General features: G+C 38.2%; 2 protein-coding genes and 2 long non-coding RNA genes across 7 annotated transcripts in view; 1 reads left to right on the top strand and 3 right to left on the bottom strand.

Annotated features, from left to right (window-relative positions):
* Positions 1-18,523, bottom strand: part of LOC136245640 (uncharacterized) — an 18,844-nt gene extending 321 nt beyond the window's left edge. Inside the window, exons 1-2 of the long non-coding RNA XR_010696032.1 lie at positions 18,342-18,523; positions 793-857 (exon numbers count right to left, since the gene is read on the bottom strand). This is a non-coding gene — a long non-coding RNA (uncharacterized lncRNA). The remainder of the gene's footprint in view (positions 1-792; positions 858-18,341) is intronic.
* Positions 13,199-15,780, top strand: LOC136247443 (mucin-4-like). 2 transcript variants are annotated; one of them, XM_066039162.1, is made up of 4 exons: positions 13,199-13,783; positions 13,837-14,012; positions 14,070-15,227; positions 15,279-15,780. In XM_066039162.1, exons 2-4 carry the CDS (start codon positions 13,844-13,846, stop codon positions 15,395-15,397), a joined length of 1,446 nt encoding a protein of 481 aa, XP_065895234.1. In that variant the 5' UTR covers positions 13,199-13,783; positions 13,837-13,843; the 3' UTR covers positions 15,398-15,780. The 2 variants fall into 2 exon arrangements, with proteins under 2 accessions (XP_065895234.1, XP_065895233.1); XM_066039161.1 differs by having other exon boundaries at positions 14,070-15,780.
* Positions 18,524-38,360: 19,837 nt separating the features above from the next.
* LOC136245624 (uncharacterized) lies at positions 38,361-118,936 on the bottom strand. 3 transcript variants are annotated; one of them, XM_066037117.1, is made up of 11 exons: positions 118,883-118,936; positions 113,353-113,406; positions 102,459-102,500; positions 82,848-83,147; positions 77,815-78,549; positions 76,999-77,253; positions 76,169-76,938; positions 65,800-65,850; positions 65,250-65,498; positions 63,577-63,717; positions 38,361-39,461 (listed from the first exon to the last, which is right to left on the bottom strand). In XM_066037117.1, exons 1-11 carry the CDS (start codon positions 118,929-118,931, stop codon positions 38,508-38,510), a joined length of 3,600 nt encoding a protein of 1,199 aa, XP_065893189.1. In that variant the 5' UTR covers positions 118,932-118,936; the 3' UTR covers positions 38,361-38,507. The 3 variants fall into 3 exon arrangements, with proteins under 3 accessions (XP_065893189.1, XP_065893199.1, XP_065893207.1); XM_066037127.1 differs by having other exon boundaries at positions 63,577-63,714; XM_066037135.1 differs by lacking the exon at positions 63,577-63,717.
* A 17,281-nt stretch (positions 118,937-136,217) lies between these two features.
* Positions 136,218-139,943, bottom strand: LOC136245616 (uncharacterized). The gene is made up of 3 exons (XR_010696018.1): positions 139,871-139,943; positions 136,796-136,867; positions 136,218-136,287 (listed from the first exon to the last, which is right to left on the bottom strand). It is a non-coding gene; the product is annotated as an uncharacterized lncRNA (long non-coding RNA).
* Between the last annotated feature and the right edge of the window lie 4,236 nt (positions 139,944-144,179).

The following is a 144,179-nucleotide window of genomic DNA, read 5'->3' as shown; positions in this document are numbered from 1 at the left end:
ATATGTGCTTGTGTATATAGTGTGCGTGTGTGTGTGTGTGTGTGTGTGTGTGTGTGTGTGTGTGTGTGTGTGTGTGTGTGTGTGTGTGTGTGTGTGTGTGTGTGTGTGTGTGTGTGTGTGTGTGTGTGTGTGTGTGTGTGTGTGTGTAATGTATTTATGCATGATCAGAAAAAGGAACAAGCACAGTTAATGATAAGACCACACCACATCATTATGGTGCATCCCAAAGTACTTCACGACCTAACTTATTAATAAGGTTAAATCATTAGTACTGAGTTGATCCTATCCATAGGTGGGACTATTTATAAAGTTCATTGTACCTATCACACACACGTGCGCGCATGCACACATACACACGTACGCGCACACACATGCACAGCCTCCAGCAGCCACAGCTATCACTAGGCTTTGCACAAGACTCACAGGCACCCGGGGCATGACTAGTAAACCACAGGGAGACTGTCCAGGTCTACAAAAAGCGGCCGTGGAACCTGAGATTAGAAACTGACATTCCCTAGTTAAAACAAGGTACACATTGATGTCATAGGCTGCTTCTCCAGTTGACACCAGGCCACCCAGTCCATGGAGGAAACGACAACAACTTGAAGTGGGCATAACTCAGCATCAAACCTAGAACCTTTCAATTACCAGGCCAACATTTTAACCACTTGGGTTACATTGTTTCACAGCACGCACACACATTCACCACACACACGCATGCACGCCACACACACGCACATACACATACATACATGTACACACGCACGCACGCACACACACACACAAACTCACTCCAATATTAGCACACTGATATTCAATCACTTCTACAGTGATGGTGAATGGGACACTGAGTGGATCTGCACACAAACAAAATCTTAATAAAGACGCATAGCAACAAACTTTAGCAGCAATACACACAACATCAGTTAGACAGTAAGCAGTGTACCCCTGGCTCCTTGATAAAATGGTAAAACAGTTTGCGAAAACAAGACTTTGGCATGAAACATAGGGATGTACTGTATTTAGCAACTGGACTCACGGATTGAGCTGGAAACTGCCTCTTAACAAGAATCCAGGTATTATCTAGCCCTTGCAATACTGGAGACACCATTACTGAACTACAGCTGCTTACTACTGCTCTTCCCTACAAGCCAAGAAAGTTGAGCATGTACCATAAAACTTTGTAGCGATAACTTTGCAGTGTTGTTGTAATGCAGCACAAAGTTACATGCAAGGTTTGCTCATGTGCAATAACTATTCAAGAAAGAAACTCAATGATAGTATTCCAGTCATCTCTGCTGGCAAGTCACAGGGACAAGCCAGTTTTCATGCAATAATACTAGTGGGTCACTTTTGTCAACACATTTTTACTCCACAGAACTACCATTAGCTACTAGGAATGCAGCAATGCTGAAAATGTTGATACAGCGTTTCCCAAATTGAACTCCTCACCAATTAAATCACATATACGGTATACCAAAAAAAAAAGAAACAAAATAAGGGCATAAAACAAGTTGATGTTGTGCTACTTCTAAAAACCAGGGATATATGCGACCGGATCTGCGAAAACCCAACAAAATGGTGCATTTTTCAAATTCTTTATTATTGACTGTTTATAATCTACTTAGCCAAGTGTATGCTCTGGCCAAGTTTTAGCCTTGTACGCCAACAACTTTTGGAGTTACAGCCCTACAAAGTAGCAACAACAGACAATTTGTATAGCAAGTATTGGGAAAATGAATTAGAAGCGCTTACAAGAACGGCTGTAACTTAAAAACACAATGTACTACAGAGTTGCAACTTGCACCATTGTGTTCACCATGAATAGGGGAGTCCACTACTGGGTAAGTTTTTCCTTAATCAGATTTCTTCACTACATACAGAGACGAAATCAGTGAAGAAAGATTGATCGCGTATGATTGCTTCAATGTGACGTAAACCAATGCCCATAACTCATGTATCCTTTAGTCTACTGCAACAAAACAATGATTTTTGAACTCCTCTTGAGTAGGCGAATAAGATGATACAGTATACAAGCTTTTATCATTGGACAAAGAATTTATAAAAAATTTATAATTTCTTTTTCAGTTATGCAAATATTCTACCCATTGCTTACATTGAAAATTTAGGCTTGCGCCATCATGTCGGGTTTTCGTAAATCCGGTCACATATACACTGTACATGCATTTAGCTGGAATTGATTAACAATGTATTTTTATGTTTTACAATAATGCAATTATACATACAGAATTACCAAATTAATAAAAGTTATTGCATTTTTTCTTTGTAATTTAATTATTAATTTTTGTAATTCTCTAATTATGTTGCTATCATGGAAGCGCTATTCGAACAAACCACTTTATTACACACAGAAGTACCTTCTCAACTGTTTGTCTATTACATTTTACCTGCAAATTCCCTCTACAAACCCTCAAGAGGCTGCTACTCTTCATTTTCGTTCGTGTACATGTTGAAGTTGAACATGTCCCATTTCAGTTCGAAGAAGAAAAAGCTAAGAGGCTTGCTAAGGTGTTTTTAGGTAATTAAATACCTGAAGAGCTCAATGGGACAGGCTGACTTCTTTACCACTAAAACGAATTTGCTCACGTGGGTACGTACGGATCAACAAAGATAGAGGTGGCAGTAATGCAACAAATTCATTAGGAAAAGAAATATTTTGTACAAGAATCAAAACCCACAATCAAAATATTCAGTTACATCTATAAATTGACCAAGATGGGTACATCTGTACTCAATGTGCCACCTGGAAATAAAAAAACAATTATTTTTTTGTAGAGGACGATAAACTGATGTGGAGTTCCTTGAAAACAATAAATGGTATAGTACTATATTAAGGATTATGGAGATTTGTACTTTCACAAAAAACATTGACCAGTAACTGTCCTCTGTGAAGTATAACCAATTCATAAAGTGCTTTCAGAAATGCTACCAATATGTAGCAATAAAGTACTTTTCCTTTTTCAATGAAATTTTCTATGGACTGATTGGTGCCTTTAGATCAGCATAATCAGTTAAAGCCATCTAACTACGTACAACAAACTAACCAATATTTTATAAAGGAGGCGGTATGCATTATGAAACTTAACAAATTGATGTTGTGCTAATTCTAAAAACCAGGCGCCATGCAGCTAGCTAACTCATCTGGAATTAACCATAGATAGTATATGCTACTATGAATTAACCAACTATGTATTACTATTTTACAATAGGGTAGTTTTGGGTTGTGCAATACTATTATTAGCTAATTCTTGTATTTCGTAATTCATGAAATTTTCGTAATTCGTTCAATTATGTTGCTGTGCACTGCTAAGGAAGTGCTTGTTAAAAAAACCGCTTTAACCAACATATTATGCACAGAAGTATCTTCTAAACTGTTTTATAGTTTGGCCATCATGTTTTGTCGGCCTAATGTATTTCGCGGACTGGACTCGCGGACTGGACTCACACACTGAGCTGGAAACAACTTTTAAACAATAATCCAGGAATTATCCATCTCTTGCAACACTGGAGACACCACTATCGAGCTACAACTGCTGATACTGCTCTTCCTTACAGGTAAACAAACTAGCGGTGCACTAATTAATTAGAATATACTTACGACACACTAGTACTAGCAGTGATAAAGCGTGGTAGAGGCTATTGTTGTAGCTTAGATGTTTTTCCTTTATTGCTTTAGCACTAGTGCTAGGGTTGTAGAGATGAGCCAGTAATAATTCTTAGCAGGGTAGCTATAGGTGGCACCACCCAGCGAGGTGATTGGGCTATGCAAATAAACTGACTCATCACTACAGTCCCAACACCAGTGCTAAGTACTGGAGCAACAAAGGAAAAACAGCTGAGCTACAACAATAGCCTCTATCACACTTTATCACTGCTAGTACTCGTGTATCGTAAGTGTATTCTATTAAATTAGTGCAAGCGCTAGTTTGTTAACTTGTAAGGAAGAGCAGTATCAGCAGTTGTAACTCGATAGTGGTGTCTCCAGTGTTGCAAGAGATGGATAATTCCTGGATTATTGTTTAAAAGTTGTTTCCAGCTCAGTGCATGAGTCCAGTCCGCGAAATACATTAAGCCTGTTTTTTTTCCCACAAATTCTCTCAAGAAAGCCTCAAAGCTGCTCTTCATTTTCGTTCGCGTACGTAAGGGATACGCCCCCTTTCAACTCGAAGCGATAGGCTATTCCTGGTAGTGTATGAGGTCTGCACCATTGTTTTTCATTTGTTCACCTGAAAACCTAAAAGGGAAGGTAGTTTACCAAGTCTGAGGAAAGTCACCACACCCGTATTTCAGTCCGCTGAAAAGAAACCACCTCAGAGCAAAGTTCATCTGTGCAGAAGTTTAATACAGACTTCATTTCGCCTTTACTCCTTACATAAAAGCTGCTTTTACCATTATTTAATGATTTTGCTCACGTGGGTGCGTACAGACAAACATAGGTAGATAGGTACACAAACACACTTTTACGAAAACAATTTTGGTAAACGAGGCGCACACCCACAGCCGGCTTTTGGCCGGCTGTGGGTGCACTCTGGTTTAAAAAATAATAAAATATCAAAACCCACAATCAAAATTTCAGGTACATCTGTAATACTTCAGAGTGGACAGATGTCATGTGTTAAGCAAACAAATTTCTTCTAAAGGTCATACACTAATGTGGAGGTCCTTGAAAAAAATGTAGACAAGTTTGCTATATTATTTTCAATGGGAGGATTTAATATTATAAACAATGCTTACCATACCTTGTATGTCATTCATGCTACAGGAATGAGCCAAAGATAATTAAAATTTCCTTAAACGGGTAAACAATCACAAGACACTTCTGTACATAATTTGCATGTTTATTTGAGTATCACTTTCTTAGTAGGGACGCATCTATTATGCCAGCATGATTTCAGGAATAATAGGTACAGTGGAACCTCTCTTATCTGGGCGGTTTGGTACATACTACTGTCCGTATCTCAGAAATGTCCGTAACTAAGAATAGCATGCTATTATGCTAAAGTGACTAATTTAAAAACAAATATTGGCATTATTGCTATCAGTTAGTACTATGCAGTTTAGTGGGCAGAGGGGAAAGTCACTACAGAGCATTCATGGTCACTCCCCTGGGCTGTAAAAATGCATTACCACCTAGCAACCAAGTGGTGGTTATTATTAGTAGAATAAGCAACAGGTAAACAGCAACCTTTAGGCTCCCTCCTTGTGCTTTCATCTAAACCAAACTTCATTATGGTCAATAAACTACAAGCCACATGACCAATTTGAGGTCCAGATAAGGGTGGTTCCACTGTAGTGGAAAGAATTGGGGAATATTCCAGAATAATTGGATGAGTTCTTGTAGTATGATGCAAAAATCTATTCAATACAACACTGAAACAGTTGGTTGAAAAGATCGAGATACTCTAATAGAGAGGTCACTTATACTCTAATAGAGTATTCATCGTCAAGTCCATAATTCTACTACAGCAGTCAGTTATGTAAAACTCTAACTAATGTGTTTACTTTTGCACAAATACAGGAATTATTTTGGGAATAATAGGCCAATTTAAAAAGAATTGCCAGAAAGAATAATTGGAAGATTAAAACTCCTGCCTATTTCTTAGCAGTGCATAACAATATATAATAAACTGCTGGATTACAAAATACGAGTTACCGTGAACAAAAATATAGATACAGGAATTTTGTGGGAGGAATCAGTAGATAAGTAATCAATATCTTGCAGATCCTTCTTGCATCAAAATCAGAAAATTTAAAGATATCTCTGGCTGTCGAGTAGCTACAATTGCGGTAGTATTTTTTATTTATTTTTTTTGACAAGTCATGTATTCCATGTTCCCCAGACCCTTATATCAACACGAAAGGTCAGTCTCAGAGCCACCAGTCTCTAGTTCATTTTCAAATGCTGAGAAATTCATTGTACCTATATACTAGCCACACATATGACGAAGATCAAAGCACTGGTATATAACTGATATACCATGGTCTGTGAGTACACTTACATTCCGAGAGGTCCTCTCCTAAACAGTAAACAAGTCTCCAACCATACCTGAGTTGCTGAATGAATTGTCAATGAACTCTTGTCTGCTCTACGAATACTCAAATTAGTTGGGTATGCCACCACTAAAGACTTTAATAAACACCTATAATATAATACTTTTGATTGCTGACAGGTATTGTTATCTCTGATCACTTCATCTACAGGGGTACGGAATATGTGACCTGCTGAGCGAAAACCAGCTGTATACGTAAAATTCTATTTAGACATAAAACCGTATAGAAATAATACTGGGTAAAAAGATGCGTGCTACATGAAAAATTTACGCATGCTTTAATCACATTTGTACACACTGACATTAAGCTCAAATCAATAAAACCTATATACCAATAGATTCGCCTATTCACCTTTGTAAGGATACAAGAGTTATGGGCGCTTGTTTACGATGCAGTAAAAACAGCGTTCACTATCATCATTTAGATGGAATGGCCTTCCTCTTTGTCAACACGGAGGAGTACAGGGTAGGAATTTTACCTTGATTTATTTGACAGTTCATGGTGCACAGATTGAGCCCAGTCCCATCTTCGTAGCTTGTTTCAATCGTAAGTTATGAGCAATTATCTAAGCGCCTGTAATTTATTTCTCATATTGTTGTTGTATAAATCAAGTTTATCACTGTTCCAACTGCCAAGCGCTATAACTCCAAGACCATTCATCACAAAAGGCTGAAACTATGGAATCCGAGGAATGTGAGAAAATGGCTGGTTCTTCCTCAGCCAGTTACATAGGTAATAGTTGTAAGGGCTTTGCCTGATATGTATGCCAGACTACCCGAGGGCGGCAGGCCCAAGAACAGAGAGCATACATATCAAGCAAAGCCTGAATGCTTGTGTTACAGCTAATATGTAACACTTATCAGGCTGATAGCCTGCACAGGGTAATCGATCACATAAGCCAATACTACTGCAACCACTAGGTATATTATATATGCATACAGTAGAACCTCGATTATCCGAACCCTCAACAGTAGCGGTGACTGTTCTACAGTATTAGGGTATTTTGTAAACAGGTGTATGTTCTATTAGAGTAGTTCAACAGAGCTCTGTATATAAAACAATGGGCTTCATGTATCTGAACAAATTCACTTATCTGAACACTTTTGTGATTCAGCTGGCATACAGGTGCCTAGATAATGGAGGTCCTACTGTACCTATAATTTTCGATTATGGCTCAGCAGCTAGTACATTCTGGTTACAATAAATGGACAGCATCCTAATTACTCGAGTATTAATTGATCCTTACAATTGATTTCGGCCTCAACATCTATATAATCACTGTCCAGGTCATAGACCGGCTACATTTCATATGTAGCCCGGCTAGCTGGGCTACATACGAAATGTAGCTGGGGCAGTTCCATTGATCTGAGGTGTTAAAGTGTTACATATAACATTAGTTCAATAACATGAGATTAGTCAGAACATTACTGAAATAGCAGCACCCTTTGGGAGTCTCGTGTATATTTTTGTCATATCCTTCCTAATGTCAATTGTAACTCTATAAATAGATCACTATTAGATAGATATAATATTTTTTGCACAATTTGAATGTACTGATAGGATACACAGGACTTGTATAGACCGTATTCCAAATGATGGCATGAAATAAAATTGCTACGGCTATTTGGGGTATTCTAACAATTTCGAGTGAGAGTTTCAATGGGGCTTAATAAGATTCAAATCACTATTCATTCCTGGAAGAAAATATTGACCAAAAACTAACAAGTACAGTTATAAGGGTATAAAATCTATTCTCTAACACAGGGTTAGAATTTTTCAGCTGGTTTTCAAAGTTTAGACGAAATACTATTGTTTCTTTGCTGTAATAACCAAACCTGGTAGTTTCGCCTCAATATCTTGTTTGTTTGCCTCTATATCAATCTTCAAAATCTCGATCCCCATTGGTGATAATACTCGAAAGTATAACAGTCCTCCAAATACAAAATTTGTGTGACATCATTTGGAATACAGTCTAATCATAACTTTATTTTGTTGCTCACAAGGACTTCCACTCTCGCGTACAATCCTTTCCAAAAAATAACTGTTATCTGAGTTATATTTTAATAGCATCCTGCATGGTCTAACAGAGTATTTATAAAAGCACTTGAACACTTTGATCGTGGGTTTAATTTTTATGATTGATATGTGGTTAATGTCCACTGGTATATCTGCAAGTGTGGGCAACCTCCCTTGTTTATTGCTTTTTAATTTATAACCCTTAAAATTCTCTATTGCATATGTATCTAGTATCTTAACCCTTAAACGCGCAAAGGCCATTATAGTGGCCCTCACGCATGGCAGTAAACAAAACGCTGTAACTCCCGAACCATTGTCCCTATGGCTACGCAACTGCCATCATTTAATTCGTGATGTAATAGCGAATGAAATGATATGTAGGGTTTTACCCTACACTGAAACACAGGGCTAAAACTCGCCATGAAACTAACTTTTTACGAAATGAACACGTAAAACTGTTTACATACCTTTGGAAAAAGACTTGTATCTCCTTCCCAGTTCATTCTATTGTTCTGCAATAAACGCCGATCGATTCGCCATTCAATTATGCCTCAGGCCATATATGGGTCCCGTGACTCAGCCAATTACAAATATGGCTGCCACAGGAAGGAATACGAAATCGCGAAAAGTCAAGACGCTGTTCTTCATCGATTCCCTTACAAAAATATTAAGTACAGTTTACATGTGGATTATAAACAACATGCATACAAGCGTGTTTCATTAAGTACAATTTGGAAACTTTTTGATGACAAACCTCCGATTGTAAACTGTACTTATTCTGCATACATGTTCATTAAAGCGGTTATCAATTTGTACTTGAATTGTATACATACAATTTATTAACAATCGATCATAAAGTGAGGTTATCAAATAGTACTTGAATTGTATACATACAATTTAGTAACAATCGATCATAAAGTGAGGTTATCAAATAGTACTTGAATTGTATACATACAATTTAGTAACAATGGATAATAAAGGGAGGTTATCAATTTGTGCTTGAATTGCATACATACAATTTAGTAACACTCAATCGTAACACTCAATCCTAAAGTGAGGTTATCAAATACAGTAGTACTTGGATTGTATACATAGAGCTATTATAGTCATGCCGATTAAGTGTATAATTCCATGCTGTTAATTGCTACATTTGATTTTGTAGGTGTGCAGTGTATAATATGTCAGATGGTAGCTTGCAACAATGCTGACCAAATCAGTATCATGATAATGGGGCATAATTGATCTGGCGCTTAGATAGTCATTAAAGAATTGATATCCTATAAATATACCATGTGAAAAAAATATCTGTACTTGGGCAGATTACGTACATGTGTGCCGAACAATCATCACCATAAGTATGTGCTGAAAGCTGAATCCAGTAAATAACTTAATTCCAGTGTTGTAAATTTCATACAAGAACGATGCACATAATTTCCATCACATATATGCTGCACATAAGATCTAGGCTTTTACGCTTGTGATCTAGGCTTGTATAAATTGTAGGTTACTCGTAACAAATGCACAGATGCAGTTAACAAGAAATGAGTGCATACCACAGCAAAGGATGAATAACGTAACAAATAAAGTGGTTGTTTATTTAAGAACAGTTCTGTATATGCAAGTAACACCTAATTGCATATATGTATAGAAATCCTCCAATCAAAATATTGGTATATTTTCACTAAAGCAAGACACATGCAAAGTGTTATCGCACAACATACACCTATACATATACACCTATGTATACCATGTAAATATGCCTGCCTTGTAAATGTATAGTATATGTTTCTATATAACTATATACAATACATAAATCATAATTGCTAATCTTTTTCTAGCAAGTTTGCAAATGCAGCAACATACACTGAATTTTGTACATCACTAAAAGCCATAAATATGCATGGACTTATTATATTTAATGCTTACAGCTACTACTTCGGATGACTCGGAAGGTGGTGAGCACACAAATATGTGTGGCACTACTGTGCCTGATTGCTGCAGCTGTGTGTGATCAAGTGTACATATAATTACTATTGTCTGTGTTGGTATTTCGTTATCGCTTATGACAACAAATTTCTTTATTATTCCATATTCAACATGGTCAGATCTCCTATATGCCACTGTTGCATTGTTTTGCCACTGTTGCATTGCTTTGCCACTGTTGCATTGTTTTGCTTCAAGACACCTTTGTTGTTCCACTGAGTGCTATGAAGCATAATATTGTGAAACTTAACACGACTGTAGACTTTGACTTGTCTTGGTCCGTATATTACTTGTTGTAGTGCTTGCACTTCAGAATTTTTAAGCAGCTTATCTATACTACCTATTGAAGGTTTTCCCAAAGCATACAAATTACTTCCAATACACAGACTGTTTGGTGACACTTTATGCCGATAACTCGAGTCCAGATGTTTGAATGCATCAAGATGACTGCTGGGATGCTCACTGAAGAACTTTTCAACTGTTACTGATAAATTCTTGAAGTGCGAAAATGATTTAATGATTTGTTTATCGATGTGTTGAGTTCCATGCACCAATCTCTTTAGCATACCATTTTGTCCTTCAAAGTAAAAACATGAAAATATCCATAAGGGTCCTAATTGACGTACAGTGTTTGGAAGATGTAATAAAAGGTGGACATTAGCAGACATATATCTCTGGCTATACAAAACTTCAAACTGTTGGCAAAAGGTGTTGATCAAATATTGGCATTGATTAAGCTGTCTGTCAGATATGGATTGCTGCAGCAAGGTATGAATGGAAACCACTAACAAAGAATAGTGATTCCAATACTGAGACGGCAAAATCCCACTGAGTACCGGTAAGGAGTAACATAATAAGAAAGCACGGTATTCGGAAGCTTTATAATATTTAAAATGTGTGGAGAGCTTGCGAGATTTACGGGTTATTATTGATGGTGGGTTTATTGTTTCAAGACGACTGTCAATTAGTTTAACTTGTCTGCCAATGTAATAATGCTCATTGTGGTGTTCGAAACTAATCCATAATGAGAGTAATAATCTCATTACACCTAATAGCACACAGTGCATGTAATCAATTGCAGTCCCATCAATTTTATCATACGTCTCAAGCTTTCTGAGCCATGATGGACCTTTAACTCCATTTATAACAGATTTCTCAGCTACTGCTTGCCGTGCATCTAAATCATTCTGGATACGTGATCGAGCTGGGCCACAAGGATCTTCTGAAGAAAATGGATAAACATGCACGCTTCCACGGGCACTGGTGGGAAAAGAAAGTCCTGGTTGAAGACATTTACTGCATACAAACATTCCATTGAATTGAATTGTATTTAGAATTAAACACTTAGCAGGAAGGTCACAAGTTCCTGCTAGCAGAACAGCTTTGCTTACAAATGGATGAGGCACAGATGGTGATTGTACCTCAATACCATGTTGCTCTAACATTGCAAGTTCGCCTATGATTGGCTTAAGGTACACGTGCATATTTGGTTTCTCTTCGCCAAACCATAGTCCACCAATTATTATGTTCTCTTTCAGCAGTCTTAGTCGATATGGCAATTCGTTTACTACTAAATAGCACGGCCACAAGCTGAACTTAGACGAGCTAAAAACTGGTAGACCATCTATGTTCCATGTCAAAGAAATATTGTTTTGACTGCTCAGAATTCCATTTGGTGACATTAAATCTTTGTACAATGAACCGTCATAAATATCCTCATAGCCACCTTGATTTGCTTTAACTCTTGTAAATCGATGAAGCAAGTTGTCATAGAATGTTTTTTGGACAAATAATGATCGGATTTGATCAGATATAGATATGTGTATAAAATAGCTCAAATCCTTCACTGAATTGATAGCAGTGTTACAAACAGAACAGGCTGTTACTGTTGCAAAAGTAATAGGGTTGACACTGATAGGGTTGACGCATTGTGAACAGTAGTAACAACACTTAAATGGTAAAACTAAAAACGAGAAGAACTTTTTAAATTTGTAAAGCGTTTTGCAACATCTGTTGGGTTTTGGACAAATGTGATCCATTAGGTACAGTAAATCGGATAAAGCTTCATTTGTCAATTTATGACGAACAGCGAAAGCCAGCAATAAAGTCATGAACACACCAACTGTAATCTCTGCACCTGGATAGAGTGGATCATCATGATCATACTGTGGCTCACTATCATTCTCTTCATCTGAGTCTTCCAATCCTTCATTGCTCTCTTCTTGATCTTCAAATGCCATGTTATCATCAAGTTGCATGTGCCCATCAAATTGCACAGGATCATCTAACGGGCCATCTTCAACCTGTGCACAATTATAAAACTGTACATTGTCATCATCAAGCTGTACAGAATCATTGAATTGTAAAGCATTATCAACTTGGGAAACGGCATCATCAAGCTGTACAGAATCATTAAGTTGTAAAGCATTATGAACTTGGGAAACGACATCATCAAGCTGTACAGAATCATTAAGTTGTAAAGCATTATCAACTTCGGAAGTTGCATCCTGCAGAACATCAACGTCACTGAAATCTTCAAGCTGCTCTATATCATCATCACGCTGTACATCTGTTTGAAGCCATGCGTCAACTTCGCTATGTTCAGCTGAGTTTTCAGCTGCAGAAGGCTCTTCATTAGGCACTATAGTACATGGTGAACATAATTATATAGATATATATATATAAACTAGGTGCTGTACTATTGTTTTGGTCTCACATGCCACACGGTATGGAGTAAAAAAGGTGTGGCCCTCTCAAGAAGGACATAGTTAAAAAGGTTAGGACTATAATACACCTGAATTGTTGTTATTAAATTTTTGCCGTTAACCTAGCTACCATCACAGCCATTTCTTGGCTGCCACCTTGAATTTCACAACTATGTTAACCATGTCCAGAGAGGGGGCCCACACCTTTTTCACAGTTTGGTTGTTTTTGGGTATATATCGCCTTTTTTGAAATTTTTATCTATAAGTACACTGGTTTGACAGCAAATTATTTTACTATATTGGAGCTTCATGCATGCAGTATAGCTAGTGGAACAGACTTTTATGGTCAAATAGTAAAGCCATGTAAAGAAATCACAAAGTTCACTGCACACTTTTGCCTTAGCCTATAGTTATACTATACTGTTATAAAGCCAATAATGATGAAAATATAGTTATTAGCAAGCACTGCAATTGATTGATGGGTGCATACCTCATGCAGACTCCCGTGCATTTATACTGAGTGGACGGAATTATACTAGCCGGGTAGCTAGCTACCTTAATAGTCTGGCACCGCCGCTCATTCGCTAAAAGTAGGGGGTGGTGGCTCCACACTACTGAGTAGCTAGCTACCTATGGTAAACGAAACTTACGCAATTGCTGAGTTGTTCTTTGCGAGATTCTTTGGTGGTAGCGAAGTCGAGTTCTTCGTGGCATTGCTGTCAAGGGGTTGCGTGTTTGCAAATATTGAAGGTAAGGACCGCGACGCTTTCGATCGACCGGAATAGAATTACTGGCCATAACATTAAGATGACTAACAAAGACTAGTACTTCAGCATGTAGCGCGATATCGAGCAAAATTACCGCGACTATATAGCCAATCATTTTTAGCTAGCAAAAAGGCGCGACCCCATTACGCACTCACCTGGATTTAATCGTTCTGTTTTCGTTGCTTGCGTACGTTTGGCTCCTTGCTCCGTTAAACTACTTCGACGCTACTGATCTTAACTGTAAGTGGACAGCAACGTTTAGCTAAAATAATATTGCGGAATCTTACATTTAGCTACGGAATGGCTGACCCTAGAGCTGACCCAACTTTTGCGTTTGTTGTGTGGACAGATGGAAAAAAGAGCGTAGTAAGACGCAAAACAATTGTGAGTGGCAAAGCTGCCCCAGGCCAAGAGGTCGTAGTAAAGTGGAAAGGCGGCCGGCGATATGCTGCCAAGGTGATAGAAGTCGGTAAGACATTGTATTAAATTAGCTAGCTGCTTATTAAAATTTATTTAACTATTAAAGGAAATGATGAAGCAATACTGACTGAACTAATGAACAATGCAAGCCAGACACCACAACAGAGGAGGGATAACCAGACACCACAACAGAGGAGGGATAATCAGACATCACAACAGAGGAGGGATAGCCAGACATTACAACAGAAGAAGAGAAGAAAGAAGAAGCAAACTACTGTAGAAAAAGTCAGGGAACAACTAGAAACTGAAATGCTGGAAGACTTTGAAGATGACTTTGTGCCACCACTCCCACCTCCATTGTACATTCTCTCAAACTCTGAAACCAGCGATTCATCAGTGAGTGAAGCTGCCAGAAATCTCATCTCTACCAGTGCAGTTGGCAGCAGATACACAGCCAATCCCACCTCCTCCATCAGCGGCAGCAGACACACAGCAAATCCCATCTCCTCCACCAGTGGCAGTGGACACACAGCCAATCCCACCTCCTCCACCAGCGGCAGCAGACACACAGCAAATCCCATCTCCTCCACCAGTGGCAGTGGACACACAGCCACTCCCATCTCCTCCACCAGTGCAGTTGGCAGCAGATACACAGGCAATCCCATCTCCTCTACCAGTAGATACACAGCCAATCCTACCAGTAGACAGACAGCTAATCCCATCTCTTCCACCAGTACAATTGTTACTCAAACTACCGGCTCGATAACATCAGCTGGTACATTTAATGGAACAGCTGGGCCTCATTATTCTGGTGGTGCATGGAACTACTTAACTCAATATCCACCATACTCACCAGCTTATGCTGCATATCCACCTCAGTCTAACAGTATGCGGAGCTATTCTTCAACAGTCTCCCAACCCACAGTTAGTCAATCAGCCAACCATCAGGTCACAGATTTTTATGAACAGGTCCAACAACTGGATGGTAGGGTAAAGATAATCGAGGATAAACTGGCTGAATTAGGGCCAGTTTTGCAAGATGGCCATGACAATGATGACGACTTGGGGTTAGGGCTCTCAAGGGAACAGAACATTACGATCAAAATGATATGCAACAGCATGTCCGCACAATGGAAGCCTGCCTTGAGGAAGATACTGGCAATAGTGTATGGCCATCAAGTTCTAGCCGTGTCGTGTGCTGTGGGCAGAACCAATGCAAATTCTACCCCTGCCCTCGATGGAAGAAAGCTGGATATAATAAAAAGTACGTATGTACATGTTCATATGAGAAATTGCATAAATGTATACATAATAGGGTTGATGTATGAGCACTTCACAAGAAGGCATCCGAATGAAATAACGAATGAGTCCATCAACATCGTCGTGAACAGTGCTTGTGCTCTATCGAAGAGAAAACTGAAACAAAAAGAGTAGCAGTCAACCATACCATAAAGTTAACAATATAATATAGCTGCAGTATATGTACATACATTGATCTTTTCATGATAATATTATATTAGTGATAAACAAAATTACATACAGTTTGCTTGCTACAAAATATGTACAGTACGCATGCAATTTACGTAGCGCATGCATTGTCATGCTTGTATACAATTTGCGAACATTTGTATGCATACAACAACTCTTTGCGAACAATTCATAAACATTTGCATGCATACAAATGATTGCATACAATTTACAAACAGTTGTATACATACAAAATGGCCAATACCTCACTTTTGTATGTGTACACAAGTATACAATTATTATGTAAACAAATTGATAACTGTATGCATGCAGATTGCATGCACATTTTTGTAAGGGTTCATAACAAGTGAGTGCCTGTTGTTACAGTGGTTATTTAAACTTCCCCTGATAGCCTATTGAATAAACTTTCTGTTTATATAAGGTGTTAGGCTAATTCAGTTTAGCAAACTCTCACCACTTTCAATATAAAACCAATTTTGGTAAACACGCATTGCATTTCTCAAAACCTGCGTGCACATTTAAGGGTTAAGGTGGTAGTATACTGGAAACCCATCCAATGGGAAGCCTTATGAAGTGAAGCCATAATATTACCACAAGAATTTGCTTTATTAGATCACATGATTACACTTACATAATAATAATATGGCTATGTTGCCTGTTTAAGAAGAAATCCATCGTTGTTCAATATGTAGTTGTAAAGAAGACATTCACAAAAGTAAGTAGAGTAGAATAGAAACTAGGGATTCGTATCCTTTGCATGAAATTTTGTCGGCAAGTGTAATTTGTGGTTTTAGTATGGTATCCTAAATGATGAAGACGGCTTTTCTACGTCAATTTTTTCTAGTATACTAGCATTAAATCCTTGTATAACAAGATGCAGTTGTGCAACGAAGGTAGGCGAAGAGCGCAATACCCGAAAAAAATTCCCGTGTACGTAATCCTGGCACTACCATCCACTTTTCATAGTCGTGGATGCTTGGCACAAGAAAACTATATAAATAGAAGGATGTCTTCTTACGCTATTACTATGGTAAGCTCATTATGCCCTAGGCATTGCCTGGGAAAATCTGAATAACCCATTGTTTGATCCGTCGTGGTATAAGGCTGCGAGTAAATTGATGTGAAGATGATTATAAAAGGGGTTCCTGAATTGCTCTGTATCCGCATTTTCACGTGTTTTAGCGGTGTGAAATTTCTTATGGCAACAGTGTAGTGGTCATGATACAGCATATAACTTCGTGCGCCCTTTATTCTGTGTTTTATGAATTTTATAAATCCGTGTATCGATTAAAATTTTGCGGTTACCACCACCTTAAGCAAAATTCTCTATGGTGAAAATGATTTACTTCATGATGAGCAGTTGCTTTCTTGAGACAATTTAATAATGGCAAATTCTTACCTGCACATGTACTTGTACAAGTATATTGTGTCTCTGTGTGTGCGCACGTGCGTGTAGTTTGTGCATTTGTAGATGTGCTTTTGTGTGTGTGTGATGTAATCATGCATGATCAGAAAAAAGGACAACTACGACCAAACACAGTTACTGATAAGACCACATCATTATAGTACTCATTTAATAGATCCCATTTGAAGTACTTCACGACCTAACTTACTAATAAGGTTAAATCATTAGTACTGAGTTGATCTTTTCTATAGATGAAACTAAAAGGTTCGCTGTACCTATCACACCCACATCCACACACATGCAAGCAAGCACCCATGTACACACAGTACACACACGCACGCACGTACGCACGCACACACGCACAGTACACACACGCACAGTACACACACACACACGCACAGTACACACACACACGCACAGTACACAAACACACACACGCACAGTACACACACACAAACACTACACACACACACACACACACACACACACACACACAAAGCACACCTACAAATGCACAAACTAAATGCACGTGCCCACTAGAGCTTGGCGGTATTAAAATTTGAATACACCGGTATTAGTAACAGGAAAATATCGTGGTATATCGGTATATAGTTAGCTTGTTATTGTAACTATTGCATCATTTCTTGGGCCTAGTATCATCCTAAAAACCAAAAACTATATAGTTCAGTACAAGTAAGCACGTGTTGTAATGTGACAACCTCAAGTTTTGTTTAGGGTGTGTCTACTAAACCATCAACAAATTGGATAATCAAACACCAAAGGCTGGGTTAAAAGAAATCCTATACTGGTATTCATCGATATACGGTATTTCGATATATCGGTTATCAAACGCTGTCACGGTATGATAATCGGTTACAATAATTTATCACAATAAACGGTATTACCGATATATCGCAGAGCACTAGTGCCCACACATAGAGCATAGCCTCCAGCAACCACAGCTGTGAAACACAATTACAGCTATTATTACCCTACAAACTATGCTTTGCACAAGACTCACAGGCATCTGGGGCAGGACTAGCAAACCGCAGGGGGATTGTCTGGCTCCACAAAAAGAGGCTGTGAAACTTGAGCTTCCTTTAGGTAAAAAAAAGGTACCCATGTTATAGTTGGGTAGGCTGCTTCTCCAGTTGACACCAGGCCACCCAGTCTACAGCTGGGTAGACTCAAAGAAACAACACAAAGTTGGTATACATGTAACTCAGCATCAAACCCGGAACCTTTCAATTACAAGGCCAACACTCTAGCCACGTAGCTTCACAGTGCTTGCTTACACATACACAAGTGTATGCACAAGTGTATGCACACACTCACTCTACCCACAGATTCAGTAAAACATAATAAATTCCAATTAATGCACATCAATTTTTTAAACAATGCTTTACCTGCACTGTATATCTATCACATGAGTGAATACAGGGTTAACGCACGTTTATGTATAGAAAGACCAACGAGACTCCATACCTGCGAATAGTTTGTGTTGTTGTCCTTCTTCACTTCTTTGAGCATACTACCAAATCTATGTAAACTTTCCACTGGTAGAAATACCACACCTTCACTAGTAAACACGATGACAATAATGAGCGAAGGAGACTTATCCCGACCAAGAATCACGCCACGTGCAGACGTGGTTAATGATACTCATACTAGCGATTCCGGAATTCCGTAAATTTTGCATTAAATTTTCTCCGTGAATCTTCCATTGGAGAGTTGGCACAATCATTTCGCTGCCATACGAGCAATTGATCAAACAATTGCATCGCTTCTAGGGTTTCTGGGGGCAAGGAATACGATGGTGCAGTTAGTTTTCTGCTACAAATATGTTTGTGTGGAGTTTCATGCCAATTATAAGATTATTTTGCAATTTTTTTTATTTTTATTAATGCTTTACAGCACAAGTGCTGAAGGTCTGTAGGACACCTTGTCCTACAGCCTGCTCAAAGACTTCAGCTACTTAGACTTTAACTACTTAAGGTGTGTTTGAAAAGTTGGAGAAAGGAGAAAAAAAATCCATGCACTGACTGTACTAGGTAGCCTCGAACCTGCAGCCATCCGATTTATGCTCGAACGCTTACAGGAGTCTACCAGGTGGTCAGGATGTTTTCTCCTTGTTATTTTCATGTAATTATATCCATAGGAATTCTAATTTAGCCACCACAATGTTATTATGTTCTCTTTGCAAGAAACGACGCAGCACATGTTAATTACATCAAGGTGAGCATTTTTGTCCTTGTAATTTTCAATATTACTATGCTAAAAGTCAGCAAATTTGCACCACAAATAGCTCATCTCTTTGATGCATCATTTTGGTAGTTGTCAAGGAGCTGTACATACATTAAGAGACAAAATAATCATACAAGCAGCTATAAATCAACAGTACAACTCCTAGCTTTGCATGCACATTGTCTTTTTGAGTGGAGGTGACTGGTACAGAGTATTTGCACTTCACCATGTGTATGCTGCTTTGCCATCCGCAAGATGCTAAATGTATGCAACTATTTAGTGGCTTCAGGTGACCTTTATTCAGAGGGCCTTACTATAAGGTTACACTGTGGTCCATGTATTAAGGTATTTATAGCCGAAAACAGAAGTTCAAAATGTTATTGCAAAGCTTAGTTATAAGCATTTGTTCAATATCATTTTTTTCAATGCCTTGGAAAGATATGGAGAAAATTTTGCCTATTTAAATCGCTTATAACTCCACTATCCTATAATGGATTTTTAAAAACTAAGTGTTTATGAGATCCTCAGGGAGTACTGCACAAGGCTATGCTAAATAAAAATTATTTTCATTAATTTTAAAATTCTCCTGGAATCGCTACTCATACTCGATGGTTGAACAAAGATGACGTCTTTATAATAACATTAAGCACTTATACTAGTGCGCGTTACAGAGTAAGCTAGAGCTCTGCTCCGCTAGCTATAGTGGTCTTGAGTGTTCTCAGGTACGTATCACTCCATAGATCTGTATATGCATGCAAAGTGAAATTGATGGGCAGCATGACCAGAATGATGTGACTCGCGTAGTCAAAGCGGTCTGGCTACGCCACTGAGACTAGCTAGGCCAAGGGGTAGTCACTACCAATAGTCCTGTAGAACCATCTGCGACCGGGATCAAAATCAAATCAGGTGATCAAGAGGTAAATTAGCACTAAATCAAGTGATCAAGACGTTCTAGAAAGTGGTGATTAACCCTTGGTTTCCCGCACAATACATTTTCTTATTACCATCTGGTTATCCTTTTTTTGTGGCTAGATGGAAAGTTATTTCTCTGAACATTTGTTTTTCATTTGATAAGTGACCTCTAAGCACAAGTTAGAAATATAAATTTCCTTAAAAGGATCTTGTTTACACTAGCTATCTATTTAATTGTTGTTTGTATTCTTTTTCTTTCACGCGGTGATGAATTATCTTATTTTGGTCATAAAATCCTCATAGAACTTTTCATTTCCAATTTTTTTCTAACAGGTAGCTGAATGTTGTGTCTATCCATTAAAATGCTAAAGATTCCTAATAGAGCAGTCAGTGTATAAAATAAAAATTAATGTACGTTTTTTCATGTTTAAATGCACCCCAATCCTAATTAGATTATTAGATGATCACACCCATGTTTTCAAGTCATCACTAGAATGTAGACAAGTAGTGCTGAAAATTTCATGATGATAGTAAGAGATATAAAGTAATATGTGAAGTAGTGTAAAATTATTGCACAATACTTGGGAAACCAAGGGTTAATCTAGCTCACAAACAAAACAAGAATTTACGAAAACGTGCTAAAATATCAAGCAATCAAGGCTGTTTTTAAGGCGAAATCAAATGATCAAGGTATATTTTCGTCGATCAAAAACCTTGATCCCGGTCACAGATGGTTCTACACGACTAGCTATTGGTAGTGATAGTGTAGTAATTTTATGAAAAAAAGGGGTCTAAGCCTGAGCCTATTATGCTCAAAATATTACCTATTATTCCATCCAGAATTTCCCAAAAAATTCTATTGTTATTCTTGTATCCTGCCCATTATTCCATAATTATTCCAATTCTGTGGCTAGTTGCTTAGTTTTCAAGATGCTGCTATAAGTAGTTTTGTCCGAATTATTAATAGCCATATATGAAGCATTTCACCTACATAGGCGGCGGAAAGGGGGGGGCTAGGGGGCTAAAGCCCCCCCTCGGTCTGCTGAGGGGGGGCTTAGCCCCCCCTCAGAATGATATCACACCGAAATTATCTTACTTGGAGTGGGGCTGAAAACTGAGATAAAGATCGAGATACTCTAATAGAGCAGTCACTCTAATAAAGTAGTGAGTGTGTAGCGAGCTATGAAAGGATTTTTATGTAGTTTATCAGCTAGAAATGGTAGCTGGTGAGGTGGAAAGCTCTTGTCAGTTGGTTGCGACCTTTTTTTTTTTTTTTTTTTTTTTTTTTGGTCTCACCTTACCAAACTATAGAAATAAGTCTGGGTCAGCCCAGCCCCCCCTCATATCAACTACTTCCTCCGCCACTGCCACCTTACACATCAATTTTCGATCCATAATAGTTACAGCAGACTTAGAATAGCTAATTCAAGTGTATTTAATTATTATTAGTGTATTATAACAATATGCTGTAAACTATATAGCTACTAAGTTAGGCCCCTATTTGGTGATTATTAGTTTCTCATCCACCGCCCACATCCTTCTTAAGCTACCGCATGGTAAGCGGCCATTATTTGCTCAGAAGAACACGTGATACCAAACTGATATAATTGTTGTTGATAAACGCTACAATTCGCTATAAATCGCCAGGAGAACTGTTGTTTTTCTTAACATATTGCTGCAGTACCAGTTGCAATCGTGTTCTATCAACTTCATCAAAGCAGTAGGCACCGGCCGATTATGCCAGCATAATTTAAAGCATAATAGGTAACCAAAAGCATCAAGCATAATGCCAGCATAATGGGGACGATGTTTGAAAAATTAATTAAATGCGCAATACGCGTGCCTGAAAGAAAGCAAATATTCACTGCCAATAGTATTATTGGTGCATTTAATATTTAAAAACACGTAATATAACTTATTAATGTTAATGTAATAATTATATTCATAGTTAATTTTTGTTCATTACATCTAATTTATGTATGTATATGTATGTAATTGAATGGGTGTACAGGTTTCTAAGCCTCAACCCAAATCACATCATAATCATAATCATTAAACTGTTTCTTTGTTGGTTATTCACACTTTGCAGAAATAGGATCGAGATACTCTAATAGAGCAGTCAGGAAAAGCTGATATTATACTCTAATAAATCAGTCAGTTCTAGAGCATAATCTTGGTTTTGAAAGCATAATTTTGTGCATAATAGGCTTAATTTTTGAGCAATGCTCAAAAGCATAATAGGTAAAATTTTGGGCATAATAGGCCGGTGCCTACAAAGCAGGCTTTCAGTTGACTGTCGAAAAACAGTTGGCGATCACGAAAAGTAGAATCAGCTGGTGAAGGAAATGTTTGTAGTAAGAAAGAAAGACAATTTCGACAAGATCTGTATATCAGTGTGTTAATATTATAAATAATGGCATAATGGTAATACCCTCCCGCCCGCATCATAATAATTAGAAAGGCTGGATGAGAAACTAATAATCACCAAATAGGGGCCTTAGGTAGATAATAATACTCAAAGACTTGAAGAAGATACACTGGTATAAGATGTACTGGTTTCAGAATTGCAGATAATCATGCAGTTAAATCCCTGATGCTGGCTGCAGATTGTTAACATGAAACGATCTGATTGCTCTATTAGAGTATTCGAGCGTTCTATTAGAGTATATCGATCTTTCAGAGGCTTTTTAGCTCCTTCAGCCAGCACTCTTGTCAGCTTTATATTATTTGTAGTAGCTTAACTCTTTCTTCTAAGTAATCAAGAAGAGACACGCTCCCTAATTCCACCGATTATTCCCGTGATCGTCCGATTATTTTAAAATTATGCCTGTAACCATTCTATTATTCCAGAATTATTCTCACGAAATTGGTGACCTATTATTCTCAAGATTATGCCGGCTTAATAGGCGCAGGCCTAAAGGGGTCAACCTTAAACTATTTACAACACAAATGGTTTCAACAGTTTCTAGCACAGAAAAAATGTGCTCTATAACATCAAAAGTCCCGGAGAATCCCATAAGGGGAAAGTGATCTTTGCATGACCTTTTTAGCCATTTTTAGCAAAAAAAATAGGATTTGTACTTCTATTTCAGCTGTACATTATCCAAACTATTTATATTTGGTATCAAATGATTGCTCTCAGGAACAAGATGATACTTGTTTGGTATCCATAGCTTAATTTGTCCTAAAGTTATCATCATTTTACTGGACAAAATTGACATTATTTAGTCCTGCCCACGCACTTAATTAAATTTTGGTTTAACCTATTTATTGCTTGTCTAATGGTAGTTTTCCCATAACTAGGGACATTTTTAGAACAGAGGGTCATTATGAAGACTAGAAGGTGCATGTGTTACCATGGAAACTGAGAAATAGCATAGCTTTATATACAATCGTGACTGGATCTGCGAAAATCTGTCTTATCACCCAAGACAGGAAGTTTGATTTTTTCACACAAACACAAAGCTTTATGAATCCATTCACTGTGAAAAGGGTGGGATATAAGATGGTATTTCCAGTGGCTTATTGAGTACAAATAAGCCTTTATATAAACCCTGTATTATACTCATGTTATACTTTAGTACTATTTTATTAACATATATGGTTTCGGTTTATTTACTACATTAACTGAAACAGCTTATATCAAATATAATTCCCACACTATACCATCACATATATGGTTTCAGTATGTTTAACACATTAACTAAAACCTTACATGAGATTGTTAGTATAATACAGGTTATATCAAGCTTTTTTGCATTCAATAAGCCACTGGAAATACCATCTTATATCCCTCTTTTTTTCACAGTGACTATCAAATTTCACTGCCACAGTTGCCAGAGTAAAGTGGTCTGCTTTTGCTAGCTGCCTTTTTTCAAGCACAGTGGTGATCGAGCTGTACGAGGGTTTAGGGCCTTGATGGATCCCTGGCCAACCAGGAGATGGCTGTGTGTGGTTGTATAGCTCCGTGGTATTGGACAATGACCTGTACTGTAAGGTTTCTTTTATTTTAGCCAGTTTTGAGCCCTGAATGGCTTTGAGCCCTAAATGGCCCATAACTTGGCCTAATATAGTAACAGTAATATTTAAACAGGGAGTCCAAATATATCCCAACACATTCTTCTTTAATTTTTCCAACACATTCCTCCCTGTTTAAATACATCTAATCAAAAACAGCAAAAAAGGTGCGGCCCCCAAAAAGGCCATGGTGAAAAAAGATGTGAAATCCAAGGTGGCGGCCAAGAAATGGCTGTGATGGTAGATTAATGGTTACATTTTAATAACAACAATTCTGGTGAATTTGGTGCCAAGACCAAGCGGCACAAAATTCACCTGAATTGGCGTTATTAAAATGTAACCATTAACCTACCATCACAGCCATTTCTTGGCCGCCACCTTGGATTTCACATCGTTTTTCCCCATGGCCTTTTTGGGGGCCGCACCTTTTTTTACAGCTTGGCTGTTTTTGATTAGATATCACTTCTTTTTGTATTTGTATACTGCAAAGCCGGCCTATGGCTGGCTTTGGGGCTTTTCTAACCCATGTGTTTTTTTCTTTACTACAGGAAGAAGAAAAGAACTTAAAGAAGAATCTTAGCACTTCAATTATTTTTGATTTTATTAGTAATTATACAAATTATATACATATATTTATTACATGCCCATTATTCCCCACAGGATATTTTTTTGCAGCTGATCTCTCTACTGGGTGACTTGAAATGTAGCTGAACTATATACAGGATGGTTTCTTTGTAGCTGAACTCTCTACAAGGTAACCTCTTCTAGCTGGTCTCTCTACAGGGTATTTTGTTTCTAGCTGAACTCTCTACAGGTGATTTGTTTGCAGCTAAACTCTCTACATGGTGGTGTCTTTGTAGCCGAACTCTCTACATGATGGTTTCTTTGTAGCTGAACTCTCTATAAGGTGAGTTCGTCTAGCTGAACTCTCTACAGGGTGATTTTTTTGTAGCTGAACTCTGCAGGGTGATTTGTTTGTAGCTGAACTCTCTACATGATGGTTTCTTTGTAGCTGAACTCTCTACAAGGTGACTTCGTCCAGCTGATCTCTCTACGGGGTGATTTGTTTCTAGCTGAACTCTCTACAGGTGATTTGTTTGCAGCTAAACTCTCTACATGGTGATTTCTTTGTAGCTGAACTCCCTACATGATGGTTTCTTTGTAGCTGAACTCTCTACAAGGTAACTTCTTCTCTACAGGGTGATTTGTTGTAGTTGAATTCTCTACAAGGTGGTTTGTATGAGGCTGAACTCTCTACATGGCGGTTTCTTTGTAGCTGAACTCTCTACAGAGTGATTTGTTTGCAGCTGAACTCTCTACATGATGGTTTCTTTGTAACTGAACACTCTACAAGGTGACTTCTTCTAGCTGATCTTTCTACAGGGTGAATTGTTGTAGCTGAACTATCTATAAGGTAACTTCTTCTAGCTGATCTCTATACAGGGTAATTTGTTTGTAGTTGAATTCTGTACAGGTGGTTTCTTTGTAGCTGAACTCTGTACATGATGGTTTCTTTGTAGCTGAACTCTTTACAAGGTGACTTCTTCTAGCTGAACTCTCTACGGGGTAATTTCTTTGTAGCTGAACTCTCTATATGATGGTTTCTTTGTAACTGAACTCTCTACAAGGTAACTTCTTCTAGCTGATCTTTCTACTGGGTGATTTGTTTGCAGCTGAACTCTCTACATGGTGGTTTCTTTGTTGCTGAACTCTCTACAAGGTGAATTCTTCTACCTGATCTCTCTACAGGGTGATTTGTTTGTAACTGAACTCTGTACAAGTGCATTTTTGTGGGTGATCTCACTGCAGGTTGATTTGTTTGTAGCTGAACTCACTAAAGGGTGATTTTGCTTGTAGCTGAACTCCTTGCATTGTATCTAGTTTCTAGCTGATCTCTCTACAGGGTGATTTGTTTGTAGCTGATCTCTCTACAAGTTGATTTGTGTGTAGCTGATCTCTCTGCAGGTTGATTAATTTGCAGCCGATCACTCTACAAGGTAATTTGTTTGTATCTGAACTGTCTGTAAAGTGATTTATTCGTAGCTGATCTCTCTGCAGGTTGATTTGTTTTAGCTGAACTCTCTACAGGGTGATTTATTTGTAGCTGAACTCCTTACATTGTGTCTAGTTTCTAGCTGATCTCTCTACAGGGTGAGTTGTTTGTAGCTGATCTCTCTACAAGTTGATTTGTGTGTAGCTGATCTTTCTACTGGTTGATTTGTTTGTAGCCGATCTCTCTACAGGGTAATTTGTTTGTAGCTGAACTCTGTAGAAGGTGCTTTTTTGTAGGTGATCTCACTGCAGGTTGATTTGTTTGTAGCTGAACTCACTAAAGGGTGATTTGCTTGTAGCTGAACTCCTTACATTGTGTCTAGTTTCTAGCTGATCTCTCTACAGGGTGATTTGTTTGTAGCTGAACTCTCTATAAGGTGATTTGTTTGCAGCTGAACTCTCTACATGGTGGTTTCTTTGTTGCTGAACTCTCTACAGTGTGTTTTGCTTGTAGCTACTCTCTACAGGGTGATTTGTTTCTAGCTTATCTCTCTACAGGTTGATTTGTGTGTAACTGATCTCTCTACAAGCTGATTTGTTTGTAGCTGAATTCTTTGCAAAGTGTTTTGTTTGTAGCTGACTTCTCTTCAGGGTGATTTGTTTCTAGCTGATCTCTCTACAGGGTGATTTTTTTGTAGCTGACCTCTCTTCAGGGTGATTTGTTTCTAGCTGATCGCTCTACAGGTTGGTTTGCTTGTAGCTGAACTCCTTACATTGTGTCTAGTTTCTAGCTGATCTCTCTACAGGGTGATTTGTTTGTAGTTGATCTCTCTACAAGTTGATTTGTGTGTAGCTGATCTCTCTACAGGTTGATTTGTTTGTAGCCGATCTCTCTATAGGGTAATTTGTTTGTAACTGAACTCTCTATAAGGTGATTTGTTTGTAGTTGATCTCTCTGCAGGTTGATTTGTTTTAGCTGAACTCTCTACAGGGTAATTTGTTTGTAGCTGAACTCTCTACATGGTGGTTTCTTTGTTGCTGAACTCTCTACAGGGTGTTTTGCTTGTAGCTGATCTCTCTACAGGGCAATTTGTTTGTAGCTGATCTCTCTACAGGGTGATTTTTTTGTAGCTGACCTCTCTTCAGGATGATTTGTTTCTAGCTGATCTCTCTACAGGGTGATTTTTTGTAGCTGACCTCTCTTCAGGGTGATTTGTTTCTAGCTGATTGCTCTACAGGTTGATTTGTTTGTAGATGAACTCTCTACAGGGTAATTTACTTGTAGCTGAACTCCTTACTTTGTGTCTAGTTTGTAGCTGATCTCTCTACAGGGTGATTTGTTTGTAGCTGATCTCTCTACAAGTTGATTTGTGTGTAGCTGATCTCTCTGCAGGTTGATTTGTTTTAGCTGAACTCTCTACAGGGTGATTGCTTGTAGCTGAACTCCTTATATTGTGTCTAGTTTCTAGCTGATGTCTCTACAGGGTGATTTTTTTGTAGCTGAACTCTCTTCAGGGTGATTTGTTTCTAGCTGATCTCTCTACAGGTAGATTTGTGTTGATTTGTTCATTGCTGATCGCTCTAAAGGTTGATTTGTTGTAGCTGAACACTCTGCAAAGTGTTTTGTTTGTAGCTGATCACTCTAAAGGGTAATTTGTTTGTAGCTGAACTCTCTCCACAGTGACTTGTGTGTAGCTGAATTCTGTGTAGCTGAATTCTCTAGAGAGTAACTTAATTGTAGCTGAATTCTCTACACTGTGCATGACTTGTTTATAGCTGAACTTTCTTCAGTGTGACTTGTAATGTTCTGAATCTCTATAGTGATATATTTGCTTAACTCTCCACATGGTGACTGTCTTCTTGCTGAACTGTCTATAAGATTAACTGTTTGCAGCTGAACTCCCTACAGAATAACTTGTGATGTAATAAAATTCTATAATGGAGTAAATAAATTAGCCGAATGCTCTATTAGGGTGACTGTTCTATTAGAGTATCTCGATCTCGCATTTGCTACACGGAGTTGGCTTTCGAATCATAACTCAGTGGTTTGTAATCCGATTCTTCTGTACTACTGCAAGGACTTTCTATGAAGATTATTCCAGCTATACACCGATTTTCAGCTCATTGCTCTAAGCGGTTTGCCTAGTAGGCGTGAAAACTAATACTTTTTTTATTCATAAAAATCGATCGCGTAATTGTGACACAGGTTGGGTTTTGTGTCATATCTCCGTGGTCTTTATCTCGATTCCTTTCAAACCACTAAAAGGCACTCCTACGATGGTTACTCCATCTACATAGCAATTTTCAACTCATTCCATGAAGCGGTTTACCCTGTAGGCGTGACAACAAATCAATCTTGTTTTACGCGAATAATCGGTCATAACTCCTGAACCATTCATCGGATTTGTACCAAATTTGATGCTAGGATTCGCCTTTGGACTCCCTTTCTGTGTGCCAACTTTCACGGCGATCGGAGTACACGTTTGCTTGTTATAGCAATTTTTGCAAGTTTTTTCGAAAAGACGAAGAAGAAAAAAAAACGAAGAAAAAAAAACGAAACTTTGGCAACTCGTATCTCGGAAATGGCTGGAGCGATTTCCTTCAAATTTGGAATGTAGACTCCCTTGGCTGGCGGGCAACTGTGTAGCAAATTTGGTTCCAATCAGATAAGTGATCACCGAGATACAAAGGTGTGAAAATGACGTTTTCGTTCTTCCTGTCAATATACTCACGGTGTGGCGCGCTGGCTTCTTGGGCCGCACGACACACTATCGTGTGTCTTGATCTCAACACATCTCTCTTTAATTTTTAAACAGTATCTTGCCCACCTTCCAGGCCCACCCCTTTTGGAGTTTGCCTGGTATAGGCAACTTCGGTTTTAAGAACTATCTAAAATGGTGGGAAACTTAGCTGTTGACTACTTCTTCAGTAGATGATCTGGAACGTAATAAATTGTTGTAAAACATGTGAAAATCTGGTTTGCGTAGCTACCACCATTGGCAAGCTACAACACTCTGAATATTTAAAACTGAATTTCTTGATACTTTTAAATGGACAATAAGACCGGTTTTCCAAGAGACAGTCACAATTCAGTTGTTTAATTCTCTATTGTCATGAAGATGGATTTAATTCTTTACAATTCCAAACCTGACAATAAGTCAAATGCTTATATATCTGACTGCTTTATTAAAATTACTCATTCCACTATAAACTTCCATTTCAATACATAGGAAAGCAGTGGTATGGCTATACAAGACTTTACAGATAGAATATAGTTATGTCAAACTTTTCCCATGATATGCATTTTTCACTGATATCAGTTTACAGTATGGCAAAATCTACCCATTATGTTAGCATTATGCTTGATGCTTCAAGGAACCTATTGTGCTTAAAATTATGCTAGCATAATAGGCTGCAGCTGGTGCCTAATTATCATCAATCAAGATCATTTGTACTCTAGAATTAGAACTTATACACTGTAAAAACGATTTTGTCATAGTAACAATTTCATTTATTTCAAATGCAAAACCAAGCAAACACAGTACGAAAACGGTATTTTGCATTTCAAATAACATAAAATTTGTTATAATGACATAACTGTTTTTACTGTGTATTGTTGCTCTATATAGTATGAACTAAGTGTGGTGTGAATAGAGTGATTGCTTTGCTAGGGTTTCCAAAATTTAGATTAGATTGATAGTAGGGTCACAACACACATTAGTTACTAATGATTAGTTACTAATGCAAAGAAGATCAATGGCAAAGTGAACCTAATCTGCTTCAAATTGGATGGTATCACTGCAATATGCAAAATGTGTTGACTTAAAGATTGAAGTTGCTTGAATGTGGAGGTGTAAAAAGTGTCAGTTATTCCCATAATTGTTGGGAACACTATTCCCAAGGACAGATCCACACTGGATTTCACTTTCAATTGGTAATCGTGGCTGCAATCAGCTACCTAGTTTTAATAGGCAATTGTCCCCAGCAATGTGTTCATTATCCATTGTATCATAGAAATGTTATAAATCCCTCGCGGACAACATTAAGAAAATTATTTTTAGAGGTGCTTATATTGTTTGAGGTGCTATAAAAAGGAGCACCAGAAGCAGTTTAAAATCTTGAGTAGTCTGCACTCACTGTTCTCACAACCTCTAGCAGGTGAGAACTCCAAAGATCTGGGACTGTAAATCCAGCCTGCTTATATAGCCAGTATGTAATGAATGATGAAGCAATACGATCATGCCTACTTCCCTTTGTGTCAGAAATAAGAAAAACTGCTCAATAAAATTTAATGATCAATAGTCTTGTACCACACAGTCGACACCTTGCAGATTGTAAATATGTGCCTTAATCATGTTCGTAGATAATTTATAATGCCTACTCCTGGGCTGTGAATTTGATGCCTTCCATTTTTATCATGACAAGTACATAGAGAATTAACTGGCTATGATTACGCATTACGACGACACCCACTACCTACCTAGGTTTTCCCCCCATGCTGGGTAAGAGATTGCTCGTTACTGCACGCCCACGGCCTCCCCAACGGCTCACGTGACCTCAGTAGGCTTGGGTGAGACACGTGGGCGTCAGTGCCCACTGTACCCAACACCAGTCACAGTGTATTGCCTAAGCACAATACACTGGAATTCAGACATACCCCGGAATTCAGACATACCCCTGGGAGAGGAGAGGTGGGAGAAAACTAGTTCGCACTTCTGCTCGTGTATGCTTATTGTTCCGTGCACGTGATGCCGGATAGCCTGCCACCATTTCCGTCCTCTATCTCCATGACACTTTAAAGAACCGGGCTACAATCGGCCAGTTAACCTGGGTTAAACTGCGTCTAACCATCATTTAACTGGCTACGATTACGCATTACGACGACACCCACTACCTACCTAGGTTTTCCCCCCATGCTGGGTAAGGGATTGCTCGTTACTGCACGCCCACGGCCTCCCCAACGGCTCACGTGACCTCAGTAGGCTTGGGTGAGACACGTGGGCGTCAGTGCCCACTGTACCCAGAGGTTGGGTTGCTATGCAATCCAGGCCTCACCCAAGCAAAGGGAGTTTCTTTAATTTGTTTTAGTTTGTTTGTTTGCTTACCCTTTGCTTTGACCCCTCAATCATATGTGCTCTGGATTTGGGTCCTGTCAAACACTCAGCATATTTCCCTCACTTAACCATATGTATGCACCACCATTTTGTCCCACTGTGCTTAGCATACTATTAGCAACTTTTCAACAACGCAGGAGCTTCCGAAACTAAACAATCAACTCTGCTGTCTATATACACCCCCTTTTTGTCATATCGTGTAATTAACAACATCCATATACCATTTACCAATTAACCCTAACATACCCGTTAATATTTGGAAATAGCCTTCTGAGTAAAAGGCTTTTTGCGACACATGTACCGTACTGGTAAACTATTGTATAAATGAAGTGCCATCATTTAACATACTGTAATCCATCCCTGTCACTTTTATCTCAATGCTTATTTTTGCTGTGTAAAATGTCTGTAGGATGATTTTTAAAGGCGGAATTTTGGACGGCACACGAAACATTCACCACGATCCCTACCTAAACAGTACGACCATACTGTTTGATACAAGTACTGTACTAATTGTATTGTCACCATACACCTGTACCAATGTTAGAGTCCCTTGTAGAGTCCATGGTGGTGTCCAATGATCATGTTACCGCAACTGCCCAATGCTCTGAATGTCAAAGTGAAGAAATATGCCCAGTGCTCTAAATGTCAAAGTGAAGAAATTCGATGGTACTCCCACTGGCACCAAGGTAATCTCATCTTGTTCAAACTCATTAGGTTCGTCGCTGTAGATTCTCAGTAAACAGTCCTGGGTGCTTCTGCCCATGACATACTGGGGTCTAACCTGACCATTGTATGTATATACACTTTGTTGTGTCTTGTAATTCAGTGTAACCTGTATTGGTACTTCCCAACACTTTTGCTCCTTGCACATTCTTTTGTGGTACATTTCATTAACTTGTATGTGCTATATGGCTCAATACATCGCTTTATCTAGCCTAGTTATCCACCATCATTATACTAAAAATGGAAAGAACACTGTCGTGTACTTAATGACTTCCCTCTTTCAAAGATCAGTATTGCATTTTCTATACACGTATGGCCTTAACTTGTTTCGCACCTCTCACCCAGATTGCTACCTCTCTCTAGCACTCCATTTATACTGTCCCGAATTACTTTCAGCTCATGTCAACGACCCCAAACTAACCCTTGATTGCCCTGTCAAGAGCTGGGATTGCATGCGCCAGTAAATAGTGAGTGGGCTTGACCTAGCACATGATGGCTAAAAGGGGAGGGGTGTTTATCGATGTAATAACTGCGCTGAAATTGTAGTGATGATGTGATGTTACGCATTGAGCCTACCTCCATTTACACTACCTGCTTGACTAGACAGATGCTATCAGCATCATGGGGCGAGCCTGTGTAGTTGTAATTGTGCTGTATATGATCTGGTGACTGTATGGCATTGTTTCTGTTATGTAGGTAGTAAGGCAGTGGCAGTCATTACATATATTGGAACATGTTCCTTCGGTAATGAATAACTACATCAATATTACTATGTAACTATTTGAATTTTGTTTATATACCACCACATTTTATGGTTGGAAGTGTCGGGGACTGTGCATTCAGTTCAAATGGTGAATAATCTGGTGGCTCTTCATCACTGTTGTCACTAGGTGCTATCAATGTCATCATCCAGTTGTAAATAGTCTGGATCATCACCGTGAAAGTGCGCATTATCTTGTAGTTGCGTGTTTGCACTTCCGCTGCTATCGAAGATCCAAAAACGTGTGGGCAGCCTCTTAGTTGGTATTCATTCGAAGGAAGTAATCTCTATCCATTGTAATACAAGTCTTGAAGAATCGCCATGACATTGATGATGAGTCAATGACTGACAGCAAAACCGGAAGTTCAGTAATCCATGCCGTTTAACTTCCATGTAATAAGCTCAGTAACCTACACTGTTTAACTTTGCCGTGACCTCCACAATGACCAGAACCACTAAGAAAGTCCAGTAATCTACACCGTTAATTACATCTGTGACATTGACGATGACTGACACTACTTTGTATATTATTGCGTCCTTGTGTAACACTAAAGAACTTGTACGGTTTGTTTTTTTATATTTAATCATGAAGTTGCCGTGTAATGAACGATGACTGGAAGTTTTCGTATTTGATCGTAAATTGCCGTGTAATTGATGATGACTTATGGCTCTCTCGCTAGTGTGGGGCTTGCCCCCAATAACTGACCTACGTGGTAGGTAAGTTGTCCTATAAGTGCAACATACATCGACCAATTTCTGTCCAGATGAGTTCTGACCCTAGCAACGAGGGCAGGTTTAAGTTACATGCCAACCAGGCACTGTGCAGCTTTTGAGTGTTACTGACACAGTGAACAGCTACTGTATCCACATTCAGTCTACCGGATGGCCAAAATTGGGATCACGAAACAACTACCCAGGGGGGAATGTGGCATTACCATATCGTCCTGGGAGCTCATCTGCTCTAAGTGATTCACACATTTTGATGCACTGTAGGTGATTACTATATAGCTCGCTGTCACACACGAGAATGTAAATTCTGAATTTACTCATGTTAGTATGCTTTTGGACTATTGGAACTTCCAATCCCTTTACAAGGTCTACTAATTGGAGACTTCCGGGCAGTTGATGCTAGGGTGCGGCACTATACACAATAGAAACACATGGCTGCATCGTGCGATGCCTTGTAACCTTCGTGACATTCATTACAAATCAGTGTGTGACCCCTTTTAGCATGATGGGTCACTGCTTTAGTTGGTGAGCGATGTCACGTCACCAGTAAATAAGCCAGATGACGAATGGAAAGCGACTTTTTCTCGCATGAAATATACCGAATACTTGTCGTCAGGTGTTTACAACTGATTATGATTATGATTACTGAAAACACAGTTACAAACTGATATGTTCAGGTAAGGAAAAACATTACAAATCACATAGATAAGAGTCAGTTATAATTATCTAAAAATACTTATAGAGATTGGGATTCTATTGTGTCAGTTGGTAAATTGTTCCAATTTGGTGACCGTATGCTGACTTTAAACTTTTGTACAAGGATCTCGGGTGAGACTATATTAATTGGATTCTCATCACCCACACCGTTTATCACTTCCCAGTTTAGCTGCATGGCATTCTTCGACTGCTGGCGCGTTAACTCAGCATGTAATTGATGATCTTCGTTGGCCTTCCTGGCATGTTAGCTCCCCATATAGTTCACTTACCGTCTACTATGCTATTGTAGAACTGAATACGCTAACAATAGTATCACACATTAACACCGTCCACCCAAAGTGGTAAGAAACGGGAAGTGTGGTAGGGATAGTTTCGTTAGTATTTTTTTTTTTGACACATCGATGCATTGATGTGATTAACTTGGCCACCGGTAGCTACATGCAGGATACTGGTGGACCTTCAGCATCCTTAAAGTGTGCAGCCTTTATAATAATCAAATTCTAAATAAATGTAATTGACGACTATCACGGTTTACTGGTCTTCCTTGACTGCTGGTATGTCAGCTCAGCATATAATAAACAATCTTTGCGGTTCGGCTGCCCTTCCTTGACTGGTGGCACATGAGCTCAGCACATAATCGACCATCTTCGTGGTTGAACTTGCCTTCCTCGACTGCTAGCACATTTCAGCACGTAATTGACCATCTTCGCGGTTGAGCTGGTTTTCCTTGACTGCTGGCCCGTTAGCTCAGCACGTAATGAACCGGCCATCTTCGCGGTTGAACTTGCCTTCCTCGACTGCTAGTACATTAATTCAGCACGTAATGGATGATCTTCGCGATTGAGCTGGCCTTCCTTGACTGCTGGCACGTTAGCTCAGCACGTAATCGACCATCTTCGCGGTTGAGCTAGCCTTGCTTTCGACTGCTGGCACGTTAGCTCAGCACGTAATCGACCATCTTCGCGGTTGAGCTGGTCTTCCTTGACTGCTGGCACGTTAGCTCAGTACGTAACACTGCGTAATCGACTATCTTCGTGGTTGAGCTGGCGTTCGTTGACTGCTGGCACGTTAGCTCAGCACATATCCTCGACGATTTTCGATTAACGCTTACGGGCCCAGCACCCCTATTATTTCTAGTCTAATTGTGGTTTCGATACCATCCTGCGTCGTTCGACCCTTTCACAGCCCCCGCCTTTATCCCTCGTTCTTTCGCCACGTGAACACAACTGTGTTGTCATCCCTCAGCCATATGGCTACAGGGAGAACCCTTTGAGGCGGGGGCTTCTACTTACCTCGTGATGGTTGGTGGCAAAGCGAGTCAGTCTCGGTTGTCCGACTCCGGTCTTGTGAGGCCTTCACTAAGCTACTCTCGGCCTGACTCCTATTTTCTTGAGCAGCGTCTTTGCTGACAATTTTCTGTCATCCTCAGTCTCTACTCCGTTCCTCGTTATCTGCTGTAGCCGACTGACTATCCCACACAAGTGTCTTCCTCTTGTTGCTATCGCTCTTCTACTGTACTGTCTCACTGAAAGAAAACTAGTTCGCACTTCTGCTCGTGTATGCTTATTGTTCCGTGCACGTGATGCCGGATAGCCTGCCACCATTTCCGTCCTCTATCTCCGTGACACTTTAAAGAACCGGGCTACGATCGGCCAGTTAACCTGGGTTAAACTACGTCTAACCCTCATTACAATGTGGTAATTTCAACTAGTCTTTATCGGTGTTTACTCATGCTTATCATATTTACCTGTATTTTACTATGTTTACCCGCGTTTACTCATATTTACCTGTGTTTGCTCATGTTTACCTGTGTTTACCTGTGCTGATCATGTTTACTCATAATGTTTACCTGTGTTTACTCATGTTTACCCATGCATATTTACTGTTTACCTGTGTTTAACCATGTTTACTCATGTTTACCTGCATTTGCCCTTGTTTACCTGTGTTTACTTATATTTACCTGTGTTTACCCCTGTAGAAAATTAGCTACCTCTTATTTACTCTTTCAACATTGAAACTGTAGATGAATTTTGTAAATATCTATACTTGAGCAATTTTACGGATGTTTGTAACTGTGTTTACCTTGTTTAACTAGAAAGTATTATTGTAGTTAAAATTTTGGTCCTACATCATGCCACATAATATTATGAAAACTTTACCTTGTCAAATATTTGAGCTATATAACATTTCATGATTTACTGCAGGAGCGTAGCCAGGATTTTTTGAAGGGGGGTTCCAGCACCAGCATTGAGTTACTAGAAGCAGGGGTCTGGGGGCGCAGCCCCCAGCCGCTGAGAGCCTTTCAATATATTAATAAAGCAAAACTCAGCAAATTGCTATATTTTATGCAAAAAGTACATTAATTATGATGCATTAAGTACCCCTGGGATGAAGGTAGTACTAGATAAAGTCACCTAGTGGAAACAGATAGCATAACACATAGAGACACATATAGTAATCTGTAAGTGATGGTTATATCTCACTGTGGTATAGGAGCCATGAATCCACTGATACAAATGACAATCAAAACAAGAGATAATAAACATCTTAATGATTAAGACAAAATATACATTGCAAGCATACAGGAGCCTAGACACAAGGGTACCATGTGCTGATGGATCAGTACAGGAGCCCTGGAAAGACTTACATTAACTAAAATTAAATTAAATTACAATACACCAAAAAAAAATCTACATATATCTATATGTAATACTTAAAGTTTACCTAAGGTGGTCTAAAAGATCCCAGTCCAGGAAGGCTCTAGAATTAAAAATTCTGTAAGAACAGGACACAGCGATGCGAACTGCCTGCTCAAACAAGGATCTTACGATTTTCTTTGGCACTTCACAAGCAGTAGCCATTTGAGCAATTGTTTCTGACAAAAAGTGGCCTAAACAACCAATTTCAATGGGAACAAGATTGACAGTTAACCCAGAAAGCTGAAGGTCATATTGCAAGGAGCTATATCGATCTTCCTATCTAGCTCTAGCAGCAAGAAGATGTTGCTGGGTATTAGTTGGTACTGTCAATTCGAACAAATCATTAGAAACCAATACCAAGTCAGGCCTGCTGAGGGTGGAGGAAAGATTAGTTGGGATGGTACTAGGTGGGCTGGAACTAGCTAGATAACCTGGAAGGTCTGTAACTATACAAATATGCATAGCATGAATTCATTTTGCATAACACAAGTGATAAATTACTGGAGCTCTATATCTTTAAACACTGCACACCAAAGCTATAGCAGTATATATAAGGTCATGCTAAGTTTTGCATTTAATGTTGGAATGTCTGAAAAACTTCATATGGACATGGATATTTACATGCATGTTCTATTAGAGTATACCCGACTGCTCTATTAGAGTATATACCTGACTGCTCTATTAGAGTATATACCTGACTGCTCTATTAGAGTATATCGATCTTTTTAACAAGTTTTGAAAAGGGCTCATGTTACCTCTGTAAATCCTTCCCTGAGAGATGAATGTAAGTTTTATCAATTGTTGTGCTGTGCCATTACACTATATTGCTCACTCATTTTGTCCTGCCACACTAAATGGTGTGTTAGAATCCTGCTTGCAGAAGTCTAAATTTTACAGGGGGGGTTCCTGAACTCCCCGGAACCCCCCTCCCTACGCCCCTGTACTTAGTGAAGAGAGTATCAACCAATAAAGCTATGTACAATGCAGCTAAGCACTATTGCAAGTTGCATTTCCACCAACTGCTCTGTTAGAAAGTATCAATCTACTTTCAAGGAATTAAGCTCCATATTGCTAGCTAGCATTATGCTGACTAACACTTAAACCTATTTTCTGTTTTCAATATTTGATGCAAGCCTATACAGCACTGCATAAAGTTATTATCATAAACAGTCACTTCCTTTATCTATGTACATCAATTAAACACACCATATGTGACCAAATTTTGGAAAATCATCAATATGGATTCACATGAAATCATTAGAATTTTTATGTTTAGTAAATTGTTGTTCAGAGGCAAGCAAGCAGAGCAGGGAGTAGTTTTAAAAATATTTCAAGGTTTTTCTTGTAGGTTAAGGTATTGATAATTCATAGACATGTAGAGATTTTTACTATAAAGACTATTGTTGTTTGATCAGTAAATATTTTAGGTTTCAATTGAGCTAGTATGGTTGATTTACCAAAATTTGTTTTCATGTACTGTATTCTAATCAGGCTTAGACTAATAATTATGCCTTTACCATTGATTTCACATTTATTTAGTGAAGAATAACTTAACTATGCAAGTTTATTGACATGCAAATAAAATATTATTAGGTATATATTATGCAGGTACAGCGTGTTCTATGCTAGGTATAAGTTACAGGTACATAAGTTATATTGGAAAGTAAAAAAACAAAATTATATTAGTAGTGCTATGTGTGTATACAAATTACAATAATGTGCATAATGTAAGTACAGAAAATAATCAATGCATGGGATCTACTTCGCCGATCCATACAGTATTAGTAGGGGAGCCAGCATTGTTCTTTTCATAATTACGTTTTCCTCCAATTACAATCAAAGTACTGTCATCGATGTTAACTGCAACTGGTGCACTTCTTTCAAACGGAATATGTCCTACGACTTCAGTGTCACCACCAAAACATTGAATTTCATTGGTGCGTTTAGGGGTAGAATTCTCTGTTTCATTATTATAACCACCAACTAGTAACAAGTGTTTCCCATGCATCACAACAGGATATGAACGACACCACACGGCATCTTGAGGGTCATCCCAGTTCAAAATGTGGGTAGATAAAGTATCCAGTGATGCTGTAAATACTGTCCGTAATGGCTTCCTTGTTTCACTCATTCCTCCTAGCAAATATAGTTTGTTTTCAATGATAGCTGGTTGTAATCCCCAGCATGGCTGTGGTAGTTTATTCATTGTGTGCCGCTGCCTACTGATGCTGTTAAAAACTTCTGTAGATCTCAATGTAATAGCACCGCTCGAATGTGCCTTGTTTAATAAGCCACCTACTATTATTAGAAATTCTTGGTGACCAATGACTGCTGAAGCAAATCTAGGTTCATTCATCTCTGTGTATTTTTTCAACCTCTGTTTCTGTAACTGGAATATCTGATTGGTAGCTTTCTCCTGTTTATCTAGTCCACCTACTATTACCACGCGGCCATTCACTGTGGTCATAGAAAACCAGCAGAAAAGAGAGGAAATAGGTTTGTCATTCCATTTGTCATCAGCAACAAAGTATCTATCTATTCTATAGGATGGTTCTCCTGTACCTTCACGGCCTCCACCAATGTATATTATTCCATCATGAAGCACTGCATTTTCACCTGTATTGTGCACAGGTGCATCTGCTCCTTCTCTCCAACTGATTTTTGATAGTCGTCTTAATGGATTGTCTGGCATTTCCTCCTGAGGTAAATTAGTAACCAATTTAAAAGATGGTTATAAATAATACACAGATATATATTTGCATTGCTTGTGCAATATACTGTATCTGTATACAGGATTTGTCAAATTCTGTAAGAGCTATCATATTAGAACAATGTGTTTCAAGGAAAAAGAATCTAATCAAAACAACCAAGCTGTAAAAAAAGTGTGCGGCCCTCAGAAAGGCTATGGTGAAAAAAGATGTGAAATCCAAGGTGGCGGCCAAGAAATGGCTGTGATGGTAGGTTAATGGTAAAAATTTTAATAACGACAATTCAGGTAAATTCTTGGCTGTTTTGGATTAGATTTCATTTCTTTTTGTATTTGTATACCCCAAAGCCGGCCTATGGCCAGCTTTGGGACTTTTTTAACCTATGTTTTTTTCTTTACTACAGGAAGAAGAAAAGATGAAGTAGATGTACTTTAAATATTTTATCAGTAAATGTACAAATTATGTATATATACTGTATAATACATATGTGACCGGATTTGCGAAAAGGGGTCTTCCACACACATCCAATTTGCCAACTTTGACAATTGATAACTTCAGATTGGAAAGAGCTATTGCCTTGAAATTTGGGCAGTGCATGGTGATTTCTTTGCAGCTGAACTCTCCACATGATTGTTTCTTTGTAGCTGAACTCTCTACAAGGCAATTTCTTCTAGCTGATCTCTCTACAGGGTGATTTGTTCGTAGCTGAATTCTGTACAGGCGATGTGTTTGCAGCTGAGCTCTTTACAAAATGGTTTCTTTGTAGCTGAACTCTCTACAAAGTAACTTCTTCTAACTGATCTTTCTACAGCGTGATTTGTTTGTAGCTGAACTATCTACAAGGTAACTTCATCTAGCTGATCTCTCTACAGGGTGATTTGTTTGTAGCTGAATTCTGTACAGGTGATTTGTTTGCAGCTGAGCTCTTTACAAAATGGTTTCTTTGTAGCTGAACTCTCTAAAAGGTAACTTCTTCTAACTGATCTTTCTACAGGTTGATTTGTTTGTAGCTGAACTATCTACAAGGTAATATCTTCTAGCTGATCTCTCTACAGGGTGATTTGTTTGTAGCTGAATTCTGTACAGGTGATTTGTTTGCAGCTGAGCTCTTTACAGAATGGTTTCTTTGTAGCTGAACTCTCTACAAGGTAATTTCTTCTAGCTGATCTCTCTACAGGGAGATTTGTTTGTAGCTGAACTATCTACAAGGTAATTTCTTCTAGCTGATCTCTCTACAGGGTGATTTGTTTGTAGCTGAATTCTGTACAGGTGATTTGTTTGCAGCTGAGCTCTTTACAGAATGGTTTCTTTGTAGCTGAACTCTCTACAAGGTAACTTTTCTAGCTGATGTCTCTACAATGTGGCTAGTTTGTAGCTGAACTCTCTACATGGTGGTTTCTTTGTAACTGAACTTTCTACAAGTTGACTTCTTCTAGCTGATCTTTCAATAGGGTGATTTGTTTGTAGCTTCACTCTCTACAAGGTAACTTCTTCTAGCTGATCTCTCTACAGGGAGATTTGTTTGTAACTGAACTCTCTACAGGTGATTTGTTTGAAGCTGAACTTTCTAAATGATGGTTTCTTTGTAGCTGAACTCTCTACAAGTTAACTTCTTCTAGCTGATCTCTCTACAGGGTGATTTGTTTGTAGCTGAATTCTGTACAGGTGATTTGTTTGCAGCTAAGCTCTTTACAGAATGGTTTCTTTGTAGCTGAACTCTCTACAAGGTAACTTCTTCTAACTGATCTTTCTACAAAGCAATTTGTTCGTGGCAGAATTTTATACAGGGTGATTTCTTTGCAGCTGAACTCTCTACATGGTGGTTTCTTTGTAGCTGAACTCTCTACAAGGTAACTTCTTCTAGCTGATCTCTCTACAGGGTGATTTGTTTGTAGCTGAACGATCTACAAGGTAACTTCTTCTAGCTGATCTCTCTACAGGGAGATTTGTTTGTAGCTGAACTCTCTACAGGTGATTTGTTTGAAGCTGAACTCTCTAAATGATGGTTTCTTTGTAGCTGAACTCTCTACAAGTTAACTTCTTCTAGCTGATCTTTCTACATGGTGATTTGTTTGTAGCTGAATTCTGTATAGGTAATTTGTTTGCAGCTGAGCTCTTTAAATAATGGTTTCTTTGTAGCTGAACTCTCTCAAGGTAACTTCTTCTAGCTGATGTCTTTACAGGGTCACTAGTTTGTAGCTGAATTCTCTACATGGTGGTTTCTTTGTAACTGAACTCTCTACAAGGTAACTTTTTCTAGCTCATCTTTCTACAGGGTGATTTATTTGTAGCTGAATTCTTTACAGGTGATTTGTTTGCAGCTGAGCTCTTTAAAGAATGGTTTCTTTGTAGCTGAACTCTCTACAAGGTACCTTCTTCTAGCTGATGTCTCTACAAGGTCACTAGTTTGTAGCTGAGCTCTCTACATGGTGGTTTTTTTGTAACTGAACTCTCTACAAGGTGACCTCTTCTAGCTGATCTTTCTACAGTGTGATTTGTTTGAAACCGAACTCTCTACAAGGTAACTTCTTCTAGCTGATCTCTCTACAGGGAGATTTGTTTGTAGCTGAACTCTCTACATGATGGTTTCTTTGTAGCTGAACTCTCTACAAGGTAACTTCTTCTAGCTAATCTCTCTACAGGGAGATTTGTTTGTAGCTGAACTCTCTACATGATGGTTTCTTTGTAGCTGAACTCTTTGCAAGGTAACGTCTTCTATTGATCTCTCCACAGGACGATTTGTTTGTAGCTGAACTCTCTACATGGTGGTTTCTTTGTAGCTGAACTCTACAAGGTGATTTTTTCTAGCTGAACTATCTCTTTCCATAGTTGCATGAACTCCCTACAAGGTAACTTCTTCTAGCTGATCTCTCTACAGGGTGACTTGTGCGTAGCTGATCTCTATACAGGTTTCTTATTTCTAGCTGATCTCTTGAATTCTCTTCAGGGTGACTGCTCTATTAAGATGACTGCTCTATTAGAGTATCTCGATCTCGCACTTGCCGCACCAAGTTGGATTTCGTGTTTATAACTCCGTGGCTTTAAGTCTGATTCTTCTACACCATTGATGAGCCTTTCTAAGATGATTACTCCATCTGTACAACGATTTTCAAAGCATTACCCTAAGCGGTTTATCTGGTAGGCGTGGCAAGTAGTCGTTTTTTTATTAGCTGATCTCGATTGCGTAATTGTTACACACTGTTGGTTTTTTCGTTGTATCTTCCTGGTTTTTAGCTCGATTTCTTTCAAACCACAAAAGGTTTGAGGTTCAATAGTTAACCTATTCACCCACCGATTTTCAGCTTCTTCCCATACGCGGTTTACCCTGTAGGCGTGACAACATATTGGTGTTATTTTTCGTTAATAATCGCTCATAACTCTTTGCCTGTTTATCGTATTCCAGCCAAAGTTGGTACCGAAATGCGCCTTTATATCCCCCTTCTGTGTGCCAAATGTCAAGGCAATCGGATAACGCGTACGCGTTTTATAGCAGTTTTTGTAAGTGTGCGACAAGAAAAAGAAAAATAAGAAGAAAAAAAACCCGAAGAAACTGAGCCAATTTTTGAAGTTGCATATCTCGGGAACACGCGAAGCGATTTCGCTCAAATTTGGAATGTGGAGTGCTGCAGTTGGAGGGAATGTCCACAGCAAAAATCGTATTGTTTCATCAAGGAAGCACAGAGCTACGGAGGTGCGAAAATTGCATTTTCTTTCTTCCTGTCAATATACTCACGGGTGTTACGCGCCGGCTTCTTGGGCCGCACGACACACTACCGTGTGTCTTGATGTAATATTAGACTCGTCACAGTAACTATATTACTTAGGGAACGTGTTACATTTGTAAGTAAAGTAACTTGAGTTATAATACCTGTTTTTATAGCGTATTCGTTATATTACTTAGATACTACAAAAGTAATATTATTATGTAAGGCATTACATAAGTAACACGTTACTCCCAACACTGACTATAGTTAATATTGGCAGTAGGACTAATGGTCCTTGGATACAACCCCCATCCTAGGATGGTGGTTGGGTTTGGTAAATGTACAGGGTCCCAAAGTCCCACTGCAGCACCTCCAGTATTCTCAAAGTCCTTTCTACCTTTCTATTGGTGTAATCCTGCAAACGTAAGCACCACACTGGTTTCATTTATCAACCAACCTAATGACTTGGGAATGATCTATCTATATTTATTAGTGCAAAACAAACAAATGGATCATTCTAAGGGCCGAACAAAAGCACAGCCATTTGCAGCTATATTGCCATGTAGCTGTGGACCTATATACATACTATAATGGCTTGAGGATGACCTGTCCATATTTAATAATGCCAGGCTGCCTTAGAAAGGTGAGTGATTAGCGAATCCAAGCCAACCCTCATTAGTTAGGATTGTAAGCCTGAAAGGTCTTTTTGTGCACTTTTGGATAAAAGCATGAAACTTGGCAAAAGGTTTGCATGGATGACAAAGAAATTTTTGATATGGATTCACCTCATATTTGACCTTTGGTGACCTTTACAGACAATTTAATTCTCAAAAACTGCCAGTTTTGCCTCTATTTCTGGTTTGCATTGTTCAAAATCCACAAACTTGGTGTCAAATCAACACTCTTTCCCCAAACTGTAGGCTGGTTTTTACAGAAAGTCCATAGCTTACTCTGTTCTAAAGTCATAATGATTTTGATGATACAACATACCCACTATTTTCTTCCGCCCACGCACAAGTTAGAAATATATACCTAAAGAAGGTTTACTTTTCCAATACTCATAGTACTATGACAATTTACCACCTTAAATAGGCTAAGGCATATTACTTCGGGACAGATCAGTGAACTAGTATGGGTACATATCCAGGTATATAATTATGAACTGCCGAAGGCGGCGAAGGAGCATGAGACTTTTACTAGGCTCCGGCCTATTATGCCCTAAATTTTGCCTATTATGCTTTTGATCATTGCTCAAAAATTAAGCCTATTATGCTCAAAATTATGCTTTCAAAATCGAGATTATGCTCTAGAACTGACTGTTTTATTAGAGTATATCAGCCTTTCCTGACTGCTGTATTAGAGTAAGTGACTGCTCTATTAGAGTATGTCGATCTTATTTCTGCAAAGTGTGAATAACCAACAAAGAAACGGTTTAATAAGTTATATTACATGTTTTTAAACATGAAATGCACTAATAATACTATTAGCAGTGATTATTTGCTTTCTTTCAGGTGCGTGTATTGTGCATTTTAATTAATTTTCAAATATCGTCCCTATTATGCTGGCATTATGCTTGATGCTTTTGGTCACCTATTATGCTTTAAATTATGCCGGCATAATCGGCTGGTGCCTAACTTTTACTGTCTGCTAGGTGTCACCACAATTCAAATCAATCACTGGTTAGTTTCCATATAAGGAAAGTGCAATCTGGTCATTTGAAGCCATATATGGAATTGCGCATGACAACATTACAAGATGTGGTAGCGTTCCACTTTAGTTTCAAGCTTTGTACAGTGTACAAGGAGATGTACTGTACAGTGAGTGAGCCAGTACCAAAGAGTGCACGAATAGAAAATGAAGGGACCCCGGCAAGGTGCCATAGAAGCAACCAAGGAAAGTGACTGGCAATGACACGTGCACATGGTGATGGTGAAGCTGGATGAACCTTCATTATGAACTCATCTCTATCAATTAGTGTGGCTGGAGCATCCGTCGTCAGTTGTTGACTACATACCATGTGCATGTGATGTATATTTCAAATGCTGTTATGTAATTTGGATTGTCATGGAACTTAGTTTCATGCTCCCTCATTGCCTTTGGTGGTTAATAAGCTCCTCAATACGTACCATAAAACACTTATGAATTTTGTTGCAGAACTTGCAGTCTCTTAATGTATATACAGTACAATAGTTTAACCACAGTAATGCTGTTACATTGATGTGTATCTGTGTAATGTACAACCTCTAAATGTACATAACATTTTGATAGGAAAATAAATCAGTTACAAAAACAATAATTGTTATAATTCTACTTAAAATTTTCTGAATTACTATATGTGACAACCTCTGCTGGAAGATTAGGAGTTGAATGAAAAAATGAATAATTACTCGACTTCGAGTACATAATTCTAAAATAGCAGTCAGGTATGTAAAACTCTAACTAATTTGCTTATTTTTGCACAAATTCCAGGAATAATTTTGGGAATAATAGGTAAATTTGAAAAGAATTGCCAGAAAGAACAATCGGAAGCTCAAAAAGCATAATAGACTCCTGCCTATAAATAGCTCTGCATAAAAATGATACCATTTTAGCTACATATAGCTAGAGCACTATGACCACACTAACAGTTCATTACATCTGGTTTCTTCACCAGTGGCTTGTTATAAAATGGAAAGCCATATAATATTATAATGTGCTCCAAAATCCGTATACCGTGTTAAACATATGTGACTATCTCTGCAAAAACCTGACTTGTTTGTACAAGTATGCATAATTATTGAGAAAAACAAATTTTAAAATAATTCTTAAAATTACGCATGCTACAAGAAAAAATATGCAAGTTTTTATCAGTCCAATACTCGAAGAAGGAAGACTCAAGTCGATTAAACTATACACCAGCTTATTTGCCTGCTCATGGAGAGTTAAAAAATCTTTGTTTTGTTTCTGTAGCTACAACAGTATGCGTGTCATGTGCATTTGTTTATGATGTGGTAAACGTAAACAAAATTGTCATTATTTCTTCTACTAAACTGCCTTCATATACATATCTGCAAGAGACTACAGGGCTAACACTATACCTTGGCTGATGTGCTAATCCATGGTGAACGGTTTAAGCCAAATTCCAACATTGTACATGTAGTGTAACGGACTGAACGCTATAATAGATGCACACACGAATATTATGCTTGGGTTCTGTATGATCACATGTACTCACTTGAGGTCTCGTGATATCATACACGTTTGATTTATTATGATTCTGATGATTGTCTAATAAACCTGAACTATACATGGTGTCAGAAGTGAGCAGCAAAATAACGATGGCTACACTCAATATTGACCCTCCAAAACAGTTTAACTTCAACAATCCCAACGATTGGCCAAGATGGAAAAAGAGATTCGAACATTTTCATGACACATCTGGCCTCTCAACTGTGGCCCACAGAACAAAGCCAAATAAGTACGTTTCTGTACTATTTAGGCGAGGAAGGTGATGACGTTTTATCATCCGCAAACATAACAGAGGAGCAACTGAAAAAGCATGACAATGTCCTGGCTAAGTTCGATGAACACTTCAAAGTTAGACTAAACATCATTTTCAAAAGAGCAAAGTTTAACAAGTGAGTTCAACTGGGTGGCAAAAGTTCCGAGCAGTATATTACCGCCATGTATTATCTAGCTGACACTTGCAAATTTGGAAATCTGAAAGAAGACTTGATTTGTGACAGACTGGTATAGGTATCAGAGACAATGGCGGATCAAAGGATGGGGCATTTGGGGAAAATGCCCCCCCTCCCACACACACACACACACACAATCACCCCTCACTGGAGCCAGTCATCCTTCTGATTAAAATACTAAACTTTATGTTAGGCCAAGATCAGTTTAGCTATAAAACTCATGAAAATATGCACATTTTACTAGCATTTATTACAAATTCACCTGAAACCAGAGTAAAACTAACTGTGAAATTGTCACCCAACACCTTCGTGCATCCTAAGTTCCTCTAAAAATGATTATTGCATTGCTGTTGTTTAAGGCATTCAGAGTCTTTTAAAGACTTCCCAACCCATCGTGCAAAGGTCAAAATGGCAAAAATCAACAGTGAGACACTGAAGAGGTGATTATTTGCTGCTTCAAAAATGCAGCAACTAACAGGCTCTCCCCAACCACCTACAACTTAGCCTATTTGTGATCTTCCCCTTGCCAGCTCCTGGATCCGCCCCTGAGAGACCAGGTTCTTTCTCAGCAGTTGCAAATGGATCCTGAGCTAACCCTTGATAAGGCCAAGAAACGCATAAGGCAAAAGGAAGCAGTCCAACAGCAGAGTGACATTCTGAAGGGGAAAACAGACAGTGATCTTGAGAGGATTAAATACAAGCATAAATCAGTTAAGAAACATGATCTACCTCCAAGCTCTACAGTAACCCACAAGAAATGCACACGCTGCATGTGGAAAAACTCAGCATTCTTGAGAGAAATTCCCTGCAAAAGATGCCACGTGTTACAAATGTCGCATTACAGCAGTATGTGTCTATCAAAGAAGACAGCTACAGATTCAGTTCAGGGTACTGACACAATTACTGTCAGTGACAATGATGAGCACGTTGATGTGAACTTTCTAGGTACAGTGGACTCAAAGCAGAAAATACAGTGGCTGACTGAGTTAAAGGTAAATGACGTGACCGTTACTTTCAAAATTCATACTGGAGCAGAGGTTTCAGCTATCAGCGAGACCACTTTAAGGCAATTACAGACTGTCCAGTTGAAGAAACCTACCAGAAATCTTTATGGCCTAGCAATGTCACGTCTGAAAGGAACAGGACAGTTCACAGCCAAGTTAGCCTACAAGCTTACTTCCTACAAGCAGACTATATCTAATCCAAAACAGCCAGCTGTAAAAAAAGTGTGCGGCCCTCAAAAAGGCTATGGTGAAAAAAGATGTGAAATCCAAGGTGGCGGCCAAGAAATGGCTGTGATGGTAGGTTAATGGTAAAATTTTAACAACGACAATTCAGGTGAATTTTGGTGCCGCTTGGTCAATTGGCACAAAATTCACCTGAATTGTAATTATTAAAATTTTTACCATTAACCTCACAGCCATTTCTTGGCCGCCACCTTGGATTTCACATCTTTTTTCACCATAGCCTTTTTGAGGGCTGCACTCTTTTTTTACAGCTTGGCTGTTTTAGATTAGATTTCATTTCTTTTTGTATTTGTATACCCCAAAGCCCGCCTATGGCCAGCTTTGGGACTTTTTTAACCTATCTTTTTTTCTTTACCACAGGAAGAAGAAAATATGAAGTAGATGTACTTTAAATATTTTATCAGTAAATGTACAAATTATATATATATAATACATATATTGATTACAGAAATCTCCATGGTGGTTTCTTTGTAACTGAACACTCTACAAGGTGACTTCTTCTAGATGCTCTCTCTACAAGGTGAAATGTTTGTAGCTGAACGATCTACAAGGTAACTTCTTCTAGCTGATCTCTCTACAGGGTGATTTGTTTGGAGCTGAATTCTGTACAGGTGATTTGTTTGCAGCTGAGCTCTTTACAGAATGGTTTCTTTGTAGCTGAACTCTCTACAAGGTAACTTCTTCTAACTGATCTTTCTACAGGGCAATTTGTTTGTGGCAGAATTTTATACAGGGTGATTTCTTTGCAGCTGAACTCTCTACATGGTGGTTTCTTTGTAGCTAAACTCTCTACAAGGTAACTTCTCCTAGCTGATCTCTCTACAGGGTGATTTGTTTGTAGCTGAACTATCTACAAAGTAACTTCTTCTAGCTGATCTCTCTAAAGGATGATTTGTTCGTAGCTGAATTCTGTACAGGTGATTTGTTTGCAGCTGAGCTCTTTACAAAATGGTTTCTTTGTAGCTGAACTCTCTACAAGGTAACTTCTTCTAACTGATCTTTCTACAGGGTGATTTGTTTGTAGCTGAACTATCTACAAGGTAATTTCTTCTAGCTCATCTCTCTACAGGGTGATTTGTTTGTAGCTGAATTCTGTACAGGTGATTTGTTTGCAGCTGAGCTCTTTACAGAATGGTTTCTTTGTAGCTGAACTCTCTACAAAGTCACTAGTTTGTAGTTGAACTCTCTACATGGTGGTTTCTTTGTAACTGAACTTTCTACAAGGTGAATTCTTCTAGCTGATCTCTCTACAGGGAGATTTGTTTGTAGCTGAACTCTGTAAATGATGGTTTCTTTGTAGCTGAACTCTCTACAAGTTAACTTCTTCTAGCTGATCTCTCTACAGGGTGATTTGTTTGTAGCTGAACTATCTACAAGATAACTTCTTCTAGCTGATCTCTCTATAGGGTGATTTGTTTGTAGCTGAATTCTGTATAGGTTATTTGTTTGCAGCTGAGCTCTTTACAGAATGGTTTCTTTGTAGCTGAACTCTCTACAAGGTAACTTCTTCTAGCTGATGTCTCTACAGGGTCACTAGTTTGTAGCTGAATTCTCTACATGGTGGTTTCTTTGTAACTTAACTCTCTACAAGGTAACTTCTTCTAGCTGATCTTTCTACAGGGTGATTTGTTTGTAGCTGAATTCTGTACAGGTGATTTGTTTGCAGCTGAACTCTTTACAGAATGGTTTCTTTGTAGCTGAACTCTCTACAAGGTAACTTCTTCTAGCTGATGTCTCTACAGGGTCACTAGTTTGTAGCTGAGCTCTCTACATGGTGGTTTCTTTGTAACTGAACTCTCTACAAGGTGACTTCTTCTAGCTGATCTTTCTACAGGGTGATTTGGTTGAAGCTGAACTCTCTGCAAGGTAACTTCTTCTATTGATCACTCTACAGGGCGATTTGTTTGTAGCTGAACTCTCTACATGGTGGTTTCTTTGTAGCTGAATTCTACAAGGTGATTTCTTCTAGCTAAACTATCTCTTTCCATAGTTGCATGAACTCCCTACAAGGTAACTTCTTCTAGCTGATCTCTCTACAGGGTGACTTGTTTGTAGCTGGTCTCTATACAGGTTTCTTGATTCTAGCTGATCTCTTGAATTCTCTTCAGGGTGACTGCTCTATTAGGATGACTGCTCTATTAGAGTATCTCGCTCTCGCACTTGCTGCACCAAGTTGGATTTCGTGTTATAACTCCGTGGCTTTAAGTCTGATTCTTCTACACCATTGATGAACCTTTCTAAGATGATTACTCCATCTGTACAACGATTTTCAAAGTATAACCCCAAGGGATTTATCTGGTAGGCGTGGCAAGCAGTGGTTTTTTTATTAGCTAATCTCGATTGCGTAATTGTTACACACTGTTGGTTTTTTCGTTGTATCTTCCTGGTTTTTAGCTCGATTTCTTTCAAACCACAAAAGGTTTGAGGTTCAATAGTTAACCTATTCACCCACCGATTTTCAGCTTCTTCCCATATGCGGTTTACCCTGTAGGCGTGACAACATATTGGTGTTATTTTTCGTTAATAATCGCTCATAACTATTTGCCTGTTTATCGTATTCCAGCCAAAGTTGGTACCGAGATGCGCCTTTATACCCCCCTTCTGTGTGCCAAATTTCGGCTTCTTCTGGATATAAAAGTCACGAAATAATAGATCAAGACACACGGTAGTGTGTCGTGCGGCCCAAGAAGCCGGCGTGCCACCCATGAGTATAATAACAGGAAGAAAGAAAACGCAATTTTCACACCTATGTAGCTCTGTGATCCCTTATCCGATTGGAACCAAATTTGCTACAGACGTGCCGGCCAGCAAGGGGAGTCTACACCAAATTTGAAGAAAATCACTCCAGCCATTTCCGAGATACGAGCGAACAAAATTTCGTTTTAATTTCTTCGTTTTTTTCTTCTTCTACTTCTTCATTTCGCACACTTCGCAAAATCCGCAATAAAACACGAATGCGTGCTCGGATCTGGCTGAAATTTGGCACACTTAAAGGGCTCATTAAGGCGGATCTCTGTACCAACTTTCGTAGGAACCCGATGAACATTCACGGAGTTATGACCGATTATTTGCGTATAATAAGGTCGAAGGTCTGTCACGCCTACAGGGTAAACTCCTTTGAGGAATCAGTTGAAAATTGCTATGTGGATGAAGCAACCATCGTAGGAGTGCCTTTTTGAGGTTTGAAAGGAATCGGGACAAAGACCACGGAGATATGACACAAAACCCGACCTGTGTCAAAATCACGCGATCGATTTTTATGAATAAAAAAACTATTAATTTTCGTGTCTATCAGGCAAACCGCTTAGAGCAATGAGCTGAAAATCAGTCTGTAGCTGGAATAATCATCATAGAAAGTCCTTGCAGTAGTACAGAAGAATCGGATTACAAACCACTGAGTTATGATTCGAAAGGCAACTACGTGTAGTAAATGCGAGATCGAGATACTCTAATAGAACAGTCACCCTAATAAAGCATTCAGCTGCATTTATAATTTACTCAATTATATTATATTGCAAGTTATTCTGTAGGGAATTCAGCTACAAACAAGTCACCCTGTAGTCAGATCAGCTAGAAGAAGGTACCTAATAGAGAGTTCAGCTACAAAGAAACCATCATGTAGAGAGTTCAGCTCAAACAAATTGCCCTGTAGAGAGATCAGCTAGAAGAAGTTACCTTGTAGAGAGTTCAGTTACAAAGAAACAATCATGCAAAGAGTTCAGCTGCAAACAAATCACCCAGTAGAAAGTTCCGCTATGAACAGATTACACTGTAGAGAGTTCAGTTAGAAACAAGTCATCTTGTAGAGAGATCAGCTAGAAGAAGTCACCTTGTAGTGAGTTCAGCTACAAAGAAACCACCATGTAAGAGAGTTCAGCTGCAAACAAAGCACCTGTAGAGAGTTCGGCTAGGAACAAGTCACCCTGTACAGAGATCAGCTAGAAACAAGTCACCCTGTAGAGAACTCAGCTACAAACAAACATGCCCTGTAAAAAGATCAGCTAGAAGAAGTTACCTTGTAGAGAGTTCAGCTACAAAGAAACCACCATGTAGAGAGTTAAGCTGCAAACAAATCACCCGGTAGAAAGTTCAGCTATGAACAGATCACCCTGTTGAGAGTTCAGTTAGAAACAAGTCATCCTGTAGAGAGATCAGCTAGAAGTATCACCTTGTAGAAAGTTCAGCTACAAACAAATCACCTGTAGAGAGTTCAGATACAAACAAATCACACTGTAAAGAGATCAGCTAGAAGAAGTCACCTTGTAGAGAGTTCAGCTATAAAGAAACCACCATGTAGAGAGTTCAGCTGCAAACAAATCCCCTGTAGAGAGATCAGCTAGAAACAAGTCACCCTGTAGAGAGTTCAGCTAGAAGAAGTCACATTGTAGAGAGTTAAGCTACAAAGAAACTACCATGTAGAGAGTTCAGCTGCAAACAAATCACCCTGTAGAGAACTCAGCTACAAACAAATCACCCGGTAAAAAGATCAGCTAGAAGAAGTTACCTTGTAGGGAGTTCAGCTACGAACAGATCACCCTGTAGAGAGTTCAGCTACAAACAAATCACCCTGTAGAAAGTTCAGTTACAAAGAAACCACCATGTAGAGAGTTCAGCTGCAAAAAAATCAATCATTCTGTAGAGAGTTCAGCTAGAAGAAGTCACCTTGTAGAGAGTTCAGCTGCAAATAAATCACTCTGTAGAGAATTCAGCTACAAACAAATCACCCTGTAGAAAAATCAGCTAGAAGAAGTTACCTTGTAGAGAGTTCAGCTACAAAGAAACCACCATGTAGAGAGTTCAGCTGCAAACAAATCACCTGTAGAGAGTTCAGCTAGAAACAAGTCACCCTGTAGAGAGATCAGCTAGAAACAAGTCACCCTGTAGAGAGATCAGCTAGAAACAAGTCACCCTGTAGAGAGATCAGCTAGAAACAAGTCACATTGTAGAGAGTTCAGCTACAATGAAACTCCCATGTAAAGAGTTCAGCTGCAAACAAATCACCCTGTAGAGAACTCAGCTACAAACAAATATGCCCTGTAAAAAGATCAGGTAGAAGAAGTTACCTTGTAGAGAGTTCAGCTACAACGAAACCACCATGTAGAGAGTTCAGCTACAAACAGATAACCTGTAGAGAGTTCAGCTAGAAACAAGTCACCCTGTAGAGAGATCAGCTAGAAACAAGTCACCTTGTAGAGAGTTCAGCTAGAAGAAGTCACATTGTAGAGAGTTCAGCTACAAAGAAACTACCATGTAGAGAGTTCAGCTGCAAACAAATCACCCTGTAGAAAGTTCAGCTATGAACAGATCACCCTGTAGAGAGATCAGCTAGAAACAAGTCACCCTGTAGAGAGTTCAGCTAGAAGAAATTACCTTGTAGAGAGTTCAGCTACAAAGAAACCACCATGTAGACAGTTCAGCTGCAAACAAATCACCCAGTAGAAAGTTCAGCTATGAACAGATCACCCTGTTGAGAGTTCAGTTAGAAACAAGTCATCCTGTAGAGAGATCACCTAGGAGTATCACCTTGTAGAGAGTTCAGCTACAAACAAATAACCTGTAGAGAGTTCAGCTAGAAACAAGTCACCCTGTAGAGAGATTAGCTAGCTAGAAACAAGTCACCTTGTATATAGAGAGTTCAGCTAGAAGAAGTCACATTGTAGAGAGTTCAGCTACAAAGAAACTACCATGTAGAGAGTTCAGCTGCAAACAAATCACCCTGTAGAGAGATCAGCTAGAAACAAGTCACCTTGTAGAGAGTTCAGCTAGAAGAAATTACCTTGTAGAGAGTTCAGCTACAAAGAAACCACCATGTAGAGAATTCAGCTGCAAACAAACACCCTGTAGAGAACTCAGCTACAAACAAATCGCCCTGTAGAAAGATCAGCTAGAAGAAGTTATCTTGTAGGGATTTCAGCTACAAACAAATCACCCGTAGAGAGTTCAGCTACAAAGAAATCATCATGTAGAGAGTTCAGCTGCAAACAAATCATCCTGTAGAGAGTTCAGCTATGAAAAGATCACCCTGTAGAGAGTTCAGCTAGAAGAAGTCACCTTTCAGAGAGTTCAGCTACACAGCAACCACCATGTAGAGAGTTCAGCTGCAAACACATCACCCTGTAGAGAATTCAGCTACAAACAAATCGCCCTGTAGAGAGACCAGCTAGAAACAAGTCACCCTGTAGACAGATCAGCTAGAAGAAGTTACCTTGTAGAGAGTTCAGCTGCAAACAAATCACCCTGTGGAGAATTCAACTACAAACAGATAACCCTGTAGAGAGTTCAGCTAGAGTCAAGTCACCAGTTAGAGAGAATCCTGTAAAGAGTTCATCTACGTACAAGCAGATCACCCTGTAGAGTGTTCAGCTACATTTCAAGTGACCCAGTTGAGAGATCAGCTGCAAATTATCCTGTGAGGATTAATTGACATGTAATAAATATATGCTTTCTTTTTATATTATGAACTCTTGATATACAGTAGGGGACTTTAAAAAGTTTACATATGGTTCAAAAAGAACTATTGTAATACTATTGGTAATACTATTAGTAATTACCATTGGTTTTTACGATCGCCTTAGTAATTACTATTGTAATTACGATTGCTTGTGTTGTGTTGTATGTTGTACAGCTATTGTTTTGTTAATTGACTGCTACATGACAGCTAATAAGTTACAAATTTTACTGCCCTTGCTGTTATCAAGCTTGTTGCCAGCTGGTAGTTACACATTTAATTTGTTCTTGCCCCTCTGTGTGTGGTTGTGCATGCAACTGGCAACTAGACTTGTTTTGTTTAAAACATGTAAACATATTGTAAACATGATGGTAATTACGATGTGTTTGGTTTTTACCATTACAAAGGTCATCGTAAAACTATTAAATTACAATGGTCTTTACAAAACCAAATGTAAACTTTTCAAAGTCACCTACTGTATGCATTATATATATAATTTGTACATTTAGTGATAAAATCAGAATGAGTCAAAGTATTTATAAAATCTGCTTCATCTTTTTCTTTTTCCTGTGGTAAAGAAAAATATATAGGTTAAAAAGCCCCAAAGCTGGCCATACCCCAAAGCTGGCGATAGGCCGGCTTTGGGGTATACAAATACAAAAAGAACTGAAATCTAATCAAAAACAGCCAAGCTGTAAAAAAAGGAGTGCGGCCCTTGAAAAGACTATGGTGAAAAAAGATGTGAAATCAAGGGTGGCGGCCAAGAAATGGCTGTGATGGTAGGTTAATGGTAAAAATTTTAATAACAACAATTCGGTTAATTTGTGCCAATTGACCAAGCGGCACCAAATTCACCTGAATTGTCGTTATTAAAATTTTTACCATTAACCTACCATCACAGCCATTTCTTGGCCGCCACCCTTGATTTCACATCTTTTTTCACCATAGCCTTTTCAAGGGCCGCACTCCTTTTTTTACAGCTTGGCTGTTTTTGATTAGATACTATATTTCATGAAATATATAAATACTGTATAAAGCAACCATCATTATTATGACACTAGTGGTATACTGCTGGTACTAGAGGTACTGCTGGTACTAGTGGTCTGCTGGTACTAGTGGTACTGCTGGTACTAGTGGTACTGCTGGTACTAGTGGTACTGCTGGTACTAGTGGTCTGCTGGTATTAGTGGTACTGCTGGTACTAGTGGTACTGCTGGTACTAGTGGTCTGCTGGTATTAGTGGTACTGCTGGTACTAGTGGTACTGCTGGTACTAGTGGTACTGCTGGTACTAGTCGTACTGCTGGTACTATTGGTACTGCTGGTACTATTGGTACTAGTAGTACTGCTGGTATTAGTGGTACCGCTGGTACTGGGCACTCCTGGTACTGCTGGTACTGTTGGTACTAGTGGTACTTGTGGTACTATTGGTACTAGTGGTAGTGCTGGTACTAGTGGTACTGCTGGTACTAGTGGTACTGCTGGTATTACTGGTAGTAATGGTACTGCTGGTACTATTGGTACTAGTAATACTGCTGGTACTACTAATACTACTGGTACTACTGGTAGGAGTGGTACTGCTGGTACTAGTGGTACTCCTGGTACAGGATAGAAGGAGAATTCAAGCCATAATATTGTCCCTAATCACAGTACACTAACCCAGTGCATCATCATGTGCATTGCTATAATATCTTTCTTTAACTTTGAATTGACTGGAAGTTTGGCCGCATCTGTAAAGTTGATGGTCATGTAGATGCATATCAAACAGAAAACATAGCTGTAGCTGTGATTTAGATTATTTAAAGAAAATGATTTAGTCACAGCACTGTGTCAACTGAAAAACCTGCAGAACGAGGTGCCAATAGTGTTGTAGGAGCAGTAAAGAATGCATTCAGTAATTTTGGGGAAAAGATGCTAAGAAAAATATGTGATATTGCAACAGATGGTTAAAGTGTCAATACTGGAGCTAGAGGTGGAGTATAGACTTTGCTACAGCAAGAGTATGAAAAGAAACTTCTACCTTACTGGTGTGCTTTTCACAAGTCATCATTGGTATTCAACATGAAGCATAAAAAACACAATTGCTGAAGTTGCTCACTTACTCACAGATGTGGTTTCAGTTTGCACTAGTCTCTAGTTAGCATTTTTCCACATTGCTGCACAGAATTGGATACCACTGCACTGTCTGCACAAATTTTAAACCCCCCAGTGTACATCACTGGCATAGACAAAACTGAAGGTAGTTTGGTAGATCACTATATGTTAACAAACAGAACAAGGAATAATAGGCCCAAGATACTGTCCTGTGGAACCCCTGATAAAACAGGTAGGAGCTCATAGTATAGGTGTTGTTAATGCAGACATATTGATGGTAGTAAAATAAATATGCTACAAACCATTTAAACTTATGTTCCAGCAATCCCATATAAGATTTTATTTTGTGCAATAGGGGTAACATGGTCAAACACTTTCTTAAAGTTCAAATATATAACATCACATAGAATCAGATCCCTTGTTCAATTGTTTTGTTTCAATGATAAATAGCAGAAGTTGCTGTATAATAATAACATATAATTGATCTACCTGCATGATTAAAAAACCAAACTGATGAGGAGTAAATCAGTTATATAGAAACTGAATTGTTACATTAAAGATGGTTGTGAGTCCTCATTTAAATGGCATAAATAGCCTTACTATATTATTTGGACTTTATATGTATACAAAAGTGGCCTTCTATACACGTGGCTGCTAAGACAGATTCCACTGTACAGTGCAATCTGCCTATAGTCTGGCAGACAGTAGGGTGAATTTTGCAAAATGGTCTATAGTTTACCTTTGGATTATCCTGTACACCTAAAACCATATTCCACCTGCTGGCGAGGTGTAGGCATTGGGCATTTTGCCAAACCTTGATTAGCTGCATAGCAACCATGCTTATGTCACAAAATAGCTTCTGTGAATTTAAGTCTTACCTACAATTGCTTGATAACCTGACCAGTATTGTGAGATTAGTAACTCACTTTATTAATTGTATGTGTGTAGTCTTTTTTTGTTTGATTTTGCTTTGCAATTGTGTTGATGTTTCTTTGGTCATATTTTGTATTGTTTTGGTGTTTACTTATATGTATGTGATGTGTTTCTCTGGGCAAGGAAGAACAGCTGTAGCCGATTGCTTGAAGGCTAAATATATAAATCAAATCAAACCATTTAACAAATCTGCTAAGTTACAGTTGATGTTAGAAAAACTAAAGGATTAAACAATCCCATAACCACTCCCTCAAGCACTTATCATCATTATGCACAGGGACGGATCTAGGATTTATAAAAGGGGGGGGGCTAACTCAAGGTACTAATCTCTTGGGTAGAGGACCAATGCACTTCATTGTATGCATAGGTGCAGTGGAAAAATTCCATAACAGAACCAACTACATGTTTCCAGTGAATGTTCTATTAGAGTAGTTAGCTGACTGCTCTATTAGAGTATCTTGATCTTGCACACCTCCAATGCTGATCCGGGTCCTTGTTGCATAAAATTTAGCGTAAATCCACGGATAGTACCTTGGAAAGATGTTTATAAGGTGGTTTTATGAGGATTTGTATTATTAGTGATCATATAATTATGCTAAGACAAAATTTCAATAAAATACTCAACATATTGATCAAGTAAAGCCTAAATATGAAGGGGGGGGCTTCAGCCTCCAAAGCCCCCCCCCCCCCCCTGGATCCACCCCTGATGCATATCATAGTTACGTATGTTTCAGTAACCATCATCACTTGCTCTCTTGACTTTAGCTTGCTTATTTTAAAAACTTCTTTGTTTTAGTTAAGTTTGATAGCCCTACTATAATAATAGCTACCATTACTTTTAGAACAAAATAATCCTAACTCTTATAGTAGATCTAGAGCAGCTAAGCAAAAAGTCGTTCACTATTTGATAAAAGCACCAAACTTTCTACAACATTTGCTTAATTCATTCTATTTTGTATTAGATACAGTGCCATTAAAATTACCAATCATATCATACTCAATAAACCTGACAAGTAAAATCAATAGAAAATGTATCTAGGAAGCCATAAAATATAAAAGTGCTTTATAGAAAGTAGTACGATCAGTATTATTAATACCAGCAGTACCGGTACCACTATTACCAGCAGTACCACTAGTACCAGCAGTGACAGCAGTACCACCAGTACCACTAGTACCAGCAGTACCACTAGTACCAGCAGTACCACTAGTAACAGTACCATTAGTACCAGTAATACCACTAGTACTAGCAGTACGAGTAGTAACATTAGTACCAGTGGTACCATCAGTACCAGTAGTACCAGCAGTACCAATAGTACCAGTAGTACCAGCAGTACCAATAGTACCAGTAGTATCTAGCAGTACCAGTAATACCAGTAGTACTAATAGTACTAGTAGTACCAGTAGTACCACTAGTACCAGCAGTACCACTAGTACCAGCAGTACCACTAGTACCAGCAGTACCAATAGTACCAGCAGTACCAGTAGTACCAGCAGTACCACTAGCAGTACCACTAGTACCAGCAGTACCACTAGCAGCACCACCAGTACCAGCAGTACCACTAGTACCAACAGTACCAGCAGTACCAGCAGTACCACTAGTACCAACAGTACCACTAGTACCAATAGTACCAGCACTACCACTAGTACCAGCAGTACTGTGAGTACCAGCAGCACCACCAGTACCAGCAGTACCACCAGTGCCAGCAGTACCAGCAGTACCACTAGTACCAGCAGTACCACTAGTACCGGTAGTACTAATAGTACCAGCAGTACCACTAGCACCAATAGTACCAGCAGTACCACTAGTACCAGCAGTACCAATAGTACCGGTAGTACTAATAGTACCAGCCGTACCACTAGTACCAGCAGTGCCACTAATACCAGCAGTACCACTAGTACCAGCAGTACCACCAGTACCAGCAGTACCACCAGTACTGGCAGTACCACTAGTACCAATAGTACCAGCAGTACTACTAGTACCAGCAGTACCAATAGTACTGGTAGTACTAATAGTACCAGCCATACCACTAGTACCAGCAGTGCCATTAGTACCAGCAGTACCACTAGTACCAGCAGTACCACTAGTACCAGCAGTACCAGCAGTACCACCAGTATCAGCAGTACCACTAGTACTAGCAGTACCACTAGTACCAGCAGTACCACCAGCACCAGCAGTACCACTAGTACCAACAGTACCAGCAGTACCACCAGTACCAGCAGTACCACTAGTACCAGCAGTACCACTAGTGCCAATAGTACCAGCAGTACCACTAGTAGCAGCAGTACCACTACCTCTAGTACCAATAGTACCAACAGTACCAGCAGTACCACCAGTACCACTAGTACCAGCAGTACCACTAGTACCAATAGTACCAGCAGTACCACGAGTGGCAGCAGTACCACTACCTCTAGTACCAATAGTACCACTAGTACCAGCAGTACCTCTTGTACCAGCAGTATACCACTAGTGTCATAACAATGATGGTTGCTTTATACAGTATTTATATATTTCATGAAATATAGTATCTATTATTTCGTGACTTTTATATCCAGAAGGAGCCAATTTTAAGGCAATCGGATATGGTGTTCGCATTTTATAGCAGTTTTTGTAAGTGTGCGACAAGAAAAAGAAAAATAAGAAGAAGGAAAAAAAAAACGAAGAAACTGAGCCAATTTTTGAAGTCGCATATCTCGGGAAAGCGTGAAGCGATTTTGCTCAAATTTGGAATGTGGAGTGCTGAAGTTGGAGGGAATGTCCACAGCAAAAATCGTCTTGTTTCATCAAGGAAGCACAGAGCTACGGAGGTGCGATAATTGCGTTAAGTCAAGTCAATTCAGTTGGTAAGTCAATTAAAGCATACAGGCTAGCATTTACAAACAAAAATATCTTCCAGCATTGCACATACATTAAATCATAAACTATGAAGAAGGAAAAACAATGGAAGACATGCATATAGCATGTGACTCTATTACTGATGTATCTTAGGCACATGTATAAGATGTATATGCATGCAATAGATTTGTGTAGGTGTCAATTACAGTGAGATGACAGTGTGGTGGCATTATCATGTACCTGTACATATACACTGTATTATTTCTTGTGACAACCATCTAGTAATTCATTTCAGAGCCTTTTAAAATGAAACCCACAATCAAAAGTCATGTTTATTGGTTACATTATAAATACAAACTAAAAACCATAAGAGGTAGGAAGAGTTGATGATACTGAATGTATGTATTATTATCATATATCCATGTTTCTTGCATGTTCTTTGTGTCAATGATTTGATGATGATTGAAATTGTTCAGTGAAAATGTGATTGGCTGTATAACAAAGAAAACAGTTCATTTCCATTTTCTTTTAAAATATCTTCTACACCCATAGGTGTAATTGAAGTACCCTATGGACGTAACAGAACACCCTCAGAGGAGCCTGATGTAAATGGCAGCTATAACACCCCAAAAGGTGCATTACAAACACCTTTTTTTAACAGTGATACCATGGCTGTTCTATTAAGAGTGTTTGACTGTTCTATTAGACAATCTTGATCTTTTTGAAATATTTTCCTGGTTTGATATTAACCTCAGCCTCACTGCAGACATGCATATACTTCACTATTTTCAATGCCCAGATGTCCAGACATTTACTAGCTATACTGACTCATCACTAACCTTATTATCATCAGAGCTTCCCTTGTAGCTATTTTCGAGCTTTCATTAATTATAATCATATTACATTTTATTCAAAATCAGATGACGAGACACATTAGAAATAGCTATAAACTGCTTTGCCATGCCTTGGTACTAGTTGGCACATGACTGCATGTGTCCTATAAAACTCAAACCCACAACGAAAAGCACTGACTTGTTCCGTCGAGTATAAACTTGTAGTAAGAAGACTGTAGTGAATTTTACTATTTGTTGTCAGGAATCGTTTCACCATTCAAAACAGGTTAGCCCTTGACTTTGCGACTGTTATAGTAAAGTTATACTTGTTGTGGCAGAAATTTTCCCATATATATGCTCCTCACTATGCACATTATGCTCTTCATCCCCTATTATGCCAAAAATTATGCCAGAATAATTGATGCAAGCCTACATATATGCTGATCAGATAGCACTGTAATATGCTACAAGAAGAAGCCAAGTTGTATACCGTATAGCAGGAAAATTTGGTGGGATGAGAGTTTGGCGAATTTGGTGAGTGCAATGTTTCGTCAAACCAAAGTCTGCCACATCATTTGTCCAATATTAGCTCAACAAATTTGCCAAACTTTGTTCTTGCCAATATTCTATCACAGCAAATTCATCAAAATGTCCTCCCACCAAACTTTCCGGCAATATGGTACAACTGTACGTGATAATAGAGATGTGTATCTATTATTAATCAAACTTTAATTAGCTTTATAACAGACATTACTGAATTTATAATTATGTTCTATTCCATTACTGGCTAAACATTCATGACTTCTCAAAGTATAATTTTCATAGAGGTATATTATATGACCCAGTCTGAGAAAACCAGTCTTATCGCCCATGTCAGCAGATTTAATTTTTCACCAAGGAAACAAAGCTACATGAATAAACTATCTACTTCCACAATCAAAATCACTTAGACTTGAGTGGTCTGGTTTTGCTGGCTGCTTTTCTCAAGCCCAGTGGCAATCTGTACATGCGGTGTGGGGCCTTAATGGAGCTCTGGTCAGCCTGGGGATGACTGTATGTGGCTGTACAGCTCTGTGGTGTTGAATAAGTATGTAAAATCATTCACTATTGCAAAAAGAGCTAATGACCCAATGGTGGGCTAGCCAACATACGGTGTTGTATTACAGCTTACACAACTAGCTACGTAACTATTTCAGTACTGATTGCTTATCACTTATCAATGGTTCAATGGAGGTATATTCGTCGAGCATCATCACACGTGCCACAACTGTACTTCAACAAATTCATCCACAGTCCGGTAGAGCTATATTGTTAATATTTTAGTGCTAATACACTGAAGTTCCTTTACGTTAGCCACAGCTTGTCCTGCAGTCCTAGGACACTGCTGACAGGATGACATGTTCACTCATTTCACTTGGCGAAATTCAAATGCCACATATTACATGAAATCCCGCCTGTCTTCCTTGCTGGCAGAACTTGTAAGCTTGTGACTGATCCGCCTGACTGACTGATAAAGTAAAAAAAATAGACTGCACTTCCGTACAAAGACCTAGTGTGATCAACACTAGAAAATAAACTTGATACATTTAACACCTTATCACCTCGTAGGCAGTAGGTTCGCAGCGCCATCTGGTCTCCTTTGTCACTTGTGAGTTGCGACTCCTGCCGCGGAGAGGTCCTTAGAGCGGGTCACTCTTTAGATTCGAAAATGCTCTATCACGCGAGTAATCTAAGCTAAATGTAGAAGTGTGTCTCTAATATTTTCGTTCGGTGGATTCGCGAGTGAGTTGAATGTTGTGTGTGCACGTTCACTAGCAACCCCTGGTGATACCGCGTAGTAGCGCACATAATTTATTGTCATTTGCGTGTCAGTTTAATACTGGTGAGCTTGTGACAGAGGTTTTAAAAAAAAAACCCTACGGTGATGGGGGGCAAATGCCTCCCCTTGCCCCCCCTTGGCTATGCCTCTGCAATGAATAGAAAAGTTTTTAGTTTTTCTTACTACTATAATGCCCTCTTCACAAATAGCAAGAAATAGCCATTTGCTGACTTTAGTGCAGTGGGTTGAAACACAACTGCCAAATTGAGAGGTAAGTAGCTAGCTCAATTCTTTGTTAAGAGAAGTTTTTGTTGCAAACTGCCTTTTTAGAAACACACTTTTTGAAGCTCTTTGACTGCTTTATTTATATACACTGTCATAGTATCAGGAAATTTAAACCATAATTATTAATCCTTTTTTACGTCTTTAAGCTCAACTTATAGAAATATAATTTTCATTTCAAGAGAGTCTATCCCACAGCCCCCTAGCCCTTCCACTGCCTATTAGTAACACCATACCTTTATTTCAGCAAGCATATCATTATATTCCTTCAGCTGCAGTACAATTGATGGCATAACTTCTGATGATAAGGGTGTTTTATCAGAATTTTTCGTCTGCATCTCCGTAACATCATCAGACCTTGTGGTTTCATTGTGCTGCTATGGTGTGCAATAGACACACAACAAACTATGTTGTACTACTGCACATACGTACACCTGAAATTTGTTGTTGATTTATGCGTTTTGTTGTTACATATGTATGCAAAGATTTTAATGACATAAATATGCAAAGAGGCTAGCTATGTTGTGCTACTGTGTGCACACCTGAAAGTTAGATTTTTAATGCTGCATTACTTAGTATCACTTTTATCATGTAATTTATTCCAAAAATTCTAGTGTGTGTATATGTTGAGTTGTATAGACAAGAGAGGATATCACCTTGTATGATACTCCACCAATGCTACAGTAGTCAAATTAAAGTGCAAATGTGATGTTAACTACATTTCCAATCACAAAAGTGACAGATAGCAGGGTTGATTCTTATGTTTTGCTTAATATAAGCAGCAATATTGAGACCCCTGATTAATTCATACACTTCACATAGGCAACTAATATTCTATAACAAAATCAGAAAAAGTCAGTACTATCTATGCAACAAGCTAATCTTTCATTGTTCATTTGATCTTGCTCCCAAAGATATGCTCTTCTTGTGCTGATACTCTAATATACTTGAGTGCGAAATCTCCTGAGAGATATTTTAAAATGTAAACCTTTAATTTAATTATTCAAAATTTGAGTAAGTCTAAGCAAAACACTATCTAATACATACTGTATTTCACTATAGGACAGATTTGTGGTTTGCTTTAAAGTATTGAAATCTACAACAAAGCAGCAATCTCTCAGGATCAACGTTGGAAATCAAAGGATTTAGCTATGAAATGGCTGTAACAATGTTAATGCCAGAATAATTTTATCACATCATTGCAATCAAGATTGCTGAAAAGTCCTCTTGCCAACTATTGCTGACCTTAGGCTATGTTTTCATGCTGTTACATCTGCACAGTGTTAGAGTAATTTGTAGTCTGTAGAAGACAAACTAACAACAGTGGTTTCAGTATTGCAAAAATATAAGAAAATCAACTTTATGGATGTACTTAACACGTAAAATTTGATATATTTTATGAACTTGTTAGTGTTTATAAGCACTATGCATCATATGTTTGTTGCGTGTGTGTGGCATGTACACGTATGTTTATGCACATACTCAACCTCATTATTCTATTTCACAATACACACAAGTTTACAATAGACTGTACATGTTATGTAGTTTCATTCTTTCTCTACAGTAATGTAATATCTTTGGAATTCTATACCTGACACTATCATTTCAGCACCCACAGGCCTCTGTACATGTGATAGTGATCAGGCAGACAGGTAGGCAGACCAAACTTTGGGTCTTAGTGAGAACATCAACCTCCAAATATACTTAAATGATTTTACAGTCACACTATGCTCTGAACAGCATTCTGCTAAGTATTAAATTCATGCATAACAACCATAAGGGTAATTTTCTAAATTTTGGTTGCATTAATAAAATATTTTGCAGACAATGCAAACAGGTAAATGCATTTCCTAAAATTCCTAACATTTTGATCATTGCATTTGGTGAATACAGTATTATACAGACGTACCATGACAGCACAATGTAGCTTTATTTGTTCATGCTTGTTAGAAACTGTTTTTATATCCTTATCTTTGTCCTGGAGGGTATGAAGTTCTTTCTGAATGTCATTAGCATTAAACGATAATTCTAGTTGCATAATCTGCTGTTGCAATTCCATCCCCTTTTGCCTTTCCATCTCTAGCTGCTGGTCAAACAATGTGATATCATCCCCTTTGGCTTTCAGTTCCTTCATTAGTGAAACATTTTTGGAGTAAACCTATCAATTAAATGTACATACAATTATAGATACTCCTGTTATATGTGAATGGATCCGCGAAAAGTTGTTTTATAGCCTTTCCAAGATTGCATGTACTTGGCAAACCATACCTTCACTTGTGAAAATGGTATCACCCTGAAATGTGGTCACTAACTATCCCTAACATGGTGCTATTGCTTGGTGTAATTTCAAGATGATACGTGAAATACTTTAGGAGTTATGAGTAGTCAAACGCGATAATTTGGAAAGGCTCTAAGACTCCTTTTTGCAGATCTGGTAATTATAGTGTATTATAACTAACATGTTTTAACTCAGCAGCTTTCTTTGCAGCATTTTCCATTTCATGCTCTTTCTATTCCAACAAGAATACAATTTATTTATGCAACATTATACTATATACATATGACTACGTACATGTATAAGGCTTAATAATATTATTGATTGCCACTACTATACTCTATAAATTGAATAGCTTCTAGGGATGAGCCTATTTTGCTTTTATCCACCTATTTTTCTTTCCAGCAATTCTTTTATTTCTTACCTATTTTGCTCAATATTTTGCTCGAAATTTTTCTATTTTGCTGAGCATCAGTAAAAAGTAATTGTAGTAACATGCATGTGTGACTGCTCTTTTAGAATATTTCATATTTTTGTATATAGTGACTGCTCTATTAGAGTATCTCGATCTTTAGTCACCATTTCCTATGAGCATATATTGTCCTAATACTATTGGTGACTGTTATATTAGAGTATCTCAATCTTCATCATACAAAATGTGCTAAGTTGCCATTCCTTGGTGCCCAATTTTCCACCTATTTTTCCAGCATTTTGCTCTTTGCTTTTACCAACGTATTTTTCCAAAAATTTTGCCGCCAAAATCGGCGCATCCCTAATAGCTTCTTTTCGATATCTGGTATCTTCACCTGGAGCTTTTAATAGTGTACAGAGCACGTATTAATTGTGTTTTCCATTTACTGTATAATAGGTATATATCATGCTGAAATTTTACCTCAATAATGGATTAGTTGAGTAAATAAAATGTAATCCAAAACAGCCAAGCTGTAAAAAAGCATGCTGCCCCCAAAAAGCCATGGTGAAAAAAGATGTGAAATCCAAGTTGGTGACCAAGAAATGACTGTGACGGTAGGTAAATGGCAAAAACTTTAATAAAGACAATTCAGGTGAATTTGTGCTACATCCTCAAAATTTCACTAGGATTCGGCAACAAATTCACCTGAATTCTTGTTATTAAAATGTTGCTATTTACCTATTATCACAGTCATTTCTTAACTGCCAACTTGGATTTCACTTTTTCTTTCTTTTCACCATGGATTTTTGGGGTCACACCCTTTTTTACAGCTTGCTTGTTTTTGATTAGATATCATTATTTTTTTGTATTGTTTACTCCAAAGCAGGCCATAGGCCATAAGCCAGCTTTGGGGCCTCTTTTTACCTGCTACAGGAAGGAGAAAGAGATGCTTGGGTTAAATTTTAAACATAAAACATACATATTTTATAGTTGTACAAATTTTTATACAATGAACATTTCTCAACAGGCCAACACTACACAAGTATCCAGCTTGTTAACATTTTGGACAGTTTGTTACAAGTTACTACTACATTTCCTCGTATAAAAGCCCTAACCTTAATTTCCTTTCCAGAATTTTTGATCCGGCCTGTAAACGAATAGGGTGTTTATTTGAGACCGAACATTTATTTTTGATTGGTCCTACCGACACCCAGCGTTTAATCGAATTTGAGTGGTGGTAGAATGGGATTACTGTAATGGTAAGCATCGAAAACAGTGATACAGTGTGTTGACTATATGAACAAGTGTAGGCAAGGGTGGAAAATAGCCATTTCATACATATCTACATGCATGCAGACTTGCCTGGAATACTCACGTGATTACTCAAATACCTTCGTCCCTCAGAAGGCTCTATACTGACCAGTATGAAGAAGCAGTAGCAACAAGAAAACAATTAATTCCATTGACAGTAGACTCAAGCAATGGCCCAGGCCTCTATTTAGGACCAGGCATTTATTTTCCAAAGGTGTTGGAAACCCCCGGGCTTATAATCGAGACAGGCATTTAATCGAATGTGGCTTTTATACAAGAAAATAGGTATGTAATTAATTAATATATTATTTATTTTTATTATTATAAATAATACTGTAACTACTGCATAACTTAGTTACAAAAGTAGCTGAACTCTCTACAGTGGAACCTCAGTTATCTGAACACCTTGGGACCAAGGGTGGTCCGTAAGTCTGAAAAGTCCATATATCTGAAACTGTGTATAAATATCCTTAAAATACGTAGCATAAAGAACATTTTTAAAATTTCAGTATTATCAACTACCCTAATAGAACAGGCATTACTCTAATAGAGCAGTTATTTCCATAGTTTGGTTAACTGAGAATCTGGATAAGTGGGGTATGAATAACTGAGGTTCCACGTGCACTGTACTGTGTTACTTGTTTGTAGCTGAATTCTCTCCCGGGCGACTAGCTTATAGCTGAACTTTCTACAGGGTGATTTGTTTGAAGTTGATTCTCCACAGGTTGATTCATTTGTCGCAGAGGTGACTAGTTTGTGAAGCTGAACTCTCTGGAGGGTGTATATAACTGAACTCCATACAGGGTGATTTGTTTGTAGCTGAACTCTTCACAGGGTGATTTGTTTGTATATAGCTGATCTCTACATGACGGCTTGTTAGTAGCTGAATTCTCCACAAGGTGTTTTGTTTGTAGGTGAACTCTATAGGGTAATTTGTCTGTAGGTTTCTTTGTAGTTGCACTCTACTGGGTACCTTGTTAGGTGACTATTTTGTAGCTGAACTCCCTACTGCATGGGTGTCTTGTTCATAGCTGAACTATATGCTGGATGACTTACTTTAGTTGAACTTTCAATAATTATGACTTAACATTTTGTTTTCTCTACAATGCTTTAATTTAGGAACTTGATTAAATAAAGGTATAACTCCTAAATGCTGTCACCCTATTCTTAAAATTTCAATATAATAGTTGCAAAAGAATCAAAGTATTTCAACCCAAGCATTGAGCTTGTAGCTACAATCAAAATACACATTATACATTTAGCCAAAGTAGAATGGCCATAGCCATTCAAGAAGACCTGATTCGGCATTTAGAAGATAAAATTTTATCTTTTAAGCAATTTAAATGACAGGATGTTTGGCATAATAGACAGATAACACTGCATAGGTCAAGAAGAATTCTAATTACTCACTGGTCAATGTTCATTATACCATAAGTGGTGGAGATGGGGGAGCCATGGCACCCCCACTTTTATGGACACTGCTTGCAAGAAAAGATCAAGATACTCTAATAGAACAGTCAGGATCCGGATACTCTAATAGAGCAGTCCCAGTATTCAGACTTAGCTACATATGTGTAGTTATAAATAAGGATATATATAATTGGTGGAGAGCAGCTATTGTAAGCAGGCTGTAACCTTTTTTTTTTTTTTTTTTGTCTTCAACTTACATTTGGCCTGGCCCCCTCACTCTTTGGCCTGTTCCACCGCCCCTGCATTATACTATAGTTTGATGATGAATGTGTATTAATTTTACTAGGGTTTTAGTAGTATATTACTCCAAAAATATATTTTTACCTTGTCTTGTTGATTCTATTAACTCTTCCTCTTATTCTTTCATCTTTTATTGCCGATGTTTGCTTAAAATGTAATTTCACCTTACTGTAGCTTCTACCAGCTTCCTAGCTAACACACGGTACAATTTTGAGAGGTGTTACACCCCCCAAAACACCCCCATAAACTTGACCTTATCACATCATTAGCTATTGGGCCAGTAACCCTCAGGCCTCACGTTTTGGGTATATATAGCAGCAAAATACATGTACTTATCAGCCATGGTAACAAGACACATGGTAGTGTGTCGTGTGGCCAAGAAAGCCGGTGACCACACTGTTAGTATATTGACAGGAAGAAAGAAAACAGCTTTTTCATGCGTGCATAGCTCCATGGTGCCTTGTCCAAAGTATGCCATTTTTGCATTATAGCTGTACCCCAGGTAAGGTACACCACGCAGCAAATTTGATTAAATTCGCAACAGCCATTTGCGAGATATGGGTGTTAAAAGATTAGTTTTAATTTCTTTGCTTTTTTTTCTTCTTATGCAGTACAGGGGCTAAGGGGGCTTCCATTTTTAGTTTCGCACACTTTACAAAAAATGCTGTAAAATTCAAACGTGCAACTCACTTTCCTCGATCTTTGGCACAAATGAAGACCGTGTAACAGTGGATTCACGTACCAAGTTTGTTGTGAATCTGGGGAATATTCAAGGAGTTATGAGCGTTTATTCACATAAAAAAGATCAAACTTTTGTCACGGCTACAGGGTAAACCAAGTATAGAAATAACTTGAAAATTGGTGTGTAGATAGGCTGATCATTGTAGCAGTGCCTTTTGATAGTTTGAATAGAATAGAATTACAGCAACTAAGTTATAAAGCAAAACCAAGCAAGTGTAAAATCGCCGGATCGAGATACCCTAATTGAGCAGTAACCGTGGGGTAAAAAAGGTGTGCAAAAAATGTTGGAAAAAAACTTCCCACAATTTGAACCAAATACCTCTATACCTAACACCGGAATCCTGAACCACTGCTACCTTGGCTGATCACCTCACTTAATTTCTGCTTTATAAATGAAATTTCTAGTTGAAATCAAGACACACGGTAGTGTGTCGTGCGGCCCAAGAAGCCGGCGTGTAACACCCGTGAGTATATTGACAGGAAGTAAGAAAACGCAATATTCGCACCTCCGTAGCTCTGTGCTGCCTTGATGAAACAAAACGATTTTTGCTGTGGACATGCCCTCTACCGGCAGCACTCCACATTCCAAATTTCAGCGAAATCGCTTCAAGCGTTCCCGAGATATGCGACTTCAAAAATTGGCTTAGTTTCTTTCATTTTTTTTCCCTTATTTTTCTTCCTCTTATCGCACACTTACAAAAACTGCTATAAAACGTGAATGCCATATCCGATCGCCTTGAAATTTGGCACGCAGAAAGGGGGTATAAAGGCGCATCTCTGTACCAACTTTGGCTGGAATACGATAAACAGGCAAAGAGTTATGAGCGATTATTCACGAAAAATAACACCAATATGTTGTCACGCCTACAGGGTAAACCGCGTATGGGAAGAAGCTGAAAATCGGTGGGTAAATAGGTTAACTATTGAACCTCAAACCTTTTGTGGTTTGAAAGAAATCGAGCTAAACACCAGGAAGATACAACGAAAAAACCAACAGTATGTAACAATTACGCAATCGAGATTAGCTAATAAAAAAACGATTGCTTGCCACGCCTACCAGGTAAACCGCTTGGGATAATCCTTTGAAAATCGCTGTACAGATGGAGTTATCACCTTAGAAAGGCTCTTCAATGGTGTAGAAGAATCAGACTTAAAGCCACGGAGTTATAACACGAAATCCAACTTAGTGTAGCAAGTGCGAGATCGAGATACTCTAATAGAGCAGTCATCCTAATAGAGCAGTCATCCTAATAGAGCAGTCACCAGAAGAGAATTGAAGAGATCAGCTAGAAACAAGTAACCTGTATAGAGATCAGCTACAAACAAGTCACCCTGTAGAGAGATCAGCCACAAACAATTCACCCTGTAGAGAGATCAGCTAGAAGAAGTTACCTTGTAGGGAATTCATGCAACTATAGAAAGAGATAATTCAGCTAGAAGAAATCACCTTGTAGAGTTCAGCTACAAAGAAACCACAATGTAGAGAGTTCAGCTACAAACAAGTCACCCTGTAGAGAGATCAGCTAGAAGAAGTTAACTTGTATAGAGTTCAGCTACAAAGAAACCATCATGTAGAGAGTTCAGCTGCAAACAAATCACCTGTAGAGAGTTCAGCTACAAAGAAATCTCCCTGTAGAGAGATCAGCTAGGAGAAGTTTCCTTGTAGAGAGTTCAGTTACAAAGAAACCACCATGTAGAGAATTCGTTTACAAACTAGTGATCCTGTAGAGACATCAGCTAGAAGAAGTTACCTTGTAAAGAGTTCAGCTACATAGAAACCATTCTGTAAAGAGCTCAGCTGCAAACAAATCACCTGTACAGAATTCAGCTACAAACAAATCACCCTGCAGAGAGATCAGCTAGAAGAAGTTACCTTGTTGATAGTTCAGCTACCAAGAAACCATCATGTGGAGAGTTCAGCTGCAAACAAATCACCTGTAGAGAGTTCCGCTACAAACAAATCTCGCTGTAGAGAGATCAGCTAGGAGAAGTTTCCTTGTAGAGAGTTCAGTTGCAAAGAAACCACCATGTAGAGAATTCGTTTACAAACTAGTGACCCTGTAGAGACATCAGCTAGAAGCACTTACTCGTACAAATCAGCACCTATATCTCGGAGTCCTATTCCACTCATCAATGTCATTCTCTCCACACATTAGCAACATCACTAGTAATGCAATAAAGTCACTAAACTTTGTGAGACGTAACTTAAACAATTGTGATGAATCAGTTAAATCCGCTGCCTACCTGGGACTAATTCGACCAAAACTAGAGTATGCATCCTCAGTCTGGGATCCTCACTTATCTAAAGATATCCAAGCCATTGAGAGGGTGCAGAAAATTGCTGCCAGATGGGTAAAATCCAACTACAACTGGGAAAACAGTGTGACCAGCATGCTTTCAGAGTTGCAACGGCCCGCATTGAACATTAGAAGACAAATTTCAAGGCTCTCTATCTTATACCAAGGACTACACAATTCAGTTTCACTAGAAATACCTACCTAAATTACAGCCACTACCACCACACCCTTCACTAGATTTCAACATTATTTTCACTTCAATATACCTACTGCTAGAACTAATTATTATCATAATAGTTACTTTCTAAAATCCTTTCGTGATTGGAACTTACTACCCATTTCTGCTATCGAAGCTGCTACTCTAGATAATTTTACTAATCAACTACGTAAGTTATTAATTGTATAACTATATTATCGTAACTTTTCTTTTTTTTCTTTTTTATTGTAATATATGCACTATAACTCACTGATTGATTATAACTAGCAATTATATGTATGTACTGTATGCTGTAACTTATTATTTATGAATAGTAATTGTAATCAACACATGCACTGTTTATTATTAGTAACTGTAACATACACATTGTAGCATACATACTTTAACTTATTGATTGTAACGTGTACTGTGATTTACATCCTAGGCAAACCAGCTGTGCTGCCTGCCTAGTAATTAATAATAAAGAATAAAGAATAAAGAAGAAGTTACCTTGTAAAGAGTTCAGCTACAAAGAAACCATTCTGTAAAGAGCTCAGCTGCAAAAAAAAATCACCTTTACAGAATTCCACTACAAACAAATCACCCTATAGAAAGATCAGCTAGAAGAAGTTACCTCGTAGAGAGTTCAGTTACAAAGAAACCACCATGTAGAGAATTCATTTACAAACTAGTGACCCTGTAGAGACATAAACTAGAAGACATCACCTTGTAAAGAGTTCAGCTACATAGAAACCATTCTGTAAAGAGCTCAGCTGCAAACAAATCACCTGTACAGAATTCAGCTACAAACAAATCACCCTGTAGAGAGATCAGCTAGAAGAAGTTACCTTGTAGAGAGTTCAGCTACAAAGAAACCATCATGTGGAGAGTTCAGCTGCAAACAAATCGCCGTAGATAGTTCAGCTACAAACCAATCTCCCTGTAGAGAGATCAGCTAGAAGAAGTTTCCTTGTAGAGAGTTCAGCCACAAACAAATCACCCTGTAGAAAGATCAGCTAGAAGAAGTTACCTTGTAGAGAGTTCAGTTACAAAGAAACCACCATGTAGAAAGTTCAGCTACAAACTAGTGACCTTGTGGAGACATCAGCTAGAAGAAACTACCTTGTAGAGAGCTCAGCTACAAAGAAACCATTCTGTAAAGAGCTCAGCTGCAAACAAATCACCTGTACAGAACTTAGCTACAAACAAATCACCCTGTAGAAAGATCAGCTAGAAGAAGTCACCTTGTAGAGAGTTCAGCTACAAAGAAACCACCATGTAGGGAGTTCAGCTAGAAGAAGTTACCTTGTAGAGAGTTCAGCTACAAAGAAACCATCATGAATAGAGTTCAGCTGCAAACAAATCTCCCTGTAGAGAGTTTAGTTAGAAGTTACCTTGTAGAGAGTTCAGCTACAAAGAAAGCATTCTGTAAAGAGCTCAGCTGCAAACAAATCACCTGTACAGAATTCAGCTACAAAAAATCACCCTGTAGAGAGATCAGCTAGAAGAAATTATCTTGTAGATAGTTCAGCTACAAACAAATCAACCTGTAGAGAGATCAGCTAGAAGAAGTTACCTTGTAGAGAGTTCAGCTACAAATTTAAAGAAACCATCATGTGGAGAGTTCAGCCTCAAACAAATCACCTGTAGAGAGTTCAGCTACAAAGAAACCACCATGTAGGGAGTTCAGCTAGAAGAAGTTACCTTGTAGAGAGTTCAGCTACAAAGAAACCATCATGAAGAGAGTTCAGCTGCAAACAAATCTCCCTGTAGAGAGTTCAGTTAGAAGAAGTTACCTTGTAGAGAGTTCAGCTACAAAGAAACCATCATGAAGAGAGTTCAGCTACAAACAAATCACCCTGTAGAGAGATCAGCTAGAAGAAGTCACCTTGTAGAGAGTTCAGCTACAAAGAAACCACCATATAGAGAGTTCAGCTGCAAACAAATCACCCTGTAGAAAAATCAGCTACAAACAAATCACCCTGTAGAAAGATCAGCTAGAAGAAGTCACCTTGTAGAGAGTTCAGCTACAAAGAAACCACCATGTAGGGAGTTCAGCTAGAAGAAGTTACCTTGTAGAGAGTTCAGCTACAAAGAAACCATAATGAAGAGAGTTCAGCTGCAAACAAATCTCCCTGTAGAGAGTTCAGTTAGAAGAAGTTACCTTGCAGAGAGTTCAGCTACAAAGAAACCATTCTGTAAAGAGCTCAGCTGCAAACAAATCACCTGTGTAGAATTCAGCTACAAACAAATCACCCTGTAGAGAGATCAGCTAGAAGAAATTACCTTGTAGAGAGTTCAGCTACAGTAAAAAGAAACCACCATGTAGAGAGTTCAGCTGCAAAGAAATCACCCTGTAGAAAATTCTGCCACAAACAAATTGCCCTGTAGAAAGATCAGTTAGAAGAAGTTATCTTGTAGAGAGTTCAGCTACAAAGAAACCACTATGTAGAGAGTTCAGCTAGAAGAAATTACCTTGTAGAGAGTTCAGCTACAAAGAAACCATCATCTAGATAGTTCAGCTGCAAACAAATCACCTGTAGAGAGTTCAGCTACAAACAAATCTCCCTGTAGCGAGATCAGTTAGAAGAAGTTACCTTGTAGAGAGTTCAGCTACAAAGAAACCATTCTGTAAAGAGCTCAGCAGCAAAAAAATCACCTGTACAGAATCCAGCTACAAATAAATCACCCTGTAGAGAGAACAGCTAGAAGAAGTTACCTTGAAGAGTGTTCAGTTACAAAGAAACCACCATGGACAGTTCTGTAATAAATATATGAATTATATATATATAATTTGTACATTTACTGATAAAATTAGAAATATTTAAGGTACATCTGCTTCATCTTTTCTTCTTCCAGTGGTAAAGAAAAAAGATAGGTTAAAACAGTCCCAAAGCAGGCCATAGGCTGGCTTTGGGTACTATATACAAATACAAAAAGAAGTGAAATCTAATCCAAAACAGCCAAGCTGTAAAAAAAGTGTGCGGCCCTCAAAAAGGCTATGGTGAAAAAAGATGTGAAATCCAAGGTGGCGGCCAAGAAATGGCTGTGATGGTAGGTTAATGGTAAAAAATTTAATAATTACAATTCAGGTGAATTTTGTGCCAATTGACCAAGCGGCACCAAATTCACCTGAATTGTCGTTATTAAAATTTTTACCATTAACCTACCATCACAGCCATTTCTTGGCCGCCACCTTGGATTTCACATCTTTTTTCACCATAGCCTTTTTGAGGGCCGCACACTTTTTTTACAGCTTGGTTGTTTTGGATTAGATCTTCTTACAATCAAAGTTTGTAATTTCATAGATCTACCAATAGAAGTTCTAGATTGTTCTAGAACATTCTATGTATGTTCTATTAGAAGTCCTCAAAAAATGTGAACTCTATTAGAGTATTATATACAATAATATTTTCAAATATTGAATTAAATCGTGCAATGAAATAGATTTATAAGTCTGTCTTCAACAATCATCATTATATCTATATAAAAAGAAGAAATGTGAGTAAAAACAAACCTCAAAGTCAACCATAGGTGGTTTTTAAACCTTGTAACATACAAAAAGAAGTGAAATCCACACTAAAACAGCCAACTGTGAAAAAATGGTGTGGCCTTAAAAAGCCTGGGTGAAAAAGTTGTGGAATCAATGATTGTGGAATCAAAGATGGCAGCCAAGGAATGGCTGCAATGATGTTAATGCTAAAATTTTTTAATAATGGCTGTGTACATTGCTAAATTAGCATTAACATAATTGCAGCCATTTCTTGGCCGCCATCTTTGATTTTACAACTTTTTTCACCCAGGTCTTTTAAGACCGCACCATTTTTTCACAGCTTGGCTGTTTTTGTGTGGTATCTATTACATACAAACAAAGATAGTTACTTACCATTTCTTCCAAATTGGCAATAAGCGATAAAGGATGCAAATTTATTCCCACGCAAGTAGGAAGTATGTGGTTTGGGTAAATAGCTATAATCATTATTCCTTTTTTGTGGAAATCATCCAGTTTCTCTAAAACGTTAGAGGAGACAAGTGACACCACAGACCTGCATATCATCCAGTGCAGAATTATGGAGTCTCCTTGTGCCATTGAAAGTAGTTGCAAAGCATGAGGGGTAAGCTCACATTTATTCACTATAAAATTGCGTATATCAAGCATATCATGAAGATTAAAATGCTGTGATTCACATTGAAGCTGGGCAGCTAGTACAGTGTGAGTACTGTATTGCTTTGGAAACATTTCAAAAGCTGGTTTAGCAATTGGATATGATTTGAGTGGTTTGGAATAATCTATTTTACACTCAAATTGTGAAAGAATCGTTGCTGCTTTCTTATTATTTGTAGCTTTAACAATTTCAGAAAGGATAGAATAATCAGTCCATGTAATATAAGGGCTTAGCATTTGTATCAATGCAACTACATTTGATTCTTTTCTGATTTTGCTCAAAATGCTTTTAGGAAAAAATGGTATGTTATGCTGACTGCTAGCCATCAAAGAGCTGCACTTTTCAATAATATTCTCTGGATTACAATGTAGAAGTGCTTCCTCAAGTTGAAACTTCATATCTAAAAATTCTGTGACCATCATAGCAGGTTCATGTGTTACTTTCTTGGGATAGCCACTATCTTCTCTAAGCCGGACGTCTGATTCCAAACCTGTGGCATTTAAAGAGCACTCTTATAGTCATATTATTTCACCTTTACAGTTTTACTGACCTTGTTCAAGGAACTGTCCAAGGTGCTTCTGACTAGCACTGTTAACAAGCAGTTCACAAAATGATTTAAACTGCTGTGCATTCATTTTCCGTATCCTCTCTAAAAGCAGTAAGTTTGTTTGATAATTGCTTGAGGAAGCCAGAGTAGTGCCATCAGATATTAACTCTGTGGACAACATCAAGTGACAAACTGCTTCACTATCCATGTTGATGGCTAGATAATTGTGGATATGATCAAGAAATTCCACATGTGTTCCTTTAAAGTTAATACAGAAAGTATACATGGTATTATGTATAAAACACTTTGCATGATTTAAAGGGTGAATAAAGACAGCATTATGGTGTATATAACACATATAAACAAAACATCATATATATTTATTTGCCATTAAATTTCACATATCCCATATATACATAGCCTATCATTCACAATCAGGCTCATGAATGCAACATATAATAGGCTTGTACCAATTATGCCAGAAAAAATATTTTAGCATCAGTGAGCAAAATCATCAAACATTTTATCTTCATAACAGGAAAGTTTAGGAAAAAAAATTAACACAACACACATAATTACTGTAATTTAATATTTACTGTCACATTTGGCCCTTTCTAGATTTAAGGTTGAAATACTCTAATAGAGCAGTCAGAAAATATTGATATACAGCACTCAAATCTCAAGTATAGTCTTTATTCTGGGGCATGGCTTGAGTGTACTAGGCTAGCTTGATATTTTAGGTCTGCTCAAAAGTTCAACAGGCTGTTTTCAAAGCGTATAATTGGCTCAAGCCTACATATCACAATTTATCATACATACTAAAGGAAATACGCAATGGCAGCTCCAGTGAAGAAAGTTTTCCTGTGTAAAATGGATCTGTGATTGCAGGATGTGTTCCAATTTGTATATAAAATAGTTGCACTTCATGAAACTTGTGGCGGTTGATGACTGCTGAGTAAAATGCTCTGTCGACAGATGTGTTAGGAATGTACCAGTACATTTCCAAGCACCCATTTTTAAGGTGATCAAATGCACATGCTCCTTGAATGTCCATAAAAACCTCAAGTTGAGACATATATTGTACCAAATCACCAACTGTCATTGCATCAATATTCTGCCCTATTTTGGATACCACTCTGCTGTAGTGCTGGCTGTGCTGTTCTTGAATTGTTTTTATTGGAATATCATTCAATACTTTATCCAGTTTTATAGGAAATATGGCTTCCTTGTAGTTTTCCAACAGTTGTGTAGCTAGTGGTGAGTTAGATGCAACAACCATAACTTTTAATAATCTAAGATCAATCCAACTCCAGTATGGAGAAAGGGCAAGTATATCAAGCATAGCGTCTATATCTTTAGCATCTTGCATCTTTGAGACAAGGTCATCAGGCAGTTTGGCTCCATTTAGTAAATTCGTGAAACACGCTCTTCTAACGCAATGATAATCAGCTTTTCTGAACACCACTGTCATTTGCGTTTGCAGTTTAGTAAATGCAATGTTTATGCCGCCCATAGCCAACTTCTCAAATTCCTGTTTGGAGGTGGTAGTTGCACCTGCAGTTGGAGAGTGACATACAGTAATAAACTGGCCAACAAACTTTCATTTATGTATTATACTAGTTCTGGAGTAATATATTGTCTCTAGCTATATTGATAGGCATAGGTTGTGTATGACTGAAGTAGTAATTAAGCATGCACTCAGCTGTTGGTGACCTCCTTTGGTTCATAGATTTTATTTCTATGAAGTTGGCCTATATGTGACCGGATTTGCAAAAAATGTATCATAGCTTTTCCAAATTTCTATTCATAATGCTTGACTTTTTAATAGGTCGTTATAAAAATTACACCAAGCTATAGTGGTATGTGAGATGACCAAGTTTCAAGTTGGTACATATATCATGTTCACAAGTCCAGTTATGGGTTGTCAGATGCATGCAATTGGAAAAACTATAAGACTCCTTTTCACAAATCGAATCTAATCAAACAGTACAGTAGTACTGTATATTAGGAATCATGGAGGTTTGAATTTTTCTGGCCAAAACTATATTATATGTATCATCCAAAAACCAGCTTCACAACACCATCCTGGTGCCTTGGCAGTATTGGTTAGGTATAATCAAGCCCAAACGTGCCTTCAGTACAATCCTAAATGTTTAATGTTTCCAATAGATTGATACAATATTTGAGGTATGTTCCTGAACCATTGTTGGCAGGTTTTGGTAAACCTACTTTTTGCCATTTTTAGCAACTTGTAATGCTGCCAAACTGGCAACTTCAAAAGCTGCCAAAACTGGCAACTTCATTTCAAAGCTGCCAAAACTGGCAACTTTTAGAGCTGCTTCAAAAATGTTCCACTAGCAGGTTTATGTTATTTCCAAGTGGCATAAATTCCATGTCCTTTATAGTTGCAAAAGCATCTTTTAATTGTGGGATTGAATTTAAGTTTGGGGTTTCAAAACTGGAAGCTTTTATAGCTACCGAAATTGGCAAGTTCATAAGTCCAAACTTGGTAAGTTTATAAAATTTCCAAAATGGGCAAGTTCTGTAAATACCAAAATTGGAAAGTTTCATAATATCTAATGTTGGTAAGTTTATAATTTCCAAAATTAGCAAGTTTGATTTTCTAAAATTGGCAAGTTAGAATTTCCAAGATTCCATTATTGGCATGAAGTAGGGATGTCAAACTTGGCAATAAAACAATAATTATAAACATCTTATTTTCTTGCCAAAAATTGAAACTCAAACCCACAATCAATGGTTACACACACCACTATAAAAGTAAAACCCAAAACCTTCAAATTTGGAATAACTGTAAGATGTTTGTGACAGAAATTGAAGCACTTACTGGTTCCATAACAAAGCTGTGTATACTCTCATTAGCTTGCCAAGGAAAATACGTTGCTCTAGTTTTTTTTGCAATAATTCAGATCATACATGATGTGAATGTTGGCAATAATGGGGGTTACAAATTATTGCCAAATTTGACAAAAAAATGTCCTGCCAAATTTGGGCTTTAAAGAGCCAGTTTTGGAAGCTTGGTAACTTTTACATTAATTTTGTTGTTTTCACAATTATTTTTGAAGTTGCATTTTGTAATTTTCCAACAATGGCAAAATAAAATTCTTTACATTGCCAGACTTTGCTTTTAAGGGTGTTCCAACTTTGGCAATAACCCAAAAGCTGCAAAATATGGAACCCAATAGAGTGACAAAATGGCAACATGTTGGATCTACATTTGGAAAATATGGACAATGCTGAATTTACCAACATCTGGGATAAGCCTAATTTTGCCACAATTGGCAAAAATATGATACCGAATGTTGCCAAAACTGGCAAAAAGCAGGTTTATCAAAACCTGCCAGAATTGGCTGTTGAATATACCTGAATATTAAAAAAAGCATTAAATATAATTTTCTGCTGAATGACTAACTGCCTGTCTGATGCCTTCAGACAATTGCAAATATAATTCTAACAGCTAAGGCTACAGGCTTGATTTTTTCACTGTTTGATATTGATTCAGCCCAACAGGTGCCCTTTGGCATACTGCAGTACATAAAATGCTTGCATCATGTACTTACCTTTGCCCTGGACAATGACTTCCTTATACATTAACAGAAATCATCCATATTTTTCCATGGAGACTGGATTGGTTGCAGATATGCTTCTCTTATTGTTCTATGTTTTAAATGCTGTGTAATGGGCTGAAAATAACTGAAAGCAAAGAGTAATCACCACTTTACTTTCGAGTTAGTAATTGATAGTTGGGGCACACGAATCTTCTGTATTTTTCATGTTGACTGAATTGATTGCAAAGTCACTTTTACTCTTCTTTGTTTGTAATGTTGTGAAACTGGCTGAAAATATGCAGAAACTTATAAAACCAACTCACAATATTTAAACTTCTGTATCTAACTGATACAAGGTGCTATCATCATAAAATTCTCAGGAAATCTAAATCAGTTTACATTTTGAATTTTCTGATAATTGCAAAGATGTGTAGGTATATAACACTGTAAATAAACCTGTTGTTTGCAACAAAAATAACAAGCCTATAACAGTTTAAGACAGCCCACATTAATATGTTCACATGTAGTAAAGTTAAACGTTATGGAGGGTTTTTTGATTGCTGCTTTGATATGAATTTTAAAAATGATTATGTGAAAATGTTAAAACGATAACAACTCCCACATACATGCAGAGTTTATCATTGCATTCTAGGAACAGACTTAATATGTGACCGGCCTGCAAAAACCGGGAATGTGGGCACAAACTACACTCCGTCACACTACAGATTATATCTCAGGATTGAAACAGAATATCTGCATTCTGTAACTTGCATCATAAAGCCAATCAAATGCTTAATAAGTGCCAAAAATGTCATTGCCATAACATTATGGTGTAAAAAGTTATGAGTAACTGAAATGTGAGAAAGCAGGCAAAAATCATGTGCCCACATGCCCTATTTTTGCAGGCCCAGTTACATATTAATGTGCATAAAATTACAGTGCTATTTTAGCATAACCTCAACACCTCTACATGTGTGTCATAATTTTTCATTGGAGCATCAAATATGTTTGTGCCATTATATCAGTGTGTGCCAATGGTTTTATTCATGAAAAAACTTAAACAGGTGCACAGAGTGTTGAGGGATTGCTGTATGGGAAAGTTTTTAAAAGCATGATCTGGATGTTTTGGAAGTTTATGGTAAGGAGAACTATAGTTGAAAGCAAAGCGCAATGGCCACTTCACCTTTTAATTGATAGTTGGGGTGTGCATTCAGTTGAAAATATTACCTCTGTCATCTTCCTTTCATATGTGCAGGTTCACCAGTCAAAATAATGTTACAAAAAAGTAAACAAAAAGGTAACATTAAGAATTAAGTTGGAATAGGGTTCATAGAAGAAAGTAGGGAAACAAAGGAGATTGCCTACACCTGCAGATATACTAGTGGACATTTAATCCCCATGCTGAATGAGGGATTAAATGTCCACTAGTATATCTGCAGGTGTAGATGATCTCCCTTGTTGCCCTACTGTTATTTCAATCATCTCTAATAGAACTTAAAATTCTTTATTTTCTTTATATTTGTAACAATAGAACAGCATTATAGGTGAATAATACGATTATAACAGTAAAGAAATATTACATAAATTTGTCAGAATTCTATGAATAATGTAACAGTTTGTGACTAATAAAAATGTAATGTCAACTCCTTGAAGAAATTCTGAATACAATTGTAATAAAAATGTGAGCACAATTCCATGAAACTTTGGGGTTAGCTATTATAAAGCTTATCGATTACCAATTAAGTGGTCTATGTTCACTAGTTTGCACATGCAGAATAATAATTATTATTATGTATGAAAAGAGAATGTATAATACAAAACGGGACATGACGAGACGCATGATGTCATAAGTAAACAGTGTGCATATGATATTTCATAACAAGTATTGCAATCTAATATTGCACCAACAAGTGGTGTGTTAATATGCCCACAAAAGTAATTTCAGCAGTATGAGCACACATAAAATTGTTATGCAGCATAGTACAACTTAATAAGTATGGTGGAACCTCAGTTATCTGAAACTCTTGAAACCAGGGGTGGTACATTAGTCTGAAAAGTCTGTATCACTGAAACTGTGTATAAATAATCTTATAATAGCATAAAGAACATTTAAAAAAAATTGTATTATCAATTACCCTAATAGAATAGTCACTACTCTAATAGAGCAGTCATTTTTGTAGTTCGATTAACTGAGAATCTGGAGGGGTCTGGATAATTGAGGTTCCACTGTAAATAATATTATTGTATGAGTTTGATGCATTCAATGCCTTTCATAGTATGTCATACCATCTATGCACAACTTTTGTTTGATCTTCCCTACAACTTGAGCAGCATCACATCCACATTTTTCTATTATTGGTAGGAGTGCAATAAATGACTCATTGATGCCTTTCTCTAATGCTTTTCCTATCTTGGTCAGCACATATTCAGCCTTATCTAAAGATGTGTCAAAATTATTGATTTTTGGCACTTCACAGTGTGTTACAATTCCAGCAGTGGCTAGTTCTGAGATAATGTCATGTACTGGTAAAATGTTAACCAAAGTGTCATAGTAGTCAGTGAAGACCTCAAACATCTGTTGACTATCTATGATCATAATCATAGAAAAATAATTGACTAACGCAAAGAAAAAAAATATGATTTCTATACATGATATGTTAGTATATAAAATGGTACTGTACTAAGAGTACATGCATTATGTGTTTTGGAAGGTTTCTAGGAAACTGTGACTACCTGTATGGTTACTTTTTGATTGACATCACATCAAACATAGTAGCTATACATTTTACTACATCCTGGCCAAAGAATCCGGCGCACAACACCATGAGTATAGTAGAGAGAAAGAAAACGTTATTTTCATGAATATGTAGCTCTGTGATCTCTTATCCGATTGGAACCATAATTTGCTAAGGAAGTGTCTGTGTGGTAGGAGAGTCTGCATATGAAATTTTAAGAAAATTGCTCCATCCATTACTGAGATACGAGCAGCCAGTTTCAATTTTCTTTCTTCGCTTTTTTCTACTAACTTCTTCATTTCGCATACTTTGCAAAACCTGCTATAAAATGCATATTCCGATCAAGCTGAACCTTGGTACACTTGAAGCACTCATTAAAGCGAATCCTAGTACCAAGTTTGGTGGGAATCTGATAAAGAATCCCAAAGTTATGACTAATTGTTACTTTCAAATATCATCTCTCAGGGGGATGTTGTTGGTATATACTGGACCATTGACATTTCTTCTCTGCCTGCTGTAACTGTGCCTAGCATAAGTGAACCATGTGTAAATTTTGTTTGGGGGAATGTGATGGTAAAAGTAGTTTACTGATCATAGGTGCATAAGAGGAGGTGGTTCATAGGCAGCAAAACATTTTTAGGTACCATCTGTTAAATCTGGTACTAATTTTGTGCTGGAATTAGCTAAACTATATCAAGCTTTTGGCGATGATCCATCCATTCATTTCATTGTGGTTACAGCTTGCTCTGTCCTTCAGGTCCTGCTACTTCAGATGCCACGTGTTAAAAGTAAATCCAAGGAATACAAAGTTTGTTTGGAACGTCACCTTGCTCTCTGGCAGCAGGGTGACATAGCCAGCTTACTACAGGAGGGAAAATGTATTCAGGATCATTTTCCTGTGTCAAATAGTGCAGAGTCTAAATCCCGAATTGCTGCTCATCATTTTGATCATCTCATGTTAATGGGTAAAGTGTAGGCAGCAGTTAAACTTCTTTGACAGTCAGCAAAGGGTGACGTTGTATCACTAGATTCCCAGGTACCATGTGGTGTCAACAGTTGTGGTAGTTCTATTTTCAAGTCAGTACAGGGTATTTTATCTCATAAATATCCATCTGCTCAGGCTGCTTATGCCGATTCACTTCTTGAACCTGACAGCTTGACAGTGTCAGAGCTCCATTGCTTGATCCAGTGTTGTTTGGTAGTCTTAAGAAGATTTGAATAAGCTAGCTGCTCTTCAAACTCAAGGTGCGGCCAGTCTTTCTGGGGTTGATGCCACTCTTGGCATACAATGTGTTCATCTTTCGCAAATGCCTCAGCGACATTATGTAATTCTCTAGCTGCAGTTGTTTATCGTTTGCATGTGTCTTCTGTTGACCCTCTGAATTAATGGCTTTTGTTGCTTGTCGACTAATCCCTCTAGATAAGAAACCTGATGTGCGCTCAATAGGAATTGGAGATGTGCCTAGAAGAATCCTTGCCAAGGCCATTCTTTACATCATTGGTAATGATATTCAGCTTGCTGCTGGTGCTCTGCAGACCTGTGCAAGGCAGGATGTTGGTGTTGAACCTGCCATCCATGCCATGAAGAATTTATTTGAGAAGGAAGACACTAAAGCTGTCCTCCACATTGATGCTGATAATACTTTTAACAGAATTAATCGGCAATGCAAACTGCTCTTCACAACATTAACATTCTTTGTGTCCATCCTTTAGCACCATATTATAAACACTTAATAAAAGAATATGGTGCACCCATCAGACTCTTTATTACTGGTGAAGGACAGCTTTCTACTGAGGGCACCACACAGGGTGACCTTCTTGCCATGGTCATTTATGCCTTGGCTGTAACTCCATTGATTCAAGTCCTTTGACATTGCCAGCCGAAAGTTTGGTATGCTGATTATTCCATGCTGCTGGCAATTTACAGTCCCTTTTTCAGTGGTGGAAGCACATACTATGTCTGGGACCCCGCTATGGCTACTTTCCTAAAGCTGCTAAAACCTGCATTATTGAGTTTTTAGAGTCCTCAAGAGCAATAAACTCGTAGTAAGAAACCATAGTGTATTTTTCTACTCATTGTCAGGAGTCATTTCACCATCCATAACAGATTAGCTCTTGACTTTGTGACTGTTATACTGTAGCAGTAGTTATACGTATGATGGTAGAAATATGTCCATTATGCTCTGAATTATACTCTAGTATGCCAGCATTATGCTTTATGTTTTCATTCCTATTAGGCTAAAAATTATGCCGGCATAATCGACGCAAGTCTATGGAATGAGTGCTTTTCATTGTGAGTTTTATAGGACACGTGCAGTCATGTGCCAACTAGTACCAAGGCATGGAAAAGCAATTAAGCTGAGCTTCAGTCATTAAATTTTATAACATGTTTCATCATCTGATTTTGAATAAAATGTGATGATGATTATGATTGTTGGAAGCTCAATTGGAAGACAATACAATAGAAGCTCTGGGGATAATAAGGTCAGTGTTGAGACAATAAAATGTCTATAGCTTCTGAGGGACTATAAATACTCTCCCAGACCCTTATAATATGTCTACTAATTCAGGAGCACATCCCAATTTCAAGTTATTGCTATTATTTGTATGTTGCAATTGAAGTGACACTGCTCCATTTACATTCTATCATATGTGACCGGATCTGTGAAAACCCGACACAATCGCGCAAGCCTAAATTTTACAGCATAAAGCATTTTCTAACACGAATTACACATGAGGTGTACATAGCTTATTATCACTTTAAATGCCTCTAATATTATTTCAGGACCAACATTTTAATCAGTCAGAAAGGAACATAGCTTATCAGCGTCCAAGTAGGCCAATGATCTATAATTATTACGTGTCACATGGTGCATTACTGTAAAAATTATTCCTGCTGCAAACTGGAGGGGCCCTGGCCTGTTCTATCTATCCATGGCCACAGACTAGGGGGGCCCTGGCCCCTGTGGCCCCCCCTGTTCCTACGCCCATGAACTGTCACACAATAACTATAATTGTGCTAGAATTTGTTTGCTTCTGCTTATAGACACGCTAAAACTTATTTGCTGGATGGTTTTATTTAATGCCCACTGCAATAACGTGTTGTACAATTGTCTAAGCTGAACAACGATCGTTTAACTAAGCTGCTAAACTATCTTTCTGTAAGCACTGTTAATATAACATACTGCAGTTAGCTAACTCTTGTAAATTGCTGCCAAAACTGGTAGAATTATAGTCGCTTTAGAAAACGAGCAACACTTTTACTAAAAAGGCTTGAATACCACTACAACATAAAAATACTACAGGAACTTACCTTTTAGAATAGTAAGAAAGTACTTCTACATCAGGATTAAACTAAACTGGTTGGATTTTTAGACACAACTTGCCACAGAGGCTCCAACCTTGGATCTCTCTTGGGAGTGAGACTTTTGACAAAGGTGAACAATGGAGATGCAGTCCTTCAGCTGCACACATGCAATTCAATAGTTATATTATAACCAGCACTTCAGGATGTCATGACATTATAATAGTATGGCTTCCTTGTGCTAGTTATATTTGAAAGTGTTTACACATACAGTTACACCATTGAGAAGTTGTGTATTACTAGCTACTAGTGTAAAATATTATCTAATCAAGCTGTAAAAAAAGGAGTGCGGCCCTTGAAAAGGCTATAATGAAAAAAGATGTGAAATCCAAGGTGGCGGTCAAGAAATGGCTGTGATGGTAGGTTAATGGTAAAAATTTTAATAGCGACAATTCAGGTGAATTTTGTGCCAAGACCAAGCGGCACCAAATTCACCTGAATTGTTGTTATTAAAATTTTTACCATTAACCTACCATCACAGCCATTTCTTGGCCGCCACCTTGCCTTTTCAAGGGCCGCACTCCTTTTTTTACAGCTTGGCTGTTTTTCATTAGATTTCACTTCTTTTTGTATTTGTATACCCCAAAGCCAGCCTATGGCCAGCTTTGGGGCTTTTTAACCTATATATTTTTCTTTACCACAGGAAAAAGAAAAAGATGAAGCAGATTTTATAAATACTTTAACTCATTCTGATTTTATCAGTAAATGTACAAATTATATATATAATGCATATATCAAGAGTTCATTATATTATGAACTCTTGCATATATTTATTACATGTCAATTAATCCCCACAGGATAATTTACAGCTGATCTCTCTACTGGGTGGCTTGAAATGTAGCTGAACTCTCTACAGGGTGATCTGCTTGTACGTAGATGAACTCTTTATAGGATTCTCTCTACAGGGTGACTTGGCTCTAGCTGAACTCTCTGCAGAGTTATCTGTTTGTAGTTGAATTCTCTACAGGGTGATTTGTTTGCAGCTGAACTCTCTACAAGGTAACTTCTTCTAGCTGATCTGTCTACAGGGTGACTTGTTTCTAGCTGGTCTCTCTACAGGGGATTTGTTTGTAGCTGAATTCTCTACAGGGTGATGTGTTTGCAGCTGAACTCTCTACATGGTGGTTGCTTTGTAGCTGAACTCTCTAAAAGGTGACTTCTTATAGCTGAACTCTCTACAGGGTGATCTTTTCATAGCTGAACTCTCTACAGGATGATTTGTTTGCAGCTGAACTCTCTACATGATGATTTCTTTGTAGCTGAACTCTCTACAGGGTGATTTGTTTGCAGCTGAAATCCCTACAGATTTGTTTGTAGCTGAACTTTCTACAAGGTGATACTTCTAGGTGATCTCTTTACAGGATGACTTATTTCTAACTGAACTCTCAAAAGGGTGATCTGTTCATAGCTGAACTTTCCACTGGGTGATTTGTTTGCAGCTGAACTCTCTACATGGTGGTTTCTTTGTAGCTGAACTCTCTACAAGGTAACTTCTTATAGCTGATCTCTCTACAGGATGACTTGTTTGTAGCTGAATTCTCTACAAGGTGATACTTCTAGGTGATCTCTCTACAGGATGACTTGTTTCTAACTGAACTCTCAACAGGGTGATCTATTCATAGCTGAACTTTCTACTGGGTGATTTGTTTGCAGCTGAACTCTCTACATGGTGGTTTCTTTGTAGCTGAACTCTCTAAAAGGTAACTTCTTCTAGCTGAACTTTATACAGGGTGACTTGTTTCTAGCTGATCTCTCTACAGGGTGATCTGTTCATAGCTGAACTTTCTACAAGGTGATTTGTTTGCAGCTGAACTCTCTGCATGGTAGTTTCTTTGTAGCTGAACTCTCTACAATGTGACTTCTTCTAGTTGAACTCTCTACAGGGTGACTTGTTTCTAGCTGATCTCTCTACAGGGTGACTTGTTTCTAGCTGAACTCTCTACAGGTGATTTGTTTGCAGCTGAACTCTCTACATGGTGGTTTCTTTGTAGCTGAACTCTCTACATGGTAACTTCTTCTAGCTGATATTTTTACAGGGCATATTTGTTTGTAGCTGTGTTCTCTACAGGGTGATTTGTTTGCAGCTGAACTCTCTACATGGGAGTTTCATTGTAGCTGAACTCTCTACAATGTGACTTCTTCTAGCTGAACTCTCTACAGGGTGACTTGTTTCTAGCTGATCTCTCTACAGGGTGACTTGTTTCTAGCTGAATTCTCTACAGGTGATTGTTTGCAGCTGAACTCTCTACATGGTAGTTTCTTTGTAGCTGAACTCTCTACAATGTGACTTCTTCTAGCTGATCTCTCTAAAAGATGACTTGTTTCTAACTGAACTCTCTACAGTGTGGTCTGTTCATAGCGGAACTTTCTTCTGGGTGTTTTGTTTGCAGCTGAACTCTTTGCATGATTGTTTCTTTGTAACTGAACTCTCTACAAGGTAACTTCTTCTAGCTGATCTCTCTACAGGGCAATTTGTTTGAGCTGAACTCTCTACATGATGGTTTCTTTGTAGCTGAACTCTCTATTAGGTACCTTCTTCTGGCTGATCTGACTACAGCGTGACTTGTTTGTAGTTGAATTCCCTACAGAATAACTTGCAATGTAATATAATTGAGTAAATTATAAATGCAGCTGAATACTTTATTAGGGTGACTGTTCTATTAGAGTATCTCGATCTCGCATTTGCTGCACGTAGTTGTCTTTCGAATCACAACTCAGTGGTTTGTAATCCGATTCTTCTGTACTACTGCAAGGAGTTTCTATGATCAGTATTCCAGCTACATACTGATTTTCAGCTCATTGCTCTAAGCGGTTTGCCTGATAGACACGAAAACTAGTAGTTTTTTTATTCATAAAAATCGATCGCGTAATTTTGACACAGGTCGGGTTTTGTGTCATATCTCTATGGTCTTTATCCCGATTCCTTTCAAACCACAAAAAGGCACTCCTACGATGGTTGCTCCATCTACATAGCAATTTTCAACTAATTCCTCAAAGGAGTTTACCCTGTAGGCGTGACAGACCTTCGACCTTATTTTACGCAAACAATCGGTCATAACTCCGTGAATGTTCATCGGATTCCTACTAAGGTTGGTACAGAGATCAGAGGTGTAGCTAAAGGGGGGCAAGGGGGGGCATTTGCCCCCCCATCACTAAATGATTTTTTTTAAACCTTCGTCACAAGTTTACCAGTATTAAACTGACACGAAAATGACTGTAAATTATGTACAGTACTAGCTACGCGGTATCACCAGGGGTTGCTAGTGAATGCACACACACAAAATTCAGCTCGCTTGTGAATCCATCGAACGAAAATATTAGAGACATACTTCTATATTTAGCCTAGATTACTCGCGTGATAGAACATTTTTGAATCTAAAAAGAGTGACCCGCTTCTCCGCGGCAGGAGTCACAACTCACTAGTGACAAAGGAGACCAAATGACGCTACGAACGTACAGCCTATGAGGTGATAAAGTGTTAGCTAAATAAATGTACCAAGTTTATTTTATCGAGTCGATCACACTGGACCTTTGTACGTACGGCAGTGCAGTCTGTTTTTACTTGTCAGTCAGGTGGATCAGTCAAGCTTACAAGTTCTGCTAGCAAGACAGGTGGGATTTCGTGCAATACATGGCATTTGAATTTCGCCGACTCGGAGTGAAGTGAGTGAATACGTCATCCTGTCAGCAGTGTGCTAGGACTGCAGCACAGGCTGTGGCTAACGTTGTATTTGCACTAAAGTATTAGCTCTACCGGACTGTGGATGAATTTGTTGGAGTACAGTTGTGGCACGTGCAATGATGCTCGACGAATATAGCTACCTCGATTGCATCATGGATCTATGATTGCATGGAAGCAGTCAGTACTGAAATAGTTACGTAGCTAGTTGTGTAAGCTGTAATAATACAACACCGTATGTTGGCTAGCCCACCATTGGGTCATTAGCCTTTTTTTTGCAATCATGAATGATTTTGAGTATTTCGTGGGGGGCATGCCTGCCCCTCCATTACCTTCTGGCTAGCTACGCCCCTGACAGAGATCCGCCTTAATGAGCCCTTTAAGTGTGCCAAATTTCAGCCCGATCCAAGTACGCATTCGTGTTTTATGGCGGATTTTGCGAAATGAAGAAGGAGAAGAAAAAATGAAGAATTTAAAACGAAAATTTGTTTGCTCGTATCTCGGAAATGGCTGGAGCGATTTTCTTCAAATTTGGTGTGTAGACTCCCCTTGCTGGCCGGCACCTCTCTAGCAATTTTGGTTCCAATCGGATAAGGGATCACAGAGCTACATAGGTGTGAAAATTGCATTTTCTTTCTTCCTGTTAATATACTCACAGGTGGCACGCCGGCTTCTTGGGCCGCACGACACACTACCGTGTGTCTTGATTAACTGCAAGGTGTGTGTGCTAGCTACTGTACATTACAACACAATTTCCATGACATCTACGTGATCCGCTGGAGTACACACTTCAATAATAATCTTCTGTGTCTATGAGATGTCTTGCCAGTTCAACAGCTACCTAGCTTCTAATCATGTCCACACAGGTTGTACCTATCTTGCAGCAACAAAACCCCGGGGAATAAAAATAAACGGAATCACTGAACTTCAAAATTTATATCCCACCTGGATTCCCAGTGAACTTTCAAAGTTCCAATACACTGCTTGCACTCTCAGTCATTGTCTAAAAGGAATCAGTCAACCCGAACCACCATTGAGAACTACAGTAAGACGGCCAAGCGAAAGTTTGAAGGAGAGTCACGTGACTGCTGAAGCATTAATTATATAGATAATGTGGTGCACGCCGCAACCTTCAGCACTGGAAAATTCCGAAGAAAATTTGGGGAGTGAGGATTACTTGTAGGCATGAGAACACAAATGTTGGGCATGAGAGCGTGAGATTGAAGGCCAAATCATGAGAGTCACGCCTAGGGTGTGAGTGTTGGAGCCTCTGTTGCCACGTGGCAGGCATTTAATAAAACTCGGAGTAAATGATTACTAGCATGCCTATAAACAGAAACAAACTAATTCTAGTGAAATTCTAGTTATTGTGTGACAGTTGGAAACAGTGCACAATCTGTTTAAAACGATTTTTAAACTTGGTGCACACCCCGATTGATTCCATTCCGTTCCATTCCATTCTGGGTTTCATCAGCACCAGGATTTTTTTTGATGCGAACTGCTCAATCTATTAGTCATCTGTTTTGGCCTCTGGAGGCTTTTATTCATCAATTTCTGATTCCTGCAATGTCTGGTAGGAATCCTTGCTTGGAATTAGAGCCTGGAGGGAACTCCTCTCCTTACCATGTTGTCTGGGAGGTATGAACGTATTATAAGACCCACAAAGTATTCTGATGTTCAACATTCTGTTTCTAGGTGGTGTCACAGTGATGTGTTTTTCCGCGGTATCATGTTTCCCAGCACACATATCCCTAGGGATGTGTGTTTCCCTGACAAAGGCACTAGTGATATATGTTACCCTCAGTTTAGTTTATAGCTACCACGTCTAGCATCCACATTTATATGCTTTTCTGCTGCTGATACTACGACTAGCTAGCTACTGCTGCTACTATAAAACATGTAATATATATTATACTGCTGCTGTCCATGAATCACAGTACTAACTACTAGTAGTAGAATATAGTGCAGGGAAACATGCATCCCTAGAGATATATATATGTGTGTGGGGAATGCCTTGCCTGGAGAACATAATACCCGGGGAAACATATGTGACCCAGGCTGGGAAAACCGGGCTTATCGCCTATTTAAACGTATTGAGAAATACCGGTTTTAAGTATTTAGTGTGTTGTAGCTCACCAATGGTTGAAGTTATGTGTACCAAAAGATTGTATTGAAAAATTGAAAAGGAAGGCGTAGGGATGAATTAGGCCAAGTATTGAGCTATTGAGGTCTCAAAATGGGCTACAATGAAAGGAAATTCACAGCAGAGATACTTATTCAACACCACAGAGCTGTACAGCCGCATACAGTCATTCCCAGGCTGACCAGAACTCCATTAAGGCTCCACACTGCACATATGGATCGCCACTGGGCTTGGGAAAAGCAGCCAGTAAAACCAGACCACTCAAGTCTAGTGATTTTGCTTGTGGAATTAGATAGTTTATTCATGTAGCCTTGTGTCCTGGGTGAAAAATCGAATCTGCTGACATGGGCAATAAGACCGATTTTCTCAGACTGGGTCTCATATATCACTGCGACTTGTAAATCACTAGCCAGTTAGTGATATGTGTGCAGGAAACACAAAACTCAGGGAAACACATACATGTATCACTGTGACAGCGGATCAGTGCTTCCTTGCTTTCCTGATAGAGCAACAATCCAATAACTTCTGTATCCTTAATAAATAACCAATCTGCTAAATCTGATATTCGCCGGGTTAAACAACATCTGTCTTGTGTTGCTGACTCTGTCAAGTCTCGTCTGGACCCCTTGCTGCAGAGGATCATTGGTTTGAATAGTATGAAGTGTTCTTTCCTGTGGCTGACAGCTCTTCCTATTCAGGAACAGGAATTCTACTTAAATAAACAGGAGCTTCGGGATGCTTCAAGTCTTAGATTTGGCTGGTAATTGTATGATGTCTCCAGTCACTGTGTTTGTGGCACTCATTCAGTGTACATAATGCTATGGTTTGGTGCCATGGAGTCCTTACCTTTATTCAAATTTTGTGACTTGACAGCTGGATGGTTACAAGAGGACTGTTATAAAGTTGCAGTGGAACCACCTTTGTTACCTCTTAATAGAGAGACTATTGTTCCTGTTTCTGCTATTTGTAATGATGAAGCCTGTGGAGACGTTCATTCAACTTAGTTTTGGGGTAGACGCCAGGGTGTATTTTTTGATATGTGACCAGATTTTACAGAACCGAACCAAATCGCACATCAGGAAAAATCAAACTAACACCACCAGTGGATAGCTACACAATCGTACTACAAGTTTTGACCCTCAGAACTACTCAAACTACACGAGGCTGGTTTTAATAGACGTCTTTTCTGGGTGGTGTGGAGTGCCCAAATGGCGGTTTCAGGCCTTGTGAAGGACCTGGCTTGGCAAGAATCAGTGGTTTACTGGTGGACAGCCTTATAATGTTGGCCAGACGTGTTCTCTGTAGATTTTGCTACACATCAGCCACTAAGGAGCCAGCACAGCCCTCTAATCTCGTGTCTGGACTCCAATCGTGGTCTGCCTCCATTTTGAGGCCTATCTTTTGCCCTCCCCGCCACCCCCCAGCCTCCACCCCTTTGTGAGCACTCGTGATACTACTTCGCTCGTCCAACTGCTCAGATTTTCTATCTTATTTGGCGGGAAACTGTACAAGCAGCTACAAGTACTGGAAGTGGCTTGAAAGGTAACAGATTGATGCATCTTTTGTGTAAATTTCATACGCGTGCTTGCTATCCTTGGAGAGTTATGCTGGCTTCAATTCTTTAAAACCGTTTATCTCGAAACTTCTAATGTGCGATTTGGATCGTTTTCCCAAAATCCAGTCACATATAAAGGTTTTTTACCCCAACGCACCAAGCTACCTTAAGAGTTAAGACTCAGCCTGCATTGTTTTTTCGAAGGCATGATTTAGAGAAGAAGTGGGAATATGGTGATAGGGTTCACAGTGTGGAGTGTGGTTCACTTACCCTCTTGTTTTTTTCTAAATTTGGTGGACTTGGTAGGGAGGTAACTATATCCTATAGCCACTTAGCTGATTTACTCTCTAAGAAATATGGCACACCCTATACTAAGACACTTTCACTGATGTGATGTTCCATCCCATTTTTTTTACTCTGTTCAGCCATCTTTGCTATCCGGGGCAGTAGGGCCTTGAGATTTGTGGAGCACTCCACTACCTCTGTTGATCGAACTGCGCTTGGCAGAGTTTCAGCTTGATTCATCTGTTTGATGTGTTTATTTTATTTTGTATTTGTTTAACGTGTTTGTTTTGTAAAATTATTCTATTCAGACTGGAAAAAATTATTCGCATAAAATAAGATAGAAATTCTCAATGTCAGGCCCATAGGGTAAACCCCTTGAAGGAATGAACTGGAAAAACTTGCTATGCCGATGGAGCAACCATCATAGGAGTGCCTTTTTGTGGACCATGGAGTGCCTTTTTGTGGTTTGAAAGGAATCCAGATCAATGCCATCGAGATACGACACAAAACCCAACCTGTGTCACAATTACGCGATTGAGTTTGATGAATGAAAAATATTGGTTTTCACACCTACCAGGCAAAATGCTTAGAGCAATGATCTGAAAATCGGTATTTAACTGGAATAATCATCATTCTTCATCATAGAAAGTCCTTGCAGTAGTATAGAAGAATCGGATTGCAAATCACCTAATTATGATTCGCAAGCCAACTACGTACAGCAAAAGCGAGATTGAGATATTCTAATAGAACAGCCACCCTAATAGAGCCAGCAATAAAACGGATTTGGTGTATATAAATACAAAAGAAGTGATATCTAATCCAAAACAGCTTGGCTACAATGCTTTGGATTAGATATATGTGACCAGATTTCATATAACCAGGCTTCCACACACACAAAATCAAACTTACGTTTTTACCAGAAATGGATTGCTGGTCTAATACACTATCATATTCCACACTGTACTTCTTTCAGGACTGGCAAGTCTGGTTTCTGTAGCAGCTTTCTTCTGACCCTGTCAAAGCCACGAGTGGGAGATTGGTGCCATTAAATGGCCATGACTTTGTGATAATGGTGTGTAGTGAGCTGGGACTTCACAGAGAGCTCGCCAATAGTGTTCTCAGTCAATTTGGAGTGATTTGAGAGCCATGCAGGGCCATGGAGAACCCAAACTTGGCCTCTGGATTCCATTCATTTTCTTACTTCATTTTACACCCCTATATTAAGCCCACTCACCACCACCCACCCTCCACCCCTATTACTACTACCTGTGATATTATTACCCACTCGAAAAAAGCTGTCCAAAACAGGGAAAATTTTGGGTATCCGAAATTTATACACCCACTCAGTGATAACTAGTAAATAGATGAATAATTGGTGCAAATTTTGTTTGCACAGCTGTAGGCACTGGGAAGTTATTACACAATGATTATTTAAAATCGTCATATCTCCTAACAAAGCTTTGTGCGTCGAAACCTGGTTTTGTTAATTTCAGTCACCTATATCACAGAATATTACATCACCTTGACATATTATAGCCTGGTATTGTTGTTTCCTGTAGTGATGTAGATTATGGTTTCTTTTGGCGGACTGTGTGGCCAAAGGGAGGTACCGTGGAACTTCAGTTATCCGGACTTCACTTATCTGAATTCTTGGTTAACTGAACTAAGGAAATGATTGCTCTATTAGAGTAGTGACTGTTCTATTAGGGTAGTTTTATTTTTTCTTTATGCTATTTTAAGGTTATTAAGACTGTTTCAGAGATATGAATTTTTCAGACTTATGGACCACCCCTGGTCCCAAGGGATTCGGATAACTGAGGTTCCACTGTACCTAGCTATGTTACAACCACATGTAAGCTTTATAATTGATTTGTATCACTGCTGGCAGTCTTTGATCGGCCCATGTAGCTACCTTAATTATTTATGCAAAATATTTTAGTGAAACATAGCAGCTATTAATATGGCAGTTGTGCACTTGCACATGTTGACACTAGTTCAGGTAAGTGACAGTACTCTAGATGCACCTTATCACTGATGTTCCAGCTTCCTAGTATTGTATAACAAGTCTGAGTAATAATAGGAAACCTCAGTCATTTTTTTGTAGACTAAATTGCTGAATACTAAGTTCCAGTAGTATGTTGGTGTCTTGGGAGTTGTTGACAACAAATCACATGCACCTGTTTTTTTTTATTGCTGCCATAACTGCACTTTATTTAGGCTTTGAAATTTCATAAAGTGCAGTTAGTAAGTTACTGTACAGGTCATCTTTAATTTATGGAAAATAAAATACACCTTTTCATTTAAGTCTGCCATGCAAAGTTATTTCAGTTGAGGTGTGAACTGTGCTTGATAGCCCCCTAATTATACTTTGTGAAGCTTAATATGACCTTATCAGTGGTTTGCTATCGACATCATCTAGGGAAGCTGGGTACCACCTGAACTCAGTACAAGGTTTGATAACCTACACCTTGGCTACACTAACACTCATCTGGACTAGCTATAGTGTCAACACATGTAAGTGTGTAACCTCATGATAACATATTTATGATCTGGGTTTTAATCCACTAGAATGTTCCATACATCATTTAAGATATCTCCTTGTTCATTTTATCTTCGCATGGGAGGATCAAAGCAAAAAAGTGTTCTATATTCGCCATACAAGTAAAAGTGTTCTGTATGAGGTTCATCCACAATAACATCATCAAATAAAAACGGCACATATAGTAGGGGACTTTAACATTTCTGAGCATTAAAGTCTATGGCCACAAATGACGTTCCGTTTTTTATACTCCAAGACCATGATGGCAGCCATTTGGATTCTGGTAAAGTTATAGGTTGTTATAGTGAATACCCACAAGTAATTTTTTGTCTTTTTAACGGTGATTTTCTCTGTGATGAGCAAATACCCATTTTTCGTGACAATGACCACTCATCAAGAACATCATTTTGGCTTAATTTTCATTGGATTTGCCCTTCTCTGGTTTATCTTTATGCGATTCGAATGATGCTGAATTGAACTTGCTAGGAAATTACAAAAAACAGGTATGTTGGGCTATATGCAGTAGGTTTAAGATTTTATGGATTAGGTTTAGATTCACAGAACCGAAACAAACTGCTCAAACCTAGTGGTTCTTATCAGCTTAAAGAGACAACTTGGTGAGGAAATTATTGTTGTGTACTGTTGTACACACATTCATCTGCTCAACACAAACAGAGCTACTTGGGCTTTCAAAGGTGTCATTTCATTCTTTTCCTAAAGATAAAAATAAAGTGAAGAAGTGGATTATCAAAATTAAAAGAGACCTTGGTGATAAGTTTGTGATAAATGAGTATACAAAAATTTGTTCAGAGCACTTCACAATGGATGATTATTTTCCTACCTCAAATAAACCCAATGCCAGACGTCGCCTTACGCCAAATTCTGTGCCTTCAGTTTTTCAGTGGACCAGTAAAGCATTTCAACATCACTTTAACGAAGGTGTCATCTAGTCTAGAATTTAATGAGCATGCCGCAGGAGAACACAATGACTCTGAATCAGATGTAGGTATGGATGATGCTTCAGATGCTTTTGATGCTTTTAACAAAGTAGTGGCAGACTGTGTTACCAAAGGGAGGTACAGTGGAACCTCAGTTATCCAGACCCCACTTATCCGGATTCTCAGTTAACTGAACTACTGAAATGACTGCTCTATTAGAGTAGTGGCTGTTCAATTAGTGTAGTTTTAAAAAATTTTCTTTATGCTATTTTAATAGACTGTTTCAGAGACATGAATATTTCAGACTTATGGACCACTCCTGGGAACACAATGATTCTAAATCAAATGTAGGTAGCAATGTACTCCACTCAAAAGTTACTGAGGTTTCCTATTATTACTCAGACTTGTTATACACTACTAGGAAGTTGGAACATCAGTGATAAGGTGCATCTAGAGGACTGTCACTCACCATGAAGCAGAATGATTAAAATTACAAGTCAAACAACTGCAAAAAGAACTGCTACAAATTCTCTGTTTCGCTTTGACAACATAAAAGAGAAAGATGACTAGGTGAAGTTTTATATTGGGTTCTCAGATTATGTAACACTCATTACTTTTTATGAACAGGTTCTTGAAACTGATGCTAAAGTTATGAGACAATGAGATAGGAGGAGGTGCAAGGAAGTTTGTGGTGATATCAAACATGGCCCAGGCTATAAACTTCACTTACTAGGCAGCTATTTATCACCCTTGTGTGACTCTGTCTTGGCCTATATGAAACAGATTTAGTTGTAAGATTTGGAGTGTCTCAATCAACAGTGTCTTGCATAGCAACAACTTGTATAAACCTTATGTATCACAGTTTTAAAGCTACTGAACATTTCCTGCCTTGGCATATTGTCAAGAAGCACTGTATATGCCAGTTATTTTCAAGCGTAACTATCCAAACACTCATGTGATCATCGATGCGACTGAGTTTGCCATTGAACGACCCTCATCATTTTTGTCCCAGTCAAGCACATTATCAAACTACAAAAATAAGAACACTGTAAAAGTACTTTTGGGTATAACTCTTAGTGGAGCCATATCTTTTGTGTCCAAATGTTATGGAGGATCAATATCAGATAAAAGGCTGGTGGAAGTCAGTGGGCTGCTGGAGAAGTTAGATGCTGGTGATGAAATCACGGCAGATTAAGGCTTTTTATACAAGATATATTAGCACCCCTATGAGTACATGTAAATGTACTCCCTCTTTTGAAATCGGATCGCCAAATTCCATGTGAGGATGTAGTGTTAACCAAGAAGATGCACAATTAAGGGTGCATGTAGAAAGAGCAATAGGAAGAGTAAAGAATTTTCACATTTTACAACATGTATTACCTGCTGCAATGTGGGACATGATAATTGTATAAATCAAGTAATTTATGTGTGCTGTATGCTTACAAACTTTGATCCACCTTTAGTAGCATAATGCGTTTTGTACAGTAGTGTAAAGTGATTTAATTAAAAGTACTTCATTAAAATATACAATCACAATCAAGTAAAGCTATAATTATTATGTATTTGAATTGTACTACAGTTAATTAAAGTGAGAGGTAGAGTCATAATGGTTGTCAATGAGGCCATTGTAATTTATTAGCAGTGGTGCAGACTTCCATAACTTCCACTGACTACAAAGATGTTCAGTTGTCAATGGAATAAAAACACTTCCTTTCATTTTGGGCATTGGTGATTGCTGAGAAAAATATCTTCAGGCATACGTAGAACCATCACATAAAGCAGTAACAGCAATAATACCTCTTTGCAGTCCTATAGCAATCAAACGGTTACCTAGGTCACCTCCCCAACTGTCATGATTGAGAATGACTTGTCTCTTCTCTACCAACTGCAAAAATGACATGTCAGTTTCTGTACAAACATCTGGATGGTCCCACATCATGTGTAAAGCTAGGTTTCTTAGCTGAGAACTGATTTTCTCGTCACTTTGAGAAATACTGGGAATAAGTCTAGCTTGATGAGAAATGGCATGGTAAAAGTAGCTACCATTTCCCTTGACTACGTGTTTCACATGTAAATGTTGCAGGACAAAATCTAAACACTGCAAGTTTACTTTGTTAGTTGCTGCAATTTGGACGTCATCAGATGCTGTGAGTATTCCAGTTTCCTTACCACTGTTTGGAGGAGTTGACAATGATGGCTTCTTGGGCGATAATGTACTTGAGATCTGGGCAGGACTACCAATTACTTCAGCAACTTTAACAGGTAGTATTGAAAAAATGGTTGATGGTCTACTTGTAGGGAGTATAGATGTGCCCCAAGATCCCTTGCTGTGAAATGTCTACAAACTCTGGAGCACATCGCAAATGCTAATTTTTGTATGTTGAAATTGAAGTGACACTTTACATTCATGTTCTATCATATGAAGAACACTCTTATTTAGATAAACACAAAATAAAAAAAAAAGCATAATGCAGTTCTGAAAAGCAGAAAAACAAGCAGGTCAAGCATGGGGTAGCTGTTGAAGTTCAAAAGTGTGGACTTGTAGTAGGTTCATTGTAGCTGTGGCTAGCAGCTAGTCTTGATGCAATTATATCAAATCCAACTTAATTGAGGATAGTCAAGGATGTTTAGAGGTAAGCGTCCATTCTCATGTGAATAGATGTCCATTTCCGAGGCTTGCAGAATGGTAACTGCATTCTGCTTTGTGGTGGAGCGAGATAGAAACATATGCCTGTCGAAATCTAATTCATACTTTTATCAACTGCAAACACAAATGCATGTGACCTGTTTATAGTGGTGATTCTGTTGTATGGTCGTCTCTACAAGAGCCATTTGTTCAGCGAACCAAGCATGATGTAGATTTTATGAAGTCAGTCATTTCAACAACTAAGAACATCTATTTTGAATCATTTTTAACAGCAGTCGTACCATATAATTATGATCATGCCACCAGCTAGTAGACCATCAACCAGTTCTTCAGTCAAAGTTGTTGGTTGTGCCCAGATCTCAAGTGCAATACCACCCAATAAGCCTTCATTGTCAACTCCTTCTTTACACGGTGGTAATAGACATTTTATTGTCTAATATCTTTGTAGTTTTGTATGCAAAGAATTATTGACAAAAATGATAGATTTTCTGAGTGGTATTCAAAGGACAGCAACTACTCAGTATAACATTATGCAACTTGCATTTGCACCGCCATGCCAAGAACATATTAGCCTTCTGGGGTAAACATTTGATGGTTCTCATGGTATTCAAAGGACAGCAACTACTCAGTATAACATTATGCAACTTGCATTTGCACCGCCATGCCAAGAGCATATTAGCTTTCTGGGGTAAACATTTGATGGTTCTCATTCTCTCTGTTGCATGTGATGACTGTTTGACTGTTGTATTAGAGAATCTTGATCTTTTTGAAATATTTTGCTAGTTTGATATTAACCTCAGCCTCACTGCAGACCTGCAGATACTTCACAATTTTTCAATGTCCAGACATTCACTAGACTCATCACTAACCTTATTATTATCAGAGCTTCTCTTGTAGCTGTTGTCTTCCAATTGAGCTTTCAATAATCATAATCATCTTATTCAAAATCAGACAATGAGACACATTAGATATAGCTATAAACTGCTTTGCCATGCCTTGGTGCTAGTTGGCACATGACTGCATGTCTCTTATAAAACTCAAACCCACAATGAAAAGCACTGAGTCGTTCCGTCGAGTGTAAACTTGTAAGAAGACTGTAGTGCATTTTACTACTGAGCATTGTCAGGAATAATTTCAATGTGTGGGAATGCCAAGTGAAACACCTCAAACTGGACAATAATCGATGTACTGTACACAAGTTAATGAGTGAATGATAAATGACGTCGACGGTCGATAATTAATGCCATACACTACTGTCTTTGGCCAGATGCTACTGAAGAACGCCAGTACCTGGGGAGCTGGTATGTTGTGGACACCTAGAGTATTAAATTGCCTATCACTGGGTGTGAAAAGTTCGTGCATATCTTGTTCTAAGCGAGAATCCTGTAGGTTGGCATACAACCTGGCCGATAATTGATTGCTTATGCTACTTGCTAAAATAAGACACATTGTAAAGCCTACTTTTGGCTAACATCTTGAAGTGGAACTAACTATAACAAATTAGCCAAACGTAGGATTTAAAATGTGTCTTGTTTTAGCAATTAGCCATCTAATCTTGTTAGACTTGTTTTCTTACATTTAGTTGCAATTGTGTGGATCATTTTCATTTCATTTTCATTTTATTTTCCTTACTTTTTTAAAGCATGTGCATCACATCAACCCCTACTTCCTTTTAATATTTTTTTAAATAGCTAGTATTAGTATCCTTCATTGTGAAAACAGATGGTCAAAGAATTATAATTTATTTTTAATTTTGTAACTATTCCATCAATTGTGTTTATTGTCTGCTACTGTAAATTTAGGATTGTGCTAACATGAGGGATTTTCTTGAAGATTTAGTCACATAATATGTTGTGGCATGCAATCATTCAAAATAAGAGCTCAGCAATTTATATAAATACTAACGCATAATAAGCACATTATTATGTAGAACAGCCCAAGCTCTTCACATTGAAACCTCATATAAAGAGACAGCCAGAAGCTGAACCCATCATGTACTATAATACACATACCTTTCTTTTTTTTTGCAGGTACTGTTTCATCAAAACCTTCGCCTACATAAATGAAACAAAACATTAAAATTAAATGTGTGTATTTATGCAAACAGACAGACACACCCACCTCACAATACACACGTATGTACAATATGCATCTGAAACATGTATTGTTATGCATTTTTAGATACAGTAATGCGTGTACTGTAAAGTATGCAGACTATTTATTAAAACAGAAAAGTACATAACCATGACCTAAATCTGGAAAACTTATCTTTCAGGCACAATGCACTTATACATTTGTACTTTTGTAGATAAATGTTATTTAATTATTTTTAATTGGAATTTAACTTGTTAAACAAAGTTAATGGAGGGAGATGATTTGTGAGTGTTTTGTGTAGTAACAGATTCCAGCTAGCAAGCATTAGAGAGTATATACATTGGTATGTAGCACACCTGCATCACAATGCTAGAACAGCATATAGGTATTAATTGGAAAACTAATGTGCAGGAAAATACCTCGTGTATGGGTTATTCCAAATGTGTAACCAGTTGGAATAAGAGTCAGTCTCATTGATGATGATGACGATGATGATGATGATTAAAGGACTAGTAATGTGGGAGAGTTCAGACTGGAACTTCTTTGTGTCATCACATAGTCGCAGTGCACATGTATTGGTTGGAAGATACAAGTTGTTCAATTTGGGACAGTGAATAGTCCATTTCCACGCAAACTAAGGTATTTGCGGAATCTTAATGAACACCAATTTATGCGGATTGCGCAACATCTGGTGTCCTTCAGGAAGCCCTAAAATGCATTGAATACTATGGGGCTCAAAACTTTAACTATTCCAGGTGCTCAAACTGTACCGTTTTTCTTAATTATAAGAGCGAATATTGATAAAGCGATTCATAGATGTGTTGTTCATCTTTGAATGCAACGATGGGATGTTCCAGTAGCCAGAACGACGCGATTTCGTGTGGGCTGTGTAAGTTTTATTAATTTCTTGTATATTTGTATTGATTTGTGTTCTTGTATTGCGTGATTCCTGGCCAGCATTGTGTTGTGTGTTGCAATAACTTACAAAAGGACCCGGACTGCTCGTTTCATCTATTCACAACAATTGCAGTGCAACGGAAGCGCTGGCTTCAACTGTTAGAAATGACTGAAGAACAACTTACACCTCATTCTCATATACATTATGCTCTCGACATTTTCCTGGTGGGGATACCAGCAAAGAGCCACAACTAAACTTAGGCAAGTGGTTTTTGCCTCCTATTAAAAAGAAACTACCAAGGGCAAAGAGAGCAAAGTCTAGAGAAAGTAGAAAAGAGCTTTCCACTGTTAGCACTACATCTAACGCTGTTCCAACACCTCCAAACACAGTACCAGAGCAGCTTTCACTCACTGCTATGACAGGTGAGCAATTCTGCATTGATTACAAAGTGCATGAGTTGCCAGAAAAGAGTGGTGATGGATTATCTGATGTCCAGTCTACTTCAGGGCTTCTATCTGATATTTCATCTCTAATTGAATCTGCATCTTCATTGGAAGTTGGTACATCAAATGCAGAGGTGTTGGTGAACACAGCCTTGTTGGCTAGGATTGAAGTACTTGAAGCAGAAAACGGAGCTCTAAAGTCTCAGAAACAAAAGCCCGAATATTTTCGAATTGATCAAATCCAGCATGATGACAATTTGTTTCGATTCTACACAGGATTTATCTCCTATGAGATTTTTTTAGCTTTTTATGAGTTTCTGGGTCCAGTTGTAAATGAGCTAAATTATTGGGGTGCAAAAGAACGATGCACTGGCCAACGGAATTATGAATGCAAATTGAACCCCATTAACCTGCTTTTTTTAACATTGGTTAAGTTGAGACTAAACCTTAAGTTGAAAGACCTGGTTTTTTTAGGTTTGGTATATCTACAAGCTCAGTGTCTCGGTACTTCACAACATGGGTGTGTTTTTTGTACCACCATTTTAAAGAGTTGGATTGGTCACCAACTGTGGAACAAGTGATGAGAGCCTTACCATATTCTTTCCGAATGTCATATCCCAGCACATACGCCATAATTGATGGGAGTGAAGTTTTTATTGACACACCATCAGATTTGTTTATGCAGTTCTCAACTTGGAGCCAATACAAACATCATAGTACAGTGAAATTTTTGGATGCATGTACTCCTAATGGTGCCATCAGCTTTATATCTCCAGTGTTTGTAGGGTCCATTACAGATGTACAGTTAACCAGCTCCTCTGGCTTCCTTGAAACACTCAAAGATAAACCAGGCATATCTATAATGGCAGACAGGGGCTTTACAATTAAAGACATGCTCCAAGAGTTAAATGTTGATTTAAACTTACCTCCATTTATGGAAGGAAGAACACAACTTCCTGCAGGGAAAGTGCAAGACAGTAGAAAAATTGCTTCTCTGCGGATACATGTGGAGAGGGCTATCGGAAGGCTAAAAAACTATACTATTCTTAAGGAGAGTGTTCCTGTCAACATGGGCCGTATAACATACCAAATTGTGTGCATGTATGCATTTCTGTCTAACTTTCACCCTGCACTTGTTCCACCACCGCCCCATCTATTTGATAGTGATATTGAAGAATATTGGGGTCAGTTGAGTGAAGATTCAGATGGTGAATATTCAGAATCTAGTGAATCTTCAGAAACTTACAACAGTAGTGATTGACATTATCCAATATCTATGTGTATTAATGTTTCTAATAATTATGTACAATCGTAAATTAATTATAATACCCTATAGAACCTTTGTCTTAGCATGTAATGTATGTATGAAATCAAGAATTGGTAAATGTTCCTGTAAGTGTGGTTTTTATTGTTGTTGTCGTTATTGCAATCGCTGTGGTTGCAATTGCTTGGTTTACCAATGTCACTGTTGCTGATGGTGGTATCTTCAGAGTTGTTGGTACTGCTGATATAGCTTTTGTTGTCACATTCGATGTTGTTGTTGTCGTTGTCATTGTTGAGGTTGTAATTATTGGCTGTGTTGTCTTCATGCAAACATGTAAATTTTGTAATGGAAGTTCTGTTCTTATTGTTTTGTGATCATCTTTTTTCAGATTCCTGATGGGTAAACCCAAATTGCGAACTGGACTGACAATCTCCGGTCCAATGCAATTGTCATACAATTCTATCAGTTTGGGCAAAAGAGAATTATGCCAGAACTCAGCATCAAAATGGAGCCTTTGTACACTGATCCCAACTGTGGTATATACAACGAAGTCACACCATGGTCTCCCCCCTATGGCCATTTGTCCTTGGACCTGTGCATAGTAAGAATGGCTTGTTTGAAGAACCACTGATTCTTTACCGTCTGCTTTCCTCACTGTAGCACAAAAGAAGCCAGGAAAGGTACATGCTTCTACAGGTGATACATTACGAGCAGTATATGGACATTTAATTTCCAAGAACTCAGGCTGCTCTAGATTAGATGGGTCGTACACTGCGCCATCCAGTGAAGCTCCTAGGTATGGGTGGGATTGGCTAATATGAAAACCACATGATACAACTGACAACTCAATGTGACCATGGCTGTGCATATATTAAATATATTTCTGCCTGGCAACTGCTTCGTGAGTAATACCCCAGTCGGTTGCTGGTGATGAAAATTGCTGTAGTTGTAGGATCCTTTTTACCAAGCTATCTGGAAGAGTCTTGGGTTTTCTATGTAGAACTGACCCAAACAGTGATGCAGTTAAACGGTATCACCTGGCATCATACCACAGTGATGATGTATGCTGTTGTCTAGTGTTGCATTCAACTTCTCGAATTATTTCAGCAGAGATTGACAAAGTTGCTTTAAATGCTTCAACCGTTGCTCTCAAGGAGTCTTTGTCAGGAAGCTGCAGATCAGTTGGCTCTGGACCATTGCGGGTTTGAAAACGCTCATCAAGTAATAGTGATATACACAGATGATTATCACTGATTTTCTCCAATAAAGTTGGAAGATTGCTTTTTGCTGTACCTCTGTATTGTACTGGCTGGGGATCAAAATCATTCAAAAGAGCTAACTTTCGTGTCTTTGTTTTCCCGTAAGTATGTTTTTCAAACTGTGCCTGTACCATTGGCAATGTGCTTTCTTTCCTCTATTTAGGTGGTTTCCACTGGCATGGAAGGGATGTAACAGACGTATCATCATCAAGGGAAGAAAAATAAAGCGATTCATTTGGCAGATGAAGTTGAAATTGTGGCATGGTCAGAAATTCCAATGCGTGAAGCAAGGCTGATACATGAGTGCAGCTAGCTGACAACCTGAAATAACAAAATAATATGTAAGTGAAAATGTAGAAACTTAACACATGGGATTCTTTGGTGTAGTTTTATACATCATTTCCTCCTATTTTGTATGTGTTATGTAGGGTGTGCATGCATGAGTTCTAAAATGTACCCTGCTGCACATCCACAAGTTGCACGTAAAACATGGGCATAACCTAAATCATTTTTCCCCAGCATTATCCATACATGATAACTACCAGCTTTCATAGAAGGTCTCATGGTGGACTCAATGTTGTGGGAATTGATTGGGTGCTGCAAGTTTACGGACATCATTTGGATACGACCAGAAGACCACTGTATGTAACCTCTGGTTAGTGCCCTAAATGTATTTCTTCCATCATCTTGGCAGGTTTCTTTGGCAAGGTATGAGTAGATCATGCCAGAGATAACACAAGGAAGTTTTTGACTGATTTCATTAACGTTGGCTTCAGTTATTACCTCCCAACCAGAAACCGGAGCACATGAAGGAAGGTCAGGTGGTTCTGTGTACACTCCACTGTTAAGTTGTTACATCCTTTTATACAGGTATGAGCCATCAACATCCACTACATCTAAACCCTCATCCTGAGCTTCATGGATCCTGGCACAGCATGCAAGACAAGTTCATCAACAGTGTGAATTCATCCCATGATGCATATTTACACTTTCATTGTTAATTTGGTGTGTGCAACTAAGTTTGTGCGTTAAATATTACCGTTTGATCAACTGAGGCTTTCTCCAACTTGAAGCTGGTTTAATGCCACGACACAAAAGCCATCTCTTAAAAGCTGGGATACCATGAATTTCGAATGGTTCTGCTAGTTCAGCTCCTGGAACATCAGCTGCAGTAAACTTCACCTGAAGGCCTGGGCTCGTGCCAGGCTCGTTATTACATGACGCCCGCTCCATGATAAGCACTCTTCTACCAACGCTAGAAGTACTGTACTTACAAGCAGCAAACAGTAACTATAAATAGCATGCACAGCCCATACGAAGATTGCGTTGTTGTGGCTTGTGTAATATCCCATCGCTGCCATTCAAGGACCAACAACACGCTTATGAATTGCTTTATTAATATTCGTTCTTGTAATAGAGAAAACGGTACAGTTTGTGCACCCGGAGTGCTCAAAGCTTCGAGTCCCATAGGAATCAATACATTTTAGGGCCTCCTGAAGGACACCGGATGTTGCGCAATACCAATTACCAACCGCGACATTCCTTAGCCCTTGTGTGAAAATGGGCTATTAACCAATCACCTTAGTGCCTACCCGGTGAAGTTCTTTCCATGTATTGCTGTTGTGTTGCTTGTGTGCATGTCAGCAAACCAATGCATTGCTCGTCAGTAATAAAGCCATGAAAATGATTGCTTGTTTGGGAATATTCCATGTAGGCATGCAGCTTTCTAAGATTGTTGAGGGTAGAGTTACTTATGTTGAATTTTGATATGAGGCATTAAATAAGGTAATCTTCGAAATTAGCTTGTTGCCAAACTGGAGCGGTGGCATGGCCACAACTTTGAGATGTAAGAATCATGCCGTTATTTACTAAGCTGGATGACCATCCTGTGTATGCTTGAATGCTAGAAGTATCCTTCCCAAGCGTTTTGATTTTCTAGCATATGTATATTTGTTCTATTGCTATGACTGAAACTTTTTGGATCCATCTATTTATGATGCTGAAATTTGCTCATCTTTTTAATTGATATTTCGCCGTGATTAATCTAGGCTTGGTGGTGGGGTTCTCATTTGTATTTGTGACAGTTTATAACTTAAATCTCGTTATGACTTGAGTAATCTATGTGATGAGCTTCTTTGGTTGGAGATTTGTACTTGTGCTTAACCTGTTTTACTTGGAGTTTTCTATTTTCCTCCAAATCAGGGTGTTAATAATTTTGTGGCTCTGAACAATTGTTTATTGTCTATTGGTCATTATCCTATAATCCTCTGTGGTGATTTTAATTTACCATCTATTAATTTTCAACAGTATCCTCTAGTTTATTGTGTGATCTAGTTTGGTTCATCAAATGGTAAAAAGGATCCAACTCGTCATTTAAATTTGTTAGATCTTGTTTTTACTAATCAACCTGATTTAGTTGAAGATGTTTGGGTTATTTATAATCTTCCTCTTACAGATCATGTTGTTGCACCATCTCAACCTCACTGTAAGAGGTGTTGTATAACTATAAGAAAGCTGATCTATTACTTTTACTTGAAACTCTCTCATGTTCCATATATTATTGAGGGTACTTGTGATATTAAGGAATCCTGACAATTATTTAAAGACCTGTTTTTATCTGCCATTAGTATATCTGTTCATCATATTCAGTGGAGAAAGAAAAAAGTGAAGCATTGGTTTTCTTACCAAACAATTCACTTAATTTGTAAAAAACAGCGACTCTACCTATGTATTAGGTCACTTTCCACTCCTTCCTTTGATTTGCTGTGGAAGTATAGATCCTTAAGTAATACTGTTCGTCATCTAACTAGATTAGACACTAAACATCACACTAAGCATATTTGCTAAGAATATCTTGAAAATCCTAAGAAGTTTTGGAATTGGGTGAACTCTTCAAAGGATAAACGTAATCCTATTCCTAGTTTGATACAGAATGGTGAGCCTGTGAAAAATGACAAAGACAAGGCTAACATTTTTAATTATTATTTTATTCAGTTTTAGCCATGAAGATTTGTCTGGTCTTAATCCTTTAAAGCAGTCTATGGATCATCACTCTTCTGTTATATCATCTGCGAATTTGACACCATCTATTGCCTATGATTATTTGCCACCTTTTGATGTGTCCAATGCTTGTGGCCCCAACCTCATTCCAGCTTACTTACTTAAGTGCTGTGCTGAGGAAATATCCTAACCACTTTGTTTTTTGTTTAGTAAATCAATGAATACAGGTACTCTGTCCAGAGACTGGGTTTCTGCTAATGTTGTGCCAGTTTTCAAATGTGATAACCAACATATTCCCAGCAACTACCGCCGTATCAGTTAAACAGTAGTTGTTATCAATACTATGGAACGTATTATCCATTCCAAACTAACTGCAGTATTAGAGTCTTACAATTTAATTAGTGCTTACTAGGGACCCGTCGATTTCACAGGCAAAATTTTGGGCATAATGGGTGGGTAAAAGCAATGAGCAAAATGCTGGCATAATAGGTGCAATTTTTTGTGAAGTGGACATAAAAATTGCACAAAAGATCGAGATACTCTAATAGAACAGTCAGACGCGCTAAAATATCGACAATGCACAGCTAATTGTTACAGTAACAACAAGTGACAATCGAGATACTCTAATAAAACAGTCACACATGTTAAGCAATATTAGCTAGCTTCTTGCTTTACATGTTAGAAGTAATAGCTGATTGAGATACTCTAATAGAACAGTTACTTTAAGGCGAAACTGTAGCTTTGCAATTGGAAATGTTCAATTAACAAAGATCAGTGCGGAGCAAAATTTATAATTCTTGAGCAAAATATGGAGCATAATAGGTGAAAAATAAAAGAATTGCTGGAAAGAAAAATAGGTGGAAAAAAAGCAAAATAGACTGGTCCCTAGTGCTTACCAATTTGGCTTCCATAAAAATCACTCAACCACTGACCTCTCACTTGAGGCTGTGCATGATTGGGCTAAAGCATTGGAGTGCAGCAACAGTAGCCACTGTTTATTCCTCAATTTTGCAAAAGCATTTGACAGTGTGCCTCACCATTGGCTTTTGTTTAAACTGCAGTCAATGGGTGGTTCTGGCAAATTATTTGACTAGATTAAATGTTTTCTTACCACAAAATCCCAGCGAGTTGTTGTAAATGGGCAGTATTCTGAGTGGCTTCCTGTGGCCTCTGCCGAGTTCTTCATGGCTCCATTTTTGGCCCAATTTTATTTATCTTATATATCAATGACATTAGACATGTTGTTAAGCATTCATCTATCAATTTTTCTGCTGACGATCTCTTATTCTATTTTCAGGTGTCATGTAATACAGATTGCTTAAAGTTATAGAATGATTTAACATGTGTCTATACTTGGTCTCTCAAGTGGCATCATAAGCTAAACCCTAAGAAGTGTGAAGCTGTAAACATTACCAATAAGCAGAGTCGGGATCACTACCCTAAAAATGTACTCGTTACATATTACTAGTTACTTCTGTACAATGTAACACGTTACAGTTACATATTACTCCCAGAAAAATAGAAACTAGTTACATATTACACGTTACTTTGAGGGCTGTAACTAGTAATATTATTACATATTACGTACATTTGTTCATTACAAGCCATAAATTAAGCCCAACCTTCTAAGTACATGCTCCAAGCCTACAACTAAAAGTGACACGGATAAGACACGCAGTTCTCTGGTGTAGTTCAGCCTCAAAAAATACTTTGATGTAGTATGGTTTCAAGGTAGGCTGCGCCTATTATGCCGCCATAATTTTGAGAATAATAGGTCACTAATTTCATGAGAATAATTCTGGAATAATAGGATGATTAAAGGCATAATTTTAGAATTATCGGATGTCCACGGGAATAATTGGTGGAATTAAAGGCATGTCTATTCTTGATTAGCTAGAAGATAGAGTTAAGCTACTAAGAGTGATATATAGCTGACATAATTATACAAGTGCTGGCTGAAAAGGAGCTGAAAGCCTTTAAAATCTCGATATATTCTAATAGAACCCTCAAATACTCTAATAGAGCAGTAAGATCATGACTAGCTACAGAAACCAAATGAGAATTAGTTTGGAATAGTAGGCAAGACACAAGAATAAAAAAGAATAATAGGTGAAAATTTTGGGAAGTTCTGGAAAGAATAATAGGTAATATTTTGAGCATAATAGGCTAAAGCCTATTTCAAGGGTACTCCCCATACACTACCACTCTTTGTTCTTGCCTGTACAGCCATATTCAGTGCTGTCAGGGCGCAAAATGTAGCCAATAACGTGCTGGATGCAACACACATTACAAAGAAGCAACGCATTACAATTTCTGGATGTAATATCCGTTTTATATAAATAATTGTTACTTTGTCATGTAATGCGTTTATTACTTCATTACATACGTAAGTAATATTATTATGTAATGCATTACAAATGTAGCTCATTATCCCCAAACTCTGCCAATAAGCTTTCCCCTGTCAATTTTGAGTACTACAATGGATCTCATTCAGTTTTGTGGTCCCAGAAGGTGACATATCTTGGTATCATTATTAATTCAAAACTTAAGTGGAATGATCATTGTCAATATGTAGCCAGTAAAGCTACTAAGTGTCTAAATCATATTATGTCGTGCTATGTATGGTTGTACACAAGTAGCTACAAAGCATTTTTAGACCTCACCTAAAATATGCTTGTGCTGATGGTCTCCATGAACGACTAATGATATTGGTTTACTGGAGTCAGTGCAACATACGTAGAGCTGCTTGCTGGATCAACGTTTTGGGATTCATCTGCTAATATACATGTATGGTCTAAATCTTCTACTGTTTATGTCAATGAACTGGGGTGGCCTTCACTCAAAGCATGTCGAAACTACATTATTTATTTGGGCTCTCTACTCTAACTTTCATATGCGAACAGCCATTGATTTTCCAAATATTTTCATTTTATCAGGTTAACTACTAAGTCACATTCCTTGACTTTAATTTAAACCTACACTGTAGTGTCATTTACCATCAATGCATTTAGGCACTCCTTTTATGTGGCTGTACCAATGTTATGGAACTCCATACCATTAGCAGTTTTGTCTCAGCCGACTGCAGGCAGTTTTAAGCATAAGCTTAAGCATATTCTTTTTTGTAATAAGGTATTTTGTTTCTGTGTGATTGTAGTATAGTTTCATTTTGTCTTTGTTTCTGTCTATCTGTATGTGTGTATGTAGCTATATTCTTTGTTGGGGACCACTTTGTATAGGCTGTTTAGCCTTTTGCATTAATTGTCTTCGGAGAAATGATAAAAAAACTAGTAGGTAATCATGTGATTGCATATGCAGAGCATATTATCAAGAGTTAATAAGTGAGAGGATAGTGTCCAACAAATGATTCAGCGTGATTCAAAGGGATTCCTCTGTACAATTCTGTGATTTGTAGTATATTCTATATGTGAAGATTGCTTTGATCATCACATTTCTTTGTTCTTCCCATGTGCAATCATCACATTTCCTTTTTTTCTGGCAGTGTGCACTTGTTAACACGTCTGAGAGAATCCCTTTGAATCACACTGAATCATTGTAGAGGCTCTGTTTTGTGTTAGACACTCTCCTCTCCACTATTATTAACTCTTGATATTATGGTTAGTGTTATAAAGCCTGTCCTATTAGCTTTTAGGTAGATGAGGCACTGTATAGGGAACATCACTGCAATGCTCAGCCTGGTTACCACTAAAAACTTGACTTTTAAACAGATTGAGCTGTCCTGTAAGACACTTTCCACCTAATAGGAGAATGGAACATAAGTTGTACAATGTGCTATTGTGCTCTGCCTGATTTAAATGCACTTGCTTTCAGCTTGTGCATTTACAGTATATCAAGTGAAGCACCTGTGCCTATTGTATAACCACTAAATATACTCTACTTTATCATACTAAACAAAGACAAAATCTTATTAAGTCCATGCTATGCACATACCATTAATTTCAGCATCATCTCGTCTACGCTTGACACTTCCTTGAACAGTTTGCACTAAGGAATGTATCACAATAATCTAATCATATACAGAATCTAGAAAGCTCCATAAATTATTTTCATTTGTGAAAGGATAACAACATGCTAGTGATGTATACAAACATATCCAAAAAAAAGACATTTCATCACTCAGTATGCATACATTTAATACTAACATGTGCATACATATGCAACTGGACATGCAGACAAAATAATGTATTTAAAAGGTTAGTTGTATGTAGATTGCATACGTATCTAAATACCTCAAGAATTTTATGATAAAGTTTTACCATGCTGAAATTTGGAATTACAATGCTACAAAGTGCTAACAACAGAAATATTAATTTGTACAGTAAAAATTATACAGGACCGAGCCCACGGCACGGCCATTTCAGCTATACTATACTTTAATTTTAAAAAGATTGACATACTGTAATAGAGCAGTCATCATGATATTTATTAAGGTTTTACAGAACAAGCATAACAGAGAAGCAATAAAATGGGATTTGAGGAATGTGTGAAAAAAGCCTGTTTCCACTCAGGTGATCACATAATTATAACAAAGGTTATCAATTATTATGTATGCAATGACTCAATTTATGAACAGCGTTCATAAATAAGCACATCAATGTCAAGTACATCAATGTTGCAAGTAGAAGGAAACATCAGGATTTTAGTTTGATTAGGGATCATAGCAATAAATAGTAGTGAAACAAGGGTACCCTTGCAGATATACTAGTGGCCCTAATTCTATCATGGTTACACTGAAGTTTAGGGATTAACTGGCCACTAGTATATCTGCAGGTGTAGGTGACTTCCCTTGTTTTGCTATGTTTTAGGGCTATGATCCCTAATCAGACTGATAATTCCTAATCTATTTGTTTGTTTACTCTTTTAATAATGCAATTATGACTAACGAACCACACCAAAAAGAAAAATCAAGTGAACATTGAAAAGGCAATAATTGTATCTAGTGTTGTACCAATAGTTAGTTCAATACCATATAGACGGGAACTTTGACGATGGTAGACTTTGGCGATAACCAGCTATATTGTATTTGGCAAAATAAATGTTGACAAATTTAATCTCAATAACTTTTAGACACTAAGCTCAAGTACTAAGAATAATTGGCGAGTTAAACTTTGGCAAATTTGTAGCAAATCAACAAATTCACCAAAGTTGTTTCTCACTAAAATTCCCCTCTATATGGTAATTGGTTTTGTGAAAATTACTTGAATGACTGTACCACCTTATGATGTCTTTGTCTTAGCCAAATCAAGTGCTGTTTCATTATTTCTATTTTGTTTCAGCTATTTTCAGCCAGTTACATAGCATTACAAACAAAGAACACTATGTTAAGGGTCTCTGCAATCAATCTAGTCACAACAGAAACTTGGACAATTCTAGTAACAGCAAAAATGAATGGGATACAAAGGAGGACACAGGTAAGATATGCATTGTACATTCTGCAGTATACCAAAAGGCACCAAACAGGCTGAAGCAACGTCTAACAGTGAAAAATTTTGTCCTGTAGCTATAGTGGTTGTCAAGTTACACTTGTTTGAAGGTATGAGGCAGTCATAAAATTCTGCCAAATAAAAATAATAAAATTTCATGTCAACTACATGTAATTAGAAATATTTTTGGCCACTCTGTAGACACTTTTGAGCTTGCTTATACCTAACCAATACTGTCAAGGCACAATGAAGGTATTGTGAGGCTAATTTTGGTATGATACATTTGGCCAGAAAAGTTCACACCTATACATGAATACACAGTACTATTGTGCTGTATGATAAGGACAGAGCTCAACAGATCACATTTGTAAACCAGATGCATATCCACAATCTGTCAAAGATTGAGTGTGAGTACACACCTGGCAAAATATAAGTAGGTTATGGGAAAATGAGTGACTGTGTGCATGTGTGCAGGTCTGTCCCCTCATGATCAAAAAAAATTTAAGTACTGGAAATAAGCCTCCATTCAACAAACAAAGGTTAATTACTCTATGGACTCTATTAAAGGTTATCATTTTGTATAAGCCATTTTGTTGTAGTTGTTTCAAAGGGTATGACCCACCACCGAACTGTTTCATTGGGGAATGTCTATGTACTATTCAACTGCTTTAAGAGCAAAAACTGTCTTTATGATCCACATACTATACAGAGTATGAGAATGCATCACTTCGACTTGAATGGAGGGTGGAATTTTAGCTACAGGTCCTGGCTAAAGAATTCATATAAAACAGAAGTTGAAACAGTCAAGAATACAATTTCCTATTATGTATTGTATTTTTAAATTGTGAACTACATAGTAAATAGTTCAATAATGAACAGACTTACTTAATGGATTACTTAAGGTATATTCATTGTATCAATGTTATTCAAGTAGCCCACAAAACCAATCTAGCAGCATGAATAGTTTAAAGTAAACATGAAACACCTTGCAGTTAACATTTTAAGTAGGACCACAGCTACATCACTCACACTCTAGCTGCCACTATTTTGTTTTTCTGACATACATAATTTACAATAAGACATTGATATTGGCCTTGATAGAGCTTGTTTCACTTGAAGAAAATGCTACAACTTTAATCAAACTTTTTTGCAGAGAATAATTTTAAAAAGAAATTCCATATGCCCTAGACACTTTGGTTATTGTTTAATTACTTGGGTTAAAGGTAAGATTGTCTGGTATTTTGCAGTGGGTTTTCAATAACATATCACCCTAGGCATCAATCTGGAACGTCTCGATTATCAGGCTGATGCTCTAGCCACTTGAATATGTATGCATGTACACATAGCAATCAGTATCAAAGATACGTATAGCTAAGCTTTATGGCTATAAACAAAGGCAACCAACAGCTTTGATGCCCATACTAGGAATGGTAACCATAAAGGGTGGGAGTGAACTACTGTATGCATATATGTGGCTAGGTACTGTACCATAAAATCCATACCACATTTTGAGTAACCACATAGTTCCAGGTAAGGTTATTATTGTTAAGCCACACATAGTAAACCATTGACCACTAGGACCACACAAATGACAAACATGAAACTCTTCTCTGATTGTGCATGCAGATCCTATACACTTTTACTGGTCCAGCTACTCTCTTTACTGGAGCATGTAACAATGTGTATTCATCCTACAGTATGATAATGAACAACAGTCTGTCCTACATACATACCTACACACGCACACACACACACACACACACACACGCACACACACACACACACACACACACACACACACACACACACACACACAAACACACGTGATACAATAATTACTGTATGCAATGCAATAGTATATACAGTATCCTCAACACACATACTGCACATATTAAGATTTCACAAATAAATGATCTACCAATAACGTAAACCTACAGGTACTAGAGCATAGATGTTACAAAACAAAAAAGAAATGTCTTCAAGGTGAAGATTTCTTGAATTCTTAGTTTCTTCATCTAGGCATTGTTCTCATGACTGACCTTCAATCTCACACTCTTACACCCATTATTGGTAATCTCACTCTAACAGTTTATCCTCATTTTCAGGATTTTCTTTCACTGATTATGCTTCACTCAAGGCCTTTACTTGGTGTTTTGTAACTCAAAGCTTAGTGGCTACATGCACAGATAATACCAAGAGGCACCTCACACCTCGGTGGTAATATGATCTGTCATTTACTTTACATTAAATGTCGGTTGAATGGTTAATTCCCATTTTACACTAGAGAGGAGAATCTACAACTGTACACCTGTAACTATAGTGATATATATATATATATATATATATAACTGGAGTCAGTGATACTATGCTCAAACACTTTCTCTCACAGGTAGGATGTGCTATTATAAAGTTATGAAATCCTGAAGTGCCGGTTATGTAGCTTGAGATCGACATATAAGTTCAACATTATTTAAGTACCGATAGAAGAGGTACCGTATTTTACCGGTTAATAGCCGCAGCTAGCATAATATTCGCTGGATCCATAGCATAAAATTATTGCCATCAGGAAAGAAAGCTGTGGCTTGTATCTGAAATAGTGATGCAAATGATGATAAGACAAGTTTGAAGCAGAAACCAGGCAAAGGAGTTATTTTAACCCAGGAAATAGCATCGTTGAGAGAATTTAATATAAACGATAGGTTGATTAAACAAGGTCAGTCACTCATGAATCAGTATAATTCTGGCTGCCACAAAAGCCCATAGTAACCGCTCTTGAATATTAGCATAGTAACCATAGGGTTTTCCTTGCTAAAAGGTATAATAGCCATGGCTATTAATCGTTCAAATAGTACAGTAACTCAACTGAGGCTAGGGGTCAGTCACTCTGTGAAACATTGTTACCTGATATAAATAGCTACTGAGGTTTACAATATGAAAACTGAAAAATGCTAATATTTACATTTTCTGCATACACCTATGACAAGCAATGCCTTTGGTGGCTTCCTGACTAACACCACACTTTTATCAAGTTGATGTCTGTAATATACACATGTCACTTTCATCGTTATAATTATGATGGTTTTCTCTCTCAGAGCTTTAAGCAAAAAGGTTTTAGATATTACATGATGGTTGCTGAAATCTGGCTTGAAGCGGCTAGGCTTAAACACAAAATTTGAAGACTATAGTTTAGCTTGTTTCAAGTGACTGACTCCTCAGAGGCGGGCCTCGGCTAGCCTGGCGCACAGCCTCTGAACAGAAATGAACAACGTAAAAAAGTGGGAGGACCCGGGCTGAACAGTTGCACTGGCCTCCAATTTTTTCTTTTTTTCAATTATTAGCTTTATAGTGCAATGTTACAGCTGTACATGGTTGTACAACAATAAAAGTGAGTTTATATACAATTGCACTAAAGGTAATCTGGTAAGTACCAGATCCCATAACTTAAATTAAGTACTTATCATTACTTATATAATTACAATTAGCTGCTGAATGCATTAAAGTTAGGTGGCTTGGGATGTTTGGAGCAGATGCTACAAGGACATGTAAAATGGAAACTATGCTGGTTGTCTGGATCGAAGTTTCTTGTAAAATGCTGCCATAGGATTTTAGTTAGTTGAAATTTAATGGTAACAAAGGGTTGAGTTAGGTCAATTACTGGCAAGCTGTTGAAGGTTCGAGGAAGTCTGTTGAAGTAGAAGTTTTTTTGTTGATTAGATGATGTAAAAACATGTTCAAGTTTGTTACTGGAAGAAGACCTAGTAGAATGATGACAGAATTTGATGAAGGTCTGGATGTTGAAATGATCAGATGGATTCCACCAAATAGCCATCACCCCTGATGCGGTGCGTCACCAGTGGTCACTGAACCAACTAGCTATCAAGTACAACTGTATCGCGCTTATCACGTAACTGTCAGTGTGGCTTTATGTAGCACGATGCACGAGCTACTTCAGTAGGGTGTGGTTTGAGAACTAGTCAAAAAGTTACATCTTCATGTCGCCATTTACAGTAGTACATGCATGCAGCAACAACGTTTACCTGATGAGGACTCCGGCGGGGAGGATTCCATCTTTTTGCTCTCAGCCATTTTATTTTTTTAGGGCGTTTTTGCTTTCGCACGTGATTAACGATCCGAAAGTCTTGCGCTTCCCGCCCAATTGTGCATGCAGCCGTGGTTACTAAAGCGAATTAAATTAATTACTTATGACAATTGCAAGACGGGTGTTAATTCACTAATCCTGTTTGGTGGTGGCATGTGACCGAGGACTCATTCAGTTTTGTGTCTCGTTATTCAATAAGGCTACTCCAAATAAATTCTGTTTCCCGCCCTGGACTCAAGCATATTTGCATGCGGGCGGGCGGTCCATTTCCATTACTTCACAAGGCCGGAGGAGACGGTCCGGTTGGTCAGGCCTGAGCCGGACCAATAATCTGGAGTTGAACCAACTAGTTGACCAGCTCGAACTACATTACTCTCATGCAATCTTTGGACGATCACATCTACATGTAGCTACGTACATTTTACAGCTGTTATTGAAAATGCATGACACGAGTAGTTACCTAGTTTCTCAGCCTAACTAAAGCACAGAACTACACGTATAGTATCTCAAATTACCTTTCAGTACAGCGTAGCGTTCGTATCGTTTCGTACAGAAATGATTGTGGGTTCTATACGTACAGTATCACGTGTGCTGACAGTTGGCATTTATCACATGTAAGGCAGGTGCCTTCTTTGATTCTAAACCAGCACACTTATTTCACAATTCAATCTTCATAAAATAATCATTAGCATTCCTTGGCTTGTCTCTCTTGGCTTCTTTTACTGGGCGAAGGGCTGGCAGTGACAAACCAGACGACTCATTCCGCGGCAAGAAGCTGTACACCCATACATTACATGGTGGCCATCTGGATGAGATGTTGAGTAGAAATCACTCCTCTTCAACTACCCACTCGTCCTGTCGAGATACCGAGCAAACTCTCCTCACCCACATCGCGCCATTTTTGAAAACTGATTAGTCTCGTGACTGTCCACCAGTATATTTACGTGATGATCCGTTCACTTCATACAAACCAGTATAGTAGTATACTGTACTTTTGTAGCTGTGTAGCTTTTTATTGTAGCTGTGTGAATTCACTGTATAGTAATTATATCCTAGCTAAAGGGGGCCATGCTGCATGGGTTCCCTGTGAAATTTGGTGGGAAAGTCGCTAGCTAGTTTTACTTTAAAATTTAGCATCAATTTTAAATTGTAAGTCATGAGATGCAGAAGAAGAGGGAGTATGGTGACCGTGTCCGTGAGGTGGAGTTTGCATCTTTTACTCCATTGGTGTTTGCCACAACTGGGGGCATGGGGAAGGAAGCCATCACATTTTATCGCCGGCTTGCTGAGCTCCTTTCCAAACGTAGTGCTTTATCGTACAGTAGTACTTTGGCGTGGATTCGCTGTACCCTGTCTTTCTCCCTGTTGAGGTCAGCGACGATGTGCATCCGTGGAAGCCGCTCCATCTCGTTTAGATCACCAGATGCTTCCCCGGAAATGGGCCTAACAAATGGCCCTAGGGACTTTTAGATGTCCCGCTTTTCAGTTCTTGTCCAGCACGTTTGCCTCTTGTGCTGGGGGTGGTAAGAAAGGGCATTACATCTAGCCCGGGGAAAAAAATTTAAATTTTAAGGCATTTCAAACCTTCAAATTGCAAAAATTCTTGAACTTCTAATTGCTAGCTATAATTAAATGAACCATACAGCAAGTTTCATGCTGTGTTCCCTCACCCCTGTATGTCAGGTCTACATATAGTATAGAAAGTCTGAAGAACAACAGATAGGCTTGAGCATATTTATATAACTAGCTAGCAGTGAAATGTCACTAAAATTGCATATATGAGTGTCTATTTTTCAAAATTTCCTATGGGGGCATGCCCCCAGACCCCCCTAGAATGCTCGTGCTTCGCAGAGTGTGCTTCACACACTGTACAACAGCTCCTCTCTCATTGGCATGTATATAATACAGCGTTGAAACCGGGTCGGGTCATCCGGGTCAACCGGGTCACATTTTCTCCGGGTCATCCGGGTCTGACCCGGTTTACAAATTATCCGGGTCTGATCCGGATTGGATCACGTGAAAAACGAAATTGATCGTTTAACGACGTGGAACCTATAAACGCTAGTCGCGTAGCTCTTTCGTGAGCCACGCCCACTTATCGCGTTACAAACATACGCTCAGCCACGCCCATTTATTAGTAAGTGCAGTCTGTAGCATGAAACTGTCCGTTTCTGACTGCAAGCTTACGTTGAGCCATGCCCACTAATTGATTAATGTATGAGTTGTATATAGTCTAGGTCTAGTCTTGCAGCAGGATAAGTGCTTTTGTGAGCCACACCCATTTTAATATATTGGGAAATTGCAATACTAACTATGTATGAAGCCACACCCAATTGCTGTCTGTAAACTCACAGTACCTACGTGGAACCAAACCCACTGACTGATTTTAAATTATAAACTTACCGGCTTAGTTATCACATAACTACTCGTTTACTCAACACGAATCGAACGCTCAAAACGTAGTCTCGCTCGCTCGAGAATACCCGAAACATAGCTCTTATCGCGCGCCTCAGCTTAATTTAATCCGGGTCACATCCGGATCAAATCCGGGTCAGTGGGTCATCCGGGTCAGCAGTAGTGACCCGGTTTCAACGCTGATATAATAGCAATTTCAACATTATAGTCAATGGCCTGACCAACTCAATTTTCCCTCCTCCGGCCCTGTTTCATTACAAGATTGGCAGCTTTTCAAGCCATTATTTGCCTGGCACAACCATAAAAAGCTGCATAAATGCATGCTTAAGCTTTTCAAGTTACAAAAATAGTGCAAACGTGAAGTTTGTACCAATTCGATAGCACTGCTGACACTGTTTCAAGATGGCTTTTACTGAGCCTCTCAGTGTGTAAGAATAACCGGAAAAATAATGGAAGAATACGGAATAATGGAATATTTTGAGCTGACAGTAACTATAGATTCGCCTGAGTGTCGGGCGGTGAACGGGAAACAGAGAATTTATTTACAGTGCCCTAATGATGATTCATCTCTCTAAAGCGAAAAGGTCTTGAGCTAGGAACTGCACTTACAGCAGTATAGCTTTTCAATCAAAAGTGACTATTAGCTAGCTATTCATATGTTTAATAGCTACAATTTATCATATCAAATTGTGCATAGTTTTAGCTAAGTGCAGGAACAGACCGGATTTTGCAAGGAATGATGCTAAGTTAGGGACATCTATACTATAGCTATAATAGTTGCTAAGAAAAGTATAAACTGGTTGATATAACTAGTAGCTAGCTATATAGTAGCTACCGTAGGCGGGGAAAGTTACGCTTGGGAAAAGTTTCGCGAATTGCACTCTACTTTGTATACCGGCGTAAAAGTTTCGCGATGCTGATTTTGCACACTAATTTATTACTGTACAAATACAAGCGTGTAAACAAAAGGTTAAGCCTAGTATTGGCCCTTTAGAGAAGACTAATGGCTCTTCCACTACCAGTGATGAGGAAATTACTGATGTTCTCAACAGTGGCGTAGCCAGACTTTTCGCCATGCCTGGGCAATGGGTGGGCAAGCCATTTCCCATGCAACACACGTACGTACACATGCACATCTTCATATGGACATCGATATAACATTTTAAAAATGCATTATGTATCATCCTACACTACTGTATGCAAGATGACTAAAAATAGAAGCGAACACTTAGCTAGCTATTGGCCATGTAACATATTACACACATCTAGCTGCATGTGTCTTAATACCAGACTACAAAGATTCTTGAATTAAAGCATGAGGCGCTCTATCACGTGATGACTATGCTCTGCCACTACAGTTGTTAACCTAGAAAAGTAGAAACAAAAAGAAAAGAATTACTGACTGAACAAGTACTCCATACCGTTTGAACTGAGCAGTATCCACACGGATAGATGGGTGCTAATTTCATAAATACCTCTAGACTGCTTTGCCTCCCAAGTTTTGACCACACCAATAGCTACCGTGATCACTTAATCCAAATGTAAACCGTCCAGCCCACTATAGTGAAACCAATTCTTTGTCCTTCACTCCTTGCCACAACGCTGCGCGGTTTTTTTGTAATCACGTGATCATGCTTCTTTTTATTGCCTCCTCTATTTGTGCACAATCAAGTTACTCATAGGGAAAACCCCTTGGATAACCCCATGGATAACCCCATCTCTGTTTAGCCAAAAAGAAGGAAACCATCGGCAAAAATGGCACGGTGAGTGTTGTATGAGTTGTGCTATACTTATTCTTGTACAGTGACTAGTTAAGTAACTTTAGCAAAATCTCGAGCTATCCAGCCCATAATTACTCTAGGAGCTGATGGTGGGGCAAAGAAGTCTGATGCCCGGGCAATGCCCTGGCTTGCCCGGGTTTGGCTACACCACTGGTTCTCAATAGATATTTTGAGTCAACTTTTACTCTAGAAGATCTATCGTATATTCCAGCGCCTCCTTTTAGATATGAAGAATATATATGTGATGTCAACATATCTGAGTCTATTGTATTGGAGAAATTGAGTACTCTGAAAGATAGGCTCCTGGTCCAGATAGCATCCATTCTTATGTTCTCAAGGCTTGTGCCCATACACTCTGCACTCCTTTAACCATGCTAATCCATCAGTCCTTGACTAGTGGAGATCTCCCTTGCGAATGGAAGAAAGCCCACGTAATACCAGTATATAAGAAAAGTTCTAAGTTTAAGGCTACCAGCTACAGACCAATCAGTCTGACATCTACTGTGGTTAAAATTTTAGAATCTATTATTCGTACGGAGTTATTTGACTTTCTTTTAGAAAATAACATTCTTAACCATCAGCAACATGGTTTTGTGTGCAACAAGTCATGTTGAATTAATTTGTTGGAAACCTTTGAAGACTGGACAAGTGCGGTGGACCAGGGTTATGGGGTTGATGTGGTATACCTGGATTACAGTAAGGCATTTGACTCTGTACCACATCATAGATTGATTTCTAAACTTGAAGCATATGGTGTGCGTGGAAACTTGTCCCTGTGGTTATCCAATTTTCTCACAAATCGTTTTCAGAGAGTAGTGGTTAATGGGTCTCAGTCAGATTGGGTTAATGTTCAGAGTGGAGTACCTCAAGGTTCAGTCTTGGGTCCCTTGTTATGTATACTTTATGTCAACGATGTGCCTGACCTCATTGAGAGTAATTTGAAGATGTTTGCAGATGACACCAAGATATACTCGGTCATTAAATCTTTTCATGGCAGCCTTAAACTACAACATGATATCAACAAGTTAATGCAATGGTCAAGTGTTTGGTTGCTTAGATTTAACGCAGCCAAATACAAAGTAATGCAGATTGGTAACTCTCTTCCTGCATCATACACCATGTACGATGGCACTACAAATGTATCTACTGACCTAGAACTAGTGAATGAGGAGAAGGACCTTGGAGTGTGGTGCACAAGTGATTTCAAGCCATCTCTACACTGCCAAAAAGCTGCAGTCAAGGCTACACAGGTTCTTGGGCTTATTAGGTGATCTTTTAGAATTGACTCTACTGATATGTTTATATTTCTGTATAAGATGTATGTTCGACCGCATTTGGAATAATATTGTGTGCAATCTTGGAGTCCGTACTTGGCCAGAGACATCGACACCCTTGAAAAGGTTCAGAGACGTGCAACTAAACACCTTAGCGGATTAGCCCACTTGACTTATGAAAGCCATCTTGAAATTCTGGATCTCTATTCTCTGTATTGCAGACATCAAAGGGGTGATACGATTGAAACATTATACAACAAATGTAGATGGGTCCTATAAGATACTTAAACAACATTATGACTTGGACCCATCTACATTTTTTACTTTAAATACTGCTACCACCAGGGGCCACTCTCTTAAGCTTTTTAAAGAAAGATCAAGATTACTTGCTAGGCAGAACTTTTTTACAAATAGAATAGTCAATCTATGGAACTCCTTACCTGACTTTATCATTTCAGCACCAACAGTTGCAACCTTCAAGCTGCGCTTGGATAATTTTTGGAAGCAATCTAGATATGGGCACCTTCAAAGGCCTGCGGCCTAGCCTGGCAAGTTAGCTTGCCTTGGCATCTACAAGCCCATTAAATAATAATAATAATAATAATAATCTAATAATAATAATAATAATGTAGAAGCTAGCAGGCGTATAAGTTTTGCGATAGCTACTGCAATCGTGAAAATCGCGAAACTTTTCCCACGCGTAACTTTCCCCGCCTACGCTATAGCTAGCTGGTATGTACATGCTGTCATATAAAGGGCACAGCATATAAATGTCACAGTATGGTTTGAGTTCAAAAGACTGAATTTTAAGGAGTCTAGCAGCACAACCTCCATGCAGACTAAACTGAGCTGCGAGATAACTACTCAATTTGTGACTGGATTTGCGAAAAGGAGTCTTCCACAAACATCCAATTTGCTAACTTTAACAATTTTAACTTCAGATTGGAAAGAGCTATTGACTTGAAAATTGGTCAGAAGTGAGCACCAACATAGCTTAGTAGTTGGTGAAAATTTCAGAGTAATATGTTACTTGAACACTAAGTTACGATCTACCAAGTTTACAAAATTGAATGTCAGTGTGTGGAAGACCCCTTTATTGCAAATCCGGTCACATTTTATTCGCTTAAAGTGATGCTGATAAGTAATACATATCACTAAAAATGAAACCACAATCAGCAATAATCTATGTTGCAGCTACTTCTCAATTCAATATTGTGACCCTATTTTTGAAAACCATACATCTGGGCACATGCAAAATTTGTGGGACTCCTCAATTGAAAATTTCAGTGATTTTTTAAAATTATTTTTTTTGCATATTCTGATAAAGCAACTATTAAGCCTTTTTAAATTTTATTTAAATTTATTTATTTATTTATTTTTTCCCGGGCTAGATGTAATGCCCTTTCCTACCACCCCCAGCACAAAAGGCAAACGTGCTGGACAAGAACTGAAAAGCGGGACATCTAAAAGTCCCTAGGGCCATTTGTTAGGCCCATTTCCGGGGAAGCATCTGGTGATCTAAACGAGATGGAGCGGCTTCCACGGATGCACATCGTCGCTGACCTCAACAGGGAGAAAGACAGGGTACAGCGAATCCACGCCAAAGTACTACTGTACGATAAAGCACTACGTTTGGAAAGGAGCTCAGCAAGCCGGCGATAAAATGTGATGGCTTCCTTTCCCATGCCCCCAGTTGTGGCAAACACCAATGGAGTAAAAGATGCAAACTCCACCTCACGGACACGGTCACCATACTCCCTCTTCTTCTGCATCTCATGACGCCTATACACAGATGGTATCGAAACATTGCGGTAGCTTTGTGCGTTTGGGTGAAAAACCCTTACATCGAAAAAGACACTTTGCCGCCACCCCCAAAATCCGCGTGCATGAATGTCAGCCCTAGCATCATCTTGGCAGTTAGCTGATCGAGGGGTGAGTTCTTCGCCACTCAGGGATTGAAGTGGTGGCTCAATTGCAACATTAGTACAAACATTTGAAAGTAATTCAGCAGTTGTATCACGCAGGTCATTGTGGCGAATAAAGGTCAAACCACCATGTCGACAGATCATGCGAAAAATCAAACGATAATAATAGAAACAACAAATTAAACATACAAAGAAAGGAGAGAAAAAATTCAATAAGTTACTGCTTAATTAATGGGAGTCTTGACTCTATTTGAATGAGGTCAATTGGTGCTGATCCTAAAGAGTGGCCAATGGAGCCCTTTGAGGCTCGCTTTGAGGATCTAGAACCCCGCAGACACCTAATTGCTGACCTCAAAAGTGAAAAGGACAAGCAGCACCGGATCCACCCCATTACAGCAGCATAATTTGAATCCCATTTATCTGATAGCAAGGAAGCAAGGCGTTTGTAAAACATGGTTGCTTCGTTAGCCATTCCTCCTGTGGCTGAAAAGATTAAAGGAGTAAAGGAACTCTGTTCAACTTCACGTATGCGAGCTTCATATGAACGCTTCTTACACAATTCATGTTTTCTGTAAATGGCACTGGCACTGGTGGTACGATTACTAGGAGCGTGTGGGTTAAAGACTTTAACATCAATGTAAGTTTTCTCACAACGGCCACCCCAAAAACCATTGGCTGAAATATCTAGTCGAGCACCATCTTCGATGTTTGATGAGGCTAAGGTGAACTGCTCACCAGTAATAGGTTGTAAATGTGGTTCAACATCCACCTCATGGCAGACCTCAGTAAGTAAGCTTGCTGTTAAGTCACGGATCTCGTTGTGACGGATAGAAGGGAAGCCACCCTTGGGACAAGTAAAGGAATGTTCAACAGTGAACTTAGTTCCACAGGCGCAATGTTGAGGAAGTTTTGCAGGATCCCATCCATATCTAAGCGCAACAGTGTCATGGAAGGCAGTTTTGTGAAGAGAAAAATTGTACTCCTGCAAAGGCAGAACAGATAACCAATTTGAAGCTCCCTTTTCAGAAGCTAGTTCAATTGATCTCTTTAGACTAGTTGTAGCCCCTTTTAGTAAAGATGCTTTGTTAGAAGATGTAATGGAAAATTTCATGCGATATATTTCACTTTTTATTAAAAGCTGTTCACCACGAATATCACTTGAGAAAGTGCTGGTTTGAGATAACAGAAGGGATTGCAGAGGCTTGGTAACTTTGCATGATCAGCAGTGAAAGGCGAGCCACACACACAGTGGCTAGGAGTATTCAGTAAAGTCCATCCATAACGCAGGTGAAGAGCTATTAAGCCTTCTTGCAGTGAAATTTCACACCAATAGCTTTTTTTATCTAGGAGATATACTGAATTATATCAGACCGTGTAGTAGTTTCACAATGCGTGGGACAACAATTAACGGGAGTTTGTAAAAGACGGAATAATTAAGGAATAGCGGAATAACGGAATAACTCGCATCACAACGAACGGGCATTTATATGGCTTATGTAATGTTAGGGTGATTGTACTTTTACAGCTGTGAACTCATCCGTCGTAGATATCCTTGCAATGTTAGGGCGATTGCGTGTACTGTTACAGTTGTGAACTACACTGCTTCGTCGCTCATAGCCGTCCTAGCGAAGTGATTACTATACGCTCTTACTACTACTGTATGTAGCTAAGCATCATTGCGCTAGCACAGCTAGAATATACAGTAGTTAGCTATTAGTTTCGTTTTAAGTCTTCATCCTTCCAGTAGAGGGATGAAGCGAAACGGCTGTCACACCCCCTTTTGCTTGCGACATTGATACCATACTTTACATACAATAGTAGCTAGTAAGAGCTATAATCAAATGTAATTTTGCACTTCGTAAGCGGGTACTGTATGTTAAGTATGGTACCAACGTCATGAGCAAAGGGGGCGTGGCAGTCGATTTGTTTCATCCCTCCACTGGAAGGATGAAGACTCGAAAACGAAACTAATAGCTAACTATGTATATTCTAACTTAGCTACATACAGTAGTAGTAAGAGCGTATAGTAATCATTTCACTAGGACATCTATGAGTGACGAAGCAGTGTAGTTCACAGCTGTAACAGTTCACGCAATCACCCTACATTGTAAGGATATCTACGAAGGATGAGTTCACAGCTGTAACAGTACAATCACCCTAACATTGCATAAGCCATATAAATGTCCTTTCTTTGTGATGCGAGTTATTCTGTTATTCCGCTATTCCTTATTCCGTCTTTTACAAACTCCCAGAATTAACTTACAAATTGGGTGATTTGTTCATTTCCAAAACCAAACATTTTCTTGTTATTACAAGTGATTTAATTGAGAAAAAGCACAAAGAACACATGATTAAACTCTCAAGAATCTCTTTTCATTAATTTTAGATTGTAAGAATGGTGATCTTTGTTAACAAAGTGGTTTGTCATCAATTTGTCACATCTGATCATTATTAAGTTCTATAAACTGATAATGAAAAGTTAGTTTGTAATGTATTAGACAGTAAATTGGCCATATCTTTGAAATGCTTCAACATATCATCACAAAATTTTCACATAAGGTAGATAACCACTCAGTGCTTCATTGTAGCTATAAAAAACAAAATTGGCCAATGTGCCCAAATATATGGTTTTCCAAAATAGGCTCACATATACAGTGGTCACCTTTTGTTCATTTAAAGCAGGAAAAGGAGTAGCTTGATCAAGTAAGGGTACAGCAGGGGCGGATCCAGACTTTTAAAAAAGGGGTGGAATTATTTTATTTTAACTGCTTTTTAATGCGGGAATTGCAACTTCAGCCTAGCTGTAAGTCGAAGACAAAAAGAGAAGTCATCACCTGCTGGCAATAGCTGCCCCTCACCATAGATACTCTCACCAACTATATTTCCTTATTTATAACTCCACACGTAGCCTGCTACACTGCTCCTCTTAAGAACACTGTGACTGCTCTATTAGAGTATCTTGACTGCTCTATTAGAGTATCTCGATAAAGAGAGGCTTTTCATAAAGGGGTTCCTTTGAACCCCTCTGGATCCGCCCTGTACAGCTACCAGATTCTGTAACTCTGTTAACTTTATAGCTGCTTAAACATTAATGATTCAACACAACCCATTGGCAAGCATCAAGTGTGTATAGCTACAACTGAAACTACCTACTATATATCTAAAGGCAGGACTGTTATTCTCGAGAATTTCCTTGTGATTCATTGTACATAAAGGTATAGTCTAGCAGATGGCAGTGGACATTTGCAAAATAGTCTATAGTTTATTTTAATGCAGTTTTGGATTGTCCTGTACACCTAAAGCAATATTCCACCTGCTGGAGAGGTGTCAGCATTGGGAATTTCACCATATCAACTAAAGTTTAATTAGCTGCATAGTAACCATGCGAAATTTAAAAAATAACTTTTTATATGTTTAAGTTTTAGCTACTCAAAATTCCTTGATAATCTGACCATTTAACAAATCTGAAGTAAAACAGTCAATGTCAGAAAAAAACCTGAATAATTAAATAGTCTCATAAACCCTTGAAGGTATCATTATGCACATCAAGACTCACGGTAGTGAGTCACGCGGCCAGTAAAGCAGAAACGCGCGCAGACAATAAATTACGCGACCACTACGTGACGATTTTAAAGGAATGAACGTTGTCAAATTCGGCCGTCCTGTAACTCACCCGCCACTTACGCTATTCCTCTGAAACTCTAGAGTTAAACTCATCGTGTCACTAGTAACTACCACACAAGCAGTGAAGCAAATCCATGCCGATTGTTTCGTGATCGAGATTGCCGACATCAAAGGGGAAGTTTCATTTCTTTATCTATATATATTTTTATCGCATGCGGTTAGACGCAACCGCAGGTGTAGACCCTATGCCTTGCGTTCCTTTGTGCATTCCAAACGTTGATTGCCCTGCTATCGCTTCAGTATTCACTCAATCGCCTCAAGATTCACATCATCGATTTCACCATACATGATTATCCTACAGTCATAATTTCAGCACCAAACGAAGTTTCAGTCGTCCTCAGTCGACCTAGAGGCCAAATACAAAATCCAGATTGTTGTTTTCCGCAATACTCGCTTGGCATGTAGGGCAATGTGTCTTTAAACTGTTCTAAAAGTTTCGTTTAGATTGAAACATATGTTTTCGAGAATGGCTAGTTTGAAATTTGAATTTAGTCGCCCCCACGTAATTTGCTCTCTCTAAGAATTTTACTCGGAATTTAAAGAATGACGCAGAGCAAAACTGCGGTCACTGGGTATTGATGAACTGGCGCTCTATGTAGTTAATCAGTGCATAAAGCACCAAGACCCATTTTAGTTAAGTTTCTTCGCAGGATTGATGTCAGTACTATTTTATCAAACAGAAACCTAGTTAAAAAACCTGTCATCATCAAAGCTGATATGTCTAAGGATGAGAGAAAGATCGAATCCATGCTTTTACAGGAAGGCTGGAGACTTATACAACAAGGCACAAATCGCAAATATATTACTATCCGAAAAAATGAAATCTTTGTGGGCAAACTACTTCATGGAAAAGTCATCGACCAAAACTTTGTAAGATATGGACCACAGGTCAACACTACTGAAAATAGCTCAGCATCATCCATTTCTGTTGAAACTGAAATGGATCAAAATGGAACAACCTCATGACTAGCAAATCCAAATCATTATCCTGCACCTACTAACCTTAACCACAACTGTAATGCAACAAATCAAGAACATTCAAATCGTAATGAAATATCTCTAGTGATTGCAAACTTTTGTAGTGTTTACAATAAGCAGGCAGAACTGGAAGCCTTCCTATCAACACATAATATTGACATACTGCTTGGATCAGAATCTCATCTTGAAAACACCATATTAAATAGTGAAATATTTCCAAATTCTTACAATATTTACAGAAAGGATAGAAATAGGCATGGTGGTGGTGTATTTATCTTGATCAGAGACACTTTTTCAACTTCAGAAATAACTTTAGAGTCGCCTTTGGAAATTGTTTGGATCAAAGTGCATATTAAAAACTACGATGACCTTATAATTGGATCGTTTTACTGTCCACCAAACTCTCCACCAACAGTATTTGATGATTTAGTGCAAAATTTTAGTGAAATCAAGGAGAAACATCCTCACACCAAGATTATTATTGGAGGTGATTTCAATTGTCCTGGAATAGACTGGGAACATGGTTTCTTATCAGCAGAGTCATACACATCTAGATTACTCCGAGAAAAACTTCTAACATTTTTACAAGACTTTCATCTCAACCAGATTGTCAACTTTCCAACCCGTGGCATAAACATCCTAGACCTGTGTTTTACATCTCACCCTAATATCATCTCCACTTGTAACTCCATACCTGGCTTTAGCGACCACGATGCCATATTGGTCAGTCTATCTGTCTCATTTTATCAACAAAAGCAAGAGCCACACAGAGTACCTCTTTACAAAAAAGCAAACTGGGACATAATACGAAGTAGACTATCCGATCTGTCACTTGAATATTTTAATTTAAACAGCACCTCAGTCAGAACTGTTGATGAAAACTGGTCCTTTTTTCAAGAAAACTTCCAAAGCATTATAGATGATCATGTCCCTTTTAAAACACTACGTAAAAATACTCGTCTGCCCTGGATGACAGCCGAACTCACACGCCTAATAAGAAAAAAGAAACGAGTATATAAGAGGGCTAAACGTCACAAGCGAGACTCAGATTGGTCAGAATACAAAGATTTACAACGTAAAGTACGTCAAATGTTAAGACATAAGCACAGGGCTTATATTACTAACATTATTTCATCCTCAAACGATAACAAATTGTTCTGGAGATATATTAAAGCTAAACAACAAGATATTACAGGAATTACTACCTTAAAAGGTCCTGATGGTGAAGCTATAACAGAGTCAATAGATAAAGCAAATATCTTAAATGAACATTTTAAATCTACATTTACCACAGAACAATTTGATAACTTTCCTTCTAAGTCCAATTCTCCGTATCCATCTATGCCACATTTTGAGATTACCACACAAGGAGTTTACAATATGCTAAATGAAGGTAATTCAAACAAATCTCCAGGTCCTGACAAGTTACACAGGCCCGTAGCCAGGGGGGGTTCGGGGGGTTCGGAAGAACCGCCCTCTTGGGAAAAAGGTCCACAATTTCAGTAAAAAGGTCCACAATTTTAGCAAAAAGGTCCACATTTTTAGTATACAAGTCCAAATTTTCAGTAGCAAAAGTCCATTAGCTCCAGTTTAATAAACACCACTAATAAGAAGCTAAATTAAGTGCTCCGAGTAGCTGGCTCATTCAGTGCTTGTAATGCAATGCAAGATCGAGATACTCTAATAGAGCAGTCAACCACCCTAATAGAAAAATCACTCTAATAGAACGGTCACAATTATGTTTTCTTCTAAAATCTGTATGTAATTACTTAATTTATTTACAAAACCATGTTTGTTGCCTTAACTAGAACTTTCATAATATAAAAATTTTGGTGGGCAAGCCCCCCCATGCAGAGCCCATAAATAGCATCCATGCTTCAATGCACGATCCAACAGAGCGCTCAATCTTTCCCATTCTTATTCACTGTGACATTCCAATATATTATAGACACAGATGGTATAATTACAGTAGTATAGTAGAGATATTTCCCAGATGTCATCCAAATAGCTGGTCTTAAGCCTACCTAAAAATTGTTATTTTTATTGACTGAAATGCCACTAAATTCAACCTTTTAGTGTCTATTTTCAAGAAATTTCCTGGGGGGCATGCCCCCAGACCCCCCTAGTTTCAGCATGCTTCGCATGCTGGGTGTGCTTCACACACCATAATGTAATCCATATAAAAAGGGCCTCAAAAAAGGTCCACTTTTCTTCTAAAAGAACCTACCCAGATAAAAGTCTTGCTACGGCCCTGTTACACCCTTATGCCCTAAGAGCCACAGCAGCAGAGATATCACCTATGCTTACCCACATCTTCCAACAGTCTCTCAGCTACAGTAGATTACCAACTCAATGGAAGCATGCATATGTCACACCAGTTTATAAAAAAGGAGACAAATCAGATCCCAAAAACTACCGTCCAATATCACTAACTTCAGTAATCTGCAAAACCATGGAGCACATCATTGTCAGCCAATTAATGAAACATCTAGAGTCAACCAACATCTTAACAGAAAATCAATTCGGCTTCAGAGAACATCACTCCTGTGAATCACAACTGCTTGTGACTGTCAATGATATAGCCAAAGCAATAAACAATAAACTACAGGTAGATTTGGCAGTACTAGACTTCTCCAAGGCCTTTGACAAGGTTGCACATGCTCGACTTCTAAACAAACTGGAGTATTATGGAGTGAGAGGAAGTTTGCTGGAATGGTTTGAATCATTTCTACACAACAGAACACAGCAAGTAGTAATAGAAGGCCGTTATTCCATATCTTGTGACATAACATCTGGTGTCCCCCAAGGCTCAGTTCTTGGACCTGCCCTTTTCCTAATATATATCAACGACATAACTACAAACATACATAGTGAGTTGCGACTGTTTGCAGATGACATTTTAATTTATAGGCCTATACACTCACCAAGTGATCAGAAGATTCTGCAGGATGACTTAACTACTCTTATAAAATGGGCAAATGAATGGCAGATGGACTTTAATGTATCTAAATGCAACATCTTACAAGTTACCACACACCATACCACCAAAACATTTACATATCAAATGAATGGAGTGCCCTTGAAATCAGTAGAAAAGATTAAATATCTTGGAGTTTACTTGAACAATAAACTTTCATGGCACGATCACATTGACTACATATGCAACAAAGCAAATCGATTACTTGGTTTCCTAAAGCGAAATTTACATTCCTGTCATAAACACTTCAAAGAATATGCCTACAAACAATTTCTGCTACCATCTATCGAATATTGTTGTGCCATCTGGGACCCACACCACCAAAATGACATTTCTAAACTTGAAATGATTCAACATCGAGCTGCTCGTTTCGTCTTAAATAAGCCTTGGAACAGACACCACCGTGACAGTATCACAGACATGTTAAATGAACTAAATTGGCCATCTTTACAAGAACGCAGAAAGCAAGCACGCCTCATCCTATTGTACAAGATAGTTAATCATTTATTATTGGTCCCAAATCGCTGTCTGCCATCATTAAATCAAACTGCTACCAGAGCCCATCATGATCAGAAATTTAATCATATACAGTCTTCAGTAAACACGTATCTCTATTCATTCCTACCCAGAACTATTCCCCATTGGAACGATCTATGTATCCCTAATCTATCTACCATTGATCTTGAAACATTTAAACAATCAACTACTCCTACTTTGTAACTGTAACTTAGCACTTATTGTATTTATTGTAACTTAGCCCTCACTGTAATTTAGTATTCATTGTAATTCTAGCACTTATTGTAACTTAGTACTAATCATTATTGTAACCTAAATTATAGGCACTTATGTTATTGTAACTTAAACTAGGCACTTATGTGTACGTACCTTGTACATTAGCGTAAAAACCCTGTTGGGTGTTTGCTAATCAATAAATAAATAAAAAAAAAATAAAAAAATAAGAAGTGTGCTGCCGTAGATTATAGTCCACAGACATAATCTATGGTGCTGCATACCATCGTTCGTTTTAACCAAATTTAGTCGCCCCCACCGTGACGTAATTTGTCCTCTAAGGGCGCGGCTTAAAGAATGACACAATACAACTGCAGTTACCAGATTTTGACACAAGCTGCGAGTAATTAGCACATGTAGCTAGCCAATTGTCACCATGAATTATTACATTTTATAGTACCCCCACACAAAAATTATACATGTAATTACAACATACAGAGGACACATGAATGCCAAACACTTTTCACGACAATAATGTAAGAATTGTACTATAATGACTGTAATATAACAGCTATGAAATGATTTCCAGTGGTCTGCCATGGTAGCAAGTCTCACATGACGGCATGTATATTCATCCAATCCAAGCACAATTATTATTATTATTATTATTATTATTATCAATTTTTCCAAAGATGGGTAACACAAAAGGCAATACTGCCTGTACAAGGTGATCCCCAACACAGAACATACATTCACATGTACAATTACACACAAACAAATACAAAAGGAACATGAACTACTTAATAATTACAAAATCAATAAACCTAATTACAAAAAAAGATAATGTTTTAACCTAGTCTTAAAACTGCCAGCAGTCCTTTGAGATAAAATTTCAAAAGGAATTGAGTTCCAAAGAAAAGGTGTAGTCACAAAAAACGAGTGCCGAAATGCGTTGATAGTTGACGACGCAAGATTTAATGTCAAAGCATGTGACCTCGTAGCCAATGTGTTAAAATGAAAATAACTTGAGAAATTGATGGCAGTTCTTTTATGATAAATGGAGTAGAGGGTCCAGATAGATATATAGCTTCGACGTGTTTTAAGTGAAGGCCATCCCAGTTCACTGATGCAAACCGACGACGACTTAGACCATTTTTGAGCAGCTGCATCCCAAAAGCTTTTAATCCAGCGTGCAGCTCTATTTTGCACCGATTCCAACAAACTAATATCCTGTGCTGTGTACGGCGCCCACACTACGCAAGCATATTCAAGGTAAGGTCTAACCAGTGCTTTGTAAGCACTAACTTTAGCTGCTTGGGTACAACCAAACATAGCACGGCGTATACGGTTCAGGCACTTAGTAGCTTTACTGACTACATATCGACAATGATCATTCCACCTAAGTTTTGAGCTGATTACAATGCCAAGATATTTAACTTTCTGTGACCATGGAATTGGATGAGATCCAATAAAGTACTCAAAGTTGATTGGATGGCAATGGAAGTAACACGTAAGTATGATGACAAGTTGGTATGACTCCATTTGTAGAATCCAGATGAGTGGGTGTGTCTCCAGTATGTCTAAACAGTTAACAAACATTCCTGTTATAAATATGTGCTAGAGTTGCAATATAATAGCATAGTATTTAAATGCAACAATACATAGTCTCCATTGCATCACTATCAAACGACACTAAGTGGAGGATATTGTTGCATCTCTAGTATGTACACTCTATCAGTACAACCTGTCTTAATGGCCACCAGTATAGAAAGACAACCTCTCTTGAAAAGCCAATTCCAATTGAGAATTTATACACTGTTACCTGCTTATTGAGTGAAGGTGGCAATACACAAGTTCCACCGTAATTTATACACATGATCTGATCTGTATATTCTGTCAGTGGATTAGATCCACTTGGCCAGGACAAAATGTGACTCAAATGTCTGGATGATCCATACTCAACCCACTTATGACCCAGTGGCACAATGGAACTGAGTATAGAGAATACATTTATATTTATTTCTAAGATGTGTGGATGTGTGGACACATTGCAACACATTACATGTACATACAAGACATGCTACGTACTGTTTTAGCATTTCAAGTCACCACATTACGTATGGACCAGTCAACAATGCTTCATAGTGCCCATCAGTAAACCTGAAGAAAAGTTATGAAAAATAAAAATTCACATAAGTACAATGAAACCTCATTAATATGGCCAGCTGTGGAACCAAAAATTTGGCCTGAATAACAAGGTGGCCTTATGAATGAGGTCATAAAGTACTGCTTAGCTATATTTGGGATCTACTAGAGGTGGCCAATATAATGAGGTGGTCTTATTAAAGAGGTGGCCGCTAAGTGAGGTTTCACTGTACATACAGTTCACAATGGTGAACAATATTAATGGTTAACAATATACACTGAAACCTGCAGGTCAATTGTGGAAGATTGCTCTCTACACAAAATGACACATTCAGAGATGGATGATACAGTAACACATTGTGACTTCAATACTCGTGATGTGTCACTGCTAGGCAGCAACCATATACATGGCACTGCCAATGCACAACATCGCACTTGCTTGTACACACAATTTTGCTCAAGATTTTACAAATTGATAATTAAGGGGTGTGGAAACTAGCTGCTCGCTCGAAAGACTGTGTGGCAGCTGTTTCCCTTCTGTACAAGTGGCCACCAAGACAGGTCCACTGTGGATGAAAGCCAGGCATTAGATATTTGGTATTTCATGTGTTGAAGACATTCCAGGGCTTCTGGTAGTCTCAAATCTCACCACAGTTTAACTCAGGCAGTGTTGTGGTCACCACTAAACCACTGGAATGACTTCATCACTTTCTTCAGGATCTTATAAGGACCAATAGTGAAACTTTTTACACTTTGGGCTGACAGCCAACTTCCTAAGTCTGAAGGAGTGCCTTTGGTGCTCTAACAGATTGGCTGCCCCCTTGCTGCCAGCACTTACTGTCTCATACGTTGTTACACACTAAATCCATCTCTATAGCCAGTTAGAACAGTATGCTTCTTACCTTTTTAAGGCGCAAAATGCAGCCACCTCTTTAAAAAGCTAGGTCAGAAAATTTGTGTCCCTACGGCCTGAATAATGACCAGCTTTCACTGTACTATTAGGCCACTCCAATTGGTAATTATGTTTCTGGTCCACCGCCCGAATCCTTTTTGGAGAATGTGAAATTTCAGAAATACATGGGTAAAATGCCTGCATCAGCTTTTTGAAAAAGCTGGATTTCAGAAACAAATATTGGGCTGCAACAAGTATGCTAAATCTAACTATCTAAGTGTCATAATTTGTATTTTATCATTGATAACCTGCAAGAAATGGGCAGAGTGCATACTACGAATCGATATACTCTAATAGAACAGTCAGTAAATCACAAAAATTACTCTAATTGAGCAGTCACTTCATTGTGCTTTGTTGCTGAATTCCGCCCGCCCGCACCTAAAACTGATTTTCAAAGGACCAGAAACATAATTACCAATTGGTATGGCCTTAGTGATTAGTGATCATGGAGGATTATTTATTAAGATACTAAGATATACAAACGCTACAACCTCTAAATATAGCAGTAAATATTTTACCCTGGTCCTATGTCTAATAATCGTGAGAGACTCTACTGTGACAAATACATGTTTATCATGATATGTGCTAATCGCCTTTTTACAATTAAGTTTTACAACACAAATACATGTATAATTAAACTAGGGTTTCCAACGTAAAAAATGAAAATTTTCAAAATAACCTGCTAACTGTTGTTACACGTTGGACTATCTCTCACTTGAATACAGCTGCAGCGGCGATAAATTCTATCAATTTCTTGAGGTGGAAATCGATCAAAATGTCTGCAAATCACAAGATTACGAGCTGTAACTCCCGGAAACGATTATCCTTTTCATCACAATACTGCACTTCAACCTTCCTCTGTGAGCAAACCTTCACCAAAAAGTATTGGTAGTTTGATTGGTGAAGCGCGATTGCCGTAGCTGCATCATTTAGACAGGATATTGGGGTCAAAAATCGAGTTTTCGTCCACAAAGACCACACGAATGATTACCAAAACTTCCTCACACCACAGTAGTAGTCATCCATCAACAAAGAAGTCACGTACCAAGTATGGTTAAATTCTGAATATGCTAACCATCTGGGCGAGCCCAGTATTGGGAAAAAATCACCCAAAATGGCACCCTTTTCTCATCACTTGCTCTCTCAACTACTCAAAACCAGAATTATTGGCGTATAACAGTGTTAACATCTAGAACATATAACTAGCGACAAGGATTTGTTGCTAGAAAACTGTTAAAATAAACTAATAGGCGTCTATCTTAATAAATCCATGCTCACGTGATTTTCGTTCTTATTGTGATTTAACACTCGATATCACACTTGATGTCTGATGTAGTGGTTTAAACACCCTTAAAAGTAATAAGCGTACATACAACGACATGATTTTGGTCTATAGTGCTATTAGTAGCAATAGCCATACTCGATCATGTGAGCCTGTAGTTATTAGGATAGACGCCTCTATTAGTTTATTTTTATGGTTTCTAACAACAAATCCTTGTTGCTAGTTATATGTTTTAGATGTTAACACTGTTATACGCCAAGAATCCTGGTTTTGAGTAGTTGAGAGAGCAAGTGATGATAAAAGGGTGCCATTTTGGGTGATTTTTGCCCAATACTGGGCTCGCCCAGATGGTTAGCATCTTCAGAATTTAACCATACTTGGTACGTGACTTCTTTGTTGATGGGTGACTACTACTGTGGTGTGAGGAAGTTTTGGCAATCATTCGTTTGGTCTTTGTGGACGAAAACCCATTTTTGGACCCCAAAATCCTGTCTCAATGATGCAACTACAGCAATCGTTCTTCATCAATCAAACCACCGATACTTTTTGGCGAAGGTTTGCTCACAGAGGAAGGTTGAAGTGCAGTATTGCGATAATAGATCATTGTTTCCGGGAGTTGCAGCTCGTAATCTTGTAATTTGTAGACATTTCGATCGATTTCCACCCCAAGGAGGCAATAGAATTTACCGCCACTGTAGCTGTATTCAAGTGAGAGTTAGTCCAACACATAACAACAGTTAGCAAATTAATTAGAAAATTTTGTGGAAACCCTAATTAAACTCACCAATTGTGACTAAATCCCTTCAACACGAAAAGACAAGTAATAAGACAACCTTGGAGACAACAGCCTCACAAGCCTATTCTGGAGCGCTTATTTAGTAGTAATATAAATTTTAAAGGCGTTTATTTACAACAGGACATAATTACGCGCCCCTCTATTGTCTCTGTATATACTTGCCTTTTCTTTACTATTCTCGTTTCATTTCACAAGATCTCTTGGCAGGGGCGTAGCTTCTTCACTTGAATTAGTCAATGCTTGAAGTAGATCGAGATACTCTAATAGAACAGTCACATTTCTACAAGTGCCATATTTTTATATTGTAAAGTCTGTAAGTAGCTAGTAATTTAAACTATACAATCCAATGCTAAGCAGAAGTTGTAACTATGCTAAATATTGATTGCAGTGTTACAGCTATTTTGTGACTGCTCTAATAGAGTATTTTGATCGTTTTAATGCAGTACAATATGAAAGGCAAAGTGTTATTAAGGGTTTACTAGTTAAAATGGGTGTTAGTTGACTGCAGTTGCATGCCGCTAACAGGGCCGCCCAGAGAAATTAGGGGGCCCAGGGAAAAGAGTTAAAGAGGGGCCCAGGGGCAAGTAAGGGTCTAGATCCTGACTGCTCTATTAGAGTATATCGATCTTTCTTTAAACAGGCTATCAAGGGGCCCCTTTTGGGCTGGGGCAGGGGGAAATACCCCCTCCCCCCACCCCCATGTGGGCGGCGCTGGCCACTAAAATTACAGTTATATTTTAATATTCTGTCACTGTAATCTGGGGTTTCTGTCAAAACTATGGAAACTCACCTACTGTTATCAACAGTGCATTGCTTATTCTAACAAAAAGTATTGAAATCTCATCCAAAATAAGCTTATAGCTGTAAAAAAGTGCGCGTCCAGGTAAAGCAGAGTTAACTGCAACAAAAAGTAATGATATCATAATGCGGCCATGTACGAGGTGTGCAAGTTGTAAAATTCATATTAGCCAATCAGATAAAAACTATGTGCTGCTAGTTTATAAGTTTATGAGCATCTTCATAAATGCCACAGAAATTTAATTCTCAATAAAGCAATGTGTATAGATTCTCTGATAGCAATAAATAGTTTGAGTTTGGCCGTCTTTCCTGTATATGCTACGAACAAAGGAAAGGTGGCCAAACTCAAACTATTTATTGCTATCAGAGAACCTATACACATTGCTTTATTGAGAATTAAATTTGTGTGGCATTTATGAAGATGCTTACACACTTATAAACTAGCAGCATCACATAGTTATCATTAACACTTTATTGTATTATCTGATAAGTTAATATGAATTTTACAACTTGCACACCTCGTACATGGTCGCATTATGATATCATTACTTTTTGTCACAGTTAACTCCGCTTTACTTGGACGCGCACTTTTTTACAGCTATAAGCTGTTTTTGGATGGGATGGCATTTACATATATGTTTCAATATTTGTCATCACTTGCTCTTTGACTTTCTTTAATTTCCTTATTTTAAAAATTTGTTTGTTTCAGCTTGATAGCTATACCATAAAAGCTACCATTACTTTTAGAGCTGAGAGAACAAATGAACAACAACTCAAATACCAGGTGGTTAATTACAGAAGCACTACAGTTTTCTAGTAGGGATTTCATAAATTATTTTAATTCCAATCTTTTCCTGTTGAATGCTTCTCACTGTGTTAAATCATTATGATGGAATCAAGTGTCTCTTGATGCTCTGGTGATAATGGTTTATCTCTTTTTGGCTTTGCCACTTTGGAAAAACTAATACACCCTTTCTCTAGCTAAATCCATGAAGTGCAAACAATTTATTGGGTAAAATGATACACAATAAAATGTTCAACATCTGACATTTGCTAAAGATAGAATTTGAGTTTTAGACTTAAAGAAGTTGACATGTACGCACAAACAACTAGCACTTGCTACTAGTCGCAAGTAGGAGTAAGATGTCACAAAACACTTACTATACAATGAATACTATGTATTCTAATAATAAGCTTATTAACTGCCTAATGCTCAGATTCTTGAAATCTGTTTCACTATCATCTAGTATTCTAGTTTAGCTTATTTCCAAGAAATAATGTAAGTTATGCCTTATTGAGGTATCAATGCAATGATACAATAAAACAGTAACCACCTCTTGAACCACTTACGTAAGTTAAACAGTTGAATCACCAATTAGGACACCTTGATAATCAGGGTATTTGTCCACGGTCCCATTTGTATTAGACATACATGCAATATAGGCCTCTGAGATCAGGACTATTTTCCAATAACATTAGTGGAGTCCTAAGGTGTCCAAATAGAGGGGTTACACTGTATTACAGTATAGAGAGCCTCTAGCTATGTTCTATACAGTGAAAGAAAGAACAGCTGTGCCACTAACATATGTATATATATGACTGTGCCGAGTCACTGCATGTCTACCTTTTCATCAATATTATGTGCAATAAATAGCTAGATCATAACATGCCCTTCAAAGTTAATATGTCTGTTCATTTCACATTATTGACAATCAATTCTATTCAGAAATGGAAATTTTAAACAATTTTTTTTTGGGTATGTTATTCTCCTATACTTGCATGCTGCTCCTCTTGCATGAGCATTTTTGTAAGTAAGAGGGAACTTTCAGTGATGTATGTATAAAAGTGCTCAGCATACCAGTCAATTTGTGACCAAATTTACAACAAATGTTTTTCACACATACCGAATTTACCAACTTGCAATGATTCATAACTTCATTAAAAAACTATAATTGTCAATGATTGAAATTCGGTCAGCTGTGAGCCATAACAAAAGAATTGGATGAAGAAAGATTCACAGTTATATGATACTTTGAAACAAAATTATTGCAATTGGATATGTGTGTGGAAGACTCAAATCCAACCATTTAGAGCATCCATCGTATAATATTACAAGCGTGATTTGCAGTCATTGTTTATTTAATTACAAAAGCATTTGACATTGAAAAATTGACCTTAAAGTCTTTACTGCTGTCACCTATTTGCTCCACTAATGTCTCCCTTTATTATTGACATTTATTCAACAGCACTGGCATACATTGGGGTCAGCAATAGCATGCCATATGTACAGTATGTGTTTGGTACACAGCGTATTTGGTTAGTAACAGATGCAGTACAAACTTGGGTTTTATTTTTTAGTAGTGGATGTTGACTCTGCATTCTGTTTGTATAGTATTTACAAATGTATTGCATATAATGAATCGCAGTGGTAGATTGGGGCAGCTACACTGCTTGAAGTATCTTAGTTTACTACAGTGGTATATCCCCAGTATATGGAACAGTTAATTGTTTGTTATTTTAGTAGTTTTTCAGTAAACCCGCATTCACTGATGTTTTACTGAGAGTTTAAAACTTAGTAAAATAATTATGTTCCATATACTTAAGTTTACTGACACTTTACTATCAGTATAACTACAGTAAGGCATCTTAACAAATTAGTAAACTAAGAACCTCCAAGCAGTGCTAGTGCTCGGTTCCAACACATCTATTGTCAAGCTGTGAAAAGGGTGTAGTGGCACTGAAACTCTATCATTCAGGGTTATAAACTTAAAAGTAAAAAAAAAAGGTCTAAAAGCTGCAATCCAATTAATGCAGCAGTTTCTTGGTTACTAGTTCTGATAGTCTCCACAGCTTGGCTGTTCTGTCACACAACTTGGATATTTTGTCACAGCTTGGCTAATCTGTCAAAGCTTAGGTATATTGGCATGGATCACTCACTACTTTAAATGTCCTCGATTCAGGGTCCAACAGGGAAGCAAGTCAAGCTGATGTAGAAAAAAAGAACTTATACTGTTTACTTATATCTAAAAGTCCATCTAAATAATGAGATCAGGGATGATGGAGCAGGCTAATGTGTGAGAGGGCCAACTCTGGGGCATAGCCAGAGTTTTGGTGATGGCAGGGCCTAGCTGCAAGTCAAAGACCAAAAAAATAAAGTACCTGCTGACAATAGCTGCCCTCCACCAACCTTATTTATATATAACTACATATATACGTAGCTTGCTACACTGTTTCTCTGAATGCTGTTCTATTAAAGTATCTCAATCTTGACCATTCTATTAGAGCCGGTATCTTGATCTTTTCAGTCTTGCAAACATTGTCCCATAAAAATGCCACAGCCTATGAATGAGATTATATTATTTTGACTACTACTGTGTACTACAATTGCTAAGCATAAAGTGACCCAAGTTTGGAAAACCATCCTTTTTGGCTCATTGCTCAGTTTTCTCTTTTGTAGCTAAAATGAGGCACATTTACAAGTTCTTGATAAGACAGTACA

The sequence above is a fragment of the Dysidea avara genome, chromosome 2 (assembly GCF_963678975.1).
Source record: "Dysidea avara chromosome 2, odDysAvar1.4, whole genome shotgun sequence".
In the NCBI taxonomy this organism is placed as follows: Eukaryota; Metazoa; Porifera; class Demospongiae; order Dictyoceratida; family Dysideidae; genus Dysidea; species Dysidea avara.
This window is presented reverse-complemented; position numbering and strand designations above follow the sequence as displayed.

Bases quoted from the DNA above. Each gene is read 5' to 3' on its own strand.
- LOC136247443 (XM_066039161.1), top strand. From the start codon at position 13,844: ATGGCTGACCCTAGAGCTGACCCAACTTTTGCGTTTGTTGTGTGGACA. The intron at 14,013-14,069 runs GTAAGACATTGT...TAACTATTAAAG, and splicing joins TGCCAAGGTGATAGAAGTCG to GAAATGATGAAGCAATACTG.
- LOC136245624 (XM_066037117.1), bottom strand. From the start codon at position 118,931: ATGGCTGAGAGCAAAAAGATGGAATCCTCCCCGCCGGAGTCCTCATCA. The intron at 113,407-118,882 runs GTAAACGTTGTT...TACATTCCTTAG, and splicing joins CCCGCCGGAGTCCTCATCAG to TGCAAACTGTTCAAGGAAGT. The intron at 83,148-102,458 runs GTATGTGTATTA...TTATGATCATAG, and splicing joins ACCTGCAAAAAAAAAGAAAG to ATAGTCAACAGATGTTTGAG.